The 144179-nt window shown below is 34.1% G+C and overlaps 13 protein-coding genes and 2 non-coding genes across 21 annotated transcripts; 11 read left to right on the forward strand and 4 right to left on the reverse strand.

Annotated features, from left to right (window-relative positions):
• The first annotated feature begins 1978 nt into the window (after window positions 1-1978).
• LOC115699174 (ADP,ATP carrier protein 3, mitochondrial) lies at window positions 1979-5047 on the forward strand. The gene is made up of 4 exons (XM_030626441.2): window positions 1979-2161; window positions 3236-3702; window positions 3964-4335; window positions 4460-5047. The coding sequence occupies exons 2-4, from the start codon at window positions 3256-3258 to the stop codon at window positions 4754-4756; spliced, it is 1116 nt and encodes a 371-aa protein (XP_030482301.1). The 5' UTR covers window positions 1979-2161; window positions 3236-3255; the 3' UTR covers window positions 4757-5047.
• A 115-nt stretch (window positions 5048-5162) lies between these two features.
• Window positions 5163-8096, forward strand: LOC115698808 (leucine-rich repeat extensin-like protein 4). Its single transcript, XM_030625995.2, has one exon. The coding sequence runs from the start codon at window positions 6415-6417 to the stop codon at window positions 7708-7710; it is 1296 nt and encodes a 431-aa protein (XP_030481855.2). The 5' UTR covers window positions 5163-6414; the 3' UTR covers window positions 7711-8096.
• A 9214-nt stretch (window positions 8097-17310) lies between these two features.
• LOC115699612 (transmembrane E3 ubiquitin-protein ligase FLY2) lies at window positions 17311-25460 on the reverse strand. Of its 4 annotated transcripts, none has more exons than XM_030627102.2 (15): window positions 24716-25427; window positions 23842-23914; window positions 23168-23295; window positions 22078-22193; window positions 21824-21884; window positions 21056-21101; window positions 20899-20976; window positions 20510-20667; window positions 20341-20400; window positions 20084-20177; window positions 19710-19769; window positions 18855-19022; window positions 18112-18440; window positions 17784-17900; window positions 17311-17707 (listed from the first exon to the last, which is right to left on the reverse strand). In XM_030627102.2, exons 1-15 carry the CDS (start codon window positions 24893-24895, stop codon window positions 17606-17608), a joined length of 1770 nt encoding a protein of 589 aa, XP_030482962.1. In that variant the 5' UTR covers window positions 24896-25427; the 3' UTR covers window positions 17311-17605. The 4 variants fall into 4 exon arrangements, with proteins under 4 accessions (XP_030482962.1, XP_030482961.1, XP_030482963.1 ...); XM_030627101.2 differs by having other exon boundaries at window positions 21056-21122; window positions 24716-25426; XM_030627103.2 differs by lacking the exon at window positions 19710-19769 and having other exon boundaries at window positions 21056-21122; window positions 24716-25460.
• Window positions 25461-29205: 3745 nt separating this feature from the next.
• On the forward strand, window positions 29206-33007 carry LOC115699089 (uncharacterized). 2 transcript variants are annotated; one of them, XM_030626322.2, is made up of 11 exons: window positions 29206-29573; window positions 29658-29717; window positions 29828-29995; window positions 30174-30240; window positions 30628-30839; window positions 30936-31043; window positions 31135-31168; window positions 31487-31602; window positions 32265-32306; window positions 32414-32485; window positions 32588-33007. In XM_030626322.2, exons 1-11 carry the CDS (start codon window positions 29370-29372, stop codon window positions 32627-32629), a joined length of 1125 nt encoding a protein of 374 aa, XP_030482182.2. In that variant the 5' UTR covers window positions 29206-29369; the 3' UTR covers window positions 32630-33007. The 2 variants fall into 2 exon arrangements, with proteins under 2 accessions (XP_030482182.2, XP_030482183.2); XM_030626323.2 differs by having other exon boundaries at window positions 29217-29573; window positions 30631-30839; window positions 32588-32847.
• LOC115699087 (switch 2) lies at window positions 32905-37752 on the reverse strand. The gene is made up of 8 exons (XM_030626321.2): window positions 37242-37752; window positions 37025-37131; window positions 35894-36821; window positions 35062-35309; window positions 34355-34481; window positions 34006-34281; window positions 33686-33926; window positions 32905-33415 (listed from the first exon to the last, which is right to left on the reverse strand). The coding sequence occupies exons 1-8, from the start codon at window positions 37653-37655 to the stop codon at window positions 33084-33086; spliced, it is 2673 nt and encodes an 890-aa protein (XP_030482181.2). The 5' UTR covers window positions 37656-37752; the 3' UTR covers window positions 32905-33083.
• A 15186-nt stretch (window positions 37753-52938) lies between these two features.
• Window positions 52939-54019, reverse strand: LOC115700971 (early nodulin-like protein 3). Its single transcript, XM_030628653.2, has 2 exons — window positions 53703-54019; window positions 52939-53631 (listed from the first exon to the last, which is right to left on the reverse strand). Exons 1-2 carry the CDS (start codon window positions 53881-53883, stop codon window positions 53180-53182), a joined length of 633 nt encoding a protein of 210 aa, XP_030484513.2. The 5' UTR covers window positions 53884-54019; the 3' UTR covers window positions 52939-53179.
• Window positions 54020-66192: 12173 nt separating this feature from the next.
• Window positions 66193-66280, forward strand: LOC115701727 (small nucleolar RNA R32/R81/Z41). The gene has a single exon (XR_004008714.1). It is a non-coding gene; the product is annotated as a small nucleolar RNA R32/R81/Z41 (small nucleolar RNA).
• Window positions 66281-67646: 1366 nt separating this feature from the next.
• Window positions 67647-68402, forward strand: LOC115700233 (G-type lectin S-receptor-like serine/threonine-protein kinase At2g19130). Its single transcript, XM_061103404.1, has 2 exons — window positions 67647-67889; window positions 68058-68402. Exons 1-2 carry the CDS (start codon window positions 67647-67649, stop codon window positions 68400-68402), a joined length of 588 nt encoding a protein of 195 aa, XP_060959387.1.
• Window positions 68403-68859: 457 nt separating this feature from the next.
• On the forward strand, window positions 68860-71721 carry LOC115700571 (dihydroorotase, mitochondrial). 2 transcript variants are annotated; one of them, XM_061102913.1, is made up of 8 exons: window positions 68860-69160; window positions 69278-69443; window positions 69595-69776; window positions 69880-70016; window positions 70226-70391; window positions 70471-70587; window positions 70821-70981; window positions 71261-71721. In XM_061102913.1, exons 2-8 carry the CDS (start codon window positions 69361-69363, stop codon window positions 71453-71455), a joined length of 1041 nt encoding a protein of 346 aa, XP_060958896.1. In that variant the 5' UTR covers window positions 68860-69160; window positions 69278-69360; the 3' UTR covers window positions 71456-71721. The 2 variants fall into 2 exon arrangements, with proteins under 2 accessions (XP_060958896.1, XP_030484011.2); XM_030628151.2 differs by having other exon boundaries at window positions 68861-69160; window positions 69341-69443.
• A 4953-nt stretch (window positions 71722-76674) lies between these two features.
• On the forward strand, window positions 76675-78149 carry LOC115700572 (small ribosomal subunit protein eS28). The gene is made up of 2 exons (XM_030628153.2): window positions 76675-76831; window positions 77671-78149. The coding sequence occupies exon 2, from the start codon at window positions 77675-77677 to the stop codon at window positions 77870-77872; it is 198 nt and encodes a 65-aa protein (XP_030484013.1). The 5' UTR covers window positions 76675-76831; window positions 77671-77674; the 3' UTR covers window positions 77873-78149.
• Window positions 78150-79971: 1822 nt separating this feature from the next.
• Window positions 79972-82203, forward strand: LOC115700573 (small ribosomal subunit protein eS28). The gene is made up of 2 exons (XM_030628154.2): window positions 79972-80126; window positions 81347-82203. The coding sequence occupies exon 2, from the start codon at window positions 81351-81353 to the stop codon at window positions 81546-81548; it is 198 nt and encodes a 65-aa protein (XP_030484014.1). The 5' UTR covers window positions 79972-80126; window positions 81347-81350; the 3' UTR covers window positions 81549-82203.
• Window positions 82204-83376: 1173 nt separating this feature from the next.
• Window positions 83377-86813, forward strand: LOC115700570 (dihydroorotase, mitochondrial). 2 transcript variants are annotated; one of them, XM_030628149.2, is made up of 9 exons: window positions 83377-83524; window positions 83739-83856; window positions 84131-84270; window positions 84387-84568; window positions 84733-84869; window positions 85021-85186; window positions 85280-85396; window positions 85678-85838; window positions 86120-86813. In XM_030628149.2, exons 2-9 carry the CDS (start codon window positions 83827-83829, stop codon window positions 86312-86314), a joined length of 1128 nt encoding a protein of 375 aa, XP_030484009.1. In that variant the 5' UTR covers window positions 83377-83524; window positions 83739-83826; the 3' UTR covers window positions 86315-86813. The 2 variants fall into 2 exon arrangements, with proteins under 2 accessions (XP_030484009.1, XP_030484010.1); XM_030628150.2 differs by lacking the exons at window positions 83377-83524; window positions 83739-83856 and having other exon boundaries at window positions 84130-84270; window positions 84348-84568.
• A 6450-nt stretch (window positions 86814-93263) lies between these two features.
• Window positions 93264-94552, reverse strand: LOC115698778 (transcription factor bHLH162). The gene is made up of 3 exons (XM_030625951.2): window positions 94197-94552; window positions 93602-93955; window positions 93264-93471 (listed from the first exon to the last, which is right to left on the reverse strand). The coding sequence occupies exons 1-3, from the start codon at window positions 94395-94397 to the stop codon at window positions 93319-93321; spliced, it is 708 nt and encodes a 235-aa protein (XP_030481811.2). The 5' UTR covers window positions 94398-94552; the 3' UTR covers window positions 93264-93318.
• A 1848-nt stretch (window positions 94553-96400) lies between these two features.
• On the forward strand, window positions 96401-97324 carry LOC115700232 (uncharacterized). Its single transcript, XM_030627799.2, has one exon. It carries the CDS (start codon window positions 96401-96403, stop codon window positions 97322-97324), a length of 924 nt encoding a protein of 307 aa, XP_030483659.2.
• A 33183-nt stretch (window positions 97325-130507) lies between these two features.
• On the forward strand, window positions 130508-130614 carry LOC115701625 (small nucleolar RNA R71). The gene has a single exon (XR_009684262.1). It is a non-coding gene; the product is annotated as a small nucleolar RNA R71 (small nucleolar RNA).
• The last annotated feature ends 13565 nt before the right edge of the window (window positions 130615-144179 follow it).

The following is a 144179-nucleotide window of genomic DNA, read 5'->3' on the forward strand; positions in this document are numbered from 1 at the left end:
CAATATAATATATAATACATTGTAGTGTACCAAATAAAGAGAGTTAAGTGAAAAAGAAAATGAAAATGAAAACCAAAAATGGAAAGTGATACAACAAAATTACAAACTTTTCTCCCCATACAATTTAAATTAATGAGAGCAGTCTGTGGATTAAGACGTTCACTATACGCATATATTTTTATTTTTATTCCATTCATTCTCAAAGCAATACTCATGATAAAAAAAATGTAGCAAAAACATAGTTTGTATACCCAATGGAACCTACCTTCACTTTATATACCCAATGGAACTTACCTTCCAAGTTTTTCTTGCCACAAAGATTGGAGGTTATATTTTGGTTCGGCTATGGATGTTTAAAATTAAACAAATTGGAAATGAAAAAACATAGACACTTGGAGGGATGTTAATTCAATATGTACAATTTTGCTTATATCGCGTCTAATTTGTACTAAGTATGAATTTCATATTTTAGATCCAATCAAATTCACGTAATAATTTAAATCTAATCTAATTAGATCGGTTATTTTAAATTTATTACTTTTTAATATTAAATTATTTTAAATTTATTAAAATATATTTTCTTTTCATATAACTAGCAACAAAATAAAATAAATTCATGTTGTTTTATGTCTCCAATAATAAATTAAAATAAATAAAATAAAAAAAATACCAAATTCAAAGGATGATGAAAAAAAATGTATGAATAAGGTGATGCTTAATTTTAGTTTATAAGATTATATATATATATATATTATAAATAAGAATAGAATATACATTTAATTTATTAAATTTTGAAATATATTGATATCATGATATGTGTTGACCCCCAAACATTACTAAGTGTAATATTTGGAGTCATAAGTGTTATGCCCGAAAGTTTGCCCAGAGGAGCTCCGCGCGCCCCCGCCCGTGGCCCCTGCCCGCGCTCCCTCGCCCGCTCGCCCTTGCCCGTGACCCTCGCCCGTGGCCCTCCGCCTGCAGCCCTCGCCCGCAGCCCTCCGCTCGCAGCCCTCGCCTGCAGCCCTCCGCCCACGGCCCCCGCCCACGTGCCCTCGCCTGCAACCCTCGTCTGTGGGCCCTCGCCTTAGTGTTCGCTCCCTCATATGCGTCAACACCCTGCCAATTTTCCTTTCCTTCCTGACACCAGCAGACCTAGTAAAAAGATATCAGGCGAGATAACAATGGCACGATAAGTATAAATAATGAGGATAAATTTCATTTCGCCTGAGGTACAAAATAGAATGGGCATTTTTAGTGTAACTTAGGATTTCAGATGTGTCAGATCACTTAGGATACTATGTTGTAATAGATGAAAGTGACTTAACATAGGGAGTATGGGGATATGCTCTGGGTGCAAAGGGAGAAGGGCTTACTATAAATATCGGGTTGCAAATATTTAATTGTAACCCGCTCAATTAAAAATTAGAAAAAGTTCAACTCGCCTAATAATTTCGTCGGTTTGGTCGGGTTAACCCGTTCAAACTAATCTTTACTTTTTTTTTTTTTTATAATTATTGTTGTTAGTTTCAAGTATTTAAATAATTAGATTTTTAAAAAATAAAATATATTATTTATATTTTAAATTAAAAAATGTTGTAGTCTAAATTAATTTTAAGAACCTAATATAAGATAAATATAATTGAGTAAACATAAAATAATTAAATAAAATAATAAAAAAGTAATAATAACTTCAATATTTAAATACAATATAAATTATTAACTATACTGCATAAATTTTACAGTTAAACATTAAAATGTCCAAACTTTAAATATAAAATAGTTTAACTAATAAATATAATTTATGTAAATATATTATATACACTATTATTAAAAAAAATATATGAATCGGTTTCATTCGGTTTATTCGTATTAATTGGACAGTTTAGAATAATTAATTCAGTTGGACGGTTTGTAAATTTGGTTGAACATCACTAAATTTCTCTATGTTTAATGGAACGTGCCAAATACCAAACGATGTCTAAAATGATGAAGTGGCTATGGCGTAGTTGTAAAATAAGGTGTAAAACAGGGACTTATTCGTCATTCGGACAAACCCTAGTGTAACAGTGACTCAGAGGAGGGAGCTCCCATTTATAAACCTCATCGTCATTCTTACTCCTTCCGCTTCATTTTAGTTACTATCGATCAGAGGCCTTTTCAGGTTTTTGTTTTTCCTCAATCTCTCAAATTTTTTTTATTTCTTTTCTCATTTAATTCCGCTTTCTGTTTGATTGTCGAGAAAATGGACTGCATAGAATTCATGATGGAGCATTTCCATTTCCATTTCCATTTTTCTTTTTTTTTTGAGCTACATATGTTGTTTGCTGATCGAATTTCGAACAGGGAAAACATAATAATAAAGCTGGAAAAACCTAGAATGTGTCCTAAGGGTTTTAATACTTTGATCTCTAACCAAATTACTTGAAATTTGAGTTTATTTATTTATTTAAACAAAAAAAAAAGAAAAAAAAAAAAAAGCAACGCTGGTACTTGATTTGAGATGGGATTTCCTTAAATTCTCAGACATGTACCTTGATAGACCTTTTATGTGATGACCACCTCGAAAACTCATAATAGGTTGGGAATTTTTGAGTGATTAATGGTGTGATGCGTTATGCTCTGTTTCTGATGTTATTTCGGGTTTAAGTTGTGAGTAATGACGTATTTTCAATCTGTGTTACTGCTTCTCTGAGCCAAGCTTCTTTGTGAAGCAGAAAGTAGAAACCAAAACGCATACAGTTATATGCGAGCTGGGCTGGAGACTATCACCTTAGCATCACATAATATTTTATAATTTTAATGGAGCATTTTTGTTTTAATATTGAAAATTGATCATTTCTGGGTCAATATTTAAATAGAACTTTGTGCTTGTTTTTTAGTGAGGTGTTTTTATGAATTGTATAAATGTAGCATATTTTTTGTTTTTTTGGACTGTAATTGTTTAATCCCCTGCCTTTGAAAAACAAAATAATAAATAAATAAAATAAATTTACTTCGTTTGCCTTGCCTTTTCATTATTGTGTGAGGCTGATAGGCTTGTGGCATTGTAAACTATAGAAACCATGCTTGCAGTCTTAAAATTTTCATTGGGGGAGAGGTTTTCTTTGTATCTTGTTTTATTTAGTTCACTTTTCATGTGAATTTCTTATGGGCCACGATTGATGCTCTTGAAGATAAAATTACCGTTGTTCATTCCTTAAGTGTAAATGAAACTAACCTCTTTCTTCATTTGCAGGTCACCGACTCACTGGAAAAATGGCTGATCCGTATCAGCATCAATCTGTATTTCAGAAAATACATGGGAAATCTCACCTGATCTCTAGGCTTTCCCCTAACATTTATGCTAGAAATTACAAAGTAGATGGGCAAGGTTCCATGCCAACATGCCAGGGCACTGGTCTGGCGCATGTCTCGTACGTGTCTCCTGTCTTTGTGGAAGCTCCTGCTGAAAAAGGTGTAGCTGGTTTTGCTGTAGATTTCCTCATGGGAGGTGTTTCTGCAGCAGTTTCTAAAACTGCTGCTGCTCCAATTGAGCGTATTAAACTCTTAATTCAAAATCAGGATGAGATGATCAGGGCTGGTCGGCTTTCTGAGCCATACAAAGGAATCAGTGACTGCTTTGCCAGAACCATCAAGGATGAAGGTATCATTGCTCTCTGGAGAGGAAATACTGCTAATGTTATCAGATATTTTCCTACCCAGGTAAATATTCACTCACATGTTTTTGCTCTTCTCATCAATCTTGGTTCACGTGCAAGTGTCATTGCTTGATCTTAGTGAATAATTTACAACATAGCGATTAAAAAGGGGTTCTTAACTCAAGTCTATTTGTATCTTGATCTATATAATATTGTGGAACTGTAAACAGTAAAAAGACCGATGATTGTACTTGATTTTTTTTTCCTTCAATAGAAAATTGAGTACTCTTAAGTTAATCTTCATTTGTTTAATGTTGCATGGTAGGCTTTAAACTTTGCTTTTAAAGATTACTTCAAGAGGCTTTTCAATTTCAAAAAAGACAGAGATGGCTACTGGAAGTGGTTTGCTGGGAACCTGGCATCAGGAGGTGCTGCAGGCGCTTCATCTCTTCTTTTTGTGTACTCTCTAGACTATGCCCGTACACGTTTGGCAAATGATGCCAAGGCTGCTAAAAAGGGTGGGGAAAGACAGTTTAATGGTATGATTGATGTTTATAAGAAAACCCTCAAGTCCGATGGTATTGCTGGGCTGTATCGTGGATTCAACATTTCATGTGTTGGAATTATTGTGTACCGTGGACTCTACTTTGGAATGTATGATTCTCTGAAGCCTGTTGTTTTGGTTGGAGATTTGCAGGTAAGTTACGATCTTTGCAATATATGCTTGTTTAATATTGGGCATTAATTTATTTGAGTGCTCTAGGTATCATGATTTTCACTTGCAAGGTTATGCTTGTGATGTTATTTTCTCTTGTTTGCAGGATAACTTCTTTGCTAGTTTTTTGCTGGGATGGGGAATCACCATTGGTGCTGGATTGGCATCTTACCCCATCGACACAGTGCGTAGAAGAATGATGATGACATCTGGAGAAGCTGTCAAATATAAGAGCTCATTGGATGCATTTAAGCAAATCGTCAAGAATGAGGGTACCAAATCACTCTTCAAGGGTGCTGGTGCAAACATTTTGCGTGCAGTGGCGGGTGCTGGTGTTCTTGCTGGTTATGACAAGCTGCAGGTTGTTCTTTTGGGCAAGAAATATGGATCCGGTGGTGGTTAATGAGCAGCAGCAGCAGCGATGATGACGAGAATTCAAAGACTGAAGTGGTGTAGATGGGTCTCCTCGGAGTTGAATAATTTGAATGAACAGTAGTCAAATTTATGTTTTCAATTAATAGAGAAACTAAGTAGATATCATACAGAATCTGAATTTGAGTTTTGAGTGTTATCCTTGGATTTTAAAGCAGTTCCTGTGCTATACCTATATCAGCTTTTTCATTCGATGAGAAAATTTGAATTCAGCATCTTTAAATTAACATTTTAATCAAAAGGCTCTATTACATTTTGTGTACACGTTAGCCCCTGAATTGTCAAGCTTAAGATTTTTCTCTGGATTTGACGTACGTTTCTTCACATTTTAAGTCAATGTTACAATTGCAGCCTGAAATTTAAAAATGTGTTGGGTTCTTTATTCAATCACTCAAAATGGATATCATACTTCTAAGGGGATTAAAGTTTCAATCCAACTTCTGCATTTGGTTCTGGCAGTGTAATGTTTTATTGGTCTTGTTGTGATTGCTTGCATAATGTCTATGTCATATTACATATTTCAATTTAGTTAAATATATGTAATCTGTTGTTAGATTATACAAGTAATTTATCTTATAGGATACTGGGTACACACAGTAGCTTATAGCAATGCTTAGAAAGAACATTCGAACACATTAGTGGAAATTTTGTGCCATAAAAAATACTTGGAAATTTGGTTTCTAGGGCCTTTTGTGGTAGTGCTGAAGTCAACTCAACTTTGGCCTTTATAATGAATCCTTTGAGTTTGTCTTTTCTTCCTTTATGCGGTGAGTGAAATATCTTATTCACAAGAAAAAAAAAAAGAGTTGGATAGAGACAAAAAACAAATTCAAAGACCGGAATAGATTGGTCCATGAATTGATTTTCAATTAGACAAAAGTTGGTAGTTTTGACAACAGCATATATATCAAGCTACTCCAAGGTTGAAAATTTGTAGCCATGGCCTCAAGTTCCAAGTACTGAGCATATTTTGTTAATTTTGATTCTCTGTGAAGAAACCCCATTTTTCTCCCAAGGGGTATTATATATGTACGAAGCTGTCTTTCTCCTTCTCCACTCCTAACAACTGCAGAGAATACGACATGGAAGGAGGTCAGTCCTTGTCGTGCGCATTGTCCTCCTCTTCATTCTCCTGTCTTGTCTACTACCAATTAAACCCAACTTCTACTTCTTCTTTCAAACAACACCACTCAAAAATAATATAAATATATCAAATTCAAATCCCAGGCCAGTTATATCATAATATGTCTCTTGTTTGGATTTGGGTATATATATCATAAATATTTATATACGTACACATGATCAATTTGGTAACGGTTAACTGTCGCTAGCTAAAACATGTCGTTGGGTGACAATTTTTCTTCCCGACCATTATCATATCTCTTGCACAAGAAAACTTTAAAAGCTTATTAAATTAAACAACATGATTAAATACATGACTATGTATACTGATTAAATTAAGAAACATATTCTATCTCAATTTGAAAATCAAACAATATAATAATAACGATTAAGATCAAGATCAAGATATAATAGTACTAGCTATCTCTTTACATAATAGATTCATAAATTCACATTCTCAAATATATAAAACTCATCAAAAACAAAAACCTTTTAGTATATACTAAAATGGCTTCCGTTTCATCAACCCTTCTAATATTCTTAATCATCTTCTCTTCTTTTATCCTTAATAATTCCATGGCTGCAAAACAAAGCAACAACCATCACCACCACCATCACAACCGCCATTCTTCTTCTTCTTCTTCTTCATCCTCAGACGACTCAAACAACAACAACAACCCAAGACTCCACCAAGCTTTCATAGCTCTCCAAGCATGGAAAAAGGTAATCTACTCAGACCCAAGTAACTTCACCACCAACTGGAAAGGTCCATTAGTGTGCAACTACACAGGAATCTACTGTGCACCCTCCTTAGACAATCCACATCTCCGAGTAGTGGCCGGAATCGATCTTAACCAGGGTGACATCGCCGGATTCATCCCCGAAGAGTTCGGACTCCTAACTGACTTAGCTCTCATCCACCTAAACTCAAACCGCTTCTGCGGAATCATTCCACAAACATTTTCAAACCTCACACTCCTCTTCGAACTCGACCTAAGCAACAACCGTTTCGTGGGCCCATTCCCAACGGTTCTCCTAACTCTTCCAACTCTCAACTTTCTAGATATTCGCTTCAACGAATTCGAGGGTCCACTTCCTTCCCAACTCTTCTTGAAAAAATTAGACGCCGTTTTCGTCAACAACAACAGATTCACCAGCTTGAATTTCCCACAATCGATGATAAACGGTTCAGGAACGGCTTCTGTTTTGGTTTTCGCCAACAACAATTACGGTTCGGGAAAAACATTTACTATTCCTCCGAGCATAGTGAGTTTCGCCAATTCTTTAGAAGAATTTCTCCTCTCCAACACCAACTTGTCTGGTTGTTTGCCTCAGGAAGTGGGATTTTTATACAAGCTTAAGCTGTTTGACGTCAGCAATAATCAGATCGTGGGTCCCATACCTTACAGCATGGCTGGTCTTTTTAATTTGGAGCAGTTGAATTTGGCTCATAACAAGATGGAAGGTCTTGTTCCTCCTGGGATTTGTATGTTGCCTAAATTGCAAAACTTTACTCTTTCTTATAACTTTTTCTGCGAAGAAGATGAGATTTGCCGGAACCTGAGTAGTAATGATAAAAATAAAGGGAAAAGAGTTGTTTTTGATGATCGTAGAAACTGTATCCCCGAGAGGCGTTTCCAGAGGAGTGAGAAGGAGTGTAGTGCTGTCATTGAACATCCTTACGAGTGTCATGATTATGATCAAGTTGAACATTATAGTTTTGGTGGTACCGGAGTAGGACCTGCTTTTGCTCCAGTTCCGGCGCCGGTGCCGTCTTTGTCTCCGAGTCCGACGCCTACGTGATATATATGCATGCATGTATATTAATGTAAGCGCAGGAGAGAGTACGAAATGTGTTTTTTCTATACTAAATATTATAATTAAGAAACTAGTAAATTAATTAATACATAAGGTGGATCGAGTCTCAAGAAATTTGGTTTGTTATTGTTTTCTTAAATAAACGATGATTGTTTGTTGTTTTTGTTAGTGTTACTGATTGTATAAATTAATTTTCACGTGTTCCTTCCTATATATACGAATGAATATATATATTGTTTGTGTGCGTTTATATAGCTTCTTATATATATTTTTTTTGAAATGATATAGCTTCTTATATATTGGTTGTGCCCTGTTTTAAAATTTAGCGTGCATTGCTATTAGGTACCAGAGGTGTCTAGCATCTTCTCGACATATCGCGTTCCGATTTGCTAGCGATACTTCTTAAAAACTATTATATTAAATTATATGGACTCAATACTTGATTGGACCAATAGCAATATTGACATATAAAAAGGTGCTAGACATTACATTTTAGCATTTCTCTATAAACTTATACGAGAATGCTAAAGGCTATAGTATTTTGTAATAATTGTCATACAAGTACGAGGTGTCGTACTTACCTAATTTAGAAAAAAAATTAAACTAGTACTCGTTTAGTAAAGATAGTTTAATTTTTTTTTTCTTAATTACGGAATAAATTAGAAAATTGATACTTTTTTAATACAAACAAATAATAATAAATCATAGAGAAATTCTGTTTATGTGTTGAAACTAATTTAGTTTTTCCATTAGTCTTGTCTTTTGACATGGTTCTTTAGTCTTTTTTTTTTTTTCTTTTTTTTTTCAGTTTTCCCATTAGCCTTGTCTTTTTACATGGTTTTTTAGTCTTTTCCTTTTAGTTTTTTCTAGTTCGAGTCTTGTCTTTTGACATGGATTGTGTAGCTCAGAATCATATGATGGTGCTATAGGAGAAAAGGGGAAGACTGGATGTGTTCAACCCAAAATTGCTGAGATAATAGGCATTAAAGAAGCATTGAGTTGGATTGCAACTCATTCGTGGGATAGAGTCATGCTAGAAACAGATACCTTGGTGTGTGTCCAAGCGATTCAGAGCGGTATTTTTATGCCTTCACAGTTTGGTCTTATTGTTCAAGATGTTCAAAATTTGCTTTTGGCTTTATCTTTTGTTGATTTGTGTTTTGTAAAACGATCTGCAAATAAGTATGTTCATTGCTTGATAAGAGACTCTTGTTTTTCTACAGGTCGTATGCTTTAGTTGGAGGACTGTTCCTCTGAAGTGTATTATATTATTTTGAACGAATTTATTATTAATAGTTCTTATGATTTTTATTCAAAAAAAAAAATAAAATAATAGAGAAATTCTATATTATGCACACCCTTTTTTGTGTGTTCCACATCTAAATAGTTTTAGTTTTAATTTTTTATGGTAACCTACCAAATAATTTAAGATATCCTCCACTGAATTTGGAAAAAATTAATGTGCTACAAATAATGTTGAACTAATTTTTTGTACGTTTGTATTTTTTATTTTATATAGGTTTGTGATAGATTATTTGAATCTAGTTTCTCTACTCTAAATTATTTTAATTTTTTTAAACTACGTGATTGTATAAATATAAAAAATAAGTTAATTATGAATTTTTTTTCTTCTGAATTTTGACATGTACTAAATTATACCCCTGAACTTTTAAGGTCGTTAAAAATGCCCCTTCAACTATTGAGATTGTTGGATTTAAGGACTTTTGTCCAATTTTAGTAAAAAAGTCTACTATGGATGAAAATTCAAGGGGCATAATTTAGTACGTTTCAAAGTTCGAGAGACATGATTTAGTATATATCAAAGTCTGAGGAGCATAGTTTAGTGTTAGGCTATTTTTAGCCTATATTTTGGATCAATTTTATGTGCGTTTTTCGCTGTGTTGGGATAGAATTACGCTTGTTTTCTATGTTTTCAGGTTCTTTGGAATAATAGAGGTCTCGGGATGAAAAAGTCCAATAAAAGACGAGCTGGGACAAAAAAAGTACTTTTTGAGGAAAAATGCAAATATGGCCGCGGCTAGAGACAGATTGGCCGCGGCTAGATTGTGAAGTAGGATTTTCGAGGCTACAGTCGCCGCGGCGAGGGGTAATGTCGCCGCGGCCATTTAAGACTTACAGAACCGTGGATTTTAGACATTTATCTGGCCGCGGCGAGACTAAGCTTGGCCGCGGCGAGATTCTGTACGGACCAGGGGTATTTTTGTCCATCGAACCTTAAAAATTAGTTATAAATAGAAAACTGCGATTGGAAGTCGGGAGAAGCGATTTGGAACCCTAAAACACAGCAGAAAGAGGCAGGAAGAGCATAGTGATTCAAGTGAAGATCCAGAATTCATCCACCAACAGTTTCTTTCTTTATTCCTCTTTAATTTCTTTATGTTGAATATTGCTATAGGAATGGTTATGGATTTATTTCTGAACTAAATTTCCCATTTAGGGAGGATGATGATTGTTGTTTAATGTTTGCCTAGTTAATATTTAATTGCCATTCCTTCATTCTTGTTGTGAAATTATCTTAATTTGTGTTTAATTTCATGTTTAAGATTGATCACCTTGTGCATGATTTATGATTTCAATTCGAAATCTGAAAAGTGAGAATTGAGAATGCTAAAATTTGGATAATCGATGTTCTATGTGAAACGAGAGTATTCACATGACTTATGTGACGAGTAGATTATTACCTAATGCTGATTTCATGTTAGTTTAATTAAGGAATTAATTAGATAACATGTGATTTAGAATCTAGAAGATTTGAAAAGAGCTAGGTTACTTTATAATCTGTCATTCACTTCAAGAATAGGACAGCAATTAGGCATTAACGATTTGGATAAACAACAACAGGATTCTCCTCCCTATCATCTCATCTTGCTTAACTCCAACTGTGTTATAAGTTTTCTGAATTTCTTTAATTCTTTTAAATCAACATTCTTTACGATTTGCCAAATAGAATTATAGGTATAGTTTAGTAGTAGTTAATCCAATTCCCTGTGGTTCGACCTCACCTGTGTGAGTTTACTACTTGATTGCGTATACTTGCGTAGTGTTTATAAATTTCGTAACATTTAGTACATGAACAATCACTGAAATAGTAAAATTAAATGAAATTAGACAAAAGTCCTTAAATCCAACAATCTCAATAGTTCAGGAGGCATTTTTAACGACCTCAAAGTTCAGAGACATCAATTGATACATGTCAAAATTCATAGGGCAAAAATCATGTATCAAATATCAAAAACACAAAAAAAGTATCGTAAGGCTAGGCTTTCTCTCAACATTGCGATATAATACACATAGAAAGTCTACATTTCTTCGTTAACTAGACTACTATAAAGATTAAGCAAGATAACAAACAAAAACTATTATTAATCTATATTTTATAAAGGGCTATTTACAATGGGAAAAAAAAATTGATATATATGGCATATATGCACACAAAAAAAAAAAAAAAATTAAGTAAAGATGACATTCAAATTTAATAATACCAAATATGACATTTTAAAAAATATAAAAATATGAGATAAATTATCGTAGTAAATAATAATAAGGCACCATTTTTTGTAAAATATTTATATTTTTACGTTCAAAGAATGTTTTTTTTACATTTTTACGATTTTCCAAAAAATAACACGAAAACAACATAAAATCAACAAGAAAACAACATAAAAGTAACATGAAAATAACAACAAAAAAACAACAAAAAATAACATACAGATAACAAAAAATTAATAACAAATGAACAAAATTTCTACATAAAAGACCGTATTTTATGTAAATAAAATCAAAAAAATCGAAAAAATATTTAAAATTTCGTGAAACCGTATATTTATTGTTTTTTTATTGTTTTTTTTTTAAGTTCGCGAGCCATGGGTTGACCTGATCAACTCAGTTAACTCTTTTCTTTTTTTGTTTAAAAAAAGACTCAAGGGAGTCGGGACTGTCACTATTGGATGTCGTGGAGGGGACGACGGGGAGGAGAGGTTATTGGACATCGACAGTTTCAGTGGCGAGTCGGTGACGGCAAGTGGGGGAGAAAGGAGTCAAGACTGTGAGAGGAGACCTCCGACGGCTGAAGCTTCTGGTCACCTTCATCGAGGGAGGGCCAATATGGTCTGGGTGGAAGAATGGTGTCGTCGTCAATCGGGGGAGGGCCAATCTAGTATATGCTTAGGGTTGAACAGGAAGAGGGGGAGTCAAGGTCAAGGGGTCTGGTCTGATGATATTGATAGGTAATGATATGTTTTTAGGATTTTCATATTTAGTTATAATTGTATTTTAGGAAAATAAAATATATATAAATTAATTAAATAGTTGGCCGAATTCATGGGCAGCTACGGATCCAACTCGAACTTGTGTAAGTGCAAAAATTAGACTCAAACTCGCTCTACAGAGCTGAACATAGGGGTGTTCATAAAAATCGAAAAAGCTGACCATCAAACCGACCAGACCGTAACCGACTTTTCAGTTCCACGTCATCACTGAATTCGGCGGTCGGTTTCGATTACGATTTTTTTACATGACAGTCGGTTTCGGTTTTTGAAATAAAAAATTGATTAAACTAAAAAACTGCCAAAAACTGCAATAAACTGTCCAAAACTGCCTAAAATTGCCAAAAACCGTCCAAAACCGCCAAACTGAAAAAACCGCTAAAAATTGCCAAAAATCGTACGACCAATTTTATACGGTTATAATTTCTAAACGGTCAGTTACAGTTTTTGTAAAATAAAAACTGTAATCGATCGGTCGACTATAAAATTATAAAAACTGACCGTAACTGACCGATTTTCATCCCTAGCTGAACGGGTTGGACTCGACCCGCTTGTGGGGAACAAGTTTATTGACACAACCGATTTTGATCGGTCGAGTTTGAGCAGGTTGACTGAGTCTGAGTCAAACCTGACTAAGATGTTCAATCCTAATGCATTGGGCCGATCTATATTTTTCTATACTTTTCAATATTTGGGACTTGTCATACTTTGCCATAAAAAAAATATGAAATGTGTCATGTCGTGTGTCGTGCTAACATTTTTAAAGAGGATACCTGACATGTTCCGTAGGCTCGATATTTTCATATCGTACTTTACTGGGGATAGCTCGTATTTCTCAAACATGCTAGTCCATTTTCTTATATGAGCTCGAGTTTATGCTTTACATTTTCACATTTTTTTACAATTAATGAAATAATTACTAAACTATATATATTTGTTATAACTTTAATTATATTTATATAATTTTAAAACAATATTTTATAGACAATAATTTAAAAAATATATCATTAGAATTTGAATATTTATTTTAAGTTATGCTTTACAAAATAATTAATAGATAATTTGATTTTTTTATATTTTTTTAATAATTTTAATTATAGAATATAATATTTTATATTATATATTTGAGTTTCATTATCATTTTAATTTATTATTATTAAATTATAAAAATAATTGAATCGCATTTTTGTATTAGTCTATTGTACATGCATTGTATTTTTAGGTTCATCGGGTCATATGCATAAATTCACATTTATTATGTTGTGTCAAGCTAATTTATAACATCGAGTCATGTCGTATTTACGCTCGTATTTTTTTTTTTCATGTGTGATCGTGCCAAAAAATTTAGCCCATATTTATACCACTGGTGTTGAATGTTTCTTTCAACGAAATTGTCCTTGTTATCAGAAGGAGGACCATTGGGCTTGCTAATACTCACCAAAGTGAAGTAAAAGAGAATCTGGCTAGGTGCCCCTCTCATATTTGTTTGTAATTTATATATATTTAATCCTATTATGTATAAGCTCTTATAAGTATACTCCCATTAAAAGTATTTTTGACCTTTCATTTACGTGTTATAATACACGATAAAAAATTATGGGTGTGTCACTTAAAGGTAATAGTGCATGAAGGTCGACTTAAGCATTAGACAATCCATTGCACAAGGCTTCTTATTTTAGAAGGTTGCATTTTTCTTTTTGTACTATATATAAATTTTTTGATTGTACTTCTTTTTAAAATATTTAATATTATCATGCAAAAAGAAAAAGAAAAATAATAATTATAGCAAATGAATGTAAAGATTCATGAAGTCTTGGATGATAAATACAAAATTTATTTACAAGATACAACTTTTAACTTTCCGCTCAAGTCCCCTAAAATGCTTGGCCACCCCTAAGCGCATAACAAACATATGGGAGTTAAATTATTTTACAAATAGTTAAAGCATGTGTGAGTGTGAGGGTTTCGAAATAATTACAAGCATAGTAACTATAAGTATTATTTATTAAGTATTATAAATATAATAATTTAACTTTCACACCCTAAATATTAATTTAAATATACGTTTATTAAATAGTATTCAGAATTAAAATAAATTAATAGAGAAATATAATAATATAAATAAAAAATAATCGAAATCAATATTTGTAATATGTTGTTTACTAATATTGTTTGAAAATTGAATAATAATTTATCTTATTTACTTTATCAGAAAATATAATCGGAATGTTGAAGTTGACTAAAATATCATTTTGAGTTAAACTATATTATATGGTGGTTATTTTGTAAAATATATTTTAAAAGACAAAATTGTCATTATATATTTATTATTAAAAAATAAAATAAATATTATTTTACTCTTAATGACATTCCGTAACAAATTAGTGGGGGAAGTATTCCCTTTCTTTTATCCCTTATTTAATAAGTTCTTCATTTTTTAATTTTAAATTAAGTAAATGAATGTAAGAGAATTGTTGATTCAGAATTTGGTCAACTGACAGCAGAACCTTATTTATAACTAATAATCACCACATGTAAATAAGAATAATAAATAATAAATGAAACACAAAGATTTATAAAAGGTTCGGCCCCTTGTTTAGCGGGTAATGACCTACTTCCCTTTTAGTTATATTCACTCTTAAAATAATACCATGCAGATCATAGGTGAAACCCTTATGATTTCTAGCTACGGCTCTCTTCAGTATTACAATTGTGAGAATAATGTATTTTAGATTAAGAATTGATGAGTTCTTATGAAGTACTTAGGAAGATACTCGACTTAGTGTCTATGAGGCATAGATGGAGTATGAGGCTTGTGAGAATTAGACTTCACACGTGTAGGAGGCCTCTATAGAGCATGAGAGGCGACTTGCGTAGCTTGTGGAATGACTTAGGGAATGAGAGAGACCTAATGCCCTTTATATAGTGTAGGGCTTACAAAAGATCTAATTCAAATAGGTAGAGATATTCCTTTAAAATATGGATATTTACATCTTTTTATCTATTATTTAAGTTACACAAAAGGATAACTAGATCCCTAGAAAAAGGACTAATATCTCAAGAAAAAATCCTATTTTCGTGGGTTGTTAGGCCAGTCTCGCAATTTTGCTCAGCTCTTAGGAGTTGTCTGCAGAAGTTGGCCGGCCAGCCCTATTTTTTAGGGCCTGGCCAGCCTATGCACTCCTATGGCTGGCTAGGTAATGTTCCTGCAGCCTCGGGATGTGCCTGCCAACTTTCTATGTGTCTGTCAGCCTTTCTATGTGTCTGCCAACTTTCTATGTGCTTGCCAGCCTCTTCATGTGCCTGCCAGCTTTTCTAGCTTCTTTGTATAGCTTTCCTTGCAAAGTTCAGGCTTTCTTGGTCGAACAGACCACTTTTGATCTGTAAGTCACTTCTTTGGCCAGCCAACCTATGCTCAAGACCTGGCCGGCCTATAACCTTTCTTTGGTCAGTCAGACCTGCTCCCTTTGGCCGACCAAACATGGTTGGCCATGGCCTTTACAGCCTGCATAACTCCTTTTGCTTATTGCTTGACAGTTTTGCTTTATTGCTTCAGAACCCTTAACAGTTGACATGTCGTGTAAGGTAACTTTGTCCCGTTGTTGATGGGTTGTATCCCACGTATCCTTAGTCTTGACTATGTGGCCATGCCACATCAGGTGGATAAAATTTGAAATAATAAGAATGACTACTTTACCATTGATTCACATTACTTATTAGTGAACATTTAAAATTTTACTCATATCTACGGTATCAAATCAATGACAATATAAAAATTCCAAATAATGTGCTCGAATGATGTGGTTACCTCAGCAAAGTTTATCTTGAAGAATGGAAGAATTTCTAAATGAAAGATAACTTTACAGGTGCCAAGGTTTGGGCAAAGCTTAAGAGAATCAAATGAAGATAAATGTTGATATTGCATTGTTCAATGCAACTCATCAATTTGGCAGCTCGTGATCATCTGGGCAGTATTGTTGAAGCCCGTACCATTTGTTGTTCTAGTGATGTGAAACCTAAGTTGGCTAAAATTTTAGGCATCCGGGAGACTCTCAGTTGGATCAAGGACAAAGAATGATCGACAGTGGTTATTGACATTGATTGCTCAGTGGCAGTTGAGACCGTTTGTAGTCAATTAATGATGAACTCTCATTTTAGTTTAATTGTTAATGACAATAGACATTTGGTTAATTATTTGAGCAATCTTTTTTTTTTTTGGTTTATTTATCCTCCTGCTAATAGAGTGATCCATAATTTTTTTAGAGCATGTAGTTCTTTTTTCAAAAACGATTCTTCGATGAGAGTACTGTTCTTATTGAATTTATGTTTATGTTATTAAACGATTTGTTTTCTTAATGAAATCCTATTTCCATTAAAAAAAATGAAAGCGAAAGAAAACGTTCCCTTTTAAGCTAAAATTACGCAATACATGCAAATTGAAAAAACGAAAGAGAGGAAAGACGGGTGGTGTAGTAGTATTACTAGGGGTGTACGTCGGTCAGTTTGGTCGGTTTATGCTACATTTTGTTTAACCCAATGTAAAGAGCGGGTTACAAAAATCTAAGTGCAACCCTTCCAATTAAGAAAAAAGAAAATAGTAACCCGTCCAATGAAATTGGTCAGTTTGGTCGGGTCCAAACCGACCGCTAATATTTTTTTTAGTTTTTTTTTTATTTTTACATTCAATTGTTATATTTTAATTAATTGTAATAATGAAATAAATGTATATAGATTGAATTCAAAGTTCAAATCAACCACCATAAAAAAAACATATTAATCTTAACTTTATATTTTTTTACATAGTCATATAAATTAAATGATATATAAATATATATAAAAAAAAATTCTCTTAATCGGGTTGGTCGGATTATTCGGGTTGATTGGGCGGGTTGGTATTATTTTCAACCCGCCCAATATAAAAATTAGGCAGGTTATATTTTCGTTGAATTTTTTAATTTGCATTTTTTATCGGGTGATCTCGGTTTAATTTGGACGAGTTATTCGGATTAGAGGGTTTATAAAAATTTATATACAGCCCTAAGTAATACCACCTTGACCATTTGGAAGTGGATATATATCACTCTTTACCCGGAGATTTTCTCAACCGAGTATGAAATCTATAGCCAGCCGGAAACAAAATACACATATAATTGACCTCATGAAGATAAGATTTTAGAACTTGGCATCTAAATGAGGATTAGAAAAAATATGATTAAACTTCTCTTCTCAGTATAATTATAATATCCCGTTTAGGCAAAGAAAATACAAGTCATACGAGGAAAAAAAAAAAGAAAAAGGATTACACTAACAAAAAAAAAAATGTTTTCGATTGAACAAATTATATACCAATTATGTACAAAATTCATGATACAAGTAGACTATAAAAATCACTTCTGTAAAATCAGAAAGTGGTATTCCAAGAAAAGAAAAAAAAAAAGCCCTCCCAAGTTCAAAAAAGAAATATAGGAGCAGTGACATATTGAGTGCTAGTTACTAAAGAGTCTTTCTTGCATGCCATCCAGCGTTTTACCAAAATTAGTGAGTTCGGTATGTCAGTTGATCCTAAAATATGGACATAGAAGAAGGAGCCAGGTTCAGGCCGGCGGTAGTGGACGCCGACAAGTTGGGCACTCCATCTTTACATCCATCCACCTTTGTAAACAACCAGAATGGAAGAAATGATCACAAGGTGTTACCTGCAAGGGAATTGGCTGATTAGAACATCATCCTATTAATAGTAATAGTTGAGATTCGAATATTTTGGTATTATACCATGCAATCATTTGAACGTTGCATGAGATCGATGGCTGTCATGCAAATGACACAGTCTGTAGCATTACTTGTATTTTGATCGAACCTTCTATAGTAGCTGTATTTCTCAGGTAGAATCTGCAACAATGAATCCATGATAACAAAACAAATGTCCATAAAAGCAACAAGGGAAATTCAAACAAAAGAAAAAGGTTCCAGGAGAAGTATATTCCAGTGGAAATGAGCTGGATTAAGTGAGACAAGTACGCAATCAGATAGATAACAGTAAGTGGTTGAGTGAATTTCATATTATCACACTGATTTATAAAAGATCAGAGTTGCATCTAACCTGACGAGGAATGAACCACCGAGATCCAAGATAGTGCTGAAGAAGAAGAATTGCAGATTGAAGTCCAATAAAAACAACCAAACAAATACACCAACTCTGGTCAGGTTCAATGCGCATGAAATTGTTCGGGCAGCCAAATATATATAATGGAACTGCAAGCCGAGTAACAGTCACGCCTATGACATAATGTGGATGTAAAGGTTTTCTTGAATCACGAATGACATTGGTGACGATTTGAGGTATCCAAAAGCAGTACATAAGGAGAAGAATAGGCCTCAGAAAATTATGAAACTCGTACATAATCAGAATGCCTCCTAAAAGTATTCCATCTGCACATATTTAAAAATAGTCATACATCCATAAATTTATAGAAGTAATTCAAGATATAATAACAAATGTAAACCTATATTTAGCTAAGTGAAAACTTGCAAGTATATAGAAACAAAAAGAAGGCACATTGGAGACCAAACAGATTGTGTTTCCTATTTTATCAATATGAAGAACCCAAAACTAAAGGATCATAAACAAATTATTAAGTAAATGTAAATATATCTATTCCTTCCATGGTAAAATAAGTAGCAGAAAGAGAAAAATTTTATTGAATGAGGAGGCCATGCATGAATAAAGTTGTATCCCTCTCTATGCATTCAAGTGTTAAACACTTACAATAATTATAATCAATAGAACCTACAACCTGGTGCAGCAGCATAAAAGCAACAAGAAAATGTACAAGTAGTACTTACAAAATCGGCTATATAGAACTGAAAGCTCACGCCTCATTGTCTCCCAACCTTCTCCATTATTCATGGGCCTATTTGCCTTCCATATAGCAAGGAGATATCTCATCTCAAAAATTGAGAAGACTACAAACTTGAAAAAAGCAGCCGTTGCAAAGGCATTGAACAAGGACTCTGAAAAAAGATAAAATCGAAGAACTTGCAGTTAGTGGAGTCTGACAGAGATAATTACAAAGCCAAAATAGTTACTATATGAACACAACATGACATGCACTCCTGTGCTATATCAAACTGCAGTCGGTGGCAAGTCCAATATTTTGTTTTAGCGGGGACGAAAATTAAATAATTATATTAATCAAATGTATTGATAAGAAAATAATGATATAAATATGTAAGTGAAGATAAAACAATGATACACTAATAATCTAATTTGTAGCACCGTTATCCTGCTTGACAAACATGAAAATATAAGACTACCACATCACCCTAAAATAAATCTTTTTCAAACCCCAAAACTATCAGATATTGAAATGGGCTGTCCGTCCAAATGCAGTCAGTTTCATACCCACTACAGAGTCCAAAATATGGGTGATATTTAAATCATTCAATCTGAACTTTGGTCTTTATTTATGACAAATGGGAATAAGTAATAGAGGTGGCATTTCATTCTTTCTGATGAATGGGAGATTTCCATAGAGGTCCATTTCATACTTTCTTTCTTCCAACAAAAACATGCATCGATGCCTTCTTGTCAGTTCACACCACGACAACTATCAGAATATTGAAAATGTGCATTCTTATTCTTGCCCTAAAAGTCTCATAGGGACAGAAGTATTGGAAGTATATACACAAATCTGCTACCTTCTGATTCAGGGCCAAGACCGCCATTAGCATTCTTAGACAAATTTCTCCAATCGAAGGCTGGGGCAGTGCAATTTAAAGTGATTAAAGAGAACTTAGTTGAAAGGTCATATTCCACAAAGCTACTGAAGATGAATTATTACATAGGATCTATAATTATAGAGCTGGTCATTTGTAATTGTATGTAAAATTCTAGTGTCTAAAAGATGCTGATTATGTGAAAGTTTTTGACACATTATTTCCTAGCTATCCCATGAATTGAACAGAGACCCAGTACTTTGAACAAATAAAAATGTCCTTTCATAAATAATTTCATACAGGCATATGAATCAAGAAACTGAAAATGAGCTGGTTGTAAGAATTTACTATCTTACCAACAAGTATTCCTGCTGTTAGATGTATCAAGCAAAGATAAGCATCCATGATAGCCTGTTGGCCAATCATTAGAATTGAAACTTTGGCAGCTCCCTGAAGAGAAACATTGATATAAAAATGCATCAGAAACCAAATCATTACTCATAAAACTACTAAGTAGACAAGTAGTGTCCTCATAAGAATGACGTGAAAGATGATATGATTTATTGCTGGATTGATTGTTCTTATAGAAGAACGGGTTGGAGTCATTTCTTACAGATTGAGTGTTGCTATGTTCCATTTGCCGAATCAACAGCAGAACTTGAAGAAATGAAACCTGATAAAATTGTTAAGGAAGGCACCTAATATGCATAAATCTATGATCAACAATCAATGAAAGGGAAAACAAAAACAAAAGCTCTCCGCTAATGATGTGTAAAGGATACAAAAGTGACCATCAAGGTATAATTCACTGCCTTATTATAGTAGACCTCAATGTTGACAGAAGACGCATTCAACAATAAGGGTGAGAAGCAGTCCCCATCATCATCCACTGCAGGACTCTCCATCAATCCTTCTATATGAAACCGATCACGATCCCCATCTAATTTATGATAACAAAACAGCTTAGTAAAACAAAGAAATTTTAAAACGACAACAATTAAAAATACATCAGAAAGATTCTATGTAACTTTTAAAAAGAAACTGGAACTGCAACTTAAGGTTCTGGAGATACCCTAAATTATATACCAGCCTTAAGAAATGGGAAATAATCTTAAGGAGATAGTAATTGTAAATATAAATTTTCTTTTATACACTTGGAGAACTAAAGTACCATTTTGGGCGGATGGGACTCGTGAAATCTGGGCTGCAATTTCGATGTTGCAATGTTTCTCCATTTCATAAATTGGTGCTGCAGTATGAGAAAATAATAGTCAGCACAACAACAAAAACAATGTGAAGTTCAATTCAAAGTGAAGTGCAGAAATTACAATGTTTCTTCCTCCACATTTTATCCCGTGGAGAATCTTGGAACACCTGAGATGAGAAAACTCCAAGCTGTTCAAGAATTTAATGCAGCAGATAAGTACTAAGAGCATCATCAAAAAATAAATATCTCAATGGAATTATAGATATTAACTTTAAATTAACATCCATTTCCAAAAATGCAATTTGGTTTTTCTTATCAGTTATTCAAATTGCAAGTACTTCAATATAAGTGGTGGATGTGCTTAGAACATGGAATTTTCTCTAGTCCAGAGTGCAGCATTCAAAACCAAAAACCTAGACCTACTTACATAAGCAAGCTCGAGATATCATACTGAAACCAACTACAGAATTCCAGAGTACAGGAATACCAAACAATCCATGTGATGACAAATAGTCCACACAAAAACTTTAGATTAACTTTTTTTTCTTGGAAAGAAGTGTGGAGTGAACTTGAAAAGCATTAGTTTGCAAGTTACATAAAAGTTTAACTATAAACAGTAATTCTTAACCAAACATGTAATGAGATTCACATCCCATGCAAAAAGGCACTTATAATCTTACAAAACCATATTGGAAGATGAGACCCGCTCTCAAAATTCTCATCCTTTGGTTACAGAAAGAATTCCACATAACTATAATTAGGATTAGATCAAACAACACCAAGTAAAATCAAAAATGTGTTTCATCATAAAACAATAGATCAAGCTATTTGAAGTACAAAATCATCATCAACGACAAGATATTGCGAATAATATGGGCAATAAATGTACCAAATGATATGGATTAGATAACATGTAGTCCTCTTCTTGGTTTGATTCTCCATCTTTTGGACTGCAAAATTGAATGGTATTATCAAATAAGAACTCATAAAGAGCAAACAAACCCTGCAAGCTCATAAACTAAACAAATAAATATTTACACATTAAAGTAATGAGTCTAACTGTACCCTGAGAGTGAGGGATCATACAATATTTAAGCATGAAATAAATGTAGCGACCAACATGACAAAAGCCACTAGATTTACCTGTTAGCTACTATTCGAAGTTGTCTAAATGGCCATATATATACGCCTTCCACTCTGATTTGAACACCATTAACACTGTTTTCATTGTCAAATACATCTTGAAAAATAATTATTCCCTGTTATCAGAGGAAGAGAGCAACAAAGCTTAGGACAATATTATACCATGAAAGATAAGCATAACAGATGTTTTTATTTGTTGACTTTATAATTTGATATATCATAAAACATAAAGACATATTTAAGCTATTGGATTTAGCTCAAGGAATAGTGATTGGCACAAAGTGTCTCTGTTTGTGTGTGTGTGCACACACCTACACACATTAAGAGCTCGTTTGGAATGCCGTATTAGGTCGTATTATATTGTATTATATTGAATTGTATTTTATGTAATATTTTTATGTAAAACTATATGTGGTATTAAGTTTTATGGACACCTAAATATATAATATTTAAGTATAAATTAAAATTTAACATAGTATTATATAAAAATATGATATATAATCCAATTCAATATAATACAATACAATACGACCTAATACGATGTTCCAAACGAGCCCTAAATGCAGATTATTCCCTCTCAATGGAAACATAAATTCCTCTATTCTACAAAATCGAGTCATATTCCTAATCTGAAGGAAAGAACCAAGACACTTCCTTTTTGTTCTTCTATATTTGAAGCAAAGCAGGTTATAAATGTCATAATTATTCATAGGTTCATACTAAAGAGAAAGTATGACTCGCAACTCAAAGTCAATAGACTAAGTTAAATTGGAGTTAGCACAATCATCTGACACTAACCTAAATGGCAGATATCAAATCTAAAAATATATTTTTTAGCACTACAGCACTCTGACATAGTGACTTTTTCACAGCAGAGACAGTAGTTCTATACTTCTAGTACTCACTAAGGACTTAGAAGTCATCTAGATTTGAATGCATATATCTGCATGAGCCTTTCAGAGATACTGCAATCAAATAGTAAAATGGCTATATAAAGTGGCAATCTTTGTATTCATAACAAAGTCACTGATTACATAAGGTCTTGATTCCTTTGACATGATGGCTATGAACAATAATTCAGAGCACTCACCTGCACATAATGTACACCGGTTATTTTTGTAGGTGTACTAACTAACTCAATTACAGAATTGCCCGAGGATTTCCTGAAATCAGGAAATTTGGAAGAGCTATTTGCAGAATCTAGAAACTTCCAATTCCCTGCAATACACAAATATGGATGTACCAGTATTCAGATCGAAGTAGACATACAAACTAAATTGAATGGATCTTTACTAGTGAAATTTGTCCGCAACTCCACATAACCGTGTCAGTTAAATGGTATATGATCACAATGAACAGACAGTACGTGGCATAAAACAAGAAAATCACATGGTATCCCATCATATATGCTGCCAAATAGGGATGCAACTAATCCTGCACTTTCACCCGAAATTTTTTAAGAAATTACTAAATTATTTGTTTAAGTATGCTTCCCAACATGACAAACTCATATCACTAGTCAACCAATAGAATCACAGTTGAAGTCAATTTATAAACACATAAATGTGACAAAAGTCTTGACTGACCTCTACCCAAGTTTATTATAAACCCTCACACATGGCGGAGGAAAACCATGTTTACATAAGTCTTGGTACTCCCAAGGAGAAACAAAGAAGCTCCAGTTCTTCATCAATTTCACGTTGAGAGCATGCAGCTAAAATTACCAGGTAACATTTAAAAATGAGTGCAATGCAAGTTACTAACCTCTATAAGTTCCAGTTATATTCCATGCAGAAAATGGACCCAAGTCACTTTCATCTTTTCTTACAAATAACCACTGCAAGAGATAAACGTGAATTCAGTAAATTTACTCAAATTTCCATACATTTTAAACGACTACTTTTTTCTACACAAAAGAAAATAAGAGTTTTCTCCCTCCTTTTCCTACCAGAAACTTTTTCAAAGGAAATCTTACATTTGTATACTATGGAAAGTGAAAGGGAAATGAGAGCAACTAATTCTCTAAAAGGAAGTTCAGTAACTTAAAATTGGCTTCACATGACAGTTCCTCTTTTAAAAAACATATTGTTTATAGTTGTCTTCTTGCATAAATGAAAGGTTCAATTCATCTGTATTGTCTACTTTAGTTTATGAAGAACAAAACTCAATGTGAAAGAGTATGAGCTACTTTCAATACGACTACATGGCAATGCCAGAGAACCACATCAATGACAAAGCTAATGAATCTCCTCTTTAATCTATGGTTTTGTGCAATCAAGCAGAGTATGTTACTATCTATTTTAGGAAATACTCTAGCATCCTCAGTGCTCTTGCAAATTACATCAGAATAATATCTCTTCTCCTCCTAATCTCCTCATTGCAGCAAAATCATAACTAAATAAAAAAGCTAAAGCAGCTTTGGAGTAAACACAAACACCGATTTCCCCCAGTCCTAACAGTCTAAAGCCCATAAATAATTTCACTGAAATATAATCTCTAATCTCTTAGAGTGTACATTAAGTAAGAGAAACATTGAACAAAACTAATAACCACTACCAAATTCAAATTGCAATCTTCATAGCTGATGAAACTATTCATAAACTAAAATAAAAAAGTAGGCAATAATCTCAATACCAACCTCATCGCCCCAGGAACGAGCTCTCTCTCGCAAGGGTCTGACACTAGCCACCGGCTGCAAAAGCAGTAACGCAAGCCAAAATCCAAAGACGACCCAGTTCAATAAACCTAATCTCCTCTTGGAAAAGAACCCAAAACCCAAATATCTCTTGGCCACCATATCAGAATCCGCGCATACCATCCCCAACAGACAAAATAAAAATAATAATAATCAAACCCAGAAAATTTTGACCTCGGAGCTTAGTTGATACAATCGAAAACCAAGAATCGGAGACAATAGGAAGAAACCCATTTAGAGTAGAAAAGCTCAAGGTTAAAGATACATGGAAATGAAGAAAGAAGCCAAATAGGTTTGCTTGAATTAGAGTCAAAATTTAGGAAGTAACCAATTGATCTAAATGAGATAATGAAAGCCCAACGACTAATAGACCACACCCAAAGACAACAACAACAACAACAACAACAAAAGCTTCCCCTTCACCAGAAGATTATGTACTAAGAAATTCACCAACTATATCTAATTTAATTGTATTATTTATATGTAGTAACTTAAATATATAAATTAAGGGTATGAATAGGGGAGTTGAAGAACGATGGGGAAGTAGTGGTGTTGGTGTTCGTTGACATGTATCTCTCTCTCCTGTCTTTGCTTTTGTGCTCTGGTTTTCGGTAAAATTCAAGTCAAGAAGAGAGAGGAGGCTCTACTGTGTTTGGTGGCAGAGTATCACGCGCTCTCAGATATCTTCTGTACACGCTCCAATCACTAGCCATGATCATATTATAATTTATAATTATTTTTTCATTGTTAATAATAGAACAATTTAATCAAAATATAATAGAACGAGGCTACGACCAGGTGTGCTGTAAATATATTAATAATCAAATCAGTGAAATTATGCCATATAAAAAACAATAGGTTTTTCTTATTATTATTATTTATAAGCATTTTTTTAAAGCATTAATAAAGTAAAAAAAAAACATTTGTAGGGATACAAGTTTCTTTTTTTGCAAAATTAGATAGTTGATCAACTAAGACTAAGACTGCCACTCCAACCAAGAAGAAAGAAGGAAAAAAAAAATTGTTTTGAAGCTTCTTCTACGGCATCATCACTTTTGGATTCGGTAAATTTTTGACAACAATTTCTGAATTAAGGGGTGTTCGCAATGCAAAAATAGTGCAGGTTGTAACTTTTTTTCAAATCAAAACCAAACCGCATATGCAGTTTTTGTAATTTCTCAAACCGCAACTACACTGCAAGATCTTTTTTTTTTTTGAGAAAAAGACATAATTTATTAAAATAAATCTATTTATAGAGAAGAATTCAAAAAACGTAGACAATCATCTATCCAAATATAATCTCCTAAACTAATAACATATGTTGTTAGTGTGTAGGCAACACTATTTGTCGAACGCAGAATAGTGCTGCAAGAACCACCATCAACAATAGCTAATAAATAATAGACATCTAATAAAATAGAACACTAAAATTCATGTGAAACTTATTAATCCAACCAATTGTCATTGTAGGATCACTATTAATAATAGAGATATTGAAACCATATTGATGCACAAGAGACAGGCCTAAACGAATAGCAAGCAACTCCACCACATTAACAGATAAATCACCTAACACACCAGATGACCACCCACCTAAACCACACCCGTAGGTCGATTTACAACTGGGTTTGCAAGGCCCAACCATAATCGAGGCACGGCAAATACATATCAATAATTCAATCATATTCGAGGCACTAACAATTATAATTGTTTCTTTTCTAACCACTTAGCGGTGCATAAAAACTTTTCTTACCTCAGTCTAGAAATCACGCGTGCGGGTCAACCTGAGTGGAAACAAGGCTTGACGATCCTGAGTCTGTCCTATGTCACGATAATAAAATTCGATAAATACTTTAAACCAAAACTCCGAGAACAATTCCTAATTCCCATAACCAGACAAATCCTAACTTCCATTAGCTCCAAAATATGCTAAACAATTCACAAATACCCTAAACTAGGTCCCCAAAACACCCCGAGCAAAAATCAAATTCAAGAAGAAAACCCTAGGATCTCCCCTGCAGACCCACCGGTCGATCGGTTCTACAATACCAGAACCAACCGGTCGACTGGTTCTAGCTGGCAGAAAATTCTAAGTTTTCACCCCAAAATCAAACCAAAACCTTACCAAACCTGTCCAACAGCTCCAGAACAGTTTGTTAACATAAAAATAAGGTATCCAACTCATCGATTCACAACAATTCATCAAATTTCACAAATTACCAAGTTAGAACCAAAATTGGACCCTAATTTCAAAAATTCTAATTCCAAACTTAGCAGCCATTAAAATCACTTAATCCAAGCTCACACATACCCTAAATCAGGCCTATAAACACAACCTCAACTCAATTTAACCTTATAGTCCCAAAATCACAAAATCGTAATCTAAAACCAACTTAAAAACTTGAAAAATACCTCAATCAACATAGTAAGGAGCTTACCTCAAAGCTTCTAGGTTGAATTAGGGAGTAATATCAACTAGAAATTAAAGAATTTTGGTGAAGAATTCCTCAAATTTGGCTGGCTTGGCTACAGAAAAACTTTGGAAATGAATCAGGCCTTACTGGCTAAATGGGGCTGGGCTCTCCTTTTGAGGATCAATCCTTGTGCTGCAAGGTTTTGAATGGTAAGTATATAAAAGGTAGGCCTTTCTTGAATTATTCCTACAAGAATTTTGATTCAAGGTTTTGGAAGAATATTGTTGTGAAATCTAAAGAAATTCTTAAGTAAGGACTGTAAACTTATTTTGGATAGGAAAAATACTAATATATGGGATGATCCGTGTATTATTCATGGTTAGAATTTCTATCCTCAACTTACTAGTACTCGACCTGAGGGTTTGGAGAAAGTTGCGGATTTGCTTTTAGCAAATGGAGATTGGGACATATCCAAACTCCATGCTCTTTTTTTGACCCATAAACAACCATTAACATCATCAAGGGTGGTAGATCCTACAGTCAGGATAGGGATAAGTGGATATGGACTAAAGAGTCGAATGGTTTATTCTCTACTATACCTATCTAGTTTAGGCCTTGAATCGTGCTCCTCTTTGCAATGTTGCTCTCACTTTATGGAATAAAATTTAGAATTCTAGTCTTGGAGCATCACAAGGTCCTTTGGTGAAACATTCTCTCAAATGCACTGCCTATTCGATCCATTCTAGTTAGAAGAGTACACATTGTGGAAGTTTCATATCCTATTTGTGGAGAGGGAGAGGAAACGATGTAACTTCTTTTCCTATATTGCAACTTTGCCTTTCACCTTTGGAGGTCATCACCCTAGGGTGTTATGCCAATTATGGACTCTGGGACCTGTGTCTGGGATTGGGTTAAATTTTTGTGGAGTCTAAAGGCTAGAGGTGTGGATGTACAAGAGTTGCTCCTTTATGCTTTGATTGTGGTGGATACGATCTGGAAAGCCCGCAACGACAAGGTAAACAATAATTCTATGTGTAATATTAAACAATGTATTGACTCTATCTATATGTGTTATACCGATTATGGTTCTTGTCTGTTTACTTCACCGAAGACAGTTGAGTCTCTTGTTTGGTCCCCCGAAAGATTGAGTCAAAATCAACTGTGATGTTAAAGTTAGTTGCGGTTCAATGTTCGTGGTGGCTTTGGCTAGAGACCACACATAGTCGGTCTTGTGGGTGGCTACCAACATGCTCAACTTCTTTGACCCTCTAAGTGGAGAAGCTGTGACTTTTTTGTTAGCCTTAGAATCAGCGGTCTCTTTGAAGCATATTTTTGTGTTGATTGAGAGTGACTCTAAGACGGCTATCAATGTGCTAAAGAGAACTTATTCCAGTCGGGGTATTGATAACTATGTGATTTAATGTAAATATATCTCTAATCTTTTGTTAAGTTAAAATTTTTTATTTATTTTATGACAATGTAATTTTGTGGCCTATAATGTTGCAAAGTGGGCTTTCGCCAAAAATGTAACTAGTATATCAATCTTTCCGCTATACCAGATAATATCTTATGTAATGACTATGAAATCTAATTTTGTGGTATTAATCTGGAAACGCCTTTTATTCAAAAAAAAAAAAAAACCCAACAAGTTGTAGTTTCTTGGTAAACCACAGTAAAAATACAATGACTAAATTGCAGCATAGGTACCTAATATTTCAAATTTTATACATTTAAATACCTTATCTTTATTCTTGGAGGCAAAAATATCCAATGTTATAATTCTCTTACATCGTTACTACTACTTCCGTTAACTCATAAATATGGACACGTGGAGGGTGTATTACATTTATTTATTTTATTTTAAAATTTAATATTTTTAATATTAAAACTAAATGTTACTTGTTTCTTAATATTTATGTGTTAACAAAATTGTTAGCGGTAAGAAAATTGTAGTATTAAGTATTTTTGTCTTCAAAAATAAAATTAAATATTTAAGTATATAAATCTAAAATATTAAATATTTATGAGGCAATTTTTTTTTTTTTTAAAAAAAATACAATTGAATTGGAGAAACCCAAACCCAAACCCAACTCAGGCGAAGCTTTCCTTTCCCTCTCACCAAAACCCAAACCCACTCCACTCTCCACCGTCTCTGCTCCCCCTTTCTCTCTTTCCTCCGGGAAATGGAAGGCTCCGCGAAAGGGACAGTGACGCCGCTATCTTCGTTGTTCGCAGCTGAAGAAGCGCAGAAGGCAGCGAAGCGCGTGTACGACACCATCGTCGAGAAGCAGCAGCAGCTTGACCGCCTCCGGGGCTTCGTCTCCGATAACGCCAACCTCATTAGCACCGTCCAGAGACTCCCAGACCAGCTCCACCACGATATTATGGCAAGAAACCCAATACTCACCTCTCTCTCATTCTCACTCACTCCTTGAAAAAACAAATTTTATGGTTTTTTCTAATTATTGTAGGTTCCATTTGGTAAGGCAGCTTTTTTCCCTGGGCGTTTGATACACACCAATGAATTTCTGGTATAGAAATTGAATTTTCAGTGGACAATCAGTGTTTGATTTTTTTTTTTTTAAAAAAAAACTTTCTTTGTCTTAAACATGTTCTGGGCTACTGTGATTTCTTTGTGTAGGTTCTTTTGGGAGAAGGGTACTATGCAGATAGGACATCCAAGCAAACCGTGGATATTCTGAGAAGAAGAGGGAATACGTTGGAATCCCAAATCGAATCTTTGAGGGCCATGGTGCAAGACCTCAAACTAGAGGCTTCATTTTTCGACAGAACTGCCTCTGAAGCCGAGGTTTGTTCTGGCATTTTTTTTCTGAGTTTATTAAAAAGTTAGTTATCATTTTGGATGTGTCAAATGCTATTTACTTTTTTTTTTTGAGAGAAAATGCTATTTGCATTTAAAATACCATTTTCTGTGGTAGAAATGTAGTTCAAGTTAATTGATTGTTGTTTGTTTGACATGTACTTAGGAAGGAATTCTAGAGATAAGAGAAGATTATGTGGAGGAAAGTTCTGTTGAAGGAGAATCTGAACCAGGTTTGTTTGTTTTTAGTAACTTTAGAGTTTAGACTGAGAAATCTGAAGGAGAATTAGAGTATCTGAACAATCTTGCAGTAAATTGTCATGTTTATTTCTTATTTACTGTAGCTTTTAGGACAGTTGACGAAGCAATTCCTTCTGTGTGCTACTTTGCATTAAATTCCCAGTCCTTCTAACATGCTTGTGAAATCATTTGAAATCCATATATGTTATTGGTAGACTTTGGAGATTTTTTTTTTGTAAAGCAAACACCTTATCCTTCAATCAATGTGGAACTTATTTAGTGTATTATCTTTTAATTAACTCATTTTAATGAATCTTTTATTATTTCTTTATTAGAAACATAATTGAGATACTGATGCTTCTTTTCTGGACTGGTTATAGAAGTTTCTTCAAGCTTTTCTGAAGTAGACAACAAAAATGCTAAAATTGAAGATGATGAATTTGCACGCATTATGTCCCGATTTGATGAACTTGAGAAAGAAGAACTTGCAGCTGAAGAAGATGATGATGATGATGATGATGACGAGCCAACTAAAGCTGATTTGGATAGTTTCTCAGATAAATTATCCCTTAATGAGACTGAAAAACCAGAGGTATATGTAGAGAACTTTTGGCTTTAGAAATTGAGTAACTGACTGACTGCACTGCTTTTTAGTTGATGCAAACTTTTTTTTTTCTTATTTAAATAGAAGCCAGAGTTGAGGAAACCTATGGATCAGACACAGAATACAAGGGCAGTGATTAAAGCTGCTAATCTTGACAATGATAAGCAGCAATATGATCAGCCAGAATTGCCTGTATTTCATAGTCCTTTTTTTTTTGGTGTTATTGTTCGTCTAATTTTTCAGTCAATATACATTAACTTACACCAATAAATTTGTCTACCAGTGCACAGGTTTGGCAGTTCAACCGGTACCTAAAGGTTAGTTGTTTGCCCTGTTACATAGACTTTTTTATGGATTTGGATCATCATACTTAACTATGTATATCCAACGTCTCCATTCTAGAAGTTCTACAAAACCTTTACACAAAGGTTCACTCGATTATAGTTTGTCTCCAGTATTATATTTCCTTAGATATTCAGAAAGCTTCTATTCACCTGTCTCAACATCATTATTATGTAAGGTCTGACTATATTTTGAAGAAAGTTAGGTTGGTTTGCATGTCAACATCCACCAAAAACTGCAATGTAATCTTTAAGCTGAGATTCACCCCAATTGTTTTCCTATATCTTGTCCAGATGGATCATCACACGGTGATACTTCCGATAGATATGTCAAAAAGTCTACTGAGACGACATTAATGCCTCCTCAAGCTAATAATAGCCTCCAAGCTTTTAGTTCTCCGATAAATGAGGTATTTATGTCTTTTTTCTAACCTTCTTAATGCTCTTGCTATACTTTTGTATATGTGCTTTCTTCCCAAGCAGAAGAAAATACTACAATTTTAACTTCCAAGCTTATTAACTTTTGAAATAGAGCATTGCTATACTCATGGTGCTTAGCACCATGATGAAGTGTCGTCTTATAATTGGTTAGTCATTTTTTATAATATTTATTAATGTAAAACAAGTGGAACCCGATATTGAGTTGTAGCATTTCTCTTCGAAATAAGTATTGATACTACAATTTTATTATTATTATTATTATTATTATTATTATTTTCATTTATGTTATCATATAGAGATGACAATAGTTTGTTCTTTTTTTGATGGAGATCATGCCAAGTCCTTGATTGGAATGTAAACATCCTTGATTGGAATGTAGACATTCTTTTGCAACTAGATTACATCACTTAATATGTTCACATGTCAAAATTTAAAGCATTCGCACTTTTAACTTGTACGGGCAAAATACCATTTGTGGTTTATCTTGGTTTTATTTATTAATTATCATTTCTTGTTTGATATGATGTGCGTTAGAATATGTTCTTTTCCTCTATTATATTGCAAAAGAACTCTCTAATTATTATTATTATTTTTTAAAGGTGTTTAATATGACTTCATATTTGTTTTACAGACTCTTGTTGAAACTCCAAAGCCAAAGTTCGACAGCCGCAAGGTCAAATCTTGAGTGAACTGAAAAAAAAAAAGAAAAGAAAAAGCCTTTACATGTAGATAGTCATTCATGTTTTTAGGATATTCATTTGGTATCTGTCTTTCTTACAGGCTTTTACAGGTTCTATTGTTGAGCGGGCTGACAATTTAAATACAAGTTCAAAAAATCAGACCCCATCTCAGGTAATTTATTTGTGTGCAGCACTAACAAGACACAAGTGTCCATTATAATTTTGATGATTTGAAATGGTAACGATGGTTTTCTCGTTGCTGTTTGGTTTTCAGTCTTCAAAACCGGTTTCAAGATTCAAGATGCAGAGAAGATAAGTAACCATGGTGATGCTTGGCACAACTGGATGAAGAAATGCCAAATTTCCCAGTTATGATTAGAAGTTGACTTTAGATGATGAGGGAAAGGAAAAATAGAAACCGAGACCCAAATTTTGCACAAAACCAAAGAGCTTTGTTTAAACTCCCGAAACGTAGATCAATATTTGACATTATTTTAGCTTGTAAGGTTCATTTATATAGTTCGACATTGTCAATTTCTCTTGTCAAGAACCAACCAGTCATTACTGATATCGCTCTTGAATGACGCCAAATTTTTCTGAACTTCTGAAAAGAAATGGCTGTAAATACATTCATCTAAACGCAATGAGGGAATGCTCAATGCTGTTCCAATCATGAACATTCTTTTCATCACTACTTTACCGATTCTCTACCACAAATCATATATGTACAGTATTATTTACATAAGCTGCAGCTACATTCTACCTTCTCTTCAGCCCCCATAGGGTGTCTTATGCTTCCTCCTCTTGTAATCTCGGAGCACTTCCTCTCTCTCTGCAGGTGTTGCAGTTAATATCCACTTGCTGAACTCTAATTCTCCCATACCAGCAAACCGAGCAAGGAGACTATATTGAATTATTTTTCGGTTCTTAGTTGAAGAATCCATTTCATTGATATGTATGTCATCTAATAAATTTCTATGAACAGGCATGGATGGAGGATGAGGTTTTGGGTTACCATTCTGAGATAAGCCCTCTTGCAGCTTCTCTTGGAACCCAGGACCATAGTTTACAATATCTTCATTGCGATGAGCATAAACAACACCTGAAATATTATGAAACTGAGTTAAGCAACAATGCAACAATAAATTCGTGAAAATTACGTAATTCTTAATCACCATCCACATGAAAATATTAAAACTTCTAGTTGGAAACTGTAAGTCACTGCAAAAGTCATTGAAATCACGAGCCAGGTGACTTCTTTACACATGGTGAAATTGTATAAATCAATCAGGTCAAACTTAAAAATAATGGAAACATAAAAAACGAATTAAAAATAGGAAAATGAATGGCAAAGAGCACAAAAAACACTTGCCCAGATCTTCAAGTGCAGGGTCACTCGAAGCTTTCTTGGAATCTTTGGACGTTTTCTTAATCCAAGATCCTAATGATGACATAGGACCAAATGTTTCTGAAGAATTAGTTAATTCTTGCTTTCTACTATCCTCTTTTCGCTTGTCATGCAACCCAATGATTTCGCTGGTAAAGACCTTATCAGAAAGATCGCGGAACAAGTTACAAATCCCAAAAAGTTCCCCTTGAAATTCTTTGCAATTCTGAAAATGGAAACAGCATATTGAAATTAAGGAAATTTAATGTTTGAATACTTAAAGCTAAGACTTTCTTTGTTTCTACCTGGACACCTTCAAAATAGCGCTTTTCCATTTTTCCAGAGACAGCAATGTTTGCTAGCTGCTGTTTGTAGACCTGACGCGAGTAAACAAGTTCTTCTAAAGAGCTAGCTGAAAGGAAACGAAAAACCAACACATGTCGCTTCTGCCCAAATCGAAAAGACCTATCTTGAGCTTGCAAGTCTTGAGCAGGATTCCAGTTTGGATCAAATATAACAACTCGATTAGCACTCACAAGATTCAATCCAAGACCACCAGCTCGAGTTGATATAAGAAACACCTAAACATATATTTTGTTAGGTAGCAGGAAAAACACGAGTTTATTTAATCATTGATTGAAACGAAAAACTAACCTGTTTGCTTGGACTTGAGTTGAAGTCGTCGACAAGATGCTGGCGCAAGCTGGTTGGTGTGGAACCATCAAGTCGTGAAAAGGAGTATCCTTTGCGTATAAGAAACTTTTCCAGTATGTTCAGCATCCTAATAAAAAGAAAAAGATTATTTCAATAACAGGAAAAAGATGTCTCAAACCATCAAATGGATAGATTGAAGATTTATGCAATTAATCCATTTCATGAATATACGCATGAAGAGTAAGTCTGATTATTAAAGTTATGCTATATCCATTTTATATTATCAATATTGACAATATGCAACTGAATGAAATGGCTAAGACTCAACAATCCTACTTAGGTTCCCACAAAAACTTTTCCCAGAACCCTCCTTTTCTCTTCTGAAAAATTCTGGTGAAACTGGGAAGATTTGGTTTTATGCTACTGTTCATAATCAATTAATCATAAATCAACCAGACATATAGTTACATCTTACATGTTATAGACCTAATTGACACATTGGCATTTCAATGCTTGTTCGAGGGATCACATAATTAATAATTAGTCCCCAACTACCAGGAGACAGAAAATAAGCAAAACCCCTTGGAACACCACTAGGAATGTGACTATGAAAGAAGTTTAATTATTTTGTGAGTAAACTGTGAAAGATTATAATAAAGAAAAGAGTAACCGTATTTAGCATACGCAGTAAACTTTACAAGAGTCACCTGACAGAGTAACTGAACAAAAGAACTTTGTCACACCGTAAAATCCAAGAAGACAGTAACTTCTCTAGTGCTCGCATTTTACCACAATGTTTAACATCACTAAGGCCCATAAAACTTTCATTTTGGGTGCTCCCTCCCACCAAATCTATATCTGGGCCAAACACAGCAGAGGCAAATTTTTCGTCTCTCTTTTGCTTATCTGGGTCATCTCTAGAATTAGGCTTGATCAACTCCAGGTGATTACTTACCTGAAAACCATTCACGAATTGAAACATGTGGCAACAGAATAATATCAATTAAAAGTGATCAGATAACGATTAGAAAAATTGTACTCTTTCATGAGTAAGCAGATTATTATTATTATTTTCATTTTTACTCTTTAAAAGGAAATAGAGTTCTAGTAATTCCTTTCCTTTAATTATTCTACAGTTTTTGTTCATGTAAAAAGCAAGCCTTGATTTCTTTAATGAGCAGAAACTGAGCCTTAAAAATAAATTGTGAATATTATCGGTAGTATTTTACACTTTAGAGGCATTTAAGGTAAGACCAAAACCCCAATCTCTTTTTTATTAAAGGTATTCCAGGTTTATCTCAAATTTCCATCACCATGTATGCTTTTCTTCCGTGTTCATAGTCTTTACTTAGTCTACATATCACTGTTTCTAATATGAAATCTAATGTTGCACTAAAAACTAAAATGTAAAGTGCAAAAGATGACTAATTTGTCTTCAACCAATTATCATATATAGAGAGTTGTGCCATTGTGTAGGGCCACTAAGAGATGATCTCTTTCACATAGCTTTTCAATGAATACAAACTTTTACATTCATACCTGCTGGAGCTTGACAAGGCAAGGAAGAACGATACAAAAGGGGCAAGAATCACAACCATCTGGATTGTCTTTATGAAGGTAGGGCCAAATTAATCCATTTGGTATAATCCTTTTACAACATCCAGCTTGAGTGAGAGGACTTCCACAGCTACATGGAAGATCCTTGTTTATTAGGCATTGAAAGTCAGGTAGCTGTAACATTCTTCTGTAGGCCCGTTTCTGCAATTCACTCATGGCACAAAACACAACATTATCCTCCTTCCCCATCATGAGATGCCCAATTGTCTCCTCTTTTGTCCTTCTTAACAAATATTTACGAAGAACAGTCACTAAGTGTTGTTTTCGCTTATCAGCTACCTCCACAAATCTTTCAGGAGCAGTTGCTCTTTGACCATGCTTAAGGGGTTCATCATAAAATTCGCGGAAGTGATCGCGCGATCCCAAAGCTCCTGGTGAAACCCAGTCAAAGAGATTAAACAATTCCATAATTTTGTTCTGCATTACAGTTCCAGTAAGACCAAAGCGTTTTAATGTTTTAATTCCTAGAAATGCTTCATAGAGTTTTGATTTCTCATTCTTCAACTTGTGTGCTTCGTCAACAACCACAATCTCCCAATTCACATCTGATAAGGTGCGTCTTTGAATTCTGTAGGTGTCAAAGCTGGTAATAAGTACTTCAACTCCGCGTACTTTTAATTTTTCGTATACTAGATCACGGTTTGCACCATGGTAAGCAGAAACACTAAAAGTAGCCCACTTGGAAAATTCATTCTCCCAATTGCGGATAACCGAAGAAGGACAAACTATCAGTACAGGGCCTTTCTGTCCTAGTTGATTGTTCTTTGATGTTACAGGGTCAACAATATCTCCATCTTTCTCATAAATAGCAGCCAAAAATGCAATTGTTTGAATAGTTTTGCCTAATCCCCTGTTCCAATGTTAATGACAAGCAGTCAGCAGTGAAGTTAATCACCCCACCAAAATCCACATTTAGGTAGACAGGTTTTACACTCAAGTAAAGCACCATTAAGAAAACACATTATCAATACAAAAAATTCTAACTAAAATTATCCCGTTATAAGAAAAACATTGACTATATTCATAAGCCTAAGCTAGATGAAAAACACATACATGTCATCTCCAAGAATACCTCCATGGTTGTTCTTGTATAAATTATATAAAAACTTAACTCCCTCCCTTTGATGTTCAAGTAACCTACAGTTTATGGATGAAGGAACCTGCAAATAAATATCACATTATTCTACAATTACACTAACTAGTAAGTATACAATAATCAAGAAGATAAATAAACACGAACTCAAATAGTGGAAGCATAAAATGAAATTACCTGAACAACAGGAATCTCACCCTCTGAGGTCAAGACCAACGGTTCATAAGGTCCCGTATGATCAAACTGAAATTCACTCACTTCAGACCTCAGAAACGCTTCTGGTCCAGGTTTTTCTTCTTCTTCTTCTTCTTCTTCTTCATCATCATCATCATCATTTTCATCGTGGTCTTCAAAGTTACCACCTTTATGCTTCTGGGATGGTTTGGGTTGGGTCCGTGGTTGAATTGGGGGTGGAGAGATGGGATCTTGGAGGCGCAATAGTTGCTGAGAAAGAGAACTTTTGGGGGGTTTTCTAGAAATCGGGGAGCCAAAGTCGTGGGAAGTAAAGGTCCTTGGGTAAGCCTCAATGGAGGTGGAAGACGATGAATTTGAGCAAGGCTTAAGCGTTTCTTTGAAGGCTTGGAGTGACATGAGAGAATTGGGGATTTGGGAAACTTTTTTTTCGTGGGAAAAACCGTTTCCAAAACAGCGTTTTTGGATTTCTTCAAACAAAAAAAAGTGTTTTTTTTTTTTTTGAATTTTGCGAATCTTATATCCAAAATAAAAACAAAAGTTTATTATTAAAAAAAAAACAAAAACAAGAGTAACCCCAATAAATAATTAACCGCCCAGCTGAGAATGACGTGGCAATGTCAGTGTCAAAGTTAACAGGTGGAAAAGCGGGCACTGGAGTCTGGGTTGTTTGTTGGGATAGTTTAATTTAGATGAAACCAATATGAAATTCAACTATCAACGCTAAAAACTGGGATTTTTTTCCATAATAAATTATACATTAATTTTATTTAATTTTTTTTTTCATATTATTTAAATATATACATTTTCAAATATTTTATTAATTTCAATTATATTCCCATATATTTTTTTTAATATTTACAATACCTATCAATTTATACTGTAATATATAGATTAAGTGAAGTGTTCAAAATAATTTGATTATAGAGAATATTATGAAAGGGAATATTATTATAGAGAAATGTTTAAACTGTTTGGCTGTGTAGGGTAATATGTAATCATATTACTATTAATTAAATTACACTGTTTGGTTGAGTACATGAATCTTATATATATTATTTTGAAAAATTAAAATAAAAATATTTTTTTATTATATCTATTTAATGTTAATTACATATAAAAATAAAATAATTATTTATTAAAGAAATATATTTATTAATTAGTAAACATTAAATTTTATTGTATTTTTTATTAATTAAAAAGAACATTTCTATATATTTTATCACTATATTATTTATTTTTGTTCGATATGTTATTTATGTACACCATTCGCATAAAATTTTTGTATAATAAATCTATATATGTTACTGCTAATAATATAAAATAACTCGGTTAAAAAAAACTGATCTCACAGACTAAATATATATATCGTAATATTTTATTTGTAATAAATGATAATATTATTAATATTTAAATTTATTTATTAATTCAAAAATATTATTCAAATTAATATGATGGAAGGTAATAATTTAATCCTACCTTTTTTTAAGGTATGAACATTACCCTCGTAGTTATATAATATTAGGGGAATAACATTCCAAGGCTAAACCCTCCAAACAAACAAGGTAATGTTTCACATTACCATTCCCTTACTAAGATTAACCTATTCCAAACAGCCCCTAATATTAATGCATAACATTATTTATAAAAGGGAATATATTTATTTGGTACTTTGTATGTTACTTAAATATAACTTTCTAATATGGAAAATGCTTATTATTTATTTGTGAAATTAGCAAATAAAAAAAAGATTAATTATGATTTTTGCCCCTGAACTTTGATATGTACCAAATCATGCTCCTGAACTTTTAAGGTCGTGAAAAATATGTTAGGTTTTATGCCCTAAATAAAACTCTTTACAATCTGATTAGTTATCAATAAAAGAAATTAGAAGTGATTGATGTTTGCATGAATTTTACATGCTAATGGTTTAACATGTTTAATATGTTTATTACATTCATACACACAAAATCAGTTAAATCCAGATCATATGTTTATTCACAATTACAGTATCGTCAACACAGTGGAATGTGATTGTGATCATATGAATCAAAAGTTTTGGTCCCTGTTTCATCAGTGTTATTGGATTTACACTAATGTGATAATCAGCGATGATGTGTACTTACACTTGGAGTAAGTGTTATGTTCTTTCCAGGACATTAGTAAAGTATACTAGTTTCGAATGTATGGAGTATACATTGGACTGGACCGATATTGCAACTAAGTTAAGATATTACAAACTTACCGTTATACATATCTTTCCAAGTCAATATCAGTAGTTGATCTTAAGATTAAAAAGAATCTAAATCCTGATATGCTTGGGCTCAACTCAGGAGTGCTATTCATGTTCTTTGATTTATTAGTTAAGCCTACTTTTGGGTCAGGGTGATACGTATATTTTGGGAACATGATAGTATGATTGAGTGGGAGTGCTGAACATAAATATGGAATCTATAGCTTCTACTTGTGTATAGAAGTTAACTGATGATTCCCTTCGAGCTTAGCAAATAGAAGTAAATGGATGAGCTCTTGTTTAACTGACTAATTATTAGATCACTAAACACCATTTACAGGTAGCTAAGTGTTTTAAGGGGCAAAATACATTGAGGGGTGAGAACGGTAAAGAAATCTCATCTCAATGTAAATCATCTATATAGAGGATCTTTAAATCACAATAAGATTATAACAATGGTTAAATGAGATAGTATATTGGTATCGTGAAACATACAATATGCTCTATATAAGTCTGAGAGTGCAATTCTAAGTTCTAAGAGTGGATTCAACGAAGAATTAATAAGTAGGAATTTACTTGGTAAATTTGGTTCACTTATTGGAAGCTCAGCATATAGATCCATGGTCCCCATTCTAGTTGAGAACATTCTGCTTGTAAGACTCATTAATTGATTCGTGATTGATCAATTATAATTCTAAAGTTAGACTATGTCTAATTTTATGAATTTTCACTAAGCAGGGGTGAAATTGTAAGGAAAAGAGTTTTCTGGGTTTATTTATTTATTAATGGACTTTATATGTCTAATTAATAATTAAATTAAATGACAATATTATTTAATAATCTATTTTAGTTATTAAATAATTAGTTTTGGCATTTAAAAGGTTAGAATTGGAAAATTGGCATTTTTGAGAAAATAGAGATAAAATTTGATAAAATTGCAAAATTAAGTGAGGCCCATTAACACCATATGGCCGGCCACTTAAAAGGCTTTTTCAAATTAATATTTTCATTATTTTAATGCCAAATAATTCTAAACCTAGACCTAGTAGTTGCCTATAAATAGAAAGTGATGGCTCAGTCAAAACATAAGTTTTCAACAAGCCTTTCTGATAGAAATTTATCTCTTCAGAAAAACTGAGCCTTCCTCACTCTCTACCTTGGCCGAAATACCTCTCTCTCTTTTCCCTTCATCTTTTTCGTGACCCTAGTGAAAGAGTAAGTGCCCACACACAGCAAGCAGTAACTCAATCATAGATTGGAAGACTGTGAAGGATCAAAGCTTGAAGAAGAAGAAGATTCGGGCTCAGATCTTGATTATACTCTGCTACAGAAAGGAATCAAGGGTTAGAGATCTGAGTGGAAGGAGACATTTATTCCGCTGCATCAATGTAAGGTTTTCTTAACTTTATATGTGTTTATTTTATCGTTTTAGAAAGTTCATATTTAGGATGTTAATAAACATACTTGTGAGTAGATCTAAGATCATGGTAAAATAATTCCCAACAAAATACTCCCTGAACTATATATTGAGATTGTTGGATTTAAGAATTTTTGTCTAATTTTATTCAATTTTACTATTTTAGTGCATGTTTATGTACTAAACAATGCTCCACAGACTTTGATATATACCAAATCATGCTCCTCGAATTTTGAAATGTACTAAATCATGTTCCTGAACTTTCATCCATGTTAGACTTTTTTACTAAAATAAGACAAAAATTCTTAAATCCAACAATCTATGTAAAGTATTTTTTTTTATTTGACTTTAATTAAGTGTTTAGTTTTTTCTACAAAATTAACTGGTTTTGTTTGAATTTCTAAATTATAACTTCAGTTGTCTGTGGTTATAAAAAAAGTTCATGCTTTGCTTTTACTTTTTCTCATAATTAATGCTTTGGACTAAGGAAGACATGACATTGGATGCTTGAGAGATTGAACTTGAAGTATTTCATGGTCCAAAAATTCAACAACAGATCCGTGGCTATACCAGAAGCTGATGAAATTAATGAACCAATATTTCATGTTGCACCAGAATTTGATACACAATAATATATGTTGGCAGAAAATGAAGCAATATTGGAGGGTGATTTCACGCACTATGACACTAGAGGTAATTTCACTTCAGGTGCATTATCAAGTGCTGCCCTTAGGAGGCTCAAATATGCACCTCGAATAGCATCTACCAGGCCAAATGAGATGAGCATAGGTGAAGCAAATGTGGAATCTTTGTCAAGAATATCAATTGATGACAATGACTTGGAGTGGAGAAAAGAGAATAAGATTTCATACGATGATGAGGATAGTTTTGACTTTGACAAATATTGTGATGAATCTTACACAGAAGAATGGTTTGGAGAGCACTATGACAATAATGAAGCCGAGCATAGGAATTTTAAGAAACTAATAAGGAATGAAAATTTTATTGATCCTAATAGTAACCTATCAAGACTAAAAAATGAGAACATGTATGAAAATGGGAAAATAATCCTTAAGTAATGGCAAAGATTAAATGATCACAAGGTTTTTGGAAAAGTATTGAAAGACTTTGCCATTCAAGAAGGTTTTGAGCTACGTAAAGTGAAGCATGCTTCTAGTAGAATCACATTAATTTGTAAAGCTGAAGGATGCAAATGGCGAATCCATGCTTCCTTATTACCATATGAAAGAGAGTTTATAATCAAAATCTACAATGCAAAGAGGGTGTACCCTTTATTCTCATGGTCCTAACGAACCTGAGCTTGCCGAGGCAATGAGGGTTAGGGAGGCTATAAGTTGGATCAAGGAACATCAATGGCAATAGGTAACTGTGGAGACGAATTGTTTAATTAGTTTGTGGTACAAGCTTTAAGGAGTTGTATTCCTAGCTATGATTTCTTTATATAGATATGTTATTCAAAATTGTGAAACTCGCTTGCTGAGTTAAGAAATGTTTTGGTTTTCTTTATTAAAAGATATGCTAATATATAATAGCTAATAATTTTGCTAGAGTTTCAATTTGTTCATTGTTTCAATTTAGAATAATATTAGCTATTTTGTAACTGAGATTAATGGTTTATAAAGTTGATTTTTCTATTAAAAAAAACCATTAAGACAGTACCAATCAAGTAATCAACTAGTTCACCAATTCAACAAAATCAGCTATGTGAAGAAGATAAAGCAATTCAATCGACTACATGTTGTTTCTTATTAGAAGCTTTAAATTTGTAGTTCCATGTTTGTAACTTTGTCATAAGCAAAAAAAATATCAAAAGTAACTTTCTATAAGTATTAAAAAGATTAGCCCATGTAAATCATTCAATCATGTATGTTTATGTCTAGATCACTTCTTGAGTATTTTGACATGGAGTCATGGAAATACTCTTGCTTTAAAAGTTAAGATGTTTATCCTGATAAATTAATGTTATTAATTTCTATCTGTTTTTTCAATTCCAACCTCTTTTATAAGACGATAAATTCTTTCTCATATATATTCTCTATTCTCAATTTATTCTATTTTTCCTCTCAAAGATTTCAGTCACCAAATTAGTAACATTGGAAGAGATACAATCTTTGCCTATATTTTGCTTCTTTGCAGCGTTACCCAACAAATTTCTTTAAATTTACATCAATTTTTTAAAATATTTAATGATTATAATTAAGGGATATTTTCCTTAATAGGCTTTTTAGATCCAAAATTTACATTTTTATCTTAGTATGAAAAAATAAACAAAAAAGGAAAGACAAAACTTTTTTTTTCAAAAATACGGACTAAGCAAAACAGTCCCCTTCACCCTCTTAAAATAACATGTTATTGAACCATTTGTTCTTTTAAGAGTTTGTTGGTCCATCCTTAAGATGACTTATTAGAACAGTAAGATCAATGTTTTCTAGTGATTACATTTTGTACAATAAGAGTTCAACTACAATATTAATTTGAGACACAAATTAAATTATAGAATGATAAAGAATTGAAGTTGTAGTACAATATGCCATGAATGAAGAAATGAATATCTTAAATAGCAATAAAGTTTATCTTTAGTAAAGTTGTCTAATGGGGTGGAGAACATTAATTAAGCATAGGTTTTTTTAGCAATGAATATTCTTTTATATCTTTATGTTTCTCAATGTTGCCTAATGAATATTATTGGTGAAAAAACCTATGCTTAATTAATGTTCTCCACCCCATTAGACAACTTTACTAAAGATAAACTTTATTGCTATTTAAGATATTCATTTCTTCATTCATGGCATATTGTACTACAACTTCAATTCTTTATCATTCTATAATTTAATTTGTGTCTCAAATTAATATTGTAGTTGAACTCTTATTGTACAAAATGTAATCACTAGAAAACATTGATCTTACTGTTCTAATAAGTCATCTTAAGGATGGACCAACAAACTCTTAAAAGAACAAATGGTTCAATAACATGTTATTTTAGAAATTGTAAGCAATTACTAAATAACATAACTTATTAGAATTTTACCAATGACTTGTATATTATTAATGATTAGTTATGAATTCTCAATAACCATTAATCTTAAGGGATGTTGTGAATCATAATTAATCTAACACTTGAGGTGGAAGTTTGAGAAAATATGAATGATCTTTCTCGGAAACTAGGTTCCTAGATTGATCACTCCCACTGATCAAGTCAATTCTTAATTCCACAATTCTAGTGTTGTGAGATGGATAATAAAATATGTAACCCTTAAACCTTATAGCTTTTCAAATGAAATATGCTCATTTATGGTTTAGGGCCCAGATCTTTTCTTTGACAATTGTACTCTAACTATATATGGGTATTTATAAAATGTGTACATGTCATCAAGTCGGTTTTCAACCTTATCACAACTCAAAATATGTTTGAGAAACAACTTTGGTTAGAACACGATTCGATATGTACACCCCATTGTTGAGTATCAATAGACAAAGATTTAGAAAAGATTGGAGTTTGCTATGTAGGCTCCACCCCATGTCCAAAAAATGCTTAGTTTCTTAAATCGTTACACACTATAATTTGGGTGTACCAAGCATATGTATCGGGCAATGAACCCATGCTTTTAAAGAAACTTTACAAATACACTTTGGGAGTTTATCCATACTCACGAATTTTGATGTAGTATTCTCCATTTTATATTTGATCTCACTATCTTAATATGCAAAATGCACCATTTCTCTACTTAAGATTTAAATGTCTTTGAAACATATAAATCCATACTTTTGTAGAAAAATTATTTATGTGAGTAATCGTTAAAAAGGAGATGCAAAATTTGAGTCCATGTCTTCAAAATTAATTGACTTGTATGATTTCTAATATGATAGAATTCTAGTATGCACCGATTTTGACTTGTTGGAATACATATTCTTAATGAAATTCACACAAGTTCTAAATAAAGTTAGTAAAATCAAGTGTAATGAAGATCCCCACCATTTACTAACATTTATTCTATTTATGGAGATATGTTCCATAATTTTTGGTGCTATAATGTAGAAGAATTCTTATTAATAACACATTTCTTATTGTCAGATTGAACTTGCATATCTTTATGAGTGACATTATTTGTAGTAAAGACCTCTAAATGTGTCTAAATCAAGTTTCAATAGAATCTTGGAACATAAAGATCTTTGCCAATTTTAAAACAAAGCCACTACTATATTGCTTGTTCCTTAAACTTCTAAATGTGAGAAGTTATCTTGTCTGTGGATAAGATTTGCTCACAGTTACTGACTTTCTTAGGTTTATTTGTAAACCTTGCAAGAAATTATGAATGTGGAATAACAATCTAAAATAATCCACTATGTGTTAATAATCACATTAACTATATTAGAATGAATTCATACACAATAAATTAAAATTTATTGGTGATAATAAAGTGTGATTTATTTTTCTTAATTATACAGTAAAAGCGTATATGCTAGATGAAATTATCGTAATAAATTTTGAAAATTCCTACTGTTATGGAAGAAATTTTCTACTAGTATGGAAGAAATTTATGAATAGTGATGTAATAAAATTACATATATAGTTTTGAGGTTTAAATGAATCATGTTTTTACCAATGAATAAACATGCTTAAATATGAAATCTTATTAAACAAAAATTGCCTGTGGGCTAAATTTTTAATTTAATAAGATTATATTTAGATGTAGATTATGATAGATTTACACAATTTATGAAAAATTTAAAGTTTAATATTTCTATCTTAATGAAAGGTATGAAACACTTAATTATTTATAAATGTTTCAAAATTTTATACTTTATGATAAAATTATTAAATTAAATCTACATAATTTCCTGTGGGATAAATTAAGAGAATTTAATTTAACATATTAATCATGTGAATATAATAAAATCCCCGTAGGGTAAGATTATTATGTTCACATAATTCATGTCCATTATGTGATCTTATTCCACTTAATATATATAATTTTATATAATTAAGGATGTGGCTACTCCCTAATTATTTAAAATTATGTGGTTCACTAGACACCAAAGTATAACCGAAGATTAAAATTTTACTAAATCCAAAATTGCCTGTGGGCTAAATTTTAAATTTAATAAAATTAGATGAACTTTATGATAGATTTAATTAAACAATTAGTTTTGGAAAATGAAGGTTTATTATCTATCTTTAATTAAATTTGTGATAACACTATTAAATTAAATCCCCATAACTCCCTGTGGGGTAAATTAAGAGAATTTAATTTAACATATTATCCTAATTAATTATACAAATATAATAAAATCCCTGTGGGGTAAAATTATTATACCTATATAATTAATTACAATTTATGTCCATTAAGGTGAATTTTAATTAATATATAATTTTATACAAATAAGGATGCTGTGGCTACTCCCTAATTATATAAAATTATATTTTCACTTTGACATTAGGTATTGGGCTCTACCTAAAAGTAATTTCGTTATTAACATAGTAAACAATCACTGAGATTAATGCTCCTAGTGTGGTCGTCCGAAGATCATTAAAAACCGTTCTAGATATGAGCATTTGTCCCAAATTCATGTTTTCTTATGTCAAACCACAAAATTACTTACATTTTATTCATATTTTATTCATTTTAGGAAGTTTTATGAATATTTTATGAAGTTTTATGAAACTTAATGTGCTATATAAAATATTCAACCTATCTTAATGTTTGAATATTTCTAAATATATCTAGCACTATAAAAGGAATTTATGTATAGCATTTAAATCATACAAATCTAAATTAATTGCATTAAACATAAATTTGCCAAATAAATACAAATTAATACAATTATTGTATGATAATAAATTAAATGCTTAATTCCATAATATATAATTAATTATGCATTTATGACCATATAATATCTTAAATATTTATACTAATAATTAATTTGTATAAATAAGGTAATTATACAAATTAGTACAATTAATTATATGGAATGAATTAAATGCAAAATTAAAGACTATACTTAATGGCAGATTTTTCAAATTTTATTAATTTAAACAATAAATTACATAAATTTGGTAATAAATAATTAAATGCACAATTATTACATGCCTAAATAAATCATGTAATTAATTACCATATTAAAACAAATTTCCATTTTCAGTTTATACTAAATAACATATTAATTCTAAATATATGTATTAAATTAAAAATGGAAATTAATGAATGTAATTTATTGACTAAATTAACAATAGGAGAATAATTTATATTTCCAAATAAATAAAAAATATATATAAAAAAAAAATCGAAATTTTTTCCCTTTTTTTTTTTTTTTTTTTTTTGAAAAATACACTGCCATAAACGACATGATAAAATTTCCTTAAACTTCCAAAAATCATGAAATCAATTCCAAATGAATCTAAATGCGAAAATTAAGACATTCATATAGATTTTATGCATCGAAAATACATAAAACAAAGACTTTAAAAATCACCAAAATTTTTTGAAAAATAATTTTGAGATTTCTTTGTTTTTTCAAAGTGGATTTTCATGCTTAGAACAATCTATATTAATATATGAATGTATTAATACATATACAATATATATATAAATATATATACATATATATATACAGAAAAATAAAAATACTGTATGTATATATATAAACATGAAATGTATATATGTATATATTTGTATATAGCATTTAGATATATAAATAATATATATCTATATATACAACATATATACGTAATGAAATGAAGAAAAAATATATATATATATATGTATATGAATATATATATATATATGAACTGAATGAATAAACAAGTATATATGTATGAAAATATATATGTATATATATAATTGGGATTGAATGAATATGAATATATAAATATATACACAAACGAAAATAAATATATATATCAACACTGAATTAAATATATATATATATAAACAATGTATATACGAGTATATATATATATATGAAACTCAAACTAAAATCAAGGCAGAGATAAAAACCGCTCTGATACCAACTGTTAGACATTTATATGTATAAACTGAAATATATATGTTTAAGTATAAAGTGCGGAATTAATCAAACATATATACACTATGAATAAGGATCGAAATACCTCCAGCCATTGAATCTTGAGCTTCAAACCCACATAAGCTTTAATCTGCAAAGGAAATTGACTACCATGGGTAATCGGGCTTCCTCGCTCTCTCAACTCTCTTTAGATGGAATTTGCTGTTATGAACAGAATGAGTGAGGAGCTCGGGGACCGAGACCCTATATTTATAGGTGAGATACTCCATCAGTATCTATGCCACATTAATTGTCAGAATATTATGACAATTAATTCAGGAAATCAAATCAGGTAATGAATATAGAAATCTGACCATATATAGAATATTACGTAATTGATTCTGTCCAGATTCAATGAATATAAAATATTCATTTATCAGAATCAATAATATTATTTTATTTCCTTAATTAGAAATATTCTAATAACTTTGTCATAAGCAAAAAAAATATCAAAAGTAACTTTCTATAAGTATTAAAAAGATTAGCCCATGTAAATCATTCAATCATGTATGTTTATGTCTAGATCACTTCTTGAGTATTTTGACATGGAGTCATGGAAATACTCTTGCTTTAAAAGTTAAGATGTTTATCCTGATAAATTAATGTTATTAATTTCTATCTGTTTTTTCAATTCCAACCTCTTTTATAAGACGATAAATTCTTTCTCATATATATTCTCTATTCTCAATTTATTCTATTTTTCCTCTCAAAGATTTCAGTCACCAAATTAGTAACATTGGAAGAGATACAATCTTTGCCTATATTTTGCTTCTTTGCAGCGTTACCCAACAAATTTCTTTAAATTTACATCAATTTTTTAAAATATTTAATGATTATAATTAAGGGATATTTTCCTTAATAGGCTTTTTAGATCCAAAATTTACATTTTTATCTTAGTATGAAAAAATAAACAAAAAAGGAAAGACAAAACTTTTTTTTTCAAAAATACGGACTAAGCAAAACAGTCCCCTTCACCCTCGTTCTCCTTCGTTTCCAGCCGCACCAGAACTTCCCCATCTCCTCCATTTTTGTTCTCAACCAAGGTACAATTTCAGATCTGAAAAAAAAAATCATTAATGAGAAGGGTACAATCGTAAACCAAAAATCGTACAAGATTGATGATGTTTTCACGTTTGAGATCAGGTAGGTAATTAATCTAACAAAGCTTAAAATTCTTGGCACACCTTAGGTAGTGAGCCCTTATGTGTGCAATAAGTCGATTATCTTCTTCTTTAGTTCAAGCCCCTTTATTTATATTGAGCAAGAGGAGAAAAATTACAGATCTGAAACAACTAGTTTTTTTTAAAAAAAAAAAATAAAAACAATTTATCTTCTATTCTTTTTTCTTTGTTTTTGCTTTTCAGCAAGAGCGGCAAGAAATCTGGTGGCCTTTTTTTTGTGTTGCTGAAACATTAAGGTTGATCCTTAGGAGTCTAATTTTATAGGCTTTTGACAAAATAAGAGAGAGAGAGGAGTGATATATTTAAGATTATTTACTGAAAACTGTCACAAATTAGTTGTTTATACATTGTTTTCATGTATTAAAATGGTTGCTTAACAAAATTGAAAAATTGATACATTAGTTTCAGTTATGAAACCTCTGCAAATTTTGGACAGAGCAATAGTCATTAAGATAACAACAAGCATTATGTTGATTACGAATCAAGTGGAGAACTAGTATCAATAGATTGTACTTTTGTTGAACTAGTACCAATAATAATGGAGAAACTACAATGCAACAGTAGTGAAACAACTCAAAAACAACTAAAATACCAACTGAAGGAAGGTTGCTAACCACTCCAATTCAAGGATGACAAAAGTTTGATGTTTTACATAAAGCTATTAACCAAGGAAACTAATTTCACGCAATATCCATTATGTGTGTACGTATTCAGCAACACAGAATCACAATTTTTTTTTGGCAGCTACCCAAATAAAAGTGTGCAATAATATGATAATGAAAGAAAATAGCAATCACTCAGTACACTCAGATGATGTACAACAACCTAACAACAACACAGAAACAACAACTAAACAACTTTTATCTTCTTTAAGGAGATGATCAATTTCAAAAGATATTATTTTAATTAATATTGATACTTTGACAGCTAAATCAAACCATACATCAACAAGTAAACAACTAAAAGAAAACCTTCTGTGAAGTTTTTTTGTGTTATTTTTGCGACATCTTATTTCTCATTGAAAATAAAATCAAGTTATTTTCATATTGTTGTAAAGTTTGTTATGAATTTTTTATACATTACAGTGGTTGTTCAACAATTAAAGCAAATAGAGTTTTACATGTTAAAATAAAAATTTATTTTATCTCTTACATATTCAGACATAGAAAATAAATAATAGAATATACATCATGTGTATTTTTAATCAAGTGGGGGCATTGATAGAAAGAGATTGTAAATATGAATAAAAATTATTTATATTTAGTAATAACATTGTTTGTTGTTTTACAGTTGTTTTCAAGTTTTAAACACGTTGTCTAATTTCGTTACTTTTTATATATGTTGATTTCACGTTGTTTGTACGTTAAATTATAGTAGTTAAAAATTGTAGGTTACTTAAATTACATATACAATTATTTTTATACTTTTAACTCGTAGCAAAATATTGTCAACAGTTAAAAAAAAACCTACTAACAATTATCGTCTTTTTTCTCAAAAAAAAAAAAAGAATATAATTATACAAATACTTAATGTATAAATTAAAAATATAATAATAATTTTTTTTGTACTAAACTATATAAACAAATTAAATAAAATTATAATGTTCAATATCAAGTGAAAAATACATATAAAATTAATTAAAAAAGTTTTAAAAAAATATACAAAAACAAAGTTTCTTAAAAAAATAGTGCTCTTCAGCACACAACCAAAACTAAGCACACTTCTCAATCACTAATTCATACACAATAGCTTGAACTTTCTTGGAAGATTGGAATCTTTTCTTGTACACTTTCAATGTATGCAGCTCACTTCATTCTACTAAAGGAATAAAAATGGACGACAAACCTATTCTGATCAACATTGAAGTACATCATCACTGAAAATCAAGTTTCTTGCATTCAACTGCAATAGCAAAACAAACAAAATAAAAAATGAAAGCATTTATAAAATAACATATAAACATCTTATAAACAACGCTAACGCAACACTATATCAACATAATCATTGAAAGCATTTACACAAATAACATATAAACAACTTATAAACAACATTAACACAACACTATATCAACAAAATTATCAAACATCTATAAATAAAAATTGACTAATTTATAAAACTAAAATGAACAAAAATAACAAGTAACAATATGAAAAGTTCAACTTAAAGAAGAAGAAAAAATATAAAGAATATGTTTTATTTCTTTATGTTAGTGAAAATTCAATTCTTTCGGGCATTTCACCAAACACATGTCATGGGTGTTTTGACACACACACACACACAACTATAGAGCATTTGTAAACTCTCAATGTGGTCAACTTACTTCATTCTACCAAAGAAATAGAAATTGTCACAAAGTCTATCCTAATCAACTTGGAAGTACTTCAACATTTGGAATGAAAGTTTTTTCTTTCTGCTGCAGTAGCAAAACAACACGTATAAACAACTTATAAACAACACACAAACAACACTATCAAATTTATTGATAAATTAACTAATTCATAACATCAAAATGAACATAAATAACATCAGAGGAACAACATGAAAATCCCAGTTTAAAGAAGAATAAAAATTACAATAGCACAATTAAATATGCTCTCTTTCTTTAGGCTAGTGATTAAGAATAACTATATTAGGCATTTTCTCAAACACATAGAAGGTGTGCCCTTATATACATATTAACAAAAAATTCAACTTAAAGAAGAAGAAAAAATTTACAAAATTTGAGGACAAATGAGTAGAATCAATAATAAACAATCACACTAAAACAATATTCTTATTAAACTTTCAAATTTAAATTTTTATTAATGTAATTTGAAAAGAAAAAAAAAGAAAGAAGAAGAACAAGAAAAGAACAACTTAATAGCAGCAAAAAGAAGTTTGAAAAAGAGAGAGATGACTTACCAAGAAGGAAATAAGCTTCGAGTGTGCCTCTTTCTCCCTAGACCATGACAGAAGGTTGAGTAGTGGTTTCACGGGCTGGGGACGAGATGGCTGGAGACGAGATCGACTGGATGGGAGATGGAAGGGTGGAGAAGGTTGCTGCTGTGTGAATAGAAGGAAGAAGAAAAAATAGAAATAATAATGAACAAAAAATGAAAGAAAAAAAAAAGAGTGAGAGAAAGAGAGAAATAACATGTAACAGAGAAAGAAAATGGAGGAGGAGGAAGAATGACATCATCAAAAAGGTAATTTTGTAATTAAAGAACTTTTTTAAATATAAAAATGAAAAACATAAAATATAAAAAAGTTTAAAAAAACTAACGGGAATAAAAATGTAAAAAAAAGGCTAAATTTAGTATCTAGTGTAAAAATCTCTATAATTAATGACTGTAACCTAATTACACTAAACCTAATATCATATGAAGTTTGAAGTTTATTTAAAATATTTTCTTTCCTTTATCTCCTTATAATCACTAATTAATTTAACTAAGATAATAGATTTAGGTTTATTTACTTTTTCATCTTTTCGTTTTTTTTAATGACGAAATTATATATTTATCTTCATTCTTGATAAGTGTCCCAAACAAAATATTGAGCAGTGCCACAATGACTATGGCAGTCCTTATTTTTCCTTAATGAAAAAGAGTATTTTTAATTTTTGAATTAAGAGTAGTCTTTAAATTATATAATAATTAATTTTATTTTAATAATAATGATAATTAATTTTTTTTTTTATGAATTAACATCAGTCAATATTTGAGCTAGCAAAATAACAGAACGCCAATCAATATGGTAATTGTTTTTGAAGTACAGTAATATATATTATATAGAGAAAAAGAAGTGAAATCTCTCATAAAAATATATAAAAAGCAAAGCACCATGCGAAAATTAACAATCCTTCAAAATTAGAAAAAAGCAAACATTACACAAATTGATCACCACCCTTCTAAAAATAAATTCAAAATTCACAATCAAATTACTGAAACTAATTAAAACCACCACTAATTAATTCTCCACTAAAACCACAAACAAACCCTAACCATAATAAATAATACGATTAATTATTATTCTAAAAACCCAAAACAAAACTCAAACTCATTATTATTCCCAAACCAGCACACACAGCCAGCCCAAACCCATCCGAATGACCCGAACCCGAATTCGCATTAGCGCTGGGAGCAGGTGCCGGAGCATCCACGTTCGACGGATTCACAGTGGCCGGAGCAACAGCGGGTGGCTGGGGCACTACTGAGGGTGATGGTGATGGTAAGGCAGGAGCGGGAGCTGGTTGTGGCTGTGGTTTCTTGTCGGGCCTTACAGCCATAACCACAACGATGAGTTTCTGACCCTCCTGACAGTTCTGGGCGTTACCGCTTATGAAGAAAAAGGGACCCGACCGGTCGAACGTGAAGACCGAACCGCCGTCAGATAACGACAGTAACGGCGTAGCTGTGTTGCATGTGTTATAATCGTCTGGCTTTACCACCAAAACGGAGTCTGATCCTTGTTTGTACTTGAAAACTGTATCAAAAACAATAAATAAAAAACACAACTAATATTATATATATGTATATAGAGAGAGAGTTACGTACAGAGGGTGTCATTGACTCGAAATCTGTTTTTCTCAGCCCAGTGATTGAAATTCTCAGAAGGGTTTGAAACCCAACCATCTTTTCCACCAACCAAGAACTGGTAACCTTGGCAAACACTTATAATCTGTAGGATAGTGATGACTATCAAAAACACATGAGAAAATCTGTGCTTAGATCCCATTATATATTTCTATATATGTTGTTATATATAATTGACAATCAAAGGAATATATAGATTTCAAAATACTATAGATATGAAATATTAGAGAATTGAAAAAAGAGTAACTGAAGGCTTGAGATAAGGAAGTGAGATGACTAATACCTAGCTTACATGAATATATATAGGGAATAAGTGAATGTTACCGTTGTAAAATAAGAAAAAATAATATTTTTTTTATATTATATTTATATACTAAATATTATAATAGATGCTTAATAAGTTTTTATAAAACTAACGTTATAAAATCATCCATAAAAAACGTTTTTGTGGTTAGTTTTGTGAAGGTGCCAAAGGACACTCAAACAAACAAACAAGAACAGTTCAATTCTTTCTGTTTTACTTAATCAAATTTAGACGTTTTTTTTTCTTCTCTTATTTGGTTGTGTAACTGTCAATTGGATAGGGAGATTTTAGAGATTTTTTTTTTCACTTTGGTGTATGATGATAAAATTATATCAAGAAAAAAAAAATAAAAGTTTTGTGATTCTGATTAATTTATTTAATATTAACTTTGATTTTAATTGTCAACTTTCTTGATCAACATGACAAAAGTGTTTAAACAAGCCAACTTTATTCTCTTCTCCCCTAAAAAATCCTACATTTATACCCAACAATTATAATAAATTAATCATCAGAATACTCAATCAAAATTACATTTTAATTACATTGAATAAACGATATAGGATCAGACTCCGTTTTGGTGGTAAAGCCAGACGATTTGGGCTGGTTGTGTGTGCTGGTTTGGGAATAATAATGGGTTTGAGTTTTGTTTTGGGTTTTTAGAATAATAATTAATCGTATTATTTATTATGGTTAGGGTTTGTTTGTGGTTTTAGTGGAGAATTAATTGGTGGTGGTTTTAATTAGTTTCAGTAATTTGATTCCATATTTGAGTGAATTTTGAATTTATTTTTAGAAGGGTGGTGATCAATTTGTGTAATGTTTGCTTTTTTCTAATTTTGAAGGATTGTTAATTTTCGCATGGTGCTTTTTATATATTTTTATGAAAGATTCATGACTTCTTTTTCTCTATATAATATAATATATATTACTGTACTTCTTCAAAAACAATTACCAATTGGTGTTCTGTTACTTTGCTAACTCAAATATTGACTGATGTTAATTCATAAAAAAAATAATTAATTATCATTATTATTAAAATATATAATAAAATTAAGCATTATATAATTTAAAGACTACTCTTAATTCAATAAATAAAAATACTCTTTTTCATTAAGGAAAAATAAGGACTGCCATAGTCATTGTGGCATTGGCTGCTCAATATATTTTGTTTGGACACTTATTAATATTCAACAATGAAAATAAATATATAATTTCCTCATTAAAAAAAACGAAAAGATGAAAAAGTAAATAAACCTCTATTATCTTAGTTAATAATAGTTTCTAGAAACTAATTAGTGATTCTCTTTCAAAAAAAAAAAAAAAAACTAATTAGTTATTATAAGGAGATAAAGGAAAGAAAGATTTTAAATAAACTTCATATATATATGATTAGGTTTAGTATAAGGTTACAGTCATTAATTATAATCATTAAATATTTTAAAAAATTGATATAAATTTAGAGAAATTTGTTGGTGACGCTGCAAAGAAGCAAAATATAGGCAAGATTGTATCTCTTCCAATGTTACTAATTTGGTGACTGAAATCTTTGAGGAGAAATAAAATTATTAATTGAATATGGGAAAGAATTTATCGTCTTATAAAATAGGTTGGAATTGAAAAAACAAATAAAAATTAATAACATTAATTTATCAGGATAAATTAACATCTTAACTTTTAAAGCAATCATTACAAGAGTAGTATTTCCATGACTCCAAGTCAAAATACTCAAGAAGTGATCTAGACATACACACATGATTATTGAATGATTTTATATGGGCTAATCTTTTTAATACTAACAGAAAGTTACTTTTGATATTTTTTTTGCTTATGACAAAGTTGCAAATATGGAACTACAAATTTAATGCTTGTAATAAGAAACAACATGTAGTCGCTTGAATTGTTTTATCTTCTTCACAAAGTTGATTTTGTTGAATTGGTGAACTAGTTGATTGGTACTGTTTTAATGGTTTTTTTAATAGAAAAATCAACTTTATAAACCATTAATCTCAGTTACAAAATAGGTATTATTATTCTAAATTGAAACGACAACCAAATTAAAACTCTAGTAAAATTATTAGCTATTATATATTAGCATATGTATGGCTTTAAAGTTAGACATGAGTAAAGCTTACGATAGGATCGAATGGCCTTTTTTAGAAGCAATGCTACGGAAATTGGGGTTTGATCAATGGTGGATTTCTTTGTTAATGAAGTGTGTAACCTCAGCTGAATATCTGGTGGTTCATGAGAACAGGGAGATGGGGCCGATTATACCTTCTCGGGGAATCCGACAAGGAGATCCGTTATCTTCATACTTGTTTATTCTTTGCGCTGAGGGTCTCTCGGCTTTGCTAACCAAGTATGAAAGGGCCGGTCTTATTCATGGGTGTAAAGTGGCTAATGGAGCACCTCGTATTTCTCATATGCTCTTTGCGGACGATAGCTATTTGTATTGCAAGGCTACCATTCAAGAAGCTAATAGAATAAAAGATATCCTCCACAAGTTTGAAGCAGCTTCAGGCCAAAAGGTGAATTTTTCGAAATCCTCCATCTTCTACAGTACCAACACTACCCAAGGAATTTGTGATAGCATATGTAGTACTTTAGGCATGGCTATTGCGGATGAAGGAAGCTTGTACCTGGGTCTGCCAAGTACTCTGAGTAGAAACAAATCAGCAGTGTTGGGTTATCTTAAAGAGTGAGTTCGGAAAAGAATTGAAGGTTGGGAGATGAAATTTCTATCACGACCTGGTAAAGAAATTCTGATCAAAACGGTGACTCAATCTCTTCCAAGCTATGCGATGAGTGTCTTTCTGTTGCCTTTGGATATTACTCGCGATATGGAGAAAGCCATGAACAAGTTCTGGTGGCAAGGTGCAAATAATAATAAAAATGGAATCCATTGGTTTTCATGGGATAGGCTTTGCTCTCATAAGTCTAAAGGAGGCATGGGGTTTAGACATTTGCGAGACTTCAATGTAGCCATGCTTGCTAAACAAGGATGGAGGTTACTATCCCGTCCTAATTCTCTTGTTGCTAAAGTGTTCAAGGCGAGATACTACTCTAATGGCTCCTTTTTCACGGCCAAGCTAGGGTCTAATCCAAGCTACGTGTGGAGAAGTGTGTTAGAAGCCCAAGATTTAATTAGACAAGGTACTCGCTGGTGTATCTTCAATGGGGAAGAGATAAATGTTCTTCAAGAACCGTGGCTGCCTAGTGAAGATGACCCTTTTGTTCATTCAAGCCATCCTAGTTTGATTGAAGCTAAAGTGTGTAATTTAATGGTCATGGAGGGTGGGAGTTGGGATGTTGAGATAGTGAAAGATTTATTTAATGAGCGTGAGCAGCAGCTCATTTTGGATATCCCTTTGACTATAGGCCACGGCAGTGACAAGCTTACTTGGAGCTATGAAGCGTCAGGTAATTACTCGGTTAAAAGTGGTTATAATCTACTCCAAAAGCTTCATGGAAGATGGAGTGCCAATGAAGATGAACTCACCAAGTTTTGGACTAAGTTTTGGAAGCTGAAAATTCCCCCAAAGGTGAATAATCTGGTTTGGAGAGCTGCTAGAGAATGCCTGCCGACTCTGCAACAACTGAAAATTAAACGAGTCGATGTTCAAACACTCTGTCCTATCTGCCATGCTGAAGACGAAACCATTGTCCATGCTCTCATTACCTGTACGAGAGTGAAACAAGTGTGGGACAGAGTAGGTATTGGCACATATGCTGTAGCAGCTGCACCAGAGAATTTTCTGGGCTGGTTTACTGCTATTTTTGCTGCTGTTGATGCAGAAAAAAAACTGCTTCTCCCGGTCCTTTGTTGGGCCATTTGGAACGCCCGAAATGATGTCGTATGGCAATAAAAAAGTGTTACTGCAGCTGCCATTGTAGTGCAAGCAACAGGTTACCTTGAACAATGGAAGAATGCTCAAAATTCTCGAATTGAGACGTCTTGGTCAGGCCTTAGAGCGGACGACGGTGCTGAGCATTGGACTGTACCCAGTGTAAATTTTATCAAGGTAAACGTTGACGCTGCTCTCTTTGACGGTGGTAACAAATACGGCTGTGGCTTAGTGGCACGAGATCATTTTGGTATGCTAATTGAGGGGAAGATGGCGCTCTTTTCTGGTTCGGTTACACCGGAGGTAGCTGAAGCAATAGGCATTCGTGAAGCGTTAAGTTGGATCAAGAGACATAATTGGCAGCAAGTTACACTCGAAACGGATTGCCTAACGGCGGTCCAAGCGATAAGAAGCGAGGTGAATATGATTTCAATGTTTGGCCAAATTATCCAAGAGTGTAAAAATTTGTTGTTTGAATTAAAAACGATTTCTGTGTTATTTGTTAAACGATCAGCAAATGTGGTAGCTCATAACTGTGCTAGAGCTTCCATATTTTTTCCTGGTTGTATCTTCAATTTGGAGTTTGTTCCAATCGACTTGCTACCTTCTTTGGTAGCAGATTTTAATGGTTAATCAAGATGCATTTTCCATTCAAAAAAAAAAAAAAAAGCATATGGTTTAATAAAGAAAACCAAAATATTTCTTAACTCAGCAAACAGAGTTTCACAATTTTAAATAACATATCTATATAAAAAAAAAAATCATAGCTAGGAATAGAACTCTTTAAAGCTTGCACTACAGCTAATTAAACAATTCGTCTCCACAATCACATGTTGCCATTGTTCCTTAATCTAAATTATGGCCTCTCTAACCCTCATTGCCTCGACAAGCTCAAGTTCATTACGACTCGTCCATTTGGAGTGGAGGTTGGCAGAGACGTACGACCCAAAACACCGTGAAAGAGAGGATCCAAACCAAATTTGTGCTGTTGCGTTAGTGCACCCTCGCGTTGGTGCGTCGAGACCGGACTGAGAATAATATCGTCAGTAACACTAGCAAATGTTGCGATATTTTTGCACACGCAAGTGTACGTATCGTTTAAAGTAGTAGACTCACTAGGAGTGAGGTCGATCCCACAGGGAGTGTAGTTAAGTACGTTAAAATTAAACTTTTACTTCTATTTGGTTAAATAAAAAATAAAGAAAGAATTAAGAATAAGAAACTAGTAAGAAACAATTATACAAGAAAATTTAAAGTTAATAAAAACTAGGGTGTCGATTTCAATTGTTTCTATTGAATATGGTCTAATATGATTATTTCCTTAATATTAATTCCAATGCAATAGCAGGTTTACTAAGGTAATTTATAGTCTTCTCAGATATATAAACCTCAATTACATGCAAACTTTCTACTCTCGTGATAAATTTAACATGCAACAGGCATTAAACACAGAAACCCTATAAGCTATCTAAACCATATAGGTACTCTCGTCCTATATCGAAATTCAGTTCTATTCTACTATAGCATATTTGACACTCACTTCTCAGATCTCGCATCAAAATCATAGACAGTTAATTGGTGATCAGGCAATTAAAAGTAATTAAGCACAAATAAAATAGAATACATAGAAATTAGGGGGAAAATTAATCATATTAAAACCATAAACAATGTTAAACAATATCCATCTAACCCTAATTAAAGTGTTTAGCTACACATGTTCATGAGAGCACAATCACACATATTAACTTTAAGAAAAGAGATAAAAATAGAGAAGAGAAGAATGCTGAAAACCCTCTGAAGAATGCCTCCAATATTGCAGTTGATCTCTCCACTTTCCATCTGTATTCTCTCTGTTTTTCTCTCTAAAATTGCTTCATGAAATCAACTCCCTTCTTCCCTTTATATAGGCATTGAAGGCCTAAAAATATGGAAAAAAACGCAATATTTAAATTCCCACTCGAATTTAAATTTTTGGGAAACCTCAAACGAGATATTTTTTTCTGCTGCGTTCACTGATAGTATTTGGACCATAACTCTCTCAATATTGCTCGGAATTGAACGATTCAAGATGTTCCGGAAAGATAAAAGAGAGATCTAGAACTTTTATGTTTTGACTTTTTCCAAAATCCAATCAGAAAACCGTCGAATTTAGGCTTGAAGTTTCGGCTTCCACAATTTTCTCTATTTTAAATATCATGATATTTTTTTATCTTTTTCCCATCTTTTTCTCTGATATTTTTCTAATCTTCTTCTATTTTAAATCTGTAAAAATAAAAGATAACAAGCGTAAAAATGCTCCAAACACGATTAAAACTTAATAAAAATATACTAAACTTAATCTAAAATTAATACTAAAAATAACCTAACAGCAAACCACCTCCCCGTCTTCCCCACCAAACCCCACGACCTAGAAAGAGAGAGAGAATATTATTGAGAGCACTTTGGCTTAACATTCTGGTTATTTTTTATGTTAGGGAGAATGGAATAAAATATATTATTGAGAGAGAAGGTAGTGGAGCGGCGGAGTGGTTTTGATAGGTTTTTTAGCTTTAAATTGGAGAGAGAAAGAGAAAAGATATTATATATTAAATAATAATAAATTACTCTGTTTTTGAAATGTGATGAGTTTTTTTAATAGTACTGAATACCTCTAGGTAGGCGTGAATTATTATTTTTAAATAATTTAACCTCACGTCCAGCATAGTAACTGGACGAAAATTATACTCAAAATTAAAAAAAAAATATTATTTAATTAAATTTTTTAACATATAACGTCCTTTGACATTTTCAAGTCTAATATTATTAGACATGATATAATTTTTTTTCTAGTCCATCAATATTGGACATAAAATCTCCTTATAAAAATTTCATGTCCAACACCATTTTCGTTGGACATAAAAAGAGGACATGAAAAGGGTTATTTGTAGTAGTGAATAAGAATCAAGTCTTGGTACGAATTTATTGTACCCGAAGCAAGGTTGTGGAACCATCATAGAGCGGGGCCCCTTAGTCCTTGCGTGAAGGTTTTACACTTTATGGCCTCTAAATCCTCCAAAAGAACTTACACGGTAAGCATCTTCTGTTTGAACTTACACACATACTCCGATGGGTCTCCAGTTCCATTATATTCTAGTAACTTTGGGGCTACATAACGTTGCGAAGCTTCTATACGCATAATGTGATTCCCAAAGGGGGAGTGGGTGGATCCTTCCATCCTCGCCCAATCGCTGTGTATTCCCATGTGACTTTTTTGCTTTCAAGGCCAACAACTTATTCCACATCATTTCTTGCAACTTTTCTGTCATCGTTGAGGGGTTTTTCGTGGCTATTGGTTTAGTAGTTTGTTTCTTGGGAGCCGTGCAGAGCGCTTCTGCCTCTGTTATCTCTTCCACTTCTTTCCTGGTTTTCCTTGGCTGTTCTTGCCAACATTCAGTTGTTCCTTGTGCCACTTTGGTTTTCTTTTCTCACAGACCCTTCATGCATGTAGTTGGTACAGTTGTTGGTGTGGTTGTTGCTGTCGTTGTTTCCTTTTTGAGTGGTTTATCCTGTTTGTTGATTGTTTATTTCTTCTGCATGTGGTGGGTGTTGATATCCTTCGAGAACCACTTTCATCTGGCTATTTTCATTTTTTGAGCCTTTGGATGTGTTCCTTTTGGAGAGCGATTTCTGCTCCTTGTGTTGCCATCATGTCATCTTGATGCTTTAATCTTTCTAGAATCTCATGCCATGGTGGGCTTTGGAGTGTTGTTTCATTGCTAGTGTTTTCGGTATTTTTTAGGAGTTTCTCGAGAATTGTCAGGATCATCTGGGGGTGAGCTTTTCTTGTTCATTTGTCATCATTTCTTTAAAGTAACCGGGGGGTTTCTGTGGACTGGTGCGATCTCATGACGAAAAAATCTCCTGAAAAAACTGGGTTCCCATAGACGGCACCAAACTATTTTGACCAAAAATAGTCAATTTTTTTTTTTGTGGGGGATCTCTCTCTTTTTTTTTTTTTTTTTTTTTAGATGTTAATTCACCCCGTTTTTTTATGTAAAAAATCTCTTATTTATGTTCTATGTTCTTTTGTTTGCATGTGTGACATGTCCTTCTTTTTGGTATTTGCCTGACGCGTGTCCTTTATTTTTTTCTTAATTATGTCTGCCACGTGTCTTGTTATAGCAGGGGTAGAGTGTGTTTCCTTTCCATGTCTTGCTTCTATTTGATCCATCGGTTTCTTGCCAGATGTCCTCTGATGTTTAATTCTTTTAGGAATTATTTCCTTCTGACAGGATATTTTGCTAGTTTCATTTGGCGTAGTATCCTTGAAGCAAAAGATCTTATCCACGCGTGTGCTCAAAGAACAATTGCTAATGGGGAAAATGTATCCATTCTTAATGATCCTTGGCTTCCACATAATTTGAACAACTATGTTGTCTCACGGCACCCTCCTCTTGTGAATAAGTCGGTCAGGTGTCTCTTCCAAATCGGTACTCGCGTGTGGGATGAGGATGTTGTGAGGGACCTTTTTGTTGGCCGCGATCAGGACCTTATTTTATCCATTCCGCTTAGTGATTCGGCTGCTAATGATGGTTGGAGTTGGCGACTTGAGACTTGTGGGAATTATTCGGTTAGAAGTGCATATAAATTCTTGCAAGAATCTAAGGGTGCTTGGTGTCAAGATGCTAATACTAATTTTTGGAAGCGGCTTTGGTCATTAAAAATTCCTCCTAAGATCAGTAATTTTTTATGGCGAGCTGCTTCGGGTGTGCTTCCAACTTGTTCTCAACTCCAAAAGCGTCATGTTCCTATCAATGCCGACTGCCCTTTGTGTCACTCTAGTTCTGAAACTGTTCAACATGCGTTGGTGGAATGCTCGTTTGCAAAGGCTGCTTGGCATCGCAACATAGTGGATGTCGGGGCTAGGGCTGCAACGTTCAATAGCTGGTTGCTGGGAATTTTCGCTAGGGGACGCGAAGTTGAAATGGAGGAAGCGGCAATGGTGAGTTGGGCAATTTGTCGTGCGCGGAATGACTTTGTTTGGCAAAAGAAGAGTTGGCTTGCTTCGAATATTGTTACATCAGCTAGGAACATGCTTGATCAATATAAATTTGCTCAGGAAAAGAAGGGCCTTTCGTTGTCTCCTTTGAACGATGGGGGGCGGAACTGTGAGCGTTGGATTGCACCCGTGTTAAACAAGATTAAAGTTAATGTTGATGGGGCTTTATTTGAACAAGAGGGCCGGTTTGGAGTGGGCTGTGTAACTCGAGTTCATCATGGAACCTTGGTAGAAGCTTTCAAGAAGGGTAAGGTTGGGTATGTCCAACCTGAAATTGTTGAGATCATAGGCATCAAAGAAGCGTTGAGTTGGATTGCGACTCATCCCTGGGATAGTGTAGTGTTAGATACGGATAGTCTGGTGTGTGCCCAAGCAGTCCAAAGTAAAGTCTTTATGGCCTCCCAGTTTGGTCTTATCGTTCAAGATGTTAGGAATTCGCTTTTGTCTTTATCTTTTGTTGAGTTATGTTTTGTTAAACGATCTGCAAACAAGTTGGCTCATTGCTTAACAAGAGACTCTTTTTTCTCTACAGGTTGTGTGCTTCAGTTGGAGGATTGTTCCTCTAAAGTACGTTCTATTGTTTTGAGTGAGTTTATTTAATAAATCTCCTGATTAATTAAAAAAATATATATTTTCATCAAAAAATGAGAATTAATAGATATTGCCACTTCAATACTCCCTTCCAGAATCACCACCGCCTTCACATTCTCGTTCTCCTCTTCTATAATCTTCACTGCCTCTTCTCCATCCTTTCCCACTAGCTCTGGCCACGAACTCTTACCTGTGTATTTATAATAAATTTTATATATTTATGTGGTTAGAATTATAAGGAGTTAATTCTTTAATTAATTTTAATGCTGTGATTATGTTTATGTATTGAAACTAATTTAGTTTTTCCATTAGTCTTGTCTTTTGACATGGTTCTTTAGTCTTGCCTTTTGACATGGTTTTTTAGTCTTTTTTTTTTTTTAGTTTTTTCTGGTGCGAGTCTTGTCTTTTGGCATGGGTTGTGTAGTTCAGAATCATCATAGTGCTATGGTAGAAGCATTCAAGAAGGGGAAGATTGGATGTTTTCAACCCGAAATTGCTGAGATAATAGGCATTAAAGAAGCATTGAGTTGGATTGCAACTCATTCGTGGGATATGTTGGAAACAGATAGCTTGGTGTGTGTCCAAGCGATTCAGAGCGGTATTTATGCTTTCACAATTTGTGTTTTGTAAAACGATCTGTAAATAAGTTGGCTCATTGATTGGCAAGAGACTCTTATTTCTCTACAGGTCGTGTGCTTCAGTTGAAGGATTGTTCATCTGAAATGTGTTCTATTGTTTTGAACGAATTTATTAATTAATAGATCTTATGATTTTTATTTAAAAAAAAGATAGATATTGCCACTAGAAATTTAGGTTGCAATATTAGTTTTTACAAAGTGTAAAAATTAGAAGGTTTAATTGCTAATAATATTTTTAATTATAAATGATAATTTAAAATCAAAGTAAAATTTGTCAGAAATAAAATAATAATCTAAAATGATAAATGTGGTAAAATAAAATGGATAAAATGATTCATTGCCTTTAACATATATTAAAGGTCTATTTAGCATAGTTTTTAGAAAAACTGAAAGTTACTTTTTAAAAAAATTATGATAAAAAAAATGTTTGGTAGGTACTTAAAAAGTAGCTTTTAAATGAATTTATGTAGAAAGTACAGCTAAAAGCTACGGTTGGTACAACTCAACTTTTTTTAAAAAAAATTGTCTTAATTAAAAGACTATAATAAATTATTTTGTACTAAAATGTATTTAATTATTTATTATATATTAAAAAAAATAAAATTATTTTTAAGAAAAAAAATATTTAAAATAAATAATATTTACATTTTTTATTTTATTTAAGAAAATATTTTATATATATATTTTTATTATTAACAATTTAACAAACCACATCAACATAATTTTTTTATATATATTTGTGATTATAATGGACTAGATTATATTATTAGGGATTATTTCACAAAAACATAAAAGCAACAAAAAAATTACAAAAATACGGTTTCACAGAATTTTAAATATTTTTACGATTTTTTTGATAATATTTACAGAAAACACGGTCTTTTTATGTTGTAATCTTGTTAATTTGTTGTTGATTTTTTGTTATCTGTATGTTATTTTTTGTTGTTATTTATTTGATGTTATTTTCATGTTACTTTTATGTAGTTTTCTTGTTGATTTTATGTTGTTTTCGTGTTATTTTTTGGAAAACCGTAAAAATGTAAAAAAAAATATTTTTTGAACGTAAAAATGTAAATATTTTATAAAAAATAGTGCCTTATATAATTATTCCTTATTATTATTGTAATAGAATCTTAACAATTCATAACACTTTAAAATTTATAATTTATCAAACACTTAGATAAGCTTTTTTCTATAATTTTACTACATCTATTTTTTCTCACACCACACTTAAACTGCTTCTCCCCCACAGCATGTTAAACTGGCCCAAATCGTATTTCGTGTACTTTTAAGATTTTGTTAATAAAATTAAACTAAATTTAATAGAAATAAAAGATTATTATAAAGTGATAAAATTTAAAAAAGCCACTAAGGCTAGCTTAGTAGTGAGGAAGAAATGGAAAAAAAAAAAAAGGAGAGATCATGGGTTCGAACCCAAGACCTTTAAATTACAAGCTATTAATTGATTGTAAAAATACCATTACCCTACACTAAAAAAAATAGAAGAAAAAAAAAAGGCTAATTAGTAATTTTTTTCTCCGAACTTTGACATATACAAAATCATGTCCCCTGAACTTTTTTAGCCGTTAAAAATTCTCCCTGAACTATTGAGATTGTTAGATTTAAGAATTTATGTCTAATTTCATATATTTTTACTGTTTTAATGATTGTTTATGTACTAAATCATGCTCCCCAAACTTTGATATCTACCAAATCGTGCCCCTCAAACTTTGATATGTACTAAATAATACCTCTTGAACTTTCATCCATGTTAGAATTTTTTTTACTAAAATTAGACAAAAATTTTTAAATTTAACAATCTTAATAGTTCAGGAGAAATTTTTAACAGCAAAAAAAATTCAGGAGCATGATTTAGTACATGTTAAAGTTTAAGGGAAAAAAATTGCTAATTAGCCAAAGGGCAAACATGAACATTATATTGTCCGGGATAGTTTCATTAACTTAACCAAACAGGTAGAGTAGGGCTTAGGGTTAGCCTCCTGCTATAAATAGGAGTGGAAGACAATAATTGTAAACAAGAACATGATGAGAGTAATATGCGGATGATGGCTACTGTTAGTAGTTCATGGGATCAAAATCGCTACGTTCTTTCTGATTCTTCTTTTTTTCTTATTTTCTTTATACTATTAGTAGGAGTTTGTTCAAATTTTCATTCTATGTCTAACTCATAGTCTGATATAAGTTGTCTCTGGTTTTTTAAAGTTAGGTTTAATGTTGGGTCAATTTCTGAATGCTTTCACTTCATAAATTTTCTTCATATTTACTAGTTAGCTTTCTGCATATATACAGTAAATCTAAAACTAACAATAACAATTTATCATAAGCACCAGATAGTTTGATTTATGCTAAAGTCAAATATGAATACAGTCTATACAGAGCACGATTTCTATCAGTAAAACCTTTTGTTTTAACGTCATTACGAGCAATGACTCTAAAGAAGAAAAAAAAAATGCTTGGATCATTAAATATATCATAATATTGAACTAAATGTGGAATTATAACTCTTGTAGAAGAAAATGAAAAAACAAGTTGGTGTATTTTATTTTTATTTTTGTGGAAATTAAGTCCTTTGTTTATTTTCAATCAAATTGTTAATCATAAATGACCAGTTTTTCTTATCAATTTACTGTCACCAACAAAAATGTCAAGTACTCCCTCATATATTAATGTCAATATGCTGTCAATTACAAGCACTCATACTCCATAGAATAACTAATTCATTCAATATCAACTCATATATATGCCTATTCCCTCTAATTACATGAAATAGTATCACAAATAGTTAACTAATAAACTCCAAGGGCCAACTAATGACTTTGTGGAAGATTTTTTTGTGTTAGTTTGTAAGTTGTAAATATGGTTTAGTATCACAAATATTACTCTTGTAAGTTGTAACAAAAGAGTAGTGTTGGTAATGGTGGTGGTGGTGGTAGTGGTGAAGATAAAAATAGTATCACAAATATTACTCTTGTAAGTTGTAACAAAAGAGTATGACAACCATTTTGTATTTGTTGCTACTGGCCCAAATGCTTTTACTAGATTGAAGATTGAACCCACTGGCAAGTTATGTTATGTGTGGAAGGAGAACTCAAGGCAATGGCTTGTGAATTTGTGTTTATCACCCAATAGACTGGCCAAGCTCAATATGTTATGTGGCCCTTTTAGTGTTCGCAACATATACAAAACAGTACTCTTTGTGTTTGCTTAGAAGGGTTTGAACCCAAAAGGCCTAAAGCTTGGGAATAATTGGGAGATGACTTAGATGGGTGTGCGAGGATGACTCCCTTACAATGATGCATGGCTGGAAATGATATGTTTGTTAGTTAATAGCACTGAAGCATGTAGAATAGCCTGCTTAAGTGTTTTTGCAATGCTTACTCGTATGATGTCAAATGCTTTACATGGATGGATAATTTAGTTGCTATAGTCCCACCTTCGCCCGCGAAATTGGTCCATATTCACATTAAAATGGGAAAGCTTCCTTTATGGGAATATAAGGCTGCAAATAGAAAAACCATTTGTGTTGTTGCTGCAATACTTGCAGGTTGGTTGTTGTGTAAGGTCTTAGGCATTGTTTTACTATTGGTGAGAATGAGACACTATGTAAGTGAATTTGAAAGAGTGGAGGATTCTCTGGTCCTGTACAGGTACAGAGATTTAAAAGCTGAAACAAAGAACGTTGGCTTTGGTTATGTTCTCAAAGCTACTTTGGTCAATTCATAACTGTAAACAAACTTAAGAGTTTGCAGCAAGCAGAGATGCAATTTCACACAGAAGTGAAGACAATTGGAACAATTCAACATGTTAATCTCGTTTGTCTTAGAGGATTTTGCACAGAATCATCAAAGAAGATTTCTAGTCTATGATTACATGTCATAGGATTCTCTAGAGTCAATTCTGTTCAATAAAAGTGTGACCATCTTACATTGGAATGCGAGGTACCAGATTGCTATTGGAATTGCTAAAGGGCTTTGTTATCTCCATGAAGAGTGCAGAGAATGCATCATACATTGCGATATCAAACCAGAGAATGTCTTGTTGGATGAAGAGTGCTACCCAAAACTAGCAGATTTCGGCCTTGCAAAGCTCATAGGCAGGGACTTCATTCGCGTTGGAATGTTGCTTTTCGAGCTCATACCAGGAGAAAGAAACAACACACAGTTGGAGGAAGGCATGAAGAGATATTCTTCCTTTGTTGGATTTAAGGTTGGAGGGAAACACTGATAAATAAGAGATGAATGGAGCGTGCAAAGTGGCTGTTATGAGGAATCTCTATGGAAACAATTTATTACCATCAAAAGACTACTTCTGGTTGAGTTTTATTGTCAAAGATTGATGAACCAACCTCCAAGTAATTCAATTTCTCTACTTAAAATCAAAACATGTTCATTCTTTGTTTGAGTAGTTCTGTATATGGATGGAACCATAATCATCTATGCTTGTTGTAATTGATGTAATCATTGTATCTGTCTAAGAAATTTTGTAGTGAATTATGTCAACTTATTGGACCAACTTAATTAGTTGATGACAACCTAACATGGAATATTATTATTACCACTTTTAGCAAATGTAAGAACAATAAAGCATAGAAATGGGTTTCTAAAGAATTTCCAATATTAATTCTGAAAAAGGTAAAAAAAGAAAGGTATTAGTTCCATGACTCTCTATTATTGATTCTTTCTCACCCCGAATATGAAAATGTTGTAAAGAAAAATGCCTTTCCGATCCAGCTTCCAACTTGTTGATTATTCTTAGCTCATTTGTTTCACTTTCAATTGGCAATGACAGCTTTTCTGTCATTAAATTTATTTTTCTATTAACATGTTAGATTACTCTCATCAAAGCACATTTGGCACGTGCAAACAATATTCTCCATTGTAAAATGCTGAGGGAAGAAAGGTGAAAGAACAAATCTTCATCCTACATTTCTATTGATTTCGTTCCAAGAAAGAAGGTGCCGCTGCTGCTGCCACTGAACCCAGGTAGCAATCAATCTATGTTATCGTCTTCCTTCTTCCAAATTTTGAGTTCTCTCTTTTCAAATGCTATACTTTCGGTTTTGTTCCAAGTAAAACTACACATATTTTCCCATTTTCTAGGCGACCCAGTTGACTTTATATGTGTGTGTGTGTAAATTTTTATACTATCACTATGTGAGTTAGATATTACGGAGGAAAAAAAGATGGAGTTGACTATAACACAGCCGGATGATTGGCATCTTCACCTTCGTGATGGAGACCTTCTCAAAGCTGTAGTCCCTCACAGGTAAGTTAAGTTTTGATGAACTCACAAAATCATGGTTGTATTGTATTAAGTTATATGTTGGAGCAAGGTTTGTGATTGGAGAATTAAAAGAAGAAAACCATTTAGCATAATTGCAACAAAATCTTAAATCTGATGTCAAATAAACCTGCAGTGTATCCCTGTTTGGAAGGGCAATAGTGATGCCGAATCTGAAACCTCCCATCACAACAACAGTTGCAGCAATGGCTTATCAAGAATCCATCTTGAAAGCTCTGCCTGCTGGTTCAACCTTTACTCCTCTTATGACACTTTATTTGACAGATACAACAAGTCCCACTGAAATCAAGCTTGCAAGTAAGTTATAATCTTTATATACTTTTCTCTTATTCATACACACTCAAGTTATTTACTTAAAAATTGTAGTTATTATTTGTAACTGTTGCATTTTGTATGACAGAAAAAAGTGGAGTTGTATTTGGTGTGAAGCTGTACCCTGCTGGTGCAACAACAAATTCTCAAGATGGGGTTACAGATCTCTTTGGGAAATGTCTACCTGTCCTTGAGGAAATGGTTGAGCAAAATATGCCTTTATTGGTATTACTTTCACTATCCTAAACTAGTTTTTATGGTTAGTAATGATTATTTGTACCAATTATGCTAGGCTTGTGCTGAATCCAGTTTATAATTGTAGATCTCTGGCTCTAAATCAAGGCTGTTAGGGCCACTTGTGCAGCCTTAGCTTGAGTTTTGAGTCCATTCTATGTGTCTTACATTCAAACCTCCCATACATACTTTATTTCCAGGTTCATGGAGAGGTTACAGATCCTGATGTTGACATATTTGATCGGGAAAAGGTTTTCATTGAAACTATTTTGCGGCCCTTAATAGAGAGGCTTCCACAGCTGAAAGTTGTGATGGAACATGTAACCACTTTGGATGCTGTTAGGTTTGTGGAGTCATGCAAAGAAGGTTTGTTTAATCATATGAAGTGCTTAATGTGATTTCTCTTTTTCAGTCATAGCTCAAATTTATTTGTTTGTCTTGTTAGGCTATGTGGCTGCAACTGTCACACCACAACATCTTCTGCTTAATAGGAACTCTATATTCCAAGGAGGATTGCAGCCTCATAATTATTGCCTCCCAATACTCAAAAGAGAGATCCACAGTAAGTTCCATTTGATTTGATTTCAAAGGGAGAAAAGAGCAATGAGAATAACTTTGTTGTCTGTTATAGGGTGACATTCTGAATTTGTACCATGTGATGGATTGTTAAAGTGATTTTTTCTTTTCTTCAATTGTTAATTTTTCTCAATATGGTTCCTTAAATTTGTGATTCTTCTAGATGACTAGTCCTTTTCTTAGTTCCCTTTCATGAGCTCACTGGCCTTTCTCATTTAGGACAAGCTATAGTGTCTGCTGTCACCAGTGGAAGTAAAAGATTTTTCCTTGGAACTGATAGCGCTCCTCACGAGAGACGAAGCAAAGAATGTTCTTGTGGTTGTGCTGGTGTATTCAATGCGCCTGTGGCACTATCGGCGTATGCCAAAGTCTTTGAAGAGGTAATGCTTTTGGTTTCTCCATTGCTGACACTTTCCTCAGCACTGTAAGTCTGTAACATATTAACATTATGAACCCAACTCAGCTTTTCTACATACTTGTTAAGCTTGATAATCTTTAAGCTTTCATCAAGGATTGAACAAAGCCAATCATGGCTGCTACCTAATGATATAGTAGTAACTATACTTATATATATATCTCATTTTCTATTACAATTTTACATCTAATGTTGAAGTGGGGACTTATCTTAATCTCTTGTGCAACATTTTTTATCGTCTCAGGCTGGTGCTCTTGACAAACTAGAGGCTTTTACAAGCTTTAATGGGCCAGATTTCTATGGGATTTCCAGAAACAACTCAAAAATTAAACTAAGGAAAAATCCATGGAAAGTTCCTCATTCTTACTCATATTCTTTTGGCGAACTAGTCCCAATGTATGCTGGAGAAACACTTGATTGGAAACCATCCTTGGACTGAAGCAGCTTTCAAATTTGGACAAGTTATGATTCTCATTTCCATCATATTTTCCCTATGAATTTAATAGTTTAAAGTTATGAAATAAAGATGAAATACTTGTTTGTGAGTAGTTGTATTTCAATTGGATTGATCAAATTACACTAAACCAGTCAAATACAATCCAATTACAAAAGATTGGACATCTAATTACTGAATTGGATTTGAATAGTTGTATTTCAGTTGGATTTGATTAATTATTGAAAAAAATTTCAAAATTCAAATAAAAATCGATTTAATCTAGTTACATCTAATATATATTAAAAACATATTGTATTTATTCATATATAATAAAAAAAATATTTAAATTTTATTTTTATTTGTTGTTTATTAATTTTTAATAAACACTATTACACTTAATTATTAGAAATTCGCAAAACAAATCCTTAGAACTCACATATAATTTGAATAGAAATAATATTTAAGATACCCACCTAGTATATACATGTCAGATTTTTTTTTATTAAGGTGTCAAATAACCATGTTATGAATAATAGTTTTTTTTTTTACAATTATTATTTTATAATATATATTTTTCTTAATACTTAAATTTTGATAAAACAATGAATAAAAAATTATATTAAACAAGATTAGATTGAATAATAAAAAGAAATTATATAACCACTGCTAAAAAATTAATTTTGAAAATGAAAGTGAAGTTTAAGGACTTGTTTGGTAGGCCGTATAAAAGTCGGACTGTATTAAATAATAAATAATACTATATTTGAATAAAACATTATATTGTTTATTATGACCATAATTTTTAATACAATGTGAGTCGTATTATATTATACATAATAAATGACTCGTATTAGCTTGTATTATAATATTTACAAAGAGTTTGGAATCAACCCCGACCCCAGCTCCGGACCCAGACCCAAGACCCAGACCTTGACCTTGAACCCAGACCCAAATCCGATCCCAGACTCGAACCCAGACCTGGACCCCAAACCCCGGACCTGGACGTTGGACCCGGACCCCAGACCTAGACCCAAACTTTGGACCCAGACTCGGACCCCAGACCCGACCCCAAACCCCAGACCCCAAACCCAAACCCAAACCCACACCCTAACCCTAGACCCTAACTCCCAAACCTGAACTCAAACCTGGCCCCGAACCGCAGACACTGACTTGGACCCCAGACCCAAACCCGAACCCAACCCTTAGATCCTGACCCCAAACCCCAACCCGACCTTGAATTTGGACACGTACCCGGACCCCGAACCTGAACCCAAACTCGAACCCCAAACCAGAACTCAAACTTGACCCTGAATCCTGGACCCGAACCCAGACCCAAACTTAGACACAAACTGGGACCTGGACCACGAACCCAGATTCGATTCTCGGCTCCTAGACCCGGACCCAGACTAGGACTAAGATCAGGGTCTGGGTCCGAGTTTGGGGTCAAGGTCTAGAGTCTGAGTCCTAGTCAGGGTTCATTTTTAAGCTAATTTCAGGGTTGGGGTCAAGTTTATTGTGAAGAATTTATAATTTTACACAACCTATTAGTACAATCCAATACCAAACATAGTATTGTATTAAATAATACTAATACAATACAATTTAATCTAACACAATACTATACAATACAATACATCATGGTGTATCAAACAAATAGACTTGTTTATACTATATAGGACAACATACAAAATGGTTCCAAAACAATGTGAGATTTTTTAAAAAATATTTATCATCAAACTTTCTTCACAAAATGAGAAAGCCTCATAAATTAGTAATAATAGAAAGAAGATCATATAAAATATTTTGTGGTTATAGGCATAGTCTAATAGTTTCACATTTTTCTTCACAAAGAGAAAATCCTAAGTTGGAATCTCCTTTATCAAAAGAAATAATTATAAAAGGGCGATGATGCAAAATGGCCATAAATCTAACAATTAAGTTAATAAATGTCCATTTTTTAAAAAAAATTAACAAAATGTCCTTTTAGTTAAAAATTTGATGATAAAAGTACAATTATAACCTTGAATAATTAAGTGTTTGGTATAGTTATTTTGCACAGTAGTATATCATTTTTATGTGCAATAATATATTAAAAAAAACTGAAAGGTATTATATATATAAATATATATATTTTGAAATAACTGAAAGGTAGTATATTAGTTTAAAAATGGGCTTTTTTCATAAATGTACAACAAAAACAAAATAATTACAAAAAATGTGCAAAAAAAAATTATTTTAAAAACTTATATATTTTGAAAACTTATTACATCAAATCATACATTTTAATCATTAAATAATAAACTATGTTTATTAAAACTCAAAATAAATAATTTCGTAAAATTAATTAAACAGTTTTATAAAAATAAACAAGTTAATTTTTTTTTTATTAAAAAATAAATATTTATTATCCATTTTAGTATGAATTGTTATAATTTAATAAGATTTTTTTAATAAAATACAATATCAAAATTATAAACATTAGTGTATATAAATATAAATCAATACTTAAAATTACTAAAAATAAACATGACACATAGAGTGATATAATAAACATATCTGAATATTATTATTTTGTTTATTAAATTAGTATGTTTAATAAATAGAAAACAAAATAAACATATATATACAAAGTATTTTAATTATTAGTATGTTTATTATAATTGTAAACATAAAAACAGACATAGACAATTTATACTATACTAAAATAATATATTTTTTTTTCTATTGTTTCTATATATTGATTATTTTCTAATGAATTAGTGAACGAATTTTCTATTGAAGTATAATTCTTACATCAAAAAATAAATAAACAAACATAACTTTATAAACTCTAAAAATTATTTAACTAGAAAAAATAAACATGACATAATAAATAAAAAAAAAGATAAAGATAAACAATTTTTTTTATATATATATTATTTATTTTCTAAAAAATAAACATAACACACTCTGATATAATAAACTTATGTGAATATTATTATTTTGTTTATTAAATTAGTATGTTTAATTAATAGAAAATAAAATAAACACATATATAAAATGTTTTATATTATTATTGGTATGTTTCTTTATATATTAAAAGTGCTTATCTAACGACATTTCTTGGTTTAACATTCTTGGTTTAACAGAATATACTTAAAAATAAAAGAATATTCTGTTAAATTTAACGATTAGGTTTGATCTCCCGTTAAAAAATAAACCCAATAATTAAACCCAAAAAATTAAACAATCTTTTAAATATTAATAATCTCTTTTTAAATTAAAAAAATCATCTTAGCCACATATCTCTCTAACAAACCTATCTTGGGAGAATATTAATAATTTTTTTATTTATTTTTTAAAAAAGAAAAATATAGATAAAATATCTAGAAAAGATAATATAAAAGAAGATTGATTGTGTTGGCTTAGGGATTTTTGGGCTTGGGCTTAAAAAAATAATAAAAAAAAAAAGATGAAATGGGCTGTAATTAGTATTTACCTTATATGTTTGTGCTTATTTTTAGTTTTATTTTTAATTTTACCACCAAGAGGAGAAGGTTGAAAAATATTAGAATATAAAAATATTATTGGTGCTTATTAGTAATTTGCAAAGAATGTAAAAGTCTATAAATATATAGTTGTGTAGCTATTATTAGATATGAAATGAGATAATAGAACTTTTTTCAATTAGAAGATTAATGTACATTTTACTATTAATAACATACATTATTATAACACAACTATATTTTACTTACTAAATATACTGACACATATTTTATTTTTATAAAACAAATCGTTCAAATAATTATATTATTTTAATTATTAATTAAAATAAAAAACTAAAATATTAAATAAAACTAACACTACGTGGCTTGACACGTAACAATCACCTAGTTTTATTATAATTGTAAACATAAAAATAAACATAGCCAATATTACCATATATATAATAATCAATAATTATTACCATATATATATATATTATAAAAGAAATTGAAAAAAAGTTTTTAATTATATATAAAAATGTATGAGAAAATGATAATAAGTTTTTTTGCACATATTTTGTAATTAATTAAAATAATGTATACAAAATTGTAAAATGCCCTTTAAAAATTGTAGTATATTATTTTAATGTGCTATGGTATATAATGAACCAAAGACGGAAATTAAAAAATATGGAATATTAGTTTAAGTTTGAGGTATAGTTATATTTCACTAGGAAATATTGTCTTTATGTTCATTAGTATATCATGAAGGAAAGAAAAAAAAACATGCGGAATATTAAATTGAGTTTTTAGTATATATATATTTTCCACTATATTAGTGGTATATTAATTTTTCACTATAGTATTTATGCTTATGATTGAAGAATATAGAATTTATATGCTATTATATATTGTGAAAAAATATCATTTAATAGTATATTAGTTTAAGTTTATGGTATATTTATACTGGTCTAAGGTATATCGTTTGTATGTGATATGTATATTGTGAAGGATATAAAGAAAAAAAAAACTATTAAATATTAATTTAAGTATGAGGTATAGTTATATTTGACTGAGGTATATTGATTTTATGTTCATTGGTATTTCATGAAGAAAAGAATAAGAAAAAAAAAACTTGTGGAATATTAAATTAAGTTTTTTGTATAATTTTTTTTCACTATGCTGGTGGTATATTAATTTTTGACTATGGTATATCTACTTATGATTGTTGTATATAGTTTTTGTATGCTACTGTATATTGTAGAAAACAATTCATTTAATAGTATATTAGTTTAAGTTTGTGATATATGTATATTGGTTTAAGGTATATTGTTTGTATATCATACGATATATTAATAAAAAATTAATTATATGGTTAAATAACATATTAGACAATAACAACAGCAGCAAAATCTAAAAGAATAAAATATATAATACTTTTTATATAATGAAAAAATAGTTGACAAAAATTCAATAAAGAGGTTTTGATTTATTATTTTTCATAATTTCTATTAAAGGAATAAAACATATAATACATTTTATATAATGAAGGGTATTTTAGGTATTAAAAAGTAAAAAAAGATATTTGCTTTATTATTTTAAAAAATGGACATTAATTTAGAAATAGGACCATTTACTTACATCTCTCATTATAAAATGTTTTGGTCAATTAAATATGTTAAAAATAAAATTAAATTGTTAGTTCTCCACTAATAAATTAATTGACCATTTGTTACCTTTTAAAAATATAAATAAAAGATAATTATGTGAAATCAACACGTGCCTTGCACGTGAAACATTCTACTAGTAATATAAAAGTAAAACGAAACGTAGAAACCCTAACAATTTCCTTTCATTCAAGCTTTAACGTTGCCGGTTCTCTCAGCCGCCGCCCTTTCTCAAAGCCGAGCTGCAGGTGAGTTCTGTATTTTGATTATCTATATAATCTGTATCTAAATCTATTTTGATGTTTTTGTTTTGAATAATAATTCTATTATAGTGTTATGATGAAGAATTGATGATTGATACTGACAAAATCAAAATTTGTATATCATTCTTTTCTCTGTAGCTTCATGTTTTTCTCAGTTTGTCTCTTTAGGCTGATAATTTAATTATCTTTCTCTAAGTACATTGATTTCGGTGTTAATCTGTTTCGCTGACGGATAAAGTGAAGGAATATTGTTAGCATGTAGTGATTTTTCAACTCATAGTTGTGAAAAGCTGTATTTTAGTTTGAAATGTGAATCAAAATTATGTTCTTCATGGTGGGTTGTGTGTGTTTGTCGATGGAGATCTTAATTCCTGCTCTGTCTTGGTTTTTTTGCTGATGGAATATAGTTAAGTTAGTAGTGACTAGTTATGTGTATCTCAAAATATGTATATAAAGTTTGAAAAATTGGTGTTACGAATTTATCCCGTTCAACCATATTTCTGCATTTAGGCTATATTTTCCAGCGACCATCTCTGCAGGAGATGAGAGCTGAGATTCTCATTGAAAGCTCTCATTGGTAGTTTCACTTTGGGATCTTTCTTGTTGTTAAGTGATAGTGCATCCATGACTTGTGTAAAGGAGTTTGTTTGTTTTTTTTCTTTCTTTCTTTTTCATGGGAACTGTCTTATTTAGTTTCATGTGCTTAATGTCTTATCTTTCTTAGAAACAGCGGATTTAAATTATTGATTGATAGTCTTTTCTGATAATTGGAATCAAATGAAAGGTTCTGTTTTGTAATTCTTGTCTTCCAATTTTCTTTGTAGGAAGATGGATTCTCAGGTAAAGCACGCTGTGGTGGTGAAAATTATGGGCCGAACTGGTTCAAGAGGACAGGTGACTCAAGTGAGAGTCAAGTTTCTCGATGACCAGAACCGGTTCATCATGAGGAACGTCAAGGGACCAGTCAGGGAAGGTGACATTCTCACCTTGCTCGAGTCCGAGAGGGAAGCTAGGAGGTTGCGTTGATGGGAATCTGTCCTCATGTTGATTTCTTGCTCTTTCTTTTTGCAGTCTTGTTTTGGTTTGATACAAATTTAATTTTATTTTAGTGAATGGGAGGGGGAGACCATAATCAGTCCATGTGAGTTTAGTTCTATGTTTTGGTACTACTGTTATTAGCATCTCAGAGTTTTGATTTATTAAGGTGAAATCGATTTGTGAGCTCTGAAATGTTTTGAATTGTCAAAATGTGGAGAAAGCATTTTTCTTTTTTTAAAAAATCAAATAGATAGGCTTTGCTTTCTTTACAAGTGTAATTCCCATCTTTGCTTTTCTATTCTTTTTTGTTATTTTGGTTGATTAAATTTGGAAGTACGCTAGCTAAAGACTTAAGAACCATGGTAAAAATATTTTTCAAATATATGGTTTATAAAATTGTTTTTACTTTTTTAATTTAGAATAAAATTTGTAAAAGTTTTGAAAATAAAAAAAAATTACTTTTAAAATTTTCTTAAATAGATTTTTTTTTTCTTAATTAATACTTTGGATTTTGATCTCAACTTGAACTTTGGGACCTAGACGAGATGGTAAGTATACTCACGGGTTTGGTTACTCGCCCCTAATGGGCGGGGGCGGGGGTTGACTTTTGGGGCGGGGCAGGTATGAATTTAAATGTTCATACTCGAGTCGAAAACAGGGTGGGAGAGGGGAATAGATATTTGCTCTGAACTCACCTCGATATGATACATGTATATATTTAAGCTTTAACATCATAATTACATATTTTAGTTTTCATGAAAATGCCTGTGGTGATGCATATTAATAATCACACTTAAATGCTTTAAAAAAATGACAACCATTTATTTTCGATTACTAATTTTGTATTTGCTAACTCTATTTACTATACACACTATTCCATTCATGTTTATTGTTTTAATGAATTTTTATGATTGTTTTTTTTTTTTTAAATTCTCTTTGAGACATTATTTTTTTTTTCAAAAATATATATGTGTACCCAATGGAAATCCTTTCCTCACCATAATTTAAATGGATATTGGGACAGGTATGGGGTGAATTTAGGAAGCGAGTATGAGGGTGGGGGAGCAATCCCTGCACTCGTCTCGTCCCGCCCCGTTTACTTTCCTTGGACTCATGACCCTGACCTTAAACTTAAATTTGGATTTGATTTAAATAAAATTAAAAAATAAAAATGAAAGTTATAATATATATTTTTATTTTTTGTTTTTAAAATTAAAAAATACAAGTAATTATAAAACACATTTTTGTTTTTTAAAAAATAAAATTTGTCCAACTTTCCTAATATATTATTAGAATAATTGGACAATAAATGTGTCATTTATAATAAAATCAAATAAAACATATCTATTGAACTTAGTTGAATATTAATAATAATTATAAAATATTTTGTGGTTATAGATATGGCCTAGTAGTTCACTTTTTTTTTTTTACAAAGAAGAGGTCCGAACTTCGAATCCTATTTTCCCAAAAAAAAAAAATATAATTATAAAATATTTTATTCAATTAAATATGTTAAAAATAAAATTAATAATATAGTTAGTCCTCTAATAATAAATTAGTCATTATAATAAAAAAAAAGATTTCTATTTGCACCCTATAAAATAATAAATACACCACATTATTAAAAAAAATATAAACTTAAATAATTTTTAAAAATTACTCTTAATATTTTTTTTAAATTTTTTTCCTCACATTATTTTATGTTAATTTCAATACTTATTTTGATTTCATTTTCAGAATTTTTTCTAAGTCATGTATACATTTTCTTATTGTTTTTTAAGAAAAATTCATATAATTTTTATTTATTTTTTTGGTCATAATATTTAAAATATAATTTATTTTTATTTGATAGGTGTATTTTTTAATAATATAAATTGAAAGAAAATAATTAAAAAAAAATAATAAAATTAAAGATATAAATTTCATATAAAATAAAAAATATTAAAATAGATTGTCTTTAAAAATTTTTGAGGGTGTAGATAAAGTTTTTCTAAAAAAAATAGATCTTTTATTATCGTTTAATTATTTTCTTCTTGATTTTTATTTCACAAATTAATTGACCATTTGTTCCCTTTTAAAAATATAAATAAAATATGTGAAATCGGCACGTGCCTTGCACGTGAAGCATGCTATTAGTAAGATAAAAGTAGAAAAACCCTAATTCAAAACCTATTTCCTTTCATTTAAGCTTTAACGTTGCCGGTCCTCTCAGCCGCCGCCCTTTCTCAAAGCCGAGCTGAAGGTGAGTTCTGTATTTTGATTATCTATATAATCTGTATCTAAATCTATTTTGATGTTTTTGTTATGAATAATAATTCTATTATAATGTTATGATGAAGAATTGATGATTGATACTGACAAAATCAAAATTTGTATATCATTCTTTTCTCTGTAGCTTCATGTTTTTTTCAGTTTGTCTCTTTAGGCTGATAATTTAATTATCTTTCTCTAAGTACATTGATTTCGGTGTTAATCTGTTTCGCTGACGGATAAAGTGAAGGAATATTGTTAGCATGTAGTGATTTTTCAACTCATAGTTGTGAAAAGCTGTATTTTAGTTTGAAATGTGAATCAAAATTATGTTCTTCATGGTGGGTTGTGTGTGTTTGTCGATGGAGATCTTAATTCCTGCTCTGTCTTGGTTTTTTTGCTGATGGAATATAGTTAAGTTAGTAGTGACTAGTTATGTGTATCTCAAAATATGTATATAATATATATATGTGTATATAAAGTTTGAAAAATTGGTTTTACGAATTTATCCCGTTCAACCATATTTCTGCATTTAGGCTATATTTTCCAGCAACCATCTCAGCAGGAGAGGAGAATTGGTAGTTTCACTTGGGGTTCTTTCTTGTTGATCATCTTTCTAAGAACTAAATGATATTTACCCTATCATGTGTCTAACAGTTTTTGTGTGTTTTCATTTACGTTTTTTTAACATTTGATTTTAGTGGCTATATTTTTTGATGGCATCTTAGGAATCTTGTTTGTGTGAATTTTTTTTTTCTTCCATAAATTGAATATTTTCCAAAAGCCCTATAAGTGATAGTGAATCCGTAGACATATCTTGTCTTTTTTCCTCTCTCCCTTATGTATCTATTTCTCATGTTAAGCGTATTGCTAACATGGCTGTCGATGGGTTAGCTAGATATGCTTTAGGGTTGGAAGAAGCTTGCTTTTGGTTGGATAATATTCCACCTCCGATTTACTCTATTATTGTAAACGATTTTTTTTTTTTTGATTTAACATGGTATTTTTTTGATTCCATGACTTATGTAAAGGAGTGTTTTTTTTTTTCTTTCTTTCTTTTTCATGGGAACTGTCTTATTTAGTTTCATGTGCTGATGTCTTATCTTTCTTGGTAACAGTGGATTTAAATTATTTATTGATAGTCTTTTCTGATAATTGGAATCAAATGAAAGGTTCTGTTTTGTAATTCTTGTCTTCCAATTTTCTTTGTAGGAAGATGGATTCTCAGGTGAAGCATGCTGTGGTGGTGAAAATTATGGGCCGAACTGGTTCAAGAGGACAGGTGACTCAAGTGAGAGTCAAGTTTCTCGATGACCAGAACCGGTTCATCATGAGGAACGTCAAGGGACCAGTCAGGGAAGGTGACATTCTCACCTTGCTCGAGTCCGAGAGGGAAGCTAGGAGGTTGCGTTGATGGGAATCTGTCCTCATGTTGCTTTCTTGTTCTTTCCTTTTGCAGTCTTGTTTTGGTTTGATACAAATTTAATTTTGTTTTAGTGAATGGGAGGGGGAGACCATAATCAGTCCATGTGAGTTTAGTTTATGTTTTGGTAATACTGTTATTAGCATCTCAGAGTTTTGATTTATTAAGGTAAAATCGAATTGTGAGTTCTGAAATGTTTTGAATTGTCAAAATGTGGAGAAAACATTTTAGGAATTCTACAATGCACTCTCCTAAAAAAATTGTATCGATACACCCCTATCTAGTTCAACATTTGAAAAAAAAATTATAGTCAATTTTTTATGGTCGGGTGTGTTGTAGTTATTTAGCACATTCGGTCAAATTTTAAAAAGTTAAAATGTTGAAAATAGAATTCAAATAATTTGTTGCACATGTGATTAGGGGTGTGCATAAATCGATCCAATCCAATGAGAACCGACCGATCCAATTACAACCGACCGACAAACATTGGATATCCAATTGTGATCGGATCGGATTGGATGTTATTTTTAAATATCCAATTGGATCGGATCGGATGGTGGATGGGGTGTCTAAAAATCCAATACATCCAACATCCAATCGAACTAATTAGTATTTTCATTTAGTTTGGATGAGTAATTAGATTTTATATTGTTATACGTCAAATTTATATGTATATATGAAAATTAACATTAAAGTTTTACTCTTTTTTTCTTGGATTGGATGGATCCAGTCTGATCCAATACATACTGGATCTAAAATATTGGATGGATCCAATCCGATCCAAAAAATATTAGGTTTAAAATATTGGATAAACCCAAATTAAATAAATAAATATATATGAAATACATCCAATGGATAGAACCGATCCAATCCAACATCCAATGGATGTTGGATCGATTGGATGATGAAATTAATTGGATCGGATCGGATGGTAAAATCTAACATCCAATATATGATTGGATCGGATCTGGATAGGCCTAAAAACATTGGATGTGATCCAATGAACACCCCTACATGTGATTCTTTTATTTTATACGTGTGGAAAATATACGGTTTAATTATTTATATTGTAAATTATTTTAAAATTTTGTAAGATGTATTAAATAATTATAACATATACGACAAAATAAAAACTTAAACTAAACTAAAACTTTCATATGGATGTCAAAATAGATGGAGATATATTTGTTTCATTGTAGAAACACATCTATTTTATAATTTATAGTTCTATTAAATGTGTTTTACTTTTTAGTTGAATTATTAAGTGAGTTAAGTCCTAATTTATAACATCTTAAGATAGTGATTATAGTTGGAGAGTACTTGGAACCATAACAAAATAAATAAATATATATAATAATATAATAACTCAAATATAATATAAAGAAACCGATTATATTTATCAATTAGTTAAAAATTTAAGATAAAAAATTAGTTCCGTAAAGCAACTAAAATAAAAACTCTCACACAAAAACCAGTTAAATAAAATAGTTCAAACAAAAACCTCCATTTAACATGCTCCAACTCACCAAATATTTACACTCATACCATATCTACCTAAAAAATACCCATTGATTATGTTATATATAACAGGTTCTATTTTTATTTATATTTAAGACATCTAATTCTGGTTACTTTTTCAGTGACTTTTTTCGACGACAGTAACTTTTTCAGTGCCGATGACTTTTTTGGTGACTTTTCTAGTGCTGATAACTTTTTTGGCATCAATCTTTTCCGACAAAATTTATTATTGTTTACAAATATGAGATTTTCATCTTTTATTTTACAATAGTATGATATAAAAAGAGCCTATATAAATGTAAAAAAAATAAAGAAACCTATAATCCTTTAACATTATTTATTTATCCCATAAAAAACCCTAGCAGCAGTGGGTCGGGAAAGCGAGCTGAATTGCCATTGCACACCATTCTCGTCGGAGATTGCCAATATCGCCGGAACTCCTCATTAATGTAACAAACTCTCGCGCTTTATTTCTTCATTTTACAAAGAACCGGTTTTCCCTTTCTGTTCTTAGTATTGATAAGGCAAAACACACGCACACACAGAACACTTATACCTGTATTATATGTTGGCATAAGCTGAAGATTTCTTTTTTACCAGAATTTTGTTCGGCTTTGGCTAAATGATTTTGATGACCTTGACCCCTAATTTTTAATTTTGTAGATAGATGCTGTCATATAGGCACGCACATTAAGTGTTTGAGTAATTGTCTGCGACCAAGAGGCTGTTCATTGCCATCTGACATTTTGGAATGATAAAAACTTTGGTTCTCCCCTGCAAGGTGGGTTGGTTGCATTTTCTTTCTTCCCTATATTTGTCCTGTTATTCCTTGTAAACTGCTTTAATTATATCTTAGTAAACTTTGCTGAATAATGGTTCTGGATGCTTGGAGCAAAATCTCAAGTTTAGCTTGGGATATATCTTAGATGCTTTAATGAACTTGACCCTTTTCGAAAAATATTTCATACTAAAGATTAACGAACTGTTATGGTTTCATATGATATTACTTCTTGTTTCACTGGGGGTTTCATCATGCACTAACTGTTCTAACACAGGCCTTTCTGCCTGGAAAGCTTGAAAGATCTAACCAGGTGAAGTGCAAGGGAATAAGGATGGAGCTCACTATAACGCGTCCTGATGATTGGCATCTTCACCTTCGTGATGGAGACCTCCTCAAAGCTGTTATTCCTCACAGGTGACTTGATAAAAAAACTCATGGTTTGGTTGCATCGTTAACCATTTATTTATGCTCTCTATTGGGTTGACTTACAGTGATAAATAGAAAAAGTCTTACGTCAATTATACCCACAGTGCAAACCACTTTGGAAGGGCAATAGTGATGCCAAATGTGAAGCCTCCTGTCACTACAACAGCTGCAGCTGTGGCTTATCGAGAGTCCATCTTAAGTGCACTGCCTGCTGGTAGTGACTTCACTCCTCTCATGACACTTTATTTGACAGATACAACTAGTCCGAATGAGATCAAGCTTGCAAGTAAGTCTAACATATATATAGCAATTCATATACATTTTTCTCAAGATTTACATTTCAAGTAGAGTTAAATTTTGCATTTCAAATTGTTTCCAGCATACTGAATCTTTACCCGCTCTTCTTGTTGAAATTTATATCACATATGACAATGATGATTACACTGGCAGGGAAAAGTGGAGCTGTATTTGGTGTGAAGTTGTACCCTGCAGGGGCAACAACAAATTCTCAAGATGGGGTTACAGATCTTTTTGGGAAATGTCTACCTGTACTTGAGCAAATGGTGGAGCAGAATATGCCTTTGCTGGTAATATTACTGTTTAAGTGAGCGTATAATGGATCATCCTCTGAATCGTGTCATCTGATGTTTTTCGTTTATGTTTTGTTTAAGTTTTCGCTGCATTTGGTACAATTTGTCTTTTCTTCAAACTCACAGTGCATGCTCTATTTCATTTCAGGTTCATGGGGAGGTTACGGATCCTGAAGTTGATGTATTTGATCGTGAAAAGGTTTTCATTAACACTATTTTGCGACCCTTAATCCAGAGGCTTCCACTGCTGAAAGTTGTGATGGAGCATATAACCACTGCAGATGCTGTTAAGTTTGTGGAGTCGTGCAAAGAAGGTTTGTTTAATCACCAAGTAGTACTTCAGGTTTCTAATATTTTGTTTTAAATCTAAACTTTGTTCTAAACTTTGTTTAGTTTTTGTTCGTCAGGATTTGTGGCAGCAACTGTCACACCGCAGCATCTATTGCTCAATAGAAATTCTATATTCCAAGGTGGATTACAGCCTCATAATTATTGTCTTCCAGTCCTCAAAAGAGAAATCCACAGTGAGTTCTATTCAACTTTTCATTCATTGTAGATAGGAATAGACACATTGTCCTTCTTAACTCCTTCGTAGGTAATAAATAATATGCTGTGAAGTATCTAGTTACTCTGGAAGATATTTTATTAATATTTTCTTTTTACTGGGAATAATTCTCAAGTATTTATATTATCTGGTTAAACTCCCAAGTAGTTTTAAGCTATCAAAACAGGATGAATTTGTTTTAAACTTTTGTATTTAGTCTGTTTCTTTCACTTGCTTGATTCATTATTGTTTCTCATTTAGGACAGACAATTGTTTCCGCTGTCACCAGTGGGAGTAAAAGATTTTTCCTAGGTACTGATAGTGCCCCTCATGATAGACGAAACAAAGAATGCGCTTGTGGGTGTGCTGGTATATACAACTCTCCTGTAGCACTATCAGCATATGCCAAAGTCTTCGAAGAGGTAATACTTTCACTTTGTCAACTCGTTAACCTTTTCCATAGGACTTTTTAAGCCAGGGTAGAATTATGATTGCGGGTTCAACTTCCAAATCAGCCTCCTACATAATTCTTAGGCTATAATTTTCCTTGTGGTTGTTGTGATGGATATCCCCAACTTGTTTGTATAATAAAGTCATTCCACTGCAGCAGAATTATCTTTTTGCTACATGATGATCCAGTTTCAAGTATTTAGATTATAGTAAGTTGTTCAAATTACATCTATCTCTGTATTGCTCATCTCAGGCTGGGGCTCTTGACAAGCTAGAGGCATTTACAAGCTTTAATGGGCCAGATTTTTATGGACTCCCTAGAAACACCTCAAAAATAACATTGAGCAAGAGTCCTTGGAAAGTTCCAGATTCATACTCGTTCTCATTTGGGGAAATCGTCCCAATGTTTGCTGGAAAAACACTTGATTGGAAAGCATCCTTAAATTGAATCTGCTGTCATATTAAGAGTTAGAGGCCATGATTTTCCTTTTCATCATCATTTCTTGCAGTGAATTTCAAAGCCTAACAGTTCTAAGACTCCTTTGAATCACTCAGCGTTCATCAATATATGAACAAGGTTAGAGATTGTTCTGAACCATCTTTTGCTTATTTGTGCTTAGAAAATTTTCAATCGAACCACACTATATCTGTAATCTTTAAGATTTGTGGATCGAGTTTATATGTGTATGATTTATAAGTTGTCATCCATAGGCAAGTACCCCACCCCAAGAATGTCAACTTGATATAACTATGCCCTGAAATTCATTGTCCACTAATATTATATATTTCTTGGGAATAAGCATAGAGAACTATAACTAATAAGCAATTACATAGCTGTATACAGATTATGCTATATACTCAGCGTGTGTTAATTGTTATCATTGATAATATTTATATCATTACATTAATAACATGATTATATGGTCAATTACCAAATAATTTTATTTTATTTTTGTATGAAGTAAATAAAGAATAATAAGAGCTCATTATATCGACCCATCTGAATAGTTGATGGATTGCTTAATTTGATTGGTAGCCACACTCCACACTACCTATAATCTTTATGATTTATTTTACATACTCGCCCATGTTAATTGTAATCATTCAATAAATTTATAGCATTACTTTTAATAACATGTTGATATGATCAAAACCACGAGTGTATTTGAAATTTTATCAAAAAAAAAAAAGTATGTCACTACTCTTATCACATTCAACTTTAGAGCTAATGAAGATCAACACATACTGTATAATCACGATTTTCATTGATAAACGATATAAAAAAAAACCTCATAATTCTTTTTAATCAGATACATATATAGCATTCATCAATGTGGTACCACTTTCCACCTTTGCCCATTTCGAAAGGGTACCTAACTGCAAAAACATCAACAGAGATGTCAAAGAAAACCAAGTTATAATTATGTTTTGTGACATTAGGGGTCAAATTTAGACGATTATAATGTATATACCTTTAACATTTTCTTTCAATAGACATTTTAGTTCCTTTATTGTAAATATTGTTTCTTTCTTAATGCTTGATGGAGTCACCGAAACAAGTGGTTGTTTATGTCCATAAAATTTCATGCTTCCATCTGAATTCAATTGTCTACTGCTGAGCGATGACAATACACTCTTCTTATAATCTTTTCTGAAAGCTATATTTTTGTTCCAATGGGACATAAAATTTTCACCCTAATGACCAAAAATTGTAAAGAGTATTACATTGTTTTTCTTGATTCTTTTGGTGTATAAAACTATAATGTTAAGTGAAAAAGTATAGAAGGCATATAGCTTTGCTCAAAAGGAAACGGTTTTGGTAATAGCAACAATTCTGGATTCATAAAAAGTTTGCCACTTTATTAATTAATTGTTACTGACATAAGTGAGACACAAATGCATTTTTAAGTTGTTCCAAAGAAATTTCTTCATATGTAAGTGGACATTATACCTCTTTATTATACTGTTTTCTGAGGTTAAAGATGGTTTGACATGCTTCCTTCTTTCTCTGATTTGTATCTTCCGATTCCTTGTTCAAAGAATCTCTGACTTTTTTCAAAGCATGCCACTTTTTCGCATGTCTGTGAAGTTCAACTGTGACCTCCTCTCTTTTTTTCTCTAATATTTCCAAGTCATAACATATAATCTACAATCAAAGTTATGACAGAGTAGTGCTGATTAAGATTATTTTCATATCATTTCTCTTTGAGGTGAAAAATCAGAAGAAGGCCTACGTTGATCTTATCTTCTATAGCTTGCTTTATTCCCAATGAGCTCCAACTCTTTCCTTTCTGAGCAGCATTGTAAACAAAGTTGTCCACTTTCATTTTGAGTTGCTTAATGCCATGTGGATAATGGTCTCGATCAGAATCAATTATGCCATTATTTCTCGAAGTATCTGAGCTTTCATATAGCCCAAAGATTCTGGCTTAAGATTAAGTTGAAATAAAGGTTAGAGTATAAATATCAAAAGACAAGTACTAAGGATATGTAAGGTATGATATAATCTTACACTCCAATCAACCTCTCCCAAAGATATAGTTCTACACATATGGTCTTTCCCTTTTCTTTGGCTTGCTTTAATTTCTCTCATTTCTCTCTTTTCTTCAGCCAAGCTTTTACAGCCATGAATTATTTGATATTGCAGTTTCTAAAATGGTTTTCAATAGTGACCACCAAACACAAAATTGTAAAGTTAAATAAATAATAAGTAAAGAAATAGATATGAAAATAAGAAAGTTGTAGGGTGTGTGAGAACTTATACATGATGCTTTTCTGAGTCTATAGTTCTTGTTTGATATGACTTATTTCCAAAGCAAAGCCTGTGCAGGACTTCTTGTAGACGTTTTAATTCATTTCTTCTGAAACTTAGTATCATCATGACTTGAATTATATGATAATGATATTCTGTCCTCAAACTTCAGATGGAAATTAGCAAGAGTAAGTTCCCTTCGTTGATTTGACTGTACATTAAAGAAAATGAAAAAGAAGTGAGAGTGATTGTACTAGCTATATGGGAAATTTGCCAAACTTATGAAAATGTTAAATTAGCAACATAATCACATTGCATTTACATTCATAATGTTTGGTTTGCTTGTGCGACCAAACATGGTTATTATTACTGGTGATTTGAAGTACTTATTTGTATCTCTAGTGTTTTTGTAAGCTGGAGTTCAAGATGATTAAGTTTTCGGATTAGTTTTTCGGCCTTTTCAATTTCCAATTTTGATTCAGGAATTTGATGAGGCCAAACTTTGACAAAGTAGAACTGATGGAATTTGATGGGAGCATGAATTGCTTCAGTAAGAGCCCTATTAGTAATCTTGTTTGGCTCATAATTATCAATTTGTTCTTCTGACCCCACATTTAATTTTTCATGCTCGTTATTCTCACTAAAATGAATGTTGTCTTCTTCACTTACAGAGGTTTCTCACAATTTAATTCCCATTTTGTCCAACAAGCTCTTGCTTTTTATGTCCTGAGGTTGATGCATTACAAAATATTGTGAACCAAACTAAAAAGATAAAGAAGCAAGGAAATAAAACCAGATGGTAAAGTATAATTGTAGGTTAAAGAATGATATAAATATATATATATATATATATATATAAATATTTATATATATGTCTGTTAGAATCAAGGAGATCAAACCATAACAAGAAAAAACTCTACCTGAGATAGAAAGTGATTCTGGACTGGGCTGAGCTGAGCAGCTTGAGAATCACCAATTTATAGATATTAATCAAATGATTCTATGCATTTTAAGCGATCTATCATTTGATACTTATGTAGCCAACTTGTGTATTATGTGTAGTTGCACTTGCACTTGCTCCCCACGCAAAAAAGTCTAAATTTTTTTAAATGTAAAAGGCCAACTTAATATAAATGAATAACCCTTATCTTATTATACTAATAGTCCAAGATTCCTTTATTAATATAAATTAAAATCAGTATTAATATTTTTCTTTTGAAAGAAAGATTAAACTTAATTAAAAAAAAGTAATCTTTAGCCAACAAAGGCAACACAACAGATGAAATATTGTCCGCTCTAATAACACAACCAGGAATAGAACACGATACTACTGCAAACCAATAAGTAATAGTGTTAGTAAACCGTTTAACAAAACAAATGGAAGAATATAACAATCCTCTAGTGCATTGATCTCTGCGTGATCCTTTAGCCAACTTAGTGCTCCCAAAGCCTCAACCATTTCAGAACGAACATGACCTATATTACTGTTAACTCGAGCCTCTGCCAACGAACCTGCAGAATCTCTGACCACCAAAGAAAACACAAACTTTCCTTAACTGTTAAATATAGTAGCATCTACAGTAATCTTATAAGAAATTGACATTGGTTTGAACCAGTGCTCCACATTGGCTACATCACCATTCAGTCTATGAGTAGACAAAAAAATTCATAGTGAGCACTATTTAATTGATCTAAGAAAATAACAGTAGATGCAACAATATTTTTAGCAATAGGAGAGTGATTTTCCATACCAATTCATTTCTTGCCTTCCAGAGACTCTAACAGAGAACACCAATTACATTGAAAGAAACACAAAGGGTCTACCCCCATTTTCTTAGTTAACATTACATTTGTTGGTAAACAAGACACCGAAGCACACCATAGAGGGAATTTTTAAATTCCAAAGCTTCCTCCAAAAGTGAGAGTTCGAATCAATTTGTCCCAAACTAGACAAATCCATCTATAATTTATAAGTAGATTTTACCGAATACCTCCCTGATATCTCATGAAAACAACTCCATCTATTAGCAACATCTCTCACACTCAAATGGATACTCAAAATCCTTAATTATATTTTTATCCCAAACTCGTTCTTCCATAAGCATCAACTGATTCACATAAACATCAATTAAATCACGGTGTTGAGAGATCACAAATGGGCTTGTAGGATCAGGAAGCCAAGGTTAATTCAAAACATTAATAAAAGTACCTGAACCAACACATAACATTGAGCTTTCACTAGAGATTGGGCTTCTAAAATACTTCTCTAAACAAAGCTTGGGTAATGCCTTAGGAACAATTAATATTCACCAACCCTTCTTGCCTAACTTAGCAAGATTATATTCCGTCAAATGCCTAAACCCCATTAAACCTGCTACCTTATTCTTTGACATACAATCCCACGACATCTAAGATATGTGATATGTCTTACACTTACAAAACTAAGAACCCCACCAAAATCTACTCATCATTCTTTTCACATCCTTACAAAGGTTTAAAGGCAGTAAAAACACTCATTGCATATGTAGAAAGTGATTGCACAACAATCTTAATGAGAATTTCTTTACCCGCTCTAGACAATAATTGACCATCCCAATTTTGAATCCCTTTACGAATCCTTTGTTTGAGAAAACTAAGCATGGATGTCTTATTGCATCCCATAGTGTTAGGCTGCCCTAAATAATGAAAATTTCCACTAGCTTCTTCAATTCCCATATGATCACAAATATCACGCTGAGAAGCACTGCTAGTATTAGCATAGAAAAAAAATTGAGGATTTGTCAAAATTCACTTGTTGGCCAGAAGCATCTTCAAAAATACCAAGCAAATTAATCACATTACTAGTTGTTCTATCACTAGCTTTACAATAATTGTCATCCGCAAAGAGCATATAAGAGATTGATGGCGCACCCGTAGCCACTTTATATTAAAGACTGTTAAGGTGTTGTGTATGTTAGTTAGAGTTAGTTAGTGAGCTGTCAAATTTTGTTAGAAGTTAGTTTGTAACAACCTTCTCTGCTCTAGTTGTTTCCTTTGGTTTTCTCGTGTATATAAGCACTGTAATGCTCGTCAATGGAGTTAATGAGAATTCATTCATTTTCCAGGTATAATGTTCCATTTCTATTATGGTATCAGAGCCACACGAATCGTGAGCTCTTTGTTCTTGTTCTTTCGCTTCTTCTTCTTCTTCTCGATTATTTCTTCTCTCTACTCTGTTCTCAGCTGATCTCCCATGGCAAGGGAGAGGGGGGGGGGGAAGTACTCAAACTCGAAGCACAGCTCGAGGAACTACAGATCCTAAAGGGATTGGCATGTGTTGTTCTCTCCTCTGTTTTGTCTCGTTCCTTAGAGCCTACATTCACCCGTGAAGCAGCCTCTTCGCCGCCTGGGTTCTGAGGATCCTGGGGGGACAAGGTTGGCGTGTGTTGTTTCGAGTTTCCACCATTGTTGTTCTGATTCTTTGACTGTTGTCTTCTCAACAACGCTTCCGACAGCTCTCAATGAAAGTACCAAAATGTTGACCGAATTTTTCGGCAACTAATTAAATGAGATAATGATGAGAGCTTTGGAATAATTAATGCAGGTAGTTTTTACGTGGTTCAGGCATTAATGAGCCGTAATCCACGAGTCTTTTGTATTAATGAGAGTTCTTATACAAAGAATGTTCTTGGTGAGTTCTCTCTTGCTTGTTTTTTCGATCGCTCCCCCTTCTCATTTTGTTCAGGGGTATTTATAGAGTTTGGTAAGGATAGCTAAAAAGGGATTACTTGTCTTTGAGTGTCAGCCATGTATGTGCACCAGCTCCCAAGAGATATAAAATAGGACATACATGACCTATACCGTAGGTATCATAGGGATAGGTGAGAGTAATCTTTATCCTTCCTTGATTGATGTGATTCTTCATAATGGAGCCGTCACTAGCCCTTTTGATTATCGTTTAATCGCCGTAAACGAGGCTTACATTGTCTGACATGTCCTCTTATGGGTGTTCCAAGACGTTTTCTCCATGTTGCATTAAATGCGAGGTGACTGTTCGAACATGTTCTCCTTCTCCCGAAGATGCTTTGTATTTTTAGCTTCCGGAGAGGAAGGACATGCTTTATGTGCCTCTTCGGGGGCTCACTCCCTGAAGTACACTTGCCAGTCTATATATGACTCAGCTAATTATTTGGTGAGGTGTTCTTTTGATCCACGTGTCATACGTAGGTGCTGTCACGTATTTTGGGAAAAATTCGAGACAATAAGTCACAGGTAACATTTTTGTTGTGACTAAAAGTGACATTTAATCATAAAAAAATTATGTTGTAATTAAAAAGTTGTCACTAAAAGTAGTAGTTTTTTTGTAGTGCGTGCCTACTCCGTCTATCCTTAAAACCGACCCTGATTTTATGGGACCATTCTTTGGTTATGGTTGAAGAGGTTTTTAGGAATATTATGAATTGTGTTCGTAATAGATTGGACCATATGCATATAAAGAATATTAGTTCAAAGGATAAAGATTGGTTGGAAGCTTTATATAAAGCTTTGTAAGTAAACTATTTGTATACACTTGTTTTAGTTTGTGATCAATATACAAATTCATTTTATAAAAAAACAATATATTTTTATATATTTATATAAAAATATAGTTCTAACTAATGATTGATTACTTTAACACACTTATTTATTAATATTTTTTTTTTAACAATTTAACACACTTATTAAAACTCCAACAATTCAGGATGGATTTCAAAGTCATCCCACCAGTACTGATGATCTGGCTGTGATTCTACATCACTACAACATCCACTCACAAATCTCTTCACTCTCTCACTTATCTTCGTACCTCCAAAAGTAAATATCGACTCCGCCATCTGCAATAACACACAAAATTAACAATTAATAATCATAATTTTCTCGAGAAACAAACAGAGAAATGTTAATATATTAATATATATATATATATATATAGAATAAAGCAAACATAAATTATATATATACTACCTCTGCATGTACTAGGTGGAAAATTGAGTCTCCAAAGACTGAATATTTGGCATTTATAACATCAGCTCTTTCTTCATGAAGTATTCGAATGATCTCGTAGAAAATGAACTGATTATCTTGACCTGTTATGAGAACTATCTCAATGATGGAACCCATCTCATGGATTTCTAACTTTGGTGATGATCTTATGCTCCCCAATCCCATCACCTTATTATTCTCTTTTTCAAAACTCGAACTATATGATCTTTTTTTACTCATTAACTCCTTCTTCTCCTTACTTTTCTTCACCTTTGCCTCTAAGCTTTTTATGTACTTTATGGCTTCGTCTACTTGATCAGGCAATGTTAGTGCCTCCTGAAATTACACACATCCCAATATTTATTAGTACATTTTTATTAGCTAAAGCATAATTTGCACATTTTTTTAATAGTTAGGCAATTGTTAATTTATACTTTTTTTCCCAAGTAAATTAGTAATTTTGCAAAGCTTATATCATCAATATATACTCTCAATAATATTTCTATAATAGTAAAGTGCATACACACATACATATTTTACATAAATATAAAGTGAGAGAGAGAGAGAGAATGTGTACCCTGGAATTTTGGGGTGGGAGGAGAGAGTTGAGCTTGGAAAAGAGGACTTTCATGTGATTTCTTCTGTTTTTCTCAACAATTTTCCTTTCAATTTTGGTCACAGAAGAAGATTGACTATGATGACGATTACAATCACGATGATCCTCCATGAGTACTGGTTCTTTCTTTGCTGCCAAGTCCTCCACCACAAAAATGCCCATGCGATTATTCAAACCCTATCAAAATTTTGTGGAGCTAGACCTAGAATTAGATGATGAGGTTGCTGGTTTTTAAATGTGGAGATATTAATGTATTTATATTTATAGCTACCAAAAAAAAAAAAAATAAAGCAAAAAACAAAAGCTTAGAAGATAATAAAGTAAAAGGCCAAAGCAACATTGATTGTATTGTAGAGAGTAATGTCATCTCAAATACGTCAGCAGCACCGAGTCACTACTAGAATTACAACGAGTCGTCCAGTTGGAAAATTTAAATGGAAGATTTAAGTCACGTGGTTTTTTTTTTTTCTTTTGATTCGAATCTTCGTGGTAGAGACTAGAGAGGTCTTCATTTTTTGTCCTTTTCCTGTTTTGGAAGTTTTCTCCGGAACCAGGTCAAACGCCACTCCCCACCAAGGCATCGCCAACAATATTATAGCATTCACATTATGATTAATTAACACCAGTTTTTTTTAGTCTCATTTTATTAACTTTAAAGGTCTTGAGTTTCAAGACCTTTTCCTTCAAGCTTTTTCATAGAGCAAAGTAATATTTTTCTATTAATAACAAAAATCTTTTGCCATATTATATTATGGTTAATTAGGATTTTTGCACTCTAAATTTTGACATGTATTAAATATTATCTCTTGAACTTTTAAGGTCGTTAAAAATACTTCCTGAATTGCATTACATCGGTCTCCTTCTCAATCCTCATTAATGGGTCCATCAAAGGAAAATTCTTTCCCGAAAGAGGCTTACGCCAAGGTGACCCTCTATCCCCTTTCCTTTTCCTTTTATGTTCTGAAGGTCTCTCTTGTTTAATTTTTGAAGCAGAATGGGCTGGTAAAATTCATGGATTAAGATTCGGGGATATGGACCAAAAATTATCTCATCTCTTATTCGCCGATGATAGTCTTATTTTCCTTGATGCAAATATAAATGAAGGCTCTACTCTAAAATCTATTCTTGAGACTTATTCAATCTTATCGGGTCAATGCATCAATATGGAGAAAACAGAGATGTGTGTGGGTAGTAAGATTGGAGAATCTTTGGCTAATAGCTTAGCCACAAGTATGGGGGTTTCCTTGGTTACAAACCATACAAAGTATCTTGGCATGCCCACGTTTATAGGAAAGAATAAGAAGCAGATTTTTGGAAAAGTTAGAGAGAAAGTTGAAGCCAAACTTCAAGGTTGGAAAAGGGGTCTCTTCTCTCAAGCTGGAAAAGAAATTCTCATCAAAGCGGTCATCCAAGCTCTCCCTTGCTATGTCATGAGTTGTTTCCGAATTACAAAAGGAATCCTCCATGATATAGAAAGCTTGATTGCTCGTTTTTGGTGGGGATCAACATCTAATAATCACAAGATTCATTGGGGAAAATGGTCGAAACTTTGCAAGCTAAAAGAGAATGGTGGAATGGGGTTCCGTGATTTAGAAGACTTTAACCAAGCCCTCTTAGCCAAACAAGGATGGAAGATCCTTCAACAACCGGATTGTCTTCCAGCCCGAGTACTTAAAGCTCTCTACTTTCCAAACGAAAATTTTTTCGAAGCCAAATTGGGTCATTTTGGATCCTCGGTTTGGCGTGGTATTCTATGGGGTAGAGATCTCATTGTGAAAGGTTATAGATGGTGTGTGGGGGATGGTCGGACTATACGCATCAATGAAGATCCTTGGCTTCCAAGAAATATTCCTTTTCACCTCCGCACGAAGATTCAAATTCCCGAAGAAGTCAAAATAAGCTCTCTGTTGACAGCAAAGGGAGAGTAGAAAACTAATGAAATAAGTAGTTGGTTTCACAAGGATGACATCCCTTGGGTTCTTGGTATTATTCCCTCAGTTCATAAGTCGGATTGGATCACTTGGAGCTTAACAAACAATGGCCAATACTCGGTCGCTAGTGGTTACAAATTAAGATTTCAAGATCCGGAGTTAGCAGCCTGTTCAAACAATGACACTACAAAAGCTTGGTGGAAATTTGTGTGGGGCTCTAAACTCACTCCTAAAATGAAAAACTTCATTTGGAAAGTTTTCAACAATTGGATTCCTGCAAAAACAGTGTTGAAAAAAAGAGGAATTGAGTTAAATACCATTTGTGATTGGTGTAAAAGTCAACATGAAGATATCTATCATGCTCTATGGGGGTGTCCTAGTGTTCAAGGCCTTTGGGAACAACTAGGATTTTCTCAACTTATGCCTACAACGGTGTTAGCTGCTGATGACTTTCTCTGGTGGCTGTGGAAGCATATGGAAAAGGAAGAGCTTCTTCGGTTTATTGGTTTCTCTTGGTTGATTTGGCAGCGACGCAACAACTTTGTTTTTCAACAAAAACACCCCGCGGACCATCTGTGGCTATCATGGGCTGTGGATTTTATTGCTTATCAGCTTGGACAACAGCAGCAACTCCCTCTTCTTGTTCACAATAAGTCGACTGTTTCATGGCAGCCCCCCCCTTCTGATTTTCATCTAATTAATACTGATGCTTCTCTTAAATTGGGTCATTTGGGGTGCGGGCTAAGTGCAATTATTAGAAACTCAGCTGGTGATTTGGTGGTGGCTGAAGTTAAGTACATCCACGGCTGTATGACTGTTCCTATGGCTGAAGCTGCTGCAATTCATTTGGGAGTTCAGCTTGCTGTTCGTTGGTCTATCAACAAAGCTTGGGTTGGTTCTGATTGCATCACTCTTATTCTAGCTGCTGCCAATAATTCATTTCCTCCTACTGATTGGGGGCAGCTTATGAAGGATACCATCAATGGGAAGAACCATTTCAAGGAGCTGAATTTTATTTTTTATCCTAGAGTTTGTAATAAAGTTGCTAATAGTTTAGCTAGGTGGAGTCTAATGACTCAAAAGTCGATTACAATGACTAAGATGTTACCTTCTTGTGCTGCTGCTTTATTAATAGCAGATGTGCCTAGTGTTGCTTAGTAATAAAAGTATTCTTTCAAAAAAAAAAAAAATATTTCCTGAACTATTGAGATTGTTGGATTTAATGATTTTTTTCTAATTTTATTCAATTTTACTATTTCAGTGATGGTTTATGTACCGAAACCATGCTCCTTAGATTTTAATATCTACCAAATCATACCCCTCAAACTTTGACATGTACTAAATTATGCCTCTTGAATTTTTATCCATGTTAGATGTAACGTCCTAACATTTAGGCACGCTACCCAAGATGATTAGGAAATCCTAATCCCCTAAACGGGATTACTAGTAAAATAAGCGTAGAAATTAAACTTTAAACGAAAACAGAATGAAAATAAACTTGTAATAATTTTAACCTTACAAACAAAAGTTACATGTTTCGGGATCCCAAAAATTTTTTTACAAAATATTACAAGTCTTTTCTCTTAGCCGACCTAAGCGGCAAAACAGAGTTACAAAAGTTTCAACACTGGTAGACCCCAACCCACTTGGTCTAGTGTAGCCTGAACATGTACATTCATCGTCTAGTTCCTACACTCATGGCTGATTAGAAACCGATTTACCCTTTCCTGCACAGTAGAGCACCCGTGAGCCAAGCCCAGCAAGACGGTATAATTATCAATAATCATAATTAACACATCACATAGATATTAATGCCATTTCATATTTGTCTGTATGACACAGACCCGCGTGTTACACTCACACGCCTATTTATGTCTATATAGCATAGATCTACATGTTACGCTCACACGTCTATTTACAATAAGGCCTCAGAACGGTTCATCTCGGTTCTAGTTATTGCGTCCAACCCGATTATGCCTTAAACACATAACCCTTTACTTCAATATACATCTATATACATCATGGCATAGCAATTACATATTAACAATTCACTTGGGTAATAACCCTAAGCCAATAAACCGCTCACTTTAGAGTAATAAATCTAATCCCGGCTTCTAGTTTCTCATATAAATCACATTCCATATAAGCGCCATTGCGCATATCTCTACGTGCTAACAACTGTCTTACATGATGTCCCGCAAATATAGAGATTCCAAATCCCTCGGTGCTCCTGACCAAGTGCCGGTAATCCTAGTCACAAACCCAGAATACAAAAGTATAGGGTTAACCCCTAAATTCATTTCCACGAATTATAAATTGGCATTTTAGAGATAATATTTGGGTTTTAAAAAAAGTAAAAGAAAAATGTGTGAGTTATTATATTTGGAAAGAATATAGCTAATAAAAAAAAGGAGAAAAATCGTTTGGTTTCAAAAAGAAAGTAATTTTAGAGATCTTTTTTAAATTATATGATATTTAGATTTTTTTTTTTTTAAAAAAAAAACTTAAAAAAATGTTGTACTACACATATAACTAATAAATTGAAAAAAAAAATGAAAATTAGATTTGGAGTTATAATTTTTTTAAAAATAATAAAATAAAAAATTGAAAAAAATAAGGAAAAAATAAATAAAAGTATATATTTTATATAATTAATATTTATGAAACTAATTAAAAACTAAAGAAAAATAAGAAAATTAAGGAAAGCACAATTAATACTAATTAATAGATTTTAAAGTGCCATGTCACCGAAAAAATAAATAAAAATATATATTTTATGTAATTAATATTTACAAAGCTAATACAAAAATTAAAAAAATATAATTTTTTATTGATATGTATTTTTTTAAATGAAAAAATTAGAATAATAATTTTTTTTGAATTGTATATAAATATTTAAAAATTTATTAAAAACATGAGAAAATTAAAGATAAAATCAATAATTGTATTTTAAATGATTTTACCCTAATAAAAAAATTTAAAAGTGAAATAATTAAGGAGAGAATAATTAGAAGTGTTTGGAGTGATTTATATCTCTCTCATATATATATATATATATAGATATTTGTGAAAGCGATCATCTTATTTTATATATATATATATATTTTTGTTATTAATAAGCATATTTTTAAATAAATAATATTTCTTTTTTTAATCTAATTTTGCATTTAATAATAATTATTTATAAAACCAGATCTATATACTAATAATAATAATAAAGATAATTATGTGTATATATAAGTAAAATGAGACAACACATATATCTTGTATAATTAATGTATATTCCCTTTTAATATTAAAAATAATATTAAATTTAAAAAAATATTATTATTATGTCATTAATTGAAAAGTAACACTAAAAATAATATTTTAATATCAATAACTAATAATTATTCTTTTAAAAAGTAATATTATTTCTCTAATCTTTTAAGAAAAAATAAAAAGTTATTTTGTACATGATGCATCAAGATTGAGAAAAGAAAAAATCGTACAACATGATCTACATGCTTGAGGCGCCGTCTTCATGACATGAATCATTCAAAATTGAGGAAGTTCCTCATGCGGAAAAGCCAGACCTTGATCCCTAAGTCCTCGATTACGCGAACACATCACAAGCTGTTGAGGAAACAATTGAGGTACATATCAATTATTTCAAAAGTTGTAAAAGTTGGTTCTAAACTAAACTGCAGAGGCGAGAAAGGCTGGTTACCTTTCTCAAACAGAACTTAGATGTTTTCGCATGGAAACATTTAGACATGGTTGGAATATCACCCAAGCTCATTTGTCATTGGCTGAACATCAACCCTGATGTGTAAGGAGTACGATAAAAGCGCCGCAAAATGGCCCCACGAGGTACTAAGTGCTAAAAGAGAAAGCTGACCGCCTACTCACGTGTAGTTTTATCAAGGAATCGTTTTACCCGAACTAGTTAGCAAATCCCGTCCTAGTCCCAAAACCTAATGGCTCATGGCGCACTTGCGTCGATTTTACAAACTTAAATAAAGCTTATCCAAAAGACAACTTTCCATTACCAAGCATTGACCAACTTGTCGATGCGACCGTAGGTCATGAGGTGCTCATCATCATAGACACATACTCGGGGTACAATCAAATCCTAATGTACGAGCTCCACTAGGAGCACACCTCCTTCATTACAGACTAAGATTTGTACTGTTATAAAGTAATGTCTTTTGGTCTAATAAATACAAGTGCAACATATCATCGACTACTTAACATGATATTCCCAGATTTGTTAGGGAAGACTATGGAAGTATACGTCAACGATATACTTTTCAAGTCTCAACACGCGACCGACCATGTCGTTTATCTAGACTCGATGTTCAGAATCTTATGCCAATATAAGATGCCACTCAACCTGCTCAAATGCATCTTTAGTGTAGGTTTTGAGAAGTTTCTTGGCTTCATGGTGAACTAGCAAGGAATCAAAGCCAATCCTGCAAAAATTAAAGCCTTAGCAGAGATGCGATCTCCTACTAATCCCAAAGAAGTTCAAAGCCTCACTAGTAAGGTCGCTGCTTTGAATCGTTTTGTTTCATGATCTTCTGATAAGTGTACATAATTTTTTTAGATTTTAAAAGGCATAAGAAATTCTAATGGACTGAAAAATGTGGAAAAGCTTTTTAGGCTCTAAAAATACAACTGGGGCGACCCCTAATACTCTTCAAGCCGTTGCCTAGAGAAGTATTGTCAATCTACAGTGTTGACTATGCGATTAGCTCAGTGCTCATTCGCGAAGACCAAGGTAGACAATATCCCGTCTATTACATGAGTAAATGCTTGCCAGAAGTGGAATCTCATTATCCACAAATGGAGCAACTGGGACCATTCTTTGCAATAGTCGTTGCTTTCAAAAAGTTGTGACCTTATTTTTAGGCCCATATAATAGAGGTATTAACTTATTATCCTCTTCGACAAGTCTTAGCCAAGCTCGATACACCTGGACACCTTCTTAAATGGTCAATTGAGCTCATCCAATTTGATATCCGGTACAACCCGCAATCCGTAATTAAAGGCCAAGCCCTTGTTGACTTTATTCTTAAATTTCCTCATGAACATGTAGCAACCATAACAGAAGAGCGACTCGACCCACATGCTCTAAAAGGTGCGGGTTAGACACTATATGTTGACGCAGCCTCAAACAGTGAAAAATTAAGAGGAGAAATCATGTTAATCCGTCCAAACAAGTTCAAAGTTCACACGACTTTAAGGTTAGGATTTAATGCTTCTAATAATGAGGTCGAGTATGAAGCCTTAATCCCAGGTTTGAAGCTTGTGCTTGAAATGAAAGTCGAGTATCTTGAAGCATTCAACGATTCAAAAATCATTGTTTGTCAAATCAATGGAGAGTACCTTGCACGAGGTGGTTGCCTTACCAAATAAAACTCGCCTACACTTGTGAGTTGTTATCTAAATCTAAGAAAATTATTGTTAGTCGAATACCCTTTGCTTACAACTCCCATGTAGATTCCTTGGCCTGACTACCCTCGACTTGAGAAGCTAAATTACTTGATGCAATTCTCGTTGACATACTCGATAAACCCACCATTGATTGAGATAAAGTTATGCAAATAAATGTTGACGGTCAAGTCACCTGGATGACTCCAATCACCACTTATCTGAAAACTGACAAACTTCCTGAAGACAAGGCCAAAGCCAAAAAATTGCGATATCGAGCGGCTCGATACGTTATTTATGATGAAAAACTCTACCGTCAAAGTTTTAATCAACCACTCTTAAAATTCATTAATGGAGACGAATGCAACTACATCCTCCGAGATGTACATGGAAGAATATGCGGTAACCATATTGGTGGAAAATACTTGGCCCTAACATTATGCAACAAAGGGTACTATTGGCTGACACTTCATGTATACGCAATCATTTTTGCCAAGACATGCGACAAGTGTTAGCGTATCGCTACATATGTTCATAGCCCACCGAGTAATTTGAATTCCATCACCAGTCCATGGCCATTTATAGTTTGGGACATATATTTACTTTGTGAGTTGCCCAAAGGCAAGGGAGGAGTAAAATACGCCATTGTTGCAGTTGATTCCTTCACCAAATGGGCCAAAGCAGAAGCACTCGCTACCATCACTGCTGCCAAACTCTGTGAGTTTGTGTTTCGAGCTATAATATGCAGGTTTGACATACCTTATAAATTAATTTCTAACAATATTAAATAGTTTAAGTGTAAAGAAATGTGATCTCTGTGTGATGAATTATGGATACAAATAGCTTTTTCTGCAGTTGCTTATCCCCAAAGCAACAGGAAAACCGAGCAGTCAACAAAATACTTAAACATACCATTAATGGAAAGCTTGAAGAGAAAAAAGGTGTCCAGCCAAAATAACTGCCATAATTATTATGGTCGTACAACATAACTCATCGATCAATAACTGATGAGACCCCCTTCTTGCTATCTTATGGGTAGAAGCCATGGTCCTGGTTGAGATAGGTGCAAGATCCCTTTGTCCTGAAATTTCAACATCGATGACAACGAACTAGGGCAACGTCTTAGCTTTGACTTACTAGAAGAAAAAAAAAGATCAAGCTCATGTCAAAGTCGTAGTCTATCAACAACGCCCAATGTGTTATTTTAACTCAAAAGTTAAGGAGAGAAGTCTGTGAGTTAGAGAATTAGTACTCCAGAAAGTCATGCCCAATACTCGCAACCCAACACATGGGATTTTTGGCAATAACTGGGAGGGTTCATACCTAATTACTGAGAAAATAGGTGCTGCGACTTATTGCCTTTTTGATCTCAATGATTCAGTTTTCGACAGAGCATGGAACGTTGAACATCTGAAATTTTACTATCAGTAGTACTCTCATGTATATATTTATGGGTCGAACTGATCTAGGCTTTGCTAGAGTTATGTACAATAAAGCCCATCAATGGGGTAAAATACATTATTTTAATATTAAAATTTGAACTATTGTGTTGGGTAGGAGAGGCCCAATGCCAAGATATAATCTGCCATATGATATAATATTGTTGACAATGACAGGCTGGGGGTGAGTCGTTATTGGGGAAAAGAATGACAAAGTAGTGAGTTTCCAAAAAAGAAAAAATGTGATTTTCTTTTTGCCATGAGCCTTTCTCAAGTCTAGCTAGCAGAGGGGACAACATGCTAGATTTTTTGGGATTGTGTCAGAAGTGTAAGCATGTCGGAATTATTTTACCAGGATCTAGATTTACTACCAAGTATGTTTTATTAACATCCTAATATGAATTCTAAAACAATGAAATTAAACACATATAAAGTTTAGAAAACTTTACATTGGGTGCAGCGGAATATAATGACTCCTTCCATTCAGATCTCTAGCCCTTGATTCCTTTCTGTAGCAGAGCATAATTAAGATCTGAATCTGGATCTCTTTCTCTCATTCTTTGATGCTGATTTTCTACAGTCTTACATACTATGATTGAGGTACCACTTGATGTGTGTGGGCACTACTCATTCACTCAAGTGTTTCGAAATTTAGAGAGAAGAAAAGAGAGAGAGGGGCGTGTAGCTTTTTTTGAAAGAAACCAATGTTCAAAGTTGTGAGTTTCCTGAAGCCAACACTTTCTATTTATAGAATGCCCTCTAGGTTTAGGTTAGAATTGTATGACATTAAAATAATGAAAAAATAAAATGGTAATTTCTTGTGCATGTGGCCGGCCATACAAAGGGAATTGGGCCTCACTTTGCAACTTTCCCATTTTGTTATTTTTCATTCCCAATTTCTCAAAAATGCCAATTTTCTAATTTAACCATTCAAATGCCAATTCTAATTATTTAATAACTTAAGAATAATTATTAATATTGTCATTTAATATATTTATTAATTTAGACATATAAAATATCTTAATTAATTAATAAACCTAGAATCTCTTTTCTTTATAATTTTGCCCTTGCTTAGTGAAAATTCATAAAGTAGACATAGTCTAACTTTAGAATTATAATTGATTAATCAAAATCAATTAACTGAGTCTTACAAGCAGTATGGTCTCAACTAGTATGGGGACCATGGGTCTATATAACCGAGCTTCCAATAAGCCGAACCGAATTTACCAAGTACATTCCCTAACTTATTAATTCCTTATTGAATCCACACTTAGAACTTGGAATTGCACTCTCAGTCATATAAAACGCTCTATATGTTCCATGATATAGACACGTCATTAGTTATCCATTGTTATAATCCTAATGTGATCAATGACCCTCAAATAGATGATCTACATTGAAAAGGCACTAAGTTACCGTTACACCTTCAATGTATTTTATCCTTAAAACACTTAGCTCCGTATAAATGATATTTCAGCAAAGTGAAATGAAATCTCCACCATTTATCTCTGTTTAGCCAAGCTCGAAGGATATCATCGTTTCACTTCTAAATTCCTATAGAAGTTATAGATTCCATATTTATGGTAGCGCTCCCACTCAATTATACTATCATGTTCCCAAAATCTACGTATCACCCCGACCCAAAAGTAGGCTTAACTAACAAATCAAAGAACATGTATAGTACTATTGAGATCGAACCTAACCATATCAGGATTAAGGTCATTTGATCTAGGATCAACAGGTGATATTGAATTGAATAGATATTACAGTAAGTTTGAATATATCTAATCAAAGTTCAATATCGGTCCCTTCGGATGTATACTCCATACATCCGATACTGGTAAACTTTTCCAATGTCCTGGAAAGGACATAACACTTTTCCAAGGTGTAAGAATACCTATCGCTGATTATACCATGTCAGTCTAAATCCAGTGTTCTGACAAATCAGGGAATAAACTTTCGAACATATAATTAAGATTATATTCCACTGTGCTGACAACACTATAATTTTTAACAAATTCATATGTTCTGGACTTAAATAGAATTCATACATTATATATATAATCATGAAATAAATCATGTGAACCATGCAAAATAAAATGTTATTTCTGATCTTTATTAATAAGTAAATTTGATTATATTGAAATGAGTTTTATTTAGAGCACAAAACCCAACAAAGCAATATCTGAACGGTTAGACCACTCTGGATAACTCTTTTATCTTCTGCTCTCGGACGACCCCCAGGGGCATCTATATTGGATTCCCAATTTTACTTATGTCCTTAGTATTTAATTAGAGTTGAATTATCCATCAAAAAACTCGAAAGATCCAAATCATCTCTAGACATATTGTCCGGATTCATGTCTATTCGGAAGATGGGTCGTCTTGTCCATTCACTTGGGCCAGTTGATGGATCAAGTACTCTAGTGGGCCTTCGCGAGGGGTCACATATCACCTCTTTAGAAATGCGGGTAATAATAGTATTTAGTTACCACATATATTAACATTCTGAAACTATTTCTAGTAACATATATTTTAAGTTTCAAGATAAAAAAATATACATGAAATCTTTATTAAAATTAAAATTAAAAAATTAATTATTCAAAATATATATAAATATAAAACTAAAATAAATTATTAAAATTAACAAAAAGTACGTAATGTGAAAGAAAATTTTTATTGAAGGTTTTTTTTTTTTTTTTTTAAATATTGAGGGGCATGTATAATTTATTGGGTTGTAAAGATATTGCCTCTTTAATTTCTAACCCTGGAAAAATATAAAAAAGCAAACAAATATTATGAACTAATAAAAAAAAGCAATGGGAACGTAATTATAAGTCGCTTATTGTAAGTTCCGGTTAGATAACTCATTCTTTGCAGAAAGGTGTGGTATATAGCTTTTGGTTGCACATGATCATTATTATTATTATTATTATTATTATTATTATTATTATTATTATTATCTTTTATGTAATGATCAATATTATTAAGTTGAGGATAATTTATGACGTAAATATTTAAATTTAATTTTTGAGTTAAATTTTGTACAGTAATAATACTTAAGTTATATTTATAAAATTTCTGTAAATATTAATTTACAATTAAGCGTCAAGTTAATATTCAAGTGTTATTTTTTATTAATATATTTTAATAAATTTTTAAATAAAAATTAATAATCTAAATCAATCACGAATTATTATATGACTATTGACTTGATATTTAAGTGACGTTTGGTTGAGAGGAATGAAAATATAAGAATAAAAAGGGGAATGAAAAAAAGAATAGGAATGGAGTAAAATTTAAAATGCGTACAAAAATTGATAAAAAAATTATTAAATTTTTTCTCATCATGCATTAGAATGGTCTTTCCTTCCATTTCTAAATAAAATAATCATGTTGGATTAAAATTCTCAATACAGGCTCATATGAATATTAGTGTCTTGCTATTTGAAGTTTGGCCCAAAATAAAGTGATCATTTTAGTAATTATGGGTTATTAGGTATTAAAGTGTCATGCACTAAATGTGTAGATACCCTAAGCAATATATCTAATTTATTGAGGGACTAAATTAGAAATACTTAAAATTAATAACCTAGCTATGAGGTTATAAATTGGTAGTGGTCCCCAAGAAACATGAGCCAATTTCTATTCTCATCTTTCGCCATCAAGAGGAAAAATTAAAAAACCTCAAGTCTTGTTTTCTAGGAAGATTATTACCCAAAATCAACACAAAGATCATCTCTACAAGATGGATTAAGATCGTCACTATCTATGAATTAAGGTATGCTTCCGCTATTTGGCTTTTTCTCTTTGAATCAACAAATGTATTCTTTAGATCTATGTTTTTCATACTTATAATAATATATAATATGTTTATCTATAGAATTAAATCATGATATTTCATATTTAATGAGTGATAAAGAATTCTAACAAGTCATTCCATTAGAATGACATTATTCTAATACTTTAATATACAACCAAACAAAGAAATGAGATGAAAATTATTTCTTTTTAATTCTATTCCATTTCATTACCTCTAACCAAACGACATCTTAATATTCATGTACATGTAGCAGTTTCATAAATATATTTAAATATTAGAGGAATTATTTCATATACTATTTTTTTTTTTTTTAAATTTATGGTTTGGGTTTCTAAAATGGTTGCAGCAGTAGTTGCAATAAGAGTTTCTATACGATTTTTTGTTACAATTTAAGTTGTAGTGCTAGTTGCAATAGGGATTTCTATGTAGAATTTCGTAAAAATGCAAAAAAAAAAAAATTTAAGTATAAAAATGAAAAAATCCTTAATTATTATTATTATTATTATTTAAAATTAAACTAAAATATTTAGGTGAAATTTTTTCTTTAATTATCAACTTTTTGCAAACGAATCTTTTATTATTATTGTTATTATTATTATTATTATTTTTTTTAAAACGAATCTTTTACTATTTGAAAACCATCACTATATATATGATCAAAGTCACCCACCGTTTTTGTACATATGTATGAATATAATAAGCACGTGATAATATTTAACATCATGTACATCATCATTATATTTATATAATTTTTATGTTTTATTGTTTCGGCTAAAAGGTATATAACGAATCTCCATTCAGGAAAAAAAAAAAAAGGATAAGTACTCATCAAATATCTTTCTAAAAGCAAGATAACACATGAAATTAATAGTTGGGATAGAAATTGAATAGGTAATAATGGAGTGCACCTCCAAACTCCATCCTCACTATTTATGTCCTTCATTCCGATGTTCCCGCCGCTTAATTTCTAACGGGTTTAGAATAGAAAAATTCTTATTAAATATAAAAATTCATTAATATAATTCAAAATAAAAATAAAATAGTTCTTGAATATAAAATAAATATTTTTCTTAAATATATTATTTGTACTTCATATTTTATAAATTGTAAAAAATAAATGAGCCAGAAACGTAACCGACCAACATATATATATGTATATATTGATGTTAAGTTTGTTGTTGGCAGTGAGAACTCGTCAACTAATATTTACTAAAATATTAGTTAGAAAATCACTCAACTTATAAATTAGAGCTAAGATGAAGAGAAAGATTTAATATAACTTCAAATGGCTATCTCCAAGTAGAGAGAAAAAATGAAAATTTTTTAATGCTCTCCATGTAGTGATACAAGAATGAGTTTCCAACACCCTCTCACATGTGAGAGAGGGGTATTTATAGGCTCTAATGGCCTAAGATACATGGTGGTCCCGAGGGGACAATGTGTTATTTTCAAGCTGCAAGTTGCAGGTGCAGGATGTGGTCTTGCACCTTGTACTCTTGTCTGGTGTTAGGTGGTCCCGGGCTGCAAGGGTATTGACTACAACGTACCCTTGGTCAAGTCTTCAGACCTTCCAGGTGCGGTGTCTCCACTCCTTGTACCTTATTTTCTTCAAAAAGTGAAAAAGGCATGGCCATACTCTCCTCGAGTGCTTAATCCGTCCTTGTGTTCGTACACTTGTCGCTTCACTCTCTTCTTTCTTGGGAAGGTTCCACCAAGTTCTGAAATGTCATGACCGAATTACTTTGCAAGAGGCTTGGTTGAGTGATTTTGTAGGAGGCCTGGCCGAGTGACTTTCCAGGAGGCTTGGTCGAGTGACCTTGCAGGAGGCCTTGCCTAGTGACTTTATAGGAGGCCTGGCTGAGTCACTTTCCAAGAGGCCTGGCCGAGTGACTTCCTAGGAGGCCTAGCCGAGTGACTACCCAGGAGGCCTGACCGAGTGAATTTCTAGGAGGCCTGACCGAGTGACTTTTCAGGAGACTTGGCCAAGTGACCTTGCAGGAGGCCTGATCGAGTGACTTTCTAGGAGGCCTGACCGAGTGACTTTCTAGGAGGCTTGGCCGAGTGACTTTTTAGGAGGCTTGGCTGAGTGACTTCCCAGGAGGCCTGGTCGAGTGACTTCCCAGGAAGCCTGGCTGAGTGACTTCCCAGGAGGCCTGGCCGAGTGACCTTGCAGAAGGCCTGGCCGAGTGACTTTACAAGAGGTTTAGCCGAGTGACTTCTCAAGAGGCCTAGCCGAGTGACTTCCCAGGAGGCCTGGCCGAGTGACTTCCCAGGAGGCCTGGCCGAGTGACTTCCTAGGAGGCCTGGGCGAGTGACTTCCTAGGAGGCCTGGGCGAGTGACTCTGTCACTCCCAGGGCCATGTCACTTTTTCGCTCTCATGGCCGAGGGACTTTGTCATTCTTAAGGCCTTTCTCACCTAACCTCAGAAAGTACATATGCCATTTTTCGGGGTTAACACTTGCTCCCTAGTCTCCAAGAATTCATTTAAGTGTTCTTGGGGGACTAGATTTTAGTGTGTCTTTTGGATGTCTTGTGGATATCTTTCCTTGGCACGTACTTCAAGACATAACCTACTAGATACATGGGAGGTTTCTCTTTATTCACCTTCACTTCATTACTTCATCTTTGGCCTGGTGTAAATTTGCTAGCCTCTTTTCCGAGACGTCCCAGGTTTGACTCCCCTTTAAGTCATTCATTTGCGTTTGTTTATATTTATTTTATTTCACCAATTTTTTTGGTGACATTGTCACTCTTTGAGGCCAAGTGACTCTTCATGAGGCTTGGTTGAGCGGCTTTCCACGAGGCTAGGCAAGTGGCTTTTTACAAGACTTGGCCGAGTGACTTTTCTCGAGGCTTGGCAGAGTGAATTTTCATGAGACTTGGCCGAGTGATTTCTCACGAGGCTTGGCCGAGTGACTTCTCACGAGTATTGGCTGAGTGACTTTAAGGCTTGGCCAAGTGACTTTTCACGAGGATTGGCCAAGTGACTTCTCTCGAGGCTTGACCGAGTGACTTCTCAAGAGGCTTGGCCGAGTGACTTCTCACGAGGCTTGGCCGAGTAACTTCTCACGGGGCTTGGCTGAGTGACTTCTCAAGAGGCCTGGCCGAGTGACATTGTCACTCCATGGCCAAGTGACTTTGTCACTCCCAGGATCATGTGACTTTTTCACTCTCATGGCCGAATGATTTTGTCATTCTCAAGGCCTTTCTCACCTAACCTCAGAAAAGTACATATGCCAATTTCTTGGGTTAACACTTATAAATAATAACAAATTAAATAAGATATTAAATATCAAAATTAATACATAAAAATAAATAACACAAAATAACTCAAGCCAGTTATAATTAAAATAGAAACGATTCTATAACAGTGTTATAATGAATAAAAACAAATAACACGAAATAACTCAAACCAGTTATAACTAAAATAGAGCCGGTTATATAAACCCAAACTTGCTTTGTCTTAAAATAGAACCTTTTTCCTTGTTCCATTGTCTCTTTTGGTTTCTTTTAAACCCAAACTTGCTTTGTCTTAAAATAGAACCTTTTTCCTTGTTCCATTGTCCCTTTTGGTTTCTTTTAAACCCAAACTTGCTTTGTCTTAACTTCTACATTCAAGTCCTTCTTCCTGCATACTACTTGTACGCCCTAAAATAATTAGGCATGCTACCAAAGTTACTTACGAAACCCTAATCCCCTAAACGAGATTACTAATAAATTAGCGTAGAATTTAAACTTTAATAACAATAGGAATGAAAATAAACTTGTAATACTTTAAACTTTATAAACTAAATGTTACAGAAGTTGGGATCCCAAAAATATTTACAAAATATTATTACAAGTCTTTTTCTTTCAGCCGGCCTAAGCGGCAAAACAGAGTCTCAAAAACACAACATTGGTAGACCCCAACCCACTTGGTCTGATATGGCCCGGACATGTACATTCCTCGTCCAGCTCCTGCACTCATGGATGATCAGCAATCAACTTACCCTTTCCTGCACAGTAGAGCACCCGTGAGCCAAGCCCAGCAAGACAGTATAAAACATATCAATAATATGCTCATCATATAATATAAATAGCAATGCCATTCATATCTGTCTGTGTGACACAGACTTGGATGTTGGGCTCACATGCCTATTTATGTCTACGTGACGTAAACCTACGTGTTACTCCCACACGTCTATTTATGTCTATGTGGCGTAGACCTATGTGTTTCTCTCACACTTCTATGTACAATAAGGCCTTAGAATGGTTCATCTCGGTTATGGTTACCGAGTCCAACCTGATTATGCCTTGAGTGCATAATCCTTAAATCTCATTTCACTTAACATGGCATGGCATTTACACACATATATCACTAGGGTAATAACCCTAGGCTATTAAACTACTCATATTAGGGTAATAACCCTAATCCCGGTTACCATATATTCATACATATCATTTTCAATATAAGCGCCACTGTGCATACTCAACGTGCTGGCCACTGTCTTACCTGTTGTCCCGCAATAGCAGAGATTCCAAATCCTTGGGTGCTCTGATCAGGTGTCGGTAGCCCTAGTCATAGAATCTGGGATTTCACAAATAGGGTTAATCCCTAATTTCAAACTCATAATATATATTCATGGCATTTAAAATTTAGATAATCACATAGAGCTTGGAACAAGCTTTCCAACGATATAACGAACTCCACAATTGGAGTTCAGAATCAAATGTTATGGAATTTCAAAGTTTACACTCAAACTGCCCAAAAAAATTGAGGGCGGGCCGCGGCAATGCCCGAGCCATGCCGCGGCACCTGGGCAAAATCCCAGGTTCCACCGACAGGGGCGGGTCGCGGCATGCTCAAACCATGCCGCGGCACCAGGGTTGAAAACCCAGGGATCAGCAGCCAAAATCTCGAATTTTAGCAACAAAACCTAATCAAATCACCCCAAATAACATTCAAACTCTCAAAACATGATCACAAATTATCAAGCTCAAAGATAGGGAATTAAAACACTCAATTCATGCACCGATTCCAACTTAAAACTCTCAGTTTCAGATTACACAAAAATCTCACAACTAAGCTTTAAACCCACAAACATTCAAAGCTCAAGAGCTTGAGCTTCAAGCCAACATATTACCAAAATTTTCCAGTAGCTCAATATCAAGTAAAACTAGGTTTTAAACATGGAAAATGCCCTAGAATTACAATCAAAGCTCACCCAAACACAATCCAACATATACTCACAAAATTCATGCATAAACATGTTCAAATCATTAGGAAAACATCAACATACAACTAAGATTATCACTCACCTGTTTCTTGCTTTTACAACAATAAAATTCAGCAAAGATTCAAAGTTTAAAGGCTATAAATCTACCTCAATTTCTTGCACAAACTAGCACCAAGCTTCCAACACAATTTCCCCACAATCAACCTTTTTTTTTTTTGACAATGAACTTTCATTGAAAATACTCAAAAGTTTATACATAAAGAAAAGATGAAAAACCATCTATCCAAACTAGTTTATCATCCACCCTGAGTGCACGAACTGCTAATTCATGTGTACATTAAACATGAATCAAAGATGCCTCAAGAAAACTGGATAGCAAACTAGCAAAAAAATCTAGGAAAGATCCTACTTTAAAACAAAGAAGAAGGATCTCCTAGAAAATACTCAAAAGATTTATTCAGTAGCCCAATGCAAGAGACCAATCCAGTGCAACCACTAAAGCTACACAAGTTTAGCTTCTGCTAATCTGCTGTGAACCTCCCTACAAAACCAAAGAATAATAAATAATAATTAGAACATATTATACCAATGAAAATAATAATAATAATAATAATAATAATAATAATAATAATAATAATAACAACAACAACAACAACAACAACAATAATAATAATAATAATAATAATGTAATAGATAAAATAAAAAAAGATAGAAACTTATCTCCAACTCGAATACTTGAAGAGAGATCTTGTTCAAACTCGTTAAATTTTTGCCAACTCCAAAACATAAAATCTTACATAATAAACTAACATAACATAATAATATCACCGTACAAAATAACACAACAATATATAAAAAAATACTAAACAATATTAAAACAAATAGAGAGGGTTTTGAGAGAGAGAGGGGTCGAGTAAGAGGGAGATTAAGCCAAAATTTTTCTTTTCATTATCTCAAAATTTCAAACTTTTATTAAATGTATAAAACGGAGGTCAAAAGACCATTTTGCCCCTAGGGCCATAAAGCATGAATAAACACTCTCAAGGGCAATTAAGTCATTCATACTCATAAATTTTCAAATAAAATTCAGATTTTACATTATCAAATAAAATTCCAAATAATTCAATCCAATTTGCATTTCAGGCCCGAATCCGGTTCGGCCCGAAATACCCAGATGTGACTATACCGCGCCAACCTATAAGAACACACCTGAAAAGACAACACATGCATACCATATAATAATATAGTTCCACTAAGCACATATTCAAATTAATTTCATCAATTTACCCTTCTCGGGTCATAATTACTAAAATGCCCCTCGCTCACCAACGGGGTCTTAACATATAATTAATCAAATAAATTCTCATATGTTGAACTATATAATAATATAATTCCTCAATTATTCATAATTATCTAATTAAGGTTTTGCTAGTCCATTTCTTAATTCTAGGGTATTACACTGCTGTTGTATGTCCCAATTTCTTACATTCTTTACATACCACCGGGATCCATTCATACTTCACATTAACCGTAATCTCAATATCTAATTCATTGTAAAAAGAGATAGTGCCAGGGAATTCTTGATGCAATTAGACTTTTAAAAGAATTCTTAGAAAATTAAGACGTTCCCTATTCTTCGTCACCGAGTCTACCATAAGCGGCTCTCCCAATTGTCCAACTATTTTGAATAATGACCTTTCTCCCCAATACTTCAAATCTACTCCATGGGGTTGAGTCCATGTGGGAATCACATGAACATCTTCCTTCTCAAAATCTGTCATAGGATCCCATTTTTTTTTTTATTATTATCGGCTTCTTGTCAAAGAATAAAAACCCAGCTTCCATAATTTCATCTTTAGTACCCAAAGCTTAGAACCTGACAATAAAGATGCCCAGTTTCAGCAAGCTGACCTTGTCCACTCCTCTTTCCTTCCAAACCCTCCTAGTAAAGCCTTCAAAAGCTCCTATTGGTGGATTTTCCCCCAATACATAACAGACCATAGTCGATTGCCAATATTCAACTTCATCATATATATCATCCAGTTCTATTTTAATCTTCAATTTCTCAGTAGTAGTTGCACTAAATTTATCACACAAATTCTGAGTAATAGGTTCGAAAATAGAAGGCTTAGCAAACTTACCCAGTTTCACTTTATCTTTGGTTCTGTTTGATACCTCTAGGAAACTTTTAAAATCCTCCCGAATCTTCTCCTCCTTTGTCAACTGCAGAATGGTAGATCTTGGCGAAATAACTTCAGTTTCCTCCTCCATTGTTTGGTTCATCTTCCTCGCATCCGGCTCCTCCTCATTGGTGTTTGGATCGGAGACAGATAAGGTATCTACCCCTAAATTCTCAGCCACCGATTTTGTCTTGAGCACTACATATGACAAAGTTGGGCCTTCTTCTTATTTGCGATCTTTCGTTTCCCTTGCCTCTTAGCTCCGGTCGCCCTATTGCTCGGAGATCCTAGCTTGCGTGGCCAGTCGTGACCCGCCATGACAGGCCTAAACCGAAGAAATCGTCCTTCAAAATAGGGCAAAATCCTAGTAGAGCAAACAGTAGCACGCGTACTAATTGTGTGTTCCAATGTGAGACTTTTTGTTTATATGTGTTATTTGATTTTCATATAAAATAGGAAAATGTGTTAGAAAATAAGAAAAATAGGAAGGAAAAATTATAAGATGACACATGTGGGACTTTTTGTTTGTATGTGTTGTTTGGTTTTCAAACAAAATAGAAAAATGTGTTAAATAATATGAAAAATAGGAAGAAAAAATTGTAAAATGACACCTAGGTTATTTTTGTGTTTTCCTTTATATATATAACATCTATATATATATATATATAACATCTATATATATATAAATATTCAAATAAAACAAAGAAAAAGGACTTGTCTTTATCGTTTGTGTTGTTTTTTTAATACTATTTTTGTACTTGTTATTGACACATTAAGGTGTTCAATGCCATATCGAAGTAATACTTAATAATTAGTTAATAATTTTTTTTTTTTTTGTATTTGGTGTTTTATTTTTTTTAATGATCTTTGTACTATTTTTTTAAATGATTTTTTGTACTATTATTGATATGTAACACTTTAAGGTGCTCAATGTCATACCAATTTACATACACAATATTAATTGACTAGCAATTTAATTTCTAAATCATATTAAATTAAAACTTGTGGAAATTGAAATGCACCAATAACTATATATTATATTTTGTAGTGCTTGACACCTTAATGTATCTTTTAATATTTTCGTTATTAATTATATGTATATATCTTTATTAACTTCAATTAGAATTTTAATTTTTTTGTTATTATTATATATAAGTTAGCAAGAGCATCTATAATGGGATATGTAAAAATTGAATACATTTGGCAAAAAAAGTGACTTGTAATATATTTGCATCAATTTTTAGCATTATGCTCCAATGCATAATTACAAAACTTGATGTAAAATTTATTTATTTTTTTAATTTTTTTTGTTATGAATGATTGTTAATTTTTGTTTTTATAATTTATTTCTCTGGATTTTTTATTTATAATTTTTTGTATCATTTTTTTCTGCTGAATTATTATTTGGCATCTTAAGATGTCCAACACTATATAAATATATGACACTTAATAATTAGTTAGTAGTTTCTATATTATTATACTACACTATGTTTTTGTTTAAAAATACTTTTTTTTCAACAATTATTTAATTATAATTAATGAAAGTAAGATATATCACTACAAAAAATCTTATTTTTAGTCACAACAAAAACTTGTGGCTAAAAGTAAAATTATTATAACTAATTACAAATCATCATTCTTATATTGTGACTAAAAATTCTGTGGCTAAAAGTATTAGTCACAAGAATTACAAATTGTTGTAACTAAGTAACAGTTTGTGTCTAAATAGTATATTTTAATTAAAAGTAACTTTTTATTGTGACTAAAAGTTATATTTAGTCATAAAAATTTTATATTGAGACTAAAAAATTATGCCAAAAAAATTATTTTTTTATTGTGCATGATTACAATGTATAAATTTTAACAAGAGTTACGTACTTATAACACATCTTTCACACGCCTAATATATAAATGAGATTGGAGCATGCTACTTTTAGAAACGAGTCATAATATCCGTAACCATCAACCAATTCCATGCGCTAGGTTGAATTAAGTCACGATACTTTTCTATTCTTTTCAAAATTTTGAAACATTCAACAATATGAACACTTGTCTATCAAGTCAACGTAAAGTCAACTATGTATGTATCATAATCTAATGTGAGTGAGACATTGATTACTAAAGTAGATATCATATAGTTATGCATCCTTTTCGCTTACAGCATTGCTATTAGGCATCGTTATGCTGACGTGTTTTCTATAATTAATTAATTAATAATTATTTATATTATTTATTAAATTAAAATATACATATAAAATTTAATATTAAAATATACTAATAATAATAATAATAATATAATATTAAAATATACTTATAATAATATATCACCCTTTATATTTTAGGTCCTTTTATACACAAGATTGGAATAGATTAGATAGATTAATTTATCACATTCAGTGTTTGGGCATGTTAGAAGCCTAGATAACTAATCCAACTAATCTCATCTCTCTAAGATTATTTATCTCATCTGGGATAAATAATTTTATGCAGGTGAGATTATTTTTTTTTTATATCATTTTTTTAATTTTGATTTTATTAATATATTTTAAATTTAATAAGAATTTAAATGAAAGAATTATCACACATTTATTTATAAATTTTTTTATCAAAAAATTATTCATTAAAATTAGTGAAAATGTATAATTTTAAATTAAGGAAATTTGAGAAATCATGCTAAAAAATAACATAGGGTGTTTAATTAAACTAAAAAATTACACGTTGTTAAAATATGCTAATTTTTCAATTGGCATCCAAAATTACCCCTAACTTTTCAGCTTCCCCCCTCCTCTCTAACAGCCTTCTCTCTCCTTCTTCCCTGCCCATTCGAACCCACCCTTCCATTCGAACCAGACCCAATCCGACGACCCTCTCGACCCCAAGCTCACTCGACCCTCTCGACCCAATTGACCCACGAACCCAGTCGACGTCGACCCACACGAACCCATTCGACCCACACGAACCGAAACCCACGAGACTATCCATGAACCCATTCAAACACTCGAACCCGTTCAGCGTCGTCCTCGGCACCGTCCACGAACCCATTCGAACACTCGAACCAGGTATGGGCTTCCCCTAATTTTTTCTTTTTGCATTTTATCCTTTGAATTTAGAATCTCTGATATAACTGAAATATGTAGTGTATTAAAGTTTTGATTTGTAAGTTTTTGTGTTTGGAGAATAATCTAGGCTAGGGAGAATTGTTTTTTCTGGATTTTGGTATTTTGTGCGATTTTGTGCAATGTGACAATGTAGTTAAGTTTTTGGGGATTTTGGAGCGATATTTATGCGATTTTGTGTGATGTGAGAATGTCGTTAAGATTTTGTTAGTTTTTGTGAATTTTGAGCGATATTATGTGATTTTGTGCGACATAGATATAGTTAAATTGTGTTTGGAAAATTATGCGATTTTTTGGCAAAACCTGTGCGATTTTTGTGCGATTAGATATGAATCATTTTGTACCTTCGTAATTTTTGCGATTTATAATTAATAAGAACTTTTGTTTGTAATTGCAGATGGCTCCAAAACTTATTCTCCCCGTGGCTGAGCATTTTTCAGGTTGTATCACGTATAAAGGAAACGAATACTTTGCTTCAATAAAAGCTAAGTTTGAAGCCTTCAACTTGACTGAGAGGGTGAAGGGAACTCCCTTTGGAGTTTTTTGGAATGCCAATGATCTGAAATTCTCTGGGGTGATTGTGCATCAGCTGCTATTGAGGAAAAAGAAAGTCAGTGAGGTCAAAAAATGATGAAGTGTGGTTTTACGTGGGTAAAATCGAAGCCAGATTTGGGCGGTCTGAGTTTGGTTTGATGACCGGCCTAAAGATGAGCGGTGGCCCCTCGACAGAAGAATTGAGTACACTATGTGAGTCTGATCGGATATTGCGGGACTACCTCAACAATGCCAAAATGGTCACTTTCAAAACCCTTTGGCTAGCTTTTGAGGCGTGCGATGTGGCCGACAATGTGTACAAGTTGGGGCTGTGTGCATTTGTTGAAGGTGTGTGCTGTTATCAAGGGCTGAGGGTGTTTATATATGGATGGATATGCTGAAGTTAGTAGAAAACGTAGAAAAGTTCTTCTAGTATCCGTGGGGCCTCCTTTCTTATTAGAAGTTGTTGTCATTCACAACTAAAAGTATGAGTGACTTGAGGAACAACTACATTGATAAGGTCTCTACTAAGGATAAGACGAAGAAGAAAGGAAAGAAGGAGAAAAAAATTACTCAACTAGAGGCGAAGTACAATGTCTATGGATATGCACCCCCGCTGCAATACTGGGCCTTCGAGGTGATGCAAGATTTAGGGAAGAAGTATGGGCAGTGCAAAGGGACTAGATTCCCTCGAATGTTGAATTGGAGTACCCCCGATTCGGTTACGAAACATGATGTGAAGCAACCTGATGTGACTGCACTATTTGAGAAAAGGGTATGTCAATCTTACTTTCTTTGTTTTTTTGGTATTTATTTTGCTAACCTATTAATTTCTACGATTTTATGCGATTTTAATGCGATGTTTGTGCGATTTTTACATGTTTTTGTTTGCTAAACTGCTATTTTATGCGATGTTCATGCGATTTTTGTGCGACATGACTTGTTTTTTTGCTAATCTGTTTTTTTTTTTGCGATGTTATGCAATTTTCATGTGATTTTTGTGCGATTTTAAATTGTTATTTTCATGCTATTTTATGCAATTTTTATGCGATTTTTGTGCGACTTTACTTTTATTATTTGCCAACTTGTTAGTTTATGCGATGTTATGCGATATTAATGCGATCTTTATGCGATTTTTTTTTTTCAGATGGTTGTTCTTCAAATTTTGTATCCTCAGAATTGGGAGGTTGACTATTGGAAGACCAATTGTGAGGGTGAGGTCCCCACGGTGGAAATGGGCTTGGATGAGGTCGAAGAAACACAAGTTGGGGCGCAAGATTCGACCGCATGCCAGGCCCAAGCAAAACGATTGACAGATTATGTTAAAAGTGCAAATATTATTCCACTATCCTCACTCAAAGAAACAGTAGACCCCTCCACATCTGCCACTGTGCCCCCAGCCACTGCCACTATGCCCCCAACCTCTACTGCAGCTAATGACTCCGACTACCTCTTGTTGGCAAAGAGATTGGAGAAGGTCGAAGCGCAACAACTTGCGATTCTGACTGTAAAAACTGAGATGAAGGCTCACTTCAAGAGAAGTCAGAAAGAGATGAAGAATCTTATCATGGATCAAATTGCGACCGTGATAAGTTTGTTACAGAAGCAGCCTTCGGAGCAGACACAACCAATAGGGCCAGCACAGCAGTCATCGCTGACACATCCATCAGACCCGACAGAGCCATTACAGACGATACATCCATCACCGCTGAGAGATGATTTTGATGAGGATGATGTGTATCCAGAAGATTGGGAACTTAACATAGATGTGGTTCCTTGTACTCCTACAAACGCCATTGTGGTAACCCTTGGTGATACAGAATCTCAAGATGTGCAACAATTGGACGGGCCACCTGCTAGGGTGGACTTCTCAAGGGTTAGGAGAAAATAGAAGTCGGTTTTCTTGAAGGACTACACAGAGGGGAAGAAGAAACAACGACATGGGCCCGTTGAAGTAGACACTGTGAAACCGGCAGATTCACGGCTGTTAAATGTTTTCCAGAAGTGGATAACTTACGTGAGGGACAACACCCGTCCTAGGGATGTTCACACTGGCCTAATCAATCTGTAACGCCCTAATGCTAAGGCACGCTACAGTGATTTTTCAATTATTATGCAATCTTTGCTAATCAAAGAAATTTCTCGAAAAACGTGTCAAATTAAAACTTTTTGCTTTAAATATTAAACTTGTAATATAATATAATATTTACAAATTCCGGGATCCCGATTTCAAATTTTGTAAAATATACTGTTTAAACTTTACATTTCAAAATACATAATTTTCAGGTCATCAGCGACTTTCAAAATATAACTCCCAGATGTCCCGAGACCGAACACTCCAGGTCGCGCCGCTTGATATGTACAATCTCACCCGAGCTCAGGTTCATTCTTATTCAGCCTTCGCCTTTCCTTTACCTACACATGGAAGCAGAAACTGTGAGTCAACAGACTCAGTAAGAAATGCATATAACATACCATATAATTTCCGACCTGTAAATAGGCGCCCATACACCTATTTACAGAGCTTAACAAATGAGTATGAACGTTCAATACCAGGGTACAACCACTATACCACATACACATCGTACCTCACTGTACGAGTGTTGGTAAAGTTTATCCCGATTACTGAGTAACACTGAGTGATGTACCACACACCTTAGCATTTTCCCATGCTTGTGTTGGTATCACTGTATCGTACTCACAATCACAACAATCACTGTACCAATACACTCTATAACTTATTCATACAAGTGTTGGTAGTGCTTAACATAATTCAAGCATGCATATATAAACACATATACACACATTCAGATAATCACATCATACGTTATACACAGTTCTTACCTGTTTTCCGAATTCAAGTGTGCTGGCCGACCTGAACGGAATTCACGTGCTAGATGGATGCCCTAATCACAATAATTGCAACACAGATGAGTGACTCGCTAAATCACTTTCCGGGACTTAAACTTGAAACTAAAAGTTTCCCTATCGATAAACCTCATGGCAATACCCTAAATATCTCAAAATTGGCCAAAACTAGGGTTCTGGAAATTCCCCAACAGTGCACGGTTCCCAACCTAAGCAATCCGGTTTCGGGGTCACCAACCGGCCGACCGGTTGGTCGGCCTCCCGTAACCGGAATTCGATTCGCCGGGAACCAAAAATTATCCCCCTTAATTCAATTCAACCCCAAACTTTACCAAACTCTCCAGTATACCTATACAATGCATAAACATCCATTTCCAACCAATAAATCACAGAACAAACCAACAAATCAAATTATGCCATTAAAGCTCAAAGCTTGAGTTTCAAAACTCAAGCTTGCTTAGAATCATTATCAAGCATCAAAACCAGCAGCTAGAACCTTAAATCAATCAATATTGAGCATAACAACTAAACCCAAATCATTTCTAAACCTAACAGCCACTAACCTAACAAATCACCTCTTGAAACTAAGAAAAAATTGAGAAAAAACATAACTAGAGAGCAACTAAAGTTACCTTGGTTAAATCCTCCTTGATTCCTTGCTAAATCCCAGAAAAACAAGATGAAAATTCTGGCTTTGGTCCTTGGTTTGTCCCAGCCGAAAGCAAGAGAGAGAGAGCTCAAGAGATAATCCAATTTTCCAATTTTTCTTCTTTATCTCTTAATTTCTCAAAGGGTTTCTAATTAAATCTTGCTGAAAAGTAATGTGCTAGGTGTCACACACTCATGGCAGCCACCTAATCCACCATTAAACAAAATGTCTAAAATGCCCTTAGACTTAAAACTAGGGTATTTCTAAAGCTAGGGGTAAAATTGTCAATTTCCATAACCCCGCTCAATCCCGATAATTTAATTTCTCTAAATTATTTCCCACTATGAAATAGGGTTCTAAACTTACCCATGTGATCAATCTAGCCATCCATCGCATTTTCCGTTGTCGCCGAGCAAAAATTACAAAATTAACATATTTCACATATAAACTAAATAATACCCCTAGAGTTTAATAAAATCTGCGGAATTGAGAAATTATAACTCTAATATTTATTTCTAAATATTGGGGTCCACATTTAAAATTAATTCACAAATAATAATAAAATAATAAAAATTAGTGCTAATTGCCTTTTCTAATCCACATTACTAAAGCGGTCATTACAATTATCCCCCCGTTAATAGGATTTCGTCCCCGAAATCTAACCTGAATAGCTCTGGATGTTGAGTCCTCATATCTGACTCCAATTCCCAGGTGGCTTCTTCCACCTTACTGTTCCTCCAGAGCACCTTAACCAGTGCAATAGTCTTGTTGCGAAGAACTTTTTCTTTTCTATCCAAAATCTGAACAGGTTGCTCTTCATAGGATAAGTCTGGTTGTAGTTCAAGGGCTTCATAAAACGTATTTCCTTAACATAGAGATGTGAAATACGTCATGAACAGCTGATAATGCTGGTGGTAAGGCTAGCCGATACGCTACCTGCCCGACCTTCTCGAGTATCTGAAAAGGCCCAATGAACCTAGGGCTTAACTTACCCTTCTTCCCGAAGCGCCTAATACCCTTCATTGGTGAAACCCGCAGGAAAACATGTTCCCCTGCCTGAAATGTAACATCTCTGCGCTTCGGATCAGCATAACTTTTCTGCCTGCTTTGAGAAGCAAGCATCCGAGCCTTGATCTTATCAATAGCTTCATTGGTCCTCTGCACTAACTGCGGACCTGTGTACTTCCTTTCTCCTGTCTCGTCCCAATGAATAGGAGAACGACATTTTCTACCATATAACATCTCATAGGGAGCCATCCCTATTGTACTTTGGTAGCTGTTGTTGTAGGAGAATTCAATTAAAGGCAAGTACTTACTCCATGAACCCTCAAAGTCCATGACACAGGCTCGCAGTAAGTCTTCTAAAATCTGGATAGTTCTTTCTGACTGACCATCAATCTGAGGGTGAAAGGCTGTACTAAACTTTAACTTGGTACCCATAGCCTTTTGAAGACTCACCCAAAATTTCGATGTGAACTTTGGATCCCTATCTGACACAATAGATTTAGGGGCTCCGTGGAGACGAACTATCTCCTTCACATACAATTCAGCATACTGATCCACTGAATATGTAACTTTCACTGGTAGAAAGTGAGCTGACTTTGTGAATCTGTCCACAATGACCCATACAGAATCGTACATCCCTGTAGTTCTAGGTAAACCAGTTACAAAGTCCATTGCGATGTCCTCCCACTTCCATTCTGGAAGGACTAAAGGTTGCAATAACCCTGCTGGCCTCTGATGTTCAGCCTTAATCTGCTGACAGGTTAAACACTTGGTCACATAGTCCACCACATCTCTTTTCATCCCATACCACCAGAAGTAGGGTTTCAAATCCTGATACATCTTGGTGGTTCCCGGATGCAACGAATAAGGCGTGGTGTGAGCTTCATCCAATATTTCCTTCTTAAGCTCATCAACACTAGGAACACAAACTCGAGCCTTATATAACAACATTCCACTGCTCGAGACTGAAAAGCCTCTAGGCCGACCAGCCACTACTTCATCTCGAACTTTAACTAGCTCGGGATCTTCCAGTTGTGCCTTTCCGATTCTCTCCAACAGATCAGATTGGAGTGTTAAATTATGTAATCTCCCGACCACGAACTCAATTCCTGCACTAATCATTTTCGAGGCTAGTTGAGGGGCTATCATAACCGTAGTACACACTTGCCCGGGACCCTTTCTGCTTAGAGCATCGGCCACAACATTGGCCTTCCCGGGGTGATACAATATTTCGCAATCGTAGTCTTTAACTAACTCCAACCACCTTCTCTGCCTCATATTCAAATCTTCCTGGGTGAAAAAGTATTTAAGACTCTTATGATCAGTATAAATCTCACACTTTTCACCGTAAAGATAATGTCGCCAAATCTTTAAAGCAAAAACCACAGCAGCGAGCTCTAAATCATGAGTTGGGTAACGCTGCTCATAATCCTTCAGTTGACGAGAGGCATAGGCTATGACTCTGTCAGCTTGCATAAGAACACATCCCAGACCCTATCTAGATGCATCACAATAAACAACAAATTTCTCTTGATCTGATGGCAAAGCTAACATCGGAGTTGTTATCAAACGCTGCTTCAATTCCTGGAGGCTTGTTTCACACTTATCTGACCACACAAATCTCTAATTTTTCTTAGTCAATTCGGTTAGGGGCATAGAAAGTTTAGAAAATCCTTCGACGAAACGTCGATAATACCCTGCTAACCCGAGAAAACTTCGAACTTCTGTCACAGACTTGGGCTTCGGCCAATTCTTCACTGATTCTACCTTGTTTGGATCGACCATAATTCCATTCTTCCCAACAATATGACCCAGAAAGGACACCTCGGACAACCAGAATTCACACTTTTTGAACTTGGCATACAGCTTGTGATCCCTAAGTCGCTGTAACACCATTCGAAGATGATGCTCGTGCTCCTCTTCTGACTGAGAGTATACAAGAATGTCATCGATAAACACTATAACGCAGTTATCGAGGAAATCCTTGAACACCCTATTCATGAGATCCATAAAGGCCGCAGGAGCATTAGTCAATCCGAACGACATTACGAGAAACTCATAGTGCCCATATCTGGTTCTAAAAGCAGTCTTCGGTATGTCCTCCTCCCGAATTCTGAGTTGATGATAACCAAACCGTAAATCAATCTTCGAAAACACTGTCTTTCCCTGAAGCTGATCGAACAGATCATCGATCTTAGGCAACGGGTACTTGTTTTTAATCGTCAGCTTGTTTAGTTCCCGATAATCAATACACATTCTAAGGGAACCATCTTTCTTTTTCACAAAAAGAATCGGAGCTCCCCAGGGCGATACACTGGGTTGAATAAACCCAATATCAAGCATCCCCTGAAGTTGTAACTTAAGCTCCTTGAGTTCTGCTGGGGCCATCCTATATGGAGCTTTAGAAACAGGTTCGACTCCAGGTGCCAAATCAATTACAAAGTCAATCTCTCGCTGTGGCGTCAAGCCCGGCAATTCCTCGGGAAACATATCAAGAAAATCTTTCACCACCCGGACTACCTCAGGCCCAAATGTTTCAGGTCTGCTGGAGTCAAATACTACCGCTAGAAATCCTACACAACCATTGCATAGTAAATCCCTAGCTCTCAGCACAGAAATAACCGAGATCCGAGACCCCTGAACCGATCCAACATAAACAAATGGATCTTCACCTTCCGGCTGAAAAGTTACCATTTTACGCCTACAATCTATACTGGCCGAATACTTGGATAGAAAATCCATTCCCAGTATAATATCAAACTCAGTTAATTTCAATTCTATGAGGTCAGTACTCAATTCCCTATCTTCGATCCTAATCGGCATAGACCTAATGCGCCTATTAGAGATAACCAATTCCCCGCTAGGCATTAGGGTTCCAAACCCTCTTTCTAAAATATCACAAGGCCTACCCAAAAGATCAATTACTCTTGTAGCCACATATGAACGTGTAGCCCCCGAGTCAAATAATACTGTAAATAACAAGTTGTTGACGGGAAGCTGACCTGTCACAACAGAAGGACTGGCTGCAGCATCAGCTTGGGTAATGGCAAACACACGAGCAGGAACCGGTTTCACCTCAGCTTTCGGCTCCTCTTTCTTTGCCTGGGGGCAATCTTTCTTGAAATGCCCCACCATGCCACACAGGAAGCATGTCTTCCGGTTACATTCTCCCGGATGATGTTTCTTGCACCTTGGACACTCAGGATAAGAGTAACCCTGGCGTCCTCCTCTGCCTTGGTTCCCACGGAACCGCTTGCTTTGCCCCGAGCCACCAGAAGCTGGAACAACTTTTCTTTTCTGCTCAGTGGTGGAGTCACCACCATCCCTACCATAAACAGGAGTAGGAACAGTGGGGGTTCCACCGACACTCGGAGTCACCCGGGGCTCCTGAAGAAATTTCACTGCACCCTCGGCTCTCAAAGCCTTCTCAACCATATCTGCATACGTGGTTGCTTCAGTAGTGGTAATAACCAGATCATGCCGGATCTTTGCACTCAAACCCGCTAAATATTTCTCTTTCTTACTGAAGTCAGTGGGCACAATTCCTGCTGCCAACTTAGCCAACCGATCAAACTTCGTCGTATATTCAGTGACTGACATTCCCTCAGTCTGAACTAGATCAGTGAACTCTTTCCGCTTTGCACTGCGGACCGCTTCGTTGTAATACTTGGAGTTAAATAACTCCTTAAATTCTTCCCAGGTCATCAACGTGACGTCCCGAGTGAGGGTTATCAACTCCCACCACACGAGAGCATCTTCCTGAAACTGGAAAGTGGCGCAGGTCACCCGGTCATTTCCAACCACTCCCATAAAATTAAGGATTCGTTCAATCATTGAAAGCCACTGCTCGGCCTTCATCACATCAGGGCCTCCCAGAAACACTGGAGGTGCCTGTTTTCGAAATCTTTCGTACAACGGTTCCATACGGTTGCCAACAACAGGTTGTTCTGCTGGCACCGCAGGAACTGCAACAGCCTGAACCACTTGAGGAGGCACGGCAGGTGTTGCTATATTTTTAAACGCTACGCAAGTATACGCAATCAAGTAGTAAATCTCACACAGGTGAGGTCGATCCCACAGGGAATTGGATTAAGTACCACTAAATTATACTTATGATTCTATTCGGTCAATCAAAAGCAATTATGATTTAAAAGCAGTAAAATATGAAAGAAATTCAGAAAACTTAATAACACACTTTAAAGTTGAGCAAGATGAGGCAATAGGGAGGAGAATCCTGTTGTTGTTTACCCAAAGTGTTAATGATTAATTACTATCCTATTCTTGGAGTGAATGACAGATTATGAAATAACCTAGCTCCTTTCAGATCTTCTAGATTCTAAATCACATGTTATCTAATTAATTCCTTAACTAAACTAACATGAAATCAGCATTAAGCAATAATCTACTCGTCACATAAGTCATGTGAATACTTTCGTTTCACATAGAACATTGATTATCTTAATTTTAGCATTCTCAATTCTCACTTTTCAGATTTTGAATTGAGATCATAGAGCATGCACAAGGTGATCAGTCTTAAACATGAAATTAAACACAAATTAAGATAATTTCACACACACAAGAATTGAGGAATGGTAATTAAACATTAACTAGGAAAACATTAAACAACAATCATCATCCTCCCTAAATGGGAAATTTAGTTCAGAAACAAATCCATAACCATTCCTATAGCAATATTCAACATTAATAAATTAAAGAGGAATAAAGAAAAGAAGCATTTAAGGGTGAATTACGGATCTTCACTTGAATCTCTACGCTCTTCCTGCCGCTCTCAGCTGTGTTTTAGGGTTCCAAATCGCTCTCTCTGACTTCCAATCGCAGTTTTCTATTTATACTTGAAATTTAGGGTTCGATGGACGAAATTACCCCCGGTCCGTACGGGATCTCGCCGCGGCCACACTTCCTCTCGCCGCGGCGAGAATGTGCCAAAATTAGGCAGTTTCTGTTTCTCGTATCTCGCCGCGGCGAGACTCTTCATCGCCGCGGCCAGATATGCAAAAACTCAGCAAATGAAGTTTTTCTTCGGCTCAGCACGTTTTTCAGTGAATTTATGCACCCGAGACCTCTTTTACTCCAAAGAACCTGAAAACATAGAAAACAAGCGTAATTCCGTCCCAACACAGCTAAGAATGCACATAAATTGGATCCAAAACATAGGCTAAAAATAGCCTAACAAACTCCCCCAAACTGACTCTTTACTCGTCCCCGAGTAAACTAAGACTAAACTAAAAAAAACTAAAAATGATAGCTGAACTTTCCAACAATTAAATTGTTACCACCACCTGCACAACTTCAATCCCTCAATAACCAGAATTTCAACTTGCCAACTCTAAGAACTAAGTTGAATGTGCAGTTTACAAGTAAGTAATTCATACAAACATAAAGCATCGCAACTCCCATCAATATCACAACTGTTCTAACTTTCCAACATCCCACTAACACATGATCAATAAGTTTGAATGACATACCTCTCTCCACTAATGTTGACAAATTTCTACCTGGAATCAATAGGTCTTTTTCGGTTAAAATCACATGGCTTAGGTACATGGGTAGATGAGAAGTCATTTAGGCTATACTATACCATAAGCACTATTAACCAAGCAAGCCTAGACATTTATTTTGCTTTCTTTCCATATATCCCAAAAACAGAAATAAGAGATTGCAATTTTTTCTTGTGCGTGCACCTCATAATTTTCTTAACTTTTTTTTCAAGAAGACACATTTTTTTTCTTTTTTTTTTTTTTTTTTTTTTTTTTCACTTACAGCACTTATTTCCCCCCCAAACTTGTTTCAAGGCTTATGGCATAACAAAATATGTTCAGGGTGAAAAAGAGTTTAGAATAACGAATTCAGCTCCGTGAAGTGGTGAAAAATTTTAAAACAGGCTAAGGCTCAACTTTGGGTATACTAAGGAAAATTTTTTTTCAGGTAGGCTTGAAAGGCTCAATCGTTCCAAAGAAAACTTGCCTAAATCACTTTCCAAACAAAAATCATCAAGGATTTCGCTTCAAGAGAGTATGTCAAACAAATTCTATTTCATGTTCATTCAATCATTCCACCAACCAAATAGAACAGAGGTGATATGTGAGAATAACAAATGCTTTAAATCTACATGAATCACTTCCTAGCACACATCCATCTTAATTCAAACAGTTGCAAGTCAAGCACACAGTTATGTTTTAATCCATTGCACAAGTGAATAACAACAATTCAATCAATCTTTCAATTTAGCTATCACACAAGACTAAAAAAAACTAAAACAAACTAAACAAATAAACTGAAAAATTTAAGTCTCTCCCCCCAAACTAAAATGCACATTGTCCCCAATGTATGAAAATAAACCAGGGTGAGAGAAACTTACCTGAGCGCCACATCAGTATGGCGGTGGAGGTGGTGGCGGGTAGAATCCACCTCTCGCATCCATGAGAGCCTTTGTGCCAAACGAAGAAAACTGACCTCCAATGTTGCAAATTTTAAAGCTTTCCTTAGATTGAGAGTCACCTTCATATTTCCCACACAACAGTCTTTTCATACGTCGTCGAACAGTTCGAAATCGTTCTTTAGACTTCCCTTTCGTCTTGTTGGTAGTGACTTCTCGACCATCTTTTACAACTTCCAGTCGACAACAAGTAGGAATTTCAGTTGCAGCAAATACTTTGAAAGTCTCTTCTTCTTTTTGAACACGCAACTTTAACTCCCCCTTCTGTACATCAATTAATGCTCTTCCCGTTGCTAGGAATGGTCTTCCCAAGATGATAGGAATATTCTCATCTTCTTCCATGTCCAGTATTAAAAAATCAGCAGGGAAGATGAACTTACCAACCTTTACCAAGACATCTTCAATTATACCCCGAGGATGAGTCAAAGACCGATCTGCCATTTGTAAAGTAACTGTTGTGGGTTTGGCTTCCCCTAATTTTAATCTTTTGAACATTGATAGGGGCATTAAGTTGATACTGGCTCCCAGATCACATAAAGCTTTTGTTTGTATAGAACCCCCTATTGAGCATGGGATGTTGAAACTACCCGGATCTTTTAGCTTGGGTGGTAGTTTCTTTTGTAGGACCGCACTGCACTCTTCAGTAAGAGCCACTGTCTCATAGTCTTCCATCTTCCTCTTCTTTGACAAAATTTCCTTCATAAACTTCACATAACTTGGCATCTGCTCTAGAGCTTCAGCAAAAGGAATGTTAATGTGAAGTCTTTTGAAGACTTCTAGAAACTTGGTGAACTGCTTGTCTAGATTGGTCTTTCGGAGTCTCTGAGGATAAGGTATCTTCACATGATAATCAATACTGATTGGTGGAGACTGTTGTGGTGGTGCAGGGCTATCAGTAGCCTTCTTTTCCTTTGGTGCCGGCATCTGTGCCTGTTGATCCTGAACCCCATCTTCAACTGGTTGCTTGCCATTAGGTCCTTCATAACTCTTTCCACTCCTCAAAGAAATTGCTTTACATTGCTCTTTTCCTTTTGCCTCACTAGTGCTAGGTGAATTTCCTTGAGCTTGGTTTGCCACTTGAGTAGACAATTGTTCCATTTGAGTTTCTAGAGTTTTAATAGAGGCTCTAGTCTCCATCATGAATTGGAGCAATAAATCAGCTTGGATATTGGAGCCACTAGGACTTTGTTGTTGGTTTTGTTGGGGCTGATTTCTCTGCTGGTAGAACCCCTGTTGGTTGTGCCCATAATTATTATTTTGGGAGTAGTTCCCAATGGCTTTTGCTTGATCCATTGGCACATTATCCACATCTGCCTGACACTCTGAAAAGTGATGGTTGCCTCCACATATCTCACAAATAACTTGGGCTTGTTTAGCTTGCCCTGCAATCAGCTTTGTCAAGGCCTCAACTTGAGCTGTCAACTTTGTGATGGCATCAACCTCTAGCACACCAGCTACTTTCTTAGTTTGACTCCCGTCGATTGGCCACCGCCGATTATTTAGAGCCATCTCCTCTAATAGATCGTAAGCCTCATTAGCACTCTTTCTCATAAAAGCTCCACTACCGCCGCATCTATTAAAGTTCTAGTATTACCAACCAGCCCGTTATAAAAGTTGTGAACCAGCATCCACTTCTCTATACCATGATGAGGGCATTTTCTGATTAGATCTTTAAACCTCTCCCAAGCCTCATGGAGAGATTCATTATCTTGCTGACAGAAGTTGTTTATTTCTCCTCTTAGCTTTGCAGACTTTGCTGGAGGGAAGAATTTAGACAGAAATTTTGTTGCTAAGTCTGTCCATGTTGCTATAGAATTTGGTGGCAAGGAGATCAACCAACTCTTGGCTCGCTCTCTCAGTGAGAATGGAAACAATCTCAGTCGAATGGCATCATCGCTAACTCCATTTACCTTAAAAGTTTCACAAAGTTCCATGAAGTTAGAGAGATGCAAATTAGGATCTTCAGAAGGGAGACCACCAAACTGAACTGAAGACTGCACCATTTGAAGGATGGCAGGCTTAATCTCGAAATTGTTTGCATCCATCGCCGTGGCCTGATACATGACTGCACTCCCGTCAGAGTAGGGAGAATGTAATCTCTCAAGCTACGGCCATTAGCTTGATCTTCCACGGCACCTCCATTATTACCGTTATTACCCCCATTGTTTCCAGCATTATTGTTCACATTGGCAGCCATGATCTCTGATGTTTCAGCAGTTGCTGAAACTCTTTCTTGCCTCTTGTTCTTTCGATTCTTCCTGCAGGTTTTCTCAATTTCAGGATCAACTGGTAATATGACTGATTGTCCTTGACGGCGCATGCACTTAGGATTCCTGAGATAAATAAAGAAAATATTGCAAGAAAAAGGTTAGAAAAATCAGCAAGAGAAAATATACCAAAGTAGAAGTTAGTATAATTTTATGTAATATTAATCTTTAAACAATTCCCCGGCAACGGCGCCAAAAACTTGTTGCTATATTTTTAAACGCTACGCAAGTATACGCAATCAAGTAGTAAATCTCACACAGGTGAGGTCGATCCCACAGGGAATTGGATTAAGTACCACTAAATTATACTTATGATTCTATTCGGTCAATCAAAAGCAATTATGATTTAAAAGCAGTAAAATATGAAAGAAATTCAGAAAACTTAATAACACACTTTAAAGTTGAGCAAGATGAGGCAATAGGGAGGAGAATCCTGTTGTTGTTTACCCAAAGTGTTAATGATTAATTACTATCCTATTCTTGGAGTGAATGACAGATTATGAAATAACCTAGCTCCTTTCAGATCTTCTAGATTCTAAATCACATGTTATCTAATTAATTCCTTAACTAAACTAACATGAAATCAGCATTAAGCAATAATCTACTCGTCACATAAGTCATGTGAATACTTTCGTTTCACATAGAACATTGATTATCTTAATTTTAGCATTCTCAATTCTCACTTTTCAGATTTTGAATTGAGATCATAGAGCATGCACAAGGTGATCAGTCTTAAACATGAAATTAAACACAAATTAAGATAATTTCACACACACAAGAATTGAGGAATGGTAATTAAACATTAACTAGGAAAACATTAAACAACAATCATCATCCTCCCTAAATGGGAAATTTAGTTCAGAAACAAATCCATAACCATTCCTATAGCAATATTCAACATTAATAAATTAAAGAGGAATAAAGAAAAGAACTGTTTAAGGGTGAATTCTGGATCTTCACTTGAATCTCTACGCTCTTCCTGCCGCTCTCAGCTGTGTTTTAGGGTTCCAAATCGCTCTCTCTGACTTCCAATCGCAGTTTTCTATTTATACTTGAAATTTAGGGTTCGATGGACGAAATTACCCCCGGTCCGTACGGGATCTCGCCGCGGCCACACTTCCTCTCGCCGCGGCGAGAATGTGCCAAAATTAGGCAGTTTCTGTTTCTCGTATCTCGCCGCGGCGAGACTCTTCATCGCCGCGGCCAGATATGCAAAAACTCAGCAAATGAAGTTTTTCTTCGGCTCAGCACGTTTTTCAGTGAATTTATGCACCCGAGACCTCTTTTACTCCAAAGAACCTGAAAACATAGAAAACAAGCGTAATTCCGTCCCAACACAGCTAAGAATGCACATAAATTGGATCCAAAACATAGGCTAAAAATAGCCTAACAGCAGGAGGACCCTGCTGCCTCAACCTTTGGATCTCTTCATCTTGCTGGCGGATTCTATCTTGCATCTCAGCAAATCTTTGCTCCCAATCAGGAGGAGCTTGAGGTGGATTTACAGGGCGACCACCCTGAGCTCTGCCACGGCCACGGCCGCGACCACGAGGATTTTGAGGATTCCCCTGACCGCCTCCGGTCTCAACCATGCCACCCTGACTTCTTATATTTCGCGGGGCGTCCATTTAATAGGACTTAGCCTGCGAATCCATAAGCCAGGCAGGTTAGACAGCGATCAAAATTAACACCGCTCTTAATAACTTAAAGGCAACACACTTTCTTTTCTTTTTTTTTTAAAAAAATATATTTAATTTAAATCTAATATGCTTCCTAACATGCTTTCACATTCATTTAAAATACTAAACAAGTACGGGCTTACTGAATCGTGAACCGAGCTTTCTCTGATGAAGATTGTACATATCATAGCAAGCTTCGGTAGACAAACCTGGCGGCTCTGATACCAAAATTGTAACGCCCTAATGCTAAGGCACGCTACAGTGCTTTTTCAATTATTATGCAATCTTTGCTAATCAAAGAAATTTCTCGAAAAACGTGTCAAATTAAAACTTTTTGCTTTAAATATTAAACTTGTAATATAATATAATATTTACAAATTCCGGGATCCCGATTTCAAACTTTGTAAAATATACTGTTTAAACTTTACATTTCAAAATACATAATTTTCAGGTCATCAGCGACTTTCAAAATATAACTCCCAAATGTCCCGAGACCGAACACTCCAGGTCGCGCCGCTTGATATGTACAATCTCACCCGAGCTCAGGTTCATTCTTGTTCAGCCTTCGCCTTTCCTTTACCTACACATGGAAGCAGAAACTGTGAGTCAACAGACTCAGTAAGAAATGCATATAACATACCATATAATTTCCGACCTGTAAATAGGCGCCCATACACCTATTTACAGAGCTTAACAAATGAGTATGCACGTTCAATACCAGGGTACAACCACTATACCACATACACATCGTACCTCACTGTACAAGTGTTGGTAGGGTTTACCCCGATCACTGAGTAACACTGAGTGATGTACCACACACCTTAGCATTTTCCCATGCTTGTGTTGGTATCACTGTATCGTACTCACAATCACAACAATCACTGTACCAATACACTCTATAACTTATTCATACAAGTGTTGGTAGTGCTTAACATAATTCAAGCATGCATATATAAACACATATACACACATTCAGATAATCACATCATACGTTATACACAGTTCTTACCTGTTTTCCGAATTCAAGTGTCTTTGGCCAGGCACACGAACGGAATTCACGTGCTAGATGGACGCCCTAATCACAATAATTGCAACACAGATGAGTGACTCGCTAAATCACTTTCCGGGACTTAAACTTGAAACTAAAAGTTTCCCTATCGATAAACCTCATGGCAATACCCTAAATATCTCAAAATTGGCCAAAACTAGGGTTCTGGAAATTCCCCAACAGCAGACGGCTCCCAACCGCAATCCGTTTCGGGGTCACCAACCGGCCGACCGGCTGGTACCGGCCTCCCGTAACCGAATTCGGTTCGCCGCCGGGAACCAAAAATTATCCCCCTTAATTCAATTCAACCCCAAATTTTACCAAACTCTCCAGTATACCTATACAATGCATAAACATCCATTTCCAACCAATAAATCACAGAACAAACCAACAAATCAAATTATGCCATTAAAGCTCAAAGCTTGAGTTTCAAAACTCAAGCTTGCTTAGAATCATTATCAAGCATCAAAACCAGCAGCTAGAACCTTAAATCAATCAATATTGAGCATAACAACTAAATCCAAATCATTTCTAAACCTAACAGCCACTAACCTAACAAATCACCTCTTTAAACTAAGAAAAAATTGAGAAAAAACATAACTAGAGAGCAACTAAAGTTACCTTGGTTAAATCCTCCTTGATTCCTTGCTAAATCCCAGAAAAACAAGATGAAAATTCTGGTTTTGGTCCTTGGTTTGTCCCAGCCGAAAGCAAGAGAGAGTGAGCTCAAGAGATAATCCAATTTTCCAATTTTTCTTCTTTATCTCTTAATTTCTCAAAGGGTTTCTAATTAAATCTTGCTGAAAAGTAATGTGCTAGGTGTCACACACTCATGGCAGCCACCTAATCCACCATTAAACAAAATGTCTAAAATGCCCTTAGACTTAAAACTAGGGTATTTCTAAAGCTAGGGGTAAAATGGTCAATTTCCATAACCCCGCTCAATCCCGATAATTTAATTTCTCTAAATTATTTCCCACTATGAAATAGGGTTCTAAACTTACCCATGTGATCAATCTAGCCATCCATCGCATTTTTAGTTGTCGCCGAGCAAAAATTACAAAATTAACATATTTCACATATAAACTAAATAATACCCCTAGAGTTTAATAAAATCTCCGGAATTGAGAAATTATAACTCTAATATTTATTTCTAAATATTGGGGTCCACATTTAAAATTAATTCACAAATAATAAAAAAATAATAAAAATTAGTGCTAATTGCCTTTTCTAATCCACATTACTAAAGCGGTCATTACACAATCGATCCTGGTTGGTCAAATTAATGGTGCAGGGAGAATGGCTCGACGATGCTGCAAGTTATTTCTTAACTGAATAAATTTATTGTATTTTTAAATTTTTGTGCGAGTTTACAATGATTTATATGCGATTAGTTTGCAATATTATCAACATAATGCGATTATTGTGCGACTTCTGTGCGATTTCATGCAATTTATGCACTTCTTTTATTTATGTATTATTTGTGCGACTTCTGTGCGATGTATATGTGACTTTTGTGCGATTAATGAAACTGTTTTTTGATTTCTCTTGTGCGATTTCATGCGAGTTTTGTGCGACATATATGCGATATCTGTCTAACTTTTTTTTTTTTGGAAATACAACAAATTGATGTCACGGCACACTTATTGAGAAGAAGACAGAACTTCTATCTAGAAGTGTACACTCGAAAATGTGTAGTTTTGGACACATCTACTCCATAAATATTCTCCATATATTGGAATTATTATGAAGGTGACAAGAGCAAGATGAAATGGGATGAGGCCGTTATTAATTATGTGCTGGGGCTAGAGCACAGACACTTGCCGTGTTGGGAGAACCAAGATTATATCTAATTTGTGTTGAACCTTCCCAAAGAGCACCACTGGGTGGCAGTTGAGGTGGATATTGATAACTGGGAGATTATTGTAAATGATTGTGATATCGGTGCCACCACTGAGCAGAACATGAGTCATATTTGAAGCCTTACGGCGAGCTATTTGCAAATCTAATTCGAGCTAGTGGTTATTTTGAACTGAATAATTATGTACTTCCGGTTGATTGCGGTGATCTCAGCCAGCTCCTACCACTACATTATAGAAGAGTTACCTCTGAAGTTGTACCACAAACGAATATAAGGTAAATCTCGTAGTGGCGATTGTGGAATGTTTGCCATGGAGTACATTGAGCACTGCATGTTGGATCGTTCGTTTGAGCATGTTCATGATGATAACATGCTCACCTTTAGACATAGGTGGTGTGTGAACTTATTTTACCAAAACTTGATGTAAAGCCCGCTTAGTTAATTTGGAAATTAGCAGTTATTTATGTTAATCATGAAATTATTTATAGCTATTTAAATAATTTATCATGGATATTTATGGAATTCAGATATGCATAATTATGTCTTCAGCAGTTTTTATATTTCGCATTTCCGGTGTCCGGTATTTTGGAACGCGGCGTTTGGCTCAGTAGAAATCACAACTTAGTATGTTAGTATTTTGGGGGCGGGTTTAGACATTGGGAATGTCGGGAATGGCCGGGAATTTAGAATGTCCCAAAAATACCCCTTTAGTATGATTTTCATGATTTTATGGTGGAGGGGCAAAATGGTCTTTTTGCCCCATTAGTATTTTTGTCTTATGTGATTTATGAAATGGAAAATAAATGTTAAGTGTTTATTTTATTTATTTGTTGGCTGAAAATAAAATGTGTTATATGGCTTATATTCCCTTTTCCTCACTATTTCAACACTTAGTCAATTTAAAGGAAAATTTCAAAAACTCACACACACAACTCTCTCTCTCTCTTTCGGCCAAACCTTGAGCAGCAAGGAGGGGACTTTTCTCCTTGGATTTTGGCTTGTGGTTCATCATCTCTTAGGGTTCATCTCAAGCTAGGTTGGTTCATGTCTCTCCTCCTTTAATTTCTTGAAAAACTATGTGAAAAATGATGATGCATGCATGAGTTTTTAGTATTTGTTGCTGCTGTGATTTTGTTATTGTTCTAGGGTTTAAAGCATGATTATTTTGATGATGATTGAGTTGTTTGAATGCTTATTAGTTAGGTTGTTCAAGCTTTTAAATTATATGTGAAAATAGGTGATTTTGTGAGAAAAATGCTTTGTTTAGTTTCTGTGTTATTGCTGGATGTTATTGTTAGTTTGCAGAGGTGTTTTAATGCTTAGTTAAGTAGAATTAACTAGGCTAGGGTGCATGTTAGTGGGTTTAACCAAGTTTGAGTTCTTGAACTCAAAGCTTGGTCTTCAATGGTGAAATTTGCTTGTGAGGTTTCTGGGTAGGTTTGAGGCCTTGGATTGGTCATTTGGGACCTATAGAGGAGGTCTGGAAAGTTTGGGATCAATTGGGTTCGAATTGGTCAAGATATGAGAATTGTTGGTTCTTTGCTGCGAGGAACCGGAATTCCGGTTGAGCATCCGGAATTCGGATGGGGGTTCAGATTTTTCCAACGGGAATTCGGTTGGGCAACCGGTCTTCGGTTGGGGATTTTTCGAACCCTAGTTTTCCTCGTTTTTGGGTTTTAGGGGTATTGCCATGCTTTTTATCGATAGGGAAACTTTTAGTTTCAAGTTTTAGTCCGGGAAGTGATTTAGCGTGTCACTTATAGCGTTGTGATTTTTATGGTTTAGGAGCCGTAATCCGCCGTTCGGCTTCGGTTCCGGTCGGGTTGACCCGCACACTGAAATCGGAATCCGGGTAAGATTAGTATAACGGTATGCATATGTAGATTACATGTTTAGCGTGCATGTAGGAAGCCTGTTAGTTTACATTAGATATGTATTTAGGCTTCGAACCACCCAACCCCGTCACGTCGGTACAGCCGGAGTATGACCAAGAATGGAGTATGACCGGTTCGACCGATCAGCCGACACCGGTTGGTGGTTCGGTGCTATTGACCTATCCGTCGGTACGAGTGGAGTATGACCACGGCGGAGTATGACCGGTTCGACCGATCGGGAGGATACTTGTCAATAGTATCGTCCCCGAACGTTCAAAACTCGCACCATGTTGGACATGGCGGTAGTGCTCGCACCATGTTGGACATGGCGATGGCGGGACTCGCATCGTGTTGGACACGGCGGTCGGTTTTATGTATGATATTAGTATGCTTTTCTTGCGAGTACGTCGACTCACGGTTTACGTTCATGTGTAGGTAAAGGCAAGGCGATTCTTGATGGACCGTGAGCGAGCTTATGGGATTGTACATGACGGGGCGGTTAGGCCCTGGAGCGTACGATCCTCGGGACCAGGGCCGAGATTTTTGTAACGGTCGTTAGATGACCTTATTTTGATGTAAAAGTTGAATAGTAAAAACGTTTGTAAATATTTTTATAAATCGGGATCCCGAGACTTTTTGGTAAAATGGTTTATAAGTTTAATGAAAAAGCAAAATTTTAATTAATCACGTTTTTCCATAAACCTCTTTGATTAGCAACGAGCCGCACAAGACGTTTAAAAATCACGTAATACGCCTAAATTAGTTAGGGTGTTACAACTTGGTATCGAGCCGCGTGTTGTCTTCCGAAGATCGTCACGACATGTACAATCATCATCGAGTTAGCTCGGTTCACGGTTCGGTAAGCCTTTATTGCTTTAGTAGTTTATTTTATTCGGTTATGAAAAAGAAAAGCTGTTAGGAAGCATGTTAGTAGCCCGATAGTAGAATAGGCGCATGTTTCATTTCTAATTTCCAAATTAAGCGGCATTAGTAAGCTCGCCTTGAATACGACCCGATATGCCAACTCTTGGTTTCGCAGCAGTTCTAACTAGATGGACGCCGGGCGGACTACCGTGGAGTCGAGGCAACTCGGTGGGGTCGAATCGGGGAGAGGGAGCTCGGTTTCCCCCACTGCTAGGGGCCGAGGTAGAGGTCCCCGAGGCGGGGCTCGTGGTCGGGGTGATGAGAACCCGCCACGGGCCGCCCAGCTCCCCACCCGATCGGGGAGCCCCGAACCGGGAGTTACGGTTTGCGGAGATGCAAGCCGGAATCGAAGAGCAAGACCTCGAGATTCGGAGGTTGAGACAGCGGGGTGCTCCCGGTTCCGGTGCCGAGTAGTTCCGGCGGCACCGGCCCGCCGCCTGTGCCGAGATGGTAGTGGCGGCCCACGGATTGGAACCTTTATATGAGCGGTTCGAAGCAAGCACCTCCGGTATTCCCGGGAGGTCCGGATGTGTCGAAAGCCGAGCGGTGGCTTACGGTGATCACCGAATCTTGAACTTTATGGGTGTCACCGCAACGACGAGTGGTGTGCGCCACATTTCGGTTCCGGGAGGACGCCACGGTATGGTGGGACCTGGTGTCGCAGATCCATGACGTCACCACCATGACTTGGGAGAGGTTCCAAGAACTCTTCAACGCGAAGTACTCCAATGAGGCGGTTAGAAGCGCCAAGAGGAAAGAGTTCGTTCACCTGACCCCGGCGGGAGAACATGAGTGTCACCGAGTATACTACTCGGTTGTGGCCGGTTGGCGAGGTTAGCCTCGGGAATTGTGCCAACCGACTTCAGGCGAGAAGGAGAAGTATCCGGACGGGTTGAATCCCAAGATCGTGCATGACCCGATGATTACCACTGACGACAGCACCACCTACGCTCAGATGGTGGAGAAGGCACTGCGAGCCGAGGGCGCAGTGGGATGTATGTCAGATTCAGCCAGTACTCCGGTTGGTGGCGGAGCTCCTACCCCTCCTGCATCAGGATTTAGCAGGGGGAGTAGTGGCTCGGCCATTGATCAGAGGAAGAGGGCACCCACTGCCCGGCGGCTCGAGTCGAACAAGAGGTTCGGGGAACCGAACGAGAGGAGTCGTCCCGGTGGTAATGAGACTCGCTTCTCCTATCCGAGTGCCCTAGCCGCAAGAGGCACCATCGGGGTGAGTGCAAGGGGCGGGGATGCTTTCATTGTGGCATGCCCGGCACTTCAAGAGGGAATGTCCCCGGCTCGGCCGGAAGCACCGAGAGCTGCTAGCGATACCCACTCCGGCCGGGGTATTCGCGATCACGCAGCCGATGCGGATGCCAGCCCATCAGTTGTTACAGGTCAGATTCTTATTAACGACTCGTTTTATTCAGTGCTGTTTGATTCTGGGGCTACACGTTCTTATGTGGCGGCCAGAGTCTTTAGTAAGTTGGGTAGACCCTTTGATAGATATGAATCACGGTTTGGAACCCTGTTACCTGGCGGAGAATTGGTTATCTCCAATAGGTGGATTAGGTCTATGCCGATCAGGATAGATGGTAGAGAGTTGAGCGCTGATCTGATAGAGATGAGCTTAGTCGAATTTGATATTATTTTAGGAATGGATTTCCTATCTAAATATTCGGCGAGCATTGATTGCAAGAGGAAGATGGTGGTCTTCCAACCGGAAAGTGAAGAACCGTTCGTATTTGTGGGTTCGGTTCAGGGATCTCGGATCCCGGTGATCTCGGCTATGTCAGCGAGAGAATTATTGCACGGTGGGTGCTTAGGGTTTCTGGCCGTGGTGGTGGACACCACTCGGCCAGACACCATTCGGCCAGAGGACATCAGCGTGGTTCGGGAATTTTTGGACGTGTTTCCCGAAGAACTTCCAGGGTTACCACCTCAACGGGAGATTGACTTCGTGATTGACTTGGCACCAGGGGTGGATCCGGTTTCTAAAGCCCCGTATAGGATGGCTCCAGCTGAACTTAAGGAATTGAAGATTCAGCTCCAAGGGTTGCTTGACATAGGGTTCATTCGGCCCAGTGTGTCACCCTGGGGAGCCCCGGTTTTGTTCGTGAAGAAGAAGGATGGATCTATGAGGATGTGCATCGACTACAGGGAGTTGAACAAGCTGACGGTGAAGAATAGATATCCATTACCTAGGATCGATGACTTGTTCGATCAGCTTCAGGGGAAGACGGTCTTTTCTAAGATTGATCTCCGTTCGGGTTATCATCAGTTGAGAATCCGAGAGGAGGACATTCCAAAGACGGCTTTCCGCACTAGGTATGGACACTACGAGTTCCTAGTTATGTCATTCGGACTAACCAATGCTCCTGCAGCATTCATGGACCTGATGAATAGAGTATTCAAGGATTTCCTCGATATCTGTGTAATTGTGTTTATCGACGACATCCTCGTGTACTCTCAGTCAGAAGAGGAGCATGAGTTACATCTCCAGATGGTACTGCAACGACTTCGAGAACATAGACTCTACGCCAAGTTCAAGAAATGTGAGTTCTGGTTGTCTCAGGTGTCCTTCCTAGGACACATTGTGGGTAAGGACGGGATCAAGGTGGATCCCGGGAAGATCGAATCCGTCAGGGATTGGCCGAGACCGAAGACAGTGACCGAGATCAGAAGCTTTTTGGGATTAGCTGGGTATTACCGTAGGTTCGTGGAGGGGTTCTCCAAAATTTCAATGCCCCTAACCGAGCTTACAAAGAAGAATCAGCGATTTATCTGGACAGATAAATGCGAAGCTAGTTTTCAGGAGTTGAAACAGAGATTGATTACTGCACCGGTACTAGCTTTGCCTTCGGACGAGGAGAAGTTCGTGGTCTATTGTGACGCATCCAAACAGGGTTTGGGGTGCGTATTGATGCAAGCCGATCGGGTTATCGCTTATGCCTCCCGTCAGTTAAAGGATTACGAACAGCGATACCCGACTCATGATTTAGAATTGGCCGCAGTGGTTTTTGCACTGAAGATTTGGCGGCATTACTTGTATGGGGAGAAGTGCGAGATCTATACCGACCATAAAAGTCTCAAGTATTTCTTTACTCAGAAAGATTTGAACATGAGACAAAGGCGTTGGTTGGAGTTAGTGAAGGACTATGATTGTGAGATCCTTTACCATCCCGGGAAAGCCAATGTAGTGGTCGATGCCCTGAGCAGAAAGGGTCCCGGGCAAGTGGCTAGCATGGTTCAGATCTCACCTCAGCTAGCAGAGGATATGGTTAGATCCAGCATTGAGTTTGTGGTAGGTCAGCTTCACAACTTAACGCTGCAATCTGATCTGTTAGAAAGAATAAAGGTTGCTCAGACGACAGATCCAGAGTTAGTGAAGATCCGAGATGAGGTATTGGCTAGTCAAGCCAAAGACTTTTCAGTGTCAGCTAGTGGAATGCTTTTGTATAAAGCCAGGGTTTGTGTCCCGAACAGTGTGGACTTGAGGAACGAGATCTTTGAGGAGGCTCATTCTACTCCATATTCTCTACATCCCAGCACCACCAAGATGTACCAAGACTTGAAACCGTACTTCTGGTGGAACGGTATGAAGAAGAATTTGGTAGAATTCGTTTCGAGATGCCTCACGTGTCAGCAGATCAAGGTTGAACATCAGAGACCAGCAGGGTTGTTGCAGCCTCTAACCCTACCAGAATGGAAATGGGAGGATATTACGATGGATTTTGTGGTCGGGTTACCTAGGACCACGGGTATGTATGACTCCATCTGGGTAGTGGTGGATCGATTTACGAAATCTGCTCATTTTCTGCCGGTTAGAACAACGTTTACAGTGGATCAGTTGGCAGAGTTATATGTCAGGGAGATAGTGAGACTTCACGGGGTACCGAAGTCTATAGTTTCGGACAGGGATCCGAAATTCACCTCCAAATTTTGGCAGAGTTTGCAACGAGCAATGGGTACGAAGCTAAAATTCAGTACAGCATTTCATCCTCAGACAGATGGTCAGTCCGAAAGGACAATTCAGATATTGGAAGACATGCTGAGAGCCTGTGTTATGGACTTTGAGGGTTCATGGAATAAATACCTACCGTTAATAGAGTTCTCGTATAACAACAGTTATCAGAGTACGATAGGGATGGCACCCTATGAACTGTTGTACGGTAGGAAATGTAGATCCCCTATCCACTGGGATGAGACAGGGGAGAGGAAATACCTAGGTCCAGAGTCAGTTCAGCGGACCAATGAGGCAATAGAGAAGATAAAAGCTAGAATGCTTGCCTCACAGAGCAGACAGAAGAGTTACGCAGATCCGAAACGTAGGGATGTTGAGTTCCGAGTAGGGGACCATGTGTTTTTGCGGGTATCTCCGATGAAGGGGATTAAACGTTTCGGGAAAAGAGGCAAGTTATGCCCTAGGTTTACAGGACCTTTCGAGATTCTCGAGAAGATAGGTCAAGTGGCATATCGGTTAGCATTGCCTCCAGCTTTATCAGCAGTGCACAACGTATTTCATGTCTCAATGTTGAGAAAATACGTTTCAGACCCCTCTCATATACTCAGTTATGAGAGCCTTCAGCTTCAGTCAGATATGTCTTACGAGGAACAGCAAGTGCAGATCCTGGATAGAAAGGATAAAGTCCTTCGGAATAAGACCATAGCGTTGGTCAAGGTTCTCTGGAGAAACAGTAAGGTGGAAGAAGCCACCTGGGAGCTAGAATCAGATATGCGAGCTCAATATCCAGAGTTATTCAGGTTAGATTTCGGGGACGAAATCCTTTTAAGGGGGGGATAGTTGTAAAGCCCGCTTAGTTAATTTGGAAATTAGCAGTTATTTATGTTAATCATGAAATTATTTATAGCTATTTAAATAATTTATCATGGATATTTATGGAATTCAGATATGCATAATTATGTCTTCAGCAGTTTTTATATTTCGCATTTCCGGTGTCCGGTATTTTGGAACGCGGCGTTTGGCTCAGTAGAAATCACAACTTAGTATGTTAGTATTTTGGGGGCGGGTTTAGACATTGGGAATGTCGGGAATGGCCGGGAATTTAGAATGTCCCAAAAATACCCCTTTAGTATGATTTTCATGATTTTATGGTGGAGGGGCAAAATGGTCTTTTTGCCCCATTAGTATTTTTGTCTTATGTGATTTATGAAATGGAAAATAAATGTTAAGTGTTTATTTTATTTATTTGTTGGCTGAAAATAAAATGTGTTATATGGCTTATATTCCCTTTTCCTCACTATTTCAACACTTAGTCAATTTAAAGGAAAATTTCAAAAACTCACACACACAACTCTCTCTCTCTCTTTCGGCCAAACCTTGAGCAGCAAGGAGGGGACTTTTCTCCTTGGATTTTGGCTTGTGGTTCATCATCTCTTAGGGTTCATCTCAAGCTAGGTTGGTTCATGTCTCTCCTCCTTTAATTTCTTGAAAAACTATGTGAAAAATGATGATGCATGCATGAGTTTTTAGTATTTGTTGCTGCTGTGATTTTGTTATTGTTCTAGGGTTTAAAGCATGATTATTTTGATGATGATTGAGTTGTTTGAATGCTTATTAGTTAGGTTGTTCAAGCTTTTAAATTATATGTGAAAATAGGTGATTTTGTGAGAAAAATGCTTTGTTTAGTTTCTGTGTT

Source organism: Cannabis sativa, chromosome 8 (assembly GCF_029168945.1).
Source record: "Cannabis sativa cultivar Pink pepper isolate KNU-18-1 chromosome 8, ASM2916894v1, whole genome shotgun sequence".
Classification (NCBI taxonomy): domain Eukaryota; kingdom Viridiplantae; phylum Streptophyta; class Magnoliopsida; order Rosales; family Cannabaceae; genus Cannabis; species Cannabis sativa.

Bases quoted from the DNA above. Each gene is read 5' to 3' on its own strand.
- LOC115699089 (XM_030626322.2), top strand. From the start codon at position 29,370: ATGGAAGGCTCCGCGAAAGGGACAGTGACGCCGCTATCTTCGTTGTTC. The intron at 30,241-30,627 runs GTTTGTTTGTTT...GACTGGTTATAG, and splicing joins TGAAGGAGAATCTGAACCAG to AAGTTTCTTCAAGCTTTTCT. The intron at 30,840-30,935 runs GTATATGTAGAG...TTATTTAAATAG, and splicing joins ATGAGACTGAAAAACCAGAG to AAGCCAGAGTTGAGGAAACC.
- LOC115699087 (XM_030626321.2), bottom strand. From the start codon at position 37,655: ATGTCACTCCAAGCCTTCAAAGAAACGCTTAAGCCTTGCTCAAATTCA. The intron at 34,282-34,354 runs GTTAGTTTTTCG...ATATATGTTTAG, and splicing joins ACTCAAGTCCAAGCAAACAG to GTGTTTCTTATATCAACTCG. The intron at 33,927-34,005 runs GTAGAAACAAAG...TTCCATTTTCAG, and splicing joins GCTATTTTGAAGGTGTCCAG to AATTGCAAAGAATTTCAAGG.
- LOC115700570 (XM_030628149.2), top strand. From the start codon at position 83,827: ATGATAAAAACTTTGGTTCTCCCCTGCAAG. The intron at 84,271-84,386 runs GTGACTTGATAA...TTATACCCACAG, and splicing joins AAAGCTGTTATTCCTCACAG to TGCAAACCACTTTGGAAGGG. The intron at 85,839-86,119 runs GTAATACTTTCA...TGCTCATCTCAG, and splicing joins ATGCCAAAGTCTTCGAAGAG to GCTGGGGCTCTTGACAAGCT.
- LOC115700572 (XM_030628153.2), top strand. From the start codon at position 77,675: ATGGATTCTCAGGTAAAGCACGCTGTGGTGGTGAAAATTATGGGCCGA.
- LOC115700573 (XM_030628154.2), top strand. From the start codon at position 81,351: ATGGATTCTCAGGTGAAGCATGCTGTGGTGGTGAAAATTATGGGCCGA.
- LOC115698808 (XM_030625995.2), top strand. From the start codon at position 6,415: ATGGCTTCCGTTTCATCAACCCTTCTAATATTCTTAATCATCTTCTCT.
- LOC115700971 (XM_030628653.2), bottom strand. From the start codon at position 53,883: ATGGGATCTAAGCACAGATTTTCTCATGTGTTTTTGATAGTCATCACT. The intron at 53,632-53,702 runs GTACGTAACTCT...TTTTTGATACAG, and splicing joins TCGAGTCAATGACACCCTCT to TTTTCAAGTACAAACAAGGA.
- LOC115699612 (XM_030627101.2), bottom strand. From the start codon at position 24,895: ATGGTATGCGCGGATTCTGATATGGTGGCCAAGAGATATTTGGGTTTT. The intron at 21,123-21,823 runs GTACATTTATTG...ATTCTTGAACAG, and splicing joins TATCTAATCCATATCATTTG to CTTGGAGTTTTCTCATCTCA. The intron at 17,901-18,111 runs GTTAGATGCAAC...TCATTGTTGCAG, and splicing joins GGTGGTTCATTCCTCGTCAG to ATTCTACCTGAGAAATACAG.
- LOC115700232 (XM_030627799.2), top strand. From the start codon at position 96,401: ATGAAAAACTTCATTTGGAAAGTTTTCAACAATTGGATTCCTGCAAAA.
- LOC115698778 (XM_030625951.2), bottom strand. From the start codon at position 94,397: ATGGGCATTTTTGTGGTGGAGGACTTGGCAGCAAAGAAAGAACCAGTA. The intron at 93,956-94,196 runs GTACACATTCTC...GTGTAATTTCAG, and splicing joins TCCCACCCCAAAATTCCAGG to GAGGCACTAACATTGCCTGA. The intron at 93,472-93,601 runs GTAGTATATATA...GTGTTATTGCAG, and splicing joins TCCACCTAGTACATGCAGAG to ATGGCGGAGTCGATATTTAC.
- LOC115700233 (XM_061103404.1), top strand. From the start codon at position 67,647: ATGGGAAAGCTTCCTTTATGGGAATATAAGGCTGCAAATAGAAAAACC. The intron at 67,890-68,057 runs GTCAATTCATAA...TACATGTCATAG, and splicing joins ATGTTCTCAAAGCTACTTTG to GATTCTCTAGAGTCAATTCT.
- LOC115700571 (XM_061102913.1), top strand. From the start codon at position 69,361: ATGGAGTTGACTATAACACAGCCGGATGATTGGCATCTTCACCTTCGT. The intron at 69,777-69,879 runs GTAAGTTATAAT...TTTGTATGACAG, and splicing joins CACTGAAATCAAGCTTGCAA to AAAAAAGTGGAGTTGTATTT. The intron at 70,017-70,225 runs GTATTACTTTCA...CTTTATTTCCAG, and splicing joins AGCAAAATATGCCTTTATTG to GTTCATGGAGAGGTTACAGA.
- LOC115699174 (XM_030626441.2), top strand. From the start codon at position 3,256: ATGGCTGATCCGTATCAGCATCAATCTGTATTTCAGAAAATACATGGG. The intron at 3,703-3,963 runs GTAAATATTCAC...GTTGCATGGTAG, and splicing joins TCAGATATTTTCCTACCCAG to GCTTTAAACTTTGCTTTTAA. The intron at 4,336-4,459 runs GTAAGTTACGAT...TCTTGTTTGCAG, and splicing joins TTTTGGTTGGAGATTTGCAG to GATAACTTCTTTGCTAGTTT.